Source organism: Salvelinus namaycush, chromosome 7 (genome assembly GCF_016432855.1).
Source record: "Salvelinus namaycush isolate Seneca chromosome 7, SaNama_1.0, whole genome shotgun sequence".
NCBI classification, from domain to species: Eukaryota; Metazoa; Chordata; class Actinopteri; order Salmoniformes; family Salmonidae; genus Salvelinus; species Salvelinus namaycush.
In genome coordinates, this window is record NC_052313.1 from 10,499,764 (window position 1) to 10,643,942 (window position 144,179).

The 144,179-nt window shown below is 44.6% G+C and overlaps 4 protein-coding genes, 1 long non-coding RNA gene and 1 pseudogene across 6 annotated transcripts in view; 2 read left to right on the forward strand and 4 right to left on the reverse strand.

Annotated features, from left to right (window-relative positions):
* Positions 1-6,609: 6,609 nt before the first annotated feature.
* On the reverse strand, positions 6,610-9,123 carry LOC120050944. The gene is made up of 2 exons (XR_005477213.1): positions 7,091-9,123; positions 6,610-6,845 (listed from the first exon to the last, which is right to left on the reverse strand). It is a non-coding gene; the product is annotated as an uncharacterized LOC120050944 (long non-coding RNA).
* Positions 9,124-16,299: 7,176 nt separating this feature from the next.
* On the reverse strand, positions 16,300-18,300 carry LOC120050945 (annotated as a pseudogene).
* Positions 18,301-20,383: 2,083 nt separating this feature from the next.
* Positions 20,384-43,641, reverse strand: armc3 (armadillo repeat containing 3). The gene is made up of 17 exons (XM_038997184.1): positions 43,594-43,641; positions 43,390-43,507; positions 43,003-43,128; positions 42,755-42,823; positions 42,450-42,625; positions 42,156-42,350; positions 41,767-41,950; positions 39,483-39,635; positions 39,291-39,399; positions 38,639-38,888; positions 38,338-38,474; positions 37,974-38,142; positions 36,559-36,659; positions 22,483-22,581; positions 22,002-22,202; positions 21,649-21,811; positions 20,384-21,565 (listed from the first exon to the last, which is right to left on the reverse strand). The coding sequence occupies exons 1-17, from the start codon at positions 43,639-43,641 to the stop codon at positions 21,359-21,361; spliced, it is 2,505 nt and encodes an 834-aa protein (XP_038853112.1). The 3' UTR covers positions 20,384-21,358.
* Positions 43,642-49,473: 5,832 nt separating this feature from the next.
* On the forward strand, positions 49,474-84,486 carry LOC120050316 (phosphatidylinositol 5-phosphate 4-kinase type-2 alpha-like). Its single transcript, XM_038996894.1, has 10 exons — positions 49,474-50,047; positions 67,535-67,632; positions 68,116-68,212; positions 69,852-70,004; positions 70,249-70,395; positions 70,502-70,540; positions 80,819-80,932; positions 81,166-81,403; positions 83,246-83,349; positions 83,549-84,486. The coding sequence occupies exons 1-10, from the start codon at positions 49,907-49,909 to the stop codon at positions 83,627-83,629; spliced, it is 1,212 nt and encodes a 403-aa protein (XP_038852822.1). The 5' UTR covers positions 49,474-49,906; the 3' UTR covers positions 83,630-84,486.
* Positions 84,487-108,907: 24,421 nt separating this feature from the next.
* On the reverse strand, positions 108,908-111,986 carry LOC120050317 (SKI/DACH domain-containing protein 1-like). Its single transcript, XM_038996895.1, has 2 exons — positions 110,743-111,986; positions 108,908-110,655 (listed from the first exon to the last, which is right to left on the reverse strand). The coding sequence occupies exons 1-2, from the start codon at positions 111,984-111,986 to the stop codon at positions 109,344-109,346; spliced, it is 2,556 nt and encodes an 851-aa protein (XP_038852823.1). The 3' UTR covers positions 108,908-109,343.
* Positions 111,987-126,813: 14,827 nt separating this feature from the next.
* LOC120050946 (protein AF-10-like) overlaps positions 126,814-144,179 on the forward strand; it is a 94,131-nt gene continuing 76,765 nt past the window's right edge. For both annotated transcript variants that reach the window (XM_038997489.1, XM_038997490.1), the window contains exons 1-3: positions 126,814-127,199; positions 135,704-135,783; positions 140,092-140,146. In XM_038997489.1, coding sequence (XP_038853417.1) covers positions 127,037-127,199; positions 135,704-135,783; positions 140,092-140,146 — 298 coding nt within the window. In that variant the 5' untranslated portion in view covers positions 126,814-127,036. The remainder of the gene's footprint in view (positions 127,200-135,703; positions 135,784-140,091; positions 140,147-144,179) is intronic.

The following is a 144,179-nucleotide window of genomic DNA, read 5'->3' on the forward strand; positions in this document are numbered from 1 at the left end:
GGGAAAGGCATATCCACAGACACAATAGGGATCCCTAAACTATGAGCTAAATTTTTATTAATGAAATTTCCAGCCGCGCCTGAATCTACTAGCGCCTTATACTGGGAATGCAGGGAAAAATCCGGAAAAGTGACAGAGACAAACATAAGTGCAACAGAGGGCTCTGGATGAGAATGGTGCCTACTCACCTGGGGGGATGCCAGAGTGCCCTGCCTGCCTTCTCTATTCCCAGAGGAACCAACCCGGCACCGACCAGCAGTGTGATCTCTGCGACCATAGATGGTGCTCGAGCGGGAACCCCCTCCGGTCTCCCGGCGCACCGTCCCTCCCAATTCCATTGGTTCGGGAGAGAGGGTGCGGGAGGATGGAACAACCAGACCCCGATCTAGACGTCCACGAGTAGCCAGCATGTTGTCCAGCCTGATGGACATGTCCACCAGCTGGTCGAAGTTGAGGGTGGTGTCTCTACAGGCCAGCTCCCGACGGACGTCCTCGCGTAGGCTACAACGATAATGGTCGATCAGGGCCCTGTCGCTCCATCCAGCGCCGGCAGCCAAGGTCCTAAACTCCAAAGCAAACTCCTGGGCACTCCTCGTCTCCTGCCTCAGATGATAGAGGAGCTCACCCGCCGTTTTTCCTTCGGGAGGATGGTCGAATACTCTCCTGAAATAAAGGGTGAACTCCTCAAAATGGTCCAACGCCGCATTCTCCTCTCTACACACAGCGCTGGCCCACTCCCGTGCTTTCCCGGTGAGGCATGAGACGAGGGCGGAACTCTTCTCCCGGTCGGATGGTACTGGGGAGACCGTGGCCAGATATAAGTTCAGTTTAAGGAGGAAACCCTGGCAGCCGGCAGTATCTCCGTTGTAACCCGTGGGTAGGGGTAAACGGATTTTGTTAGGTTCAGGTGGGGAAAACGCGTTAACGGTAAATCCCAGTTGTGGCAGTGGAGGCGCTGGAGAAACTCCCTGTCTCTCCTAGCGATCCATATTCTGGACAATGCGATCCATGACGGCGCTCAAACAGTCAATCTCCTTCGCTTGTTCCATAACGCGCTTTTCCACCTCCATGGGCGTCGTGTCCTCTCCTGCTGACTTCATATATAATGGTCAGAGATTCTGTCACAGTTGCGTGTATAAGTGGCAGGGAAGTCAGGCGCAGGAGAGTCAAATAGAGTGTAGAATGGAGTTTTTTAATTATAGTCCCAGTAATCTGCTCCATAACACTCATAGGAAAAACATAAAACAAATATGGGTACGATGACCCGTCGCACACCTATACACAATAAACACAACACTTGACAAATAACAATCTCTGACAAAGACATGAGGGGAAACAGAGGGTTAAATACACAATAGGTAATGGATGGGATTGAAAACAGGTGTGTGGGAAGACAAGACAAAACCAATGGAAAATGAAAAATGGATCGATGATGGCTAGAAGACCGGTGACGTCGACCGCCGAACACCGCCCGAACAAGGAGAGGCAACGACTTCGGCAGAAGTCGTGACACTTATTCAACATATTACCACGCAATCTGGGAACGAGAGATTAGACAAACTCAGAACAAACACAGAAACAAAGACCCCCGACCATACAAACTCAGAACAAACACAGAAACAAAGACCCCGACCATACAAACTCAAAAGTGAAAAAGACAGAAAAAGTTATTAACATGTCCATACATTTACATGAACATCTGTTTCTACAGCCTATAGAAGTTGTGGTGCGTATTCACAATCGGTAACAGTTATATAAACTTGTTTACGGAATGTATAACTGATCGTTATGCAAGTACATGTCCACATGCCCTGCATGAAGAGTAAACGTGATGTTTTTTGGTGGGGTTATTGATCTCTAATGAAGGCGCAATGAACTGAGGTACAAAAAAAAGTATACTGGATATTCTGTGGCTCTCTCATCAATAGCTGTTGAACCAAGCATGCCATGACTGAAAATGATATCTTCTGAATCAAGGGAGAATGGAGATCGATCCACAGATCAGGAACAGTTTATTTTTGTTGTTGATCATTTTTATTTGTAAACGTTTTACTAAGATTTCAATCTTCACTAGTTTTTAAACAAAGTGTACCAGGACTATGAAAAGTATACATTCTGAATCATGGGAAGATGGATAACAAATCCTCCTTGATTCAGAATATATCATTTGCAGTCATGGCAAGCCTTGTTTTAGACATATTGAGGATTGAAATCCTAGTAAAACGTTTACAAATAAAAATAATCCACAACAAAAATAATCAACAACAAAAGGTGTGGATTGTGCTCCATCCTCTCCTGATTTAGAATAGGCCTTATATCATTTTCATAGTTGTGGCACACTTTGTTTAAAAGGTATTGAAGATTGAAATGCAAATAACAATTTTTTTAAATATATTTTTTTAAAGCATGGATTGGTCTCCATCCGCCCCTGATCCAGAATATATAATTACCTTAGTCAAGGCATCGTTTGTTTAAGAGCTAACGAATATCGACCTAATATCCATTTTAAAAAACAAATTTGACCTCTGTGCCTGACAGGTAGGTATGGCGTACTGGCTCCCTTGAGCACTGAGCCTGCCCAACCTTACCTGGTTGTATGCTCCCCGTCGCCCGACCAGTGCGGGGAGGTGGAATAACCCGCACCGGGCTATGTAGGCGAACCGGGGACACCATGCGTAAGGCTGGTGCCATGTAAGCCGGCCCGAGGAGACGTACTGGTGGCCAGATATGTAGGGCCGGCTTCATGACATCCGGCTCAATACTCAATCTGGCCCGGCCGATACGAGGAGCTGGTATGTACCGCACCGGGCTGTGCACACGTACAGGAGACACCATGCGCTCTCCACGGTAAGTACAGGGAGTGGGCGCAGGTCTCCTACCTGACTTCGCCACTCTCCCTTCTAGCCCCCCCCCAAGAAATTTTTGGGGTTTACTCACAGGCTTCCAGCCACGTCTCCTTGCTGCCTCAAACCACCGCTCCTGGGCTTTAGCTGCCTCCCTCTCTTCCCGAGAGCGGCGATTCTCTCCTGCCTTAGCCCAGGGTCCTTCTCCATTCAATATCTCCTCCCATGTCCACGAATCCTGGTTTCGCTGTAGCGCTCTCCCACGCCGCTTGGTCTTTGGTTGGTGGGTGGTTCTGTAACGGGTGTCTAGTTCTTCCTCCTCCTCAGACGAGGAGAGGAGAGAAGGATCGGAGGACCAAAATGCAGCGGGTTGTGAATACATACTGAATTTATTGAAAGACGAAAACGAAAACACGAAAAACACTAGAATAAACTACAAAACAACAAACGACGTAGACTGACCTAAAACATGAGAACTTACATATAACATGAAGAACGCACGAACAGGTAGAGACTACAACTAACGAACGAACAAACCGAAACAGTCCCGTGTGGTGCGCAGACACAGACACGGAAGACAATCACCCACAAACAAACAGTGTGAACAGCCAACCTATATATGGTTCTCAATCAGAGGAAAACGTAAAACACCTGTCCCTGATTGAGAACCATATAAGGCTAATTACAAACGACCTAAACATAGAAACACAAAACATAGAATGCCCACCCCAACTCACGCCCTGACCAACTAAACACATACAAAAATAACATAAAACAGGTCAGGAACGTGACAGAACCCCCCCCTCAAGGTGCGAACTCCGGACGCACCACCAAAAGTCTAGGGGAGGGTCTGGGTGGGCATCTGTCCACGGTGGTGGCTCAGGCTCTGGGCGTGGTTCCCATCCCACCATAATAAATCCCCGCTTCTTTATCCACCTCACAATGACCACCCTCCAAATAACCCCACCTAAATTAAGGGGCATCACCAGGATAAGGAGCAGCACCGGAATGAGGGGCAACACCAGAATGAGGGGCAACACCAGAATGAGGGGCAACACCAGAATGAGGGGCAACACCAGAATGAGGGGCAACACCAGAATGAGGGGCAACACCAGAATGACTGGCGGATCCTGGCTGGCTGGCTCTGGCGGATCCTGGCAGGCTGGCTCTGGCGGATCCTGGCAGGCTGGCTCTGGCGGATCCTGGCAGGCTGGCTCTGGCGGGTCATGGCTGGATGACGGCTCTGGCTGGTCATGGCTGGATGACGGCTCTGGCTGGTCATGGCTGGATGACGGCTCTGGCTGGTCATGGCTGGATGACGGCTCTGGCTGGTCATGGCTGGATGACGGCTCTGGCTGGTCATGGCTGGATGACGGCTCTGGCTGGTCATGGCTGGATGACGGCTCTGGCTGGTCATGGCTGGATGACGGCTCTGGCTGGTCATGGCTGGATGACGGCTCTGGCTGGTCATGGCTCGCTGACGGCTCTGGCTGGTCATGGCTCGCTGACGGCTCTGGCTGGTCATGGCTCGCTGACGGCTCTGGCTGGTCATGGCTCGCTGACGGCTCTGGCTGATCCTGTCTGGCGGAAGGCTCTGGCTGATCCTGTCTGGCGGAAGGCTCTGGCTGATCCTGTCTGGCGGAAGGCTCTGGCTGATCCTGTCTGGCGGAAGGCTCTGGCTGATCCTGTCTGGCGGAAGGCTCTGGCTGATCCTGTCTGGCGGAAGGCTCTGGCTGATCCTGTCTGGCGGAAGGCTCTGGCTGATCCTGTCTGGCGGAAGGCTCTGGCTGATCCTGTCTGGCGGAAGGCTCTGGCTGATCCTGTCTGGCGGAAGGCTTTGGCTGCTCCTGTCTGGCGGAAGGCTCTAGCGGCTCCTGTCTGGCGGAAGGCTCTAGCGGCTCCTGTCTGGCGGACGGCTCTGAAGGCTCATGGCAGACGGGCGGCTTTGCAGGCTCAGTACAGACGGGCGGCTTTGAAGGCTCAGTACAGACGGGCAGTTCATGCGGCGCTTGGCAGACGGACAGTTCAGACGGCGCTGGGCAGACAGACAGTTCAGGTGCTGTTGGGCAGACGGGCAGTTCAGGCGCCGTTAGGCAGACGGGCAGTTCAGGCGCCGTTGGGCAGACGGGCAGTTCAGGCGCCGTTGGGCAGACGGCAGACTCTGGCCGGCTGAGACGCACTGTAGGCCTGGTGCGTGGTGCCGGAACTGGAGGTACCGGGCTAAAGCTACGCACCTTCAGGCTAGTGCGGGGAACAACAACAGGGCACACTGGACTCTCAAAGCGTACTATAGGCCTGGTGCGTGGTACCGGAACTGGTGGTACCGGGCTGAGGGCACGCACATCAGGGCGAGTACGGGGAGAAGGAACAGTGCGTACAGGGCTCTGGAGATGCACATAAGGCTTGGTGCGTGGTGCCGGAACTGGAGGCACTGGGCTGGATACACACACCACAGGGAGAGTGCGTGGAGGAGGAACAGGGCTCTGGAGACGCACTGGAAACCTGGTGCGTGGTGTAGGCACTGGTGGTACTGGGTTGGGGCGGGGAGGTGGCGCCGGAAATACCGGACCGTGCAGGCGTACTGGCTCCCTTGAGCACTGAGCCTGCCCAACCTTACCTGGTTGTATGCTCCCCGTCGCCCGACCAGTGCGGGGAGGTGGAATAACCCGCACCGGGCTATGTAGGCGAACCGGGGACACCATGCGTAAGGCTGGTGCCATGTAAGCCGGCCCGAGGAGACGTACTGGTGGCCAGATATGTAGGGCCGGCTTCATGACATCCGGCTCAATACTCAATCTGGCCCGGCCGATACGAGGAGCTGGTATGTACCGCACCGGGCTGTGCACACGTACAGGAGACACCATGCGCTCTCCACGGTAAGTACAGGGAGTGGGCGCAGGTCTCCTACCTGACTTCGCCACTCTCCCTTCTAGCCCCCCCCCAAGAAATTTTTGGGGTTTACTCACAGGCTTCCAGCCACGTCTCCTTGCTGCCTCAAACCACCGCTCCTGGGCTTTAGCTGCCTCCCTCTCTTCCCGAGAGCGGCGATTCTCTCCTGCCTTAGCCCAGGGTCCTTCTCCATTCAATATCTCCTCCCATGTCCACGAATCCTGGTTTCGCTGTAGCGCTCTCCCACGCCGCTTGGTCTTTGGTTGGTGGGTGGTTCTGTAACGGGTGTCTAGTTCTTCCTCCTCCTCAGACGAGGAGAGGAGAGAAGGATCGGAGGACCAAAATGCAGCGGGTTGTGAATACATACTGAATTTATTGAAAGACGAAAACGAAAACACGAAAAACACTAGAATAAACTACAAAACAACAAACGACGTAGACTGACCTAAAACATGAGAACTTACATATAACATGAAGAACGCACGAACAGGTAGAGACTACAACTAACGAACGAACAAACCGAAACAGTCCCGTGTGGTGCGCAGACACAGACACGGAAGACAATCACCCACAAACAAACAGTGTGAACAGCCAACCTATATATGGTTCTCAATCAGAGGAAAACGTAAAACACCTGTCCCTGATTGAGAACCATATAAGGCTAATTACAAACGACCTAAACATAGAAACACAAAACATAGAATGCCCACCCCAACTCACGCCCTGACCAACTAAACACATACAAAAATAACATAAAACAGGTCAGGAACGTGACACTCCACTACCAATGGCTGGACAAACGTTTTGAAATTGGATACTCACTGATCACATGGTCCTTATCCACACACTGGCAACACATTTAAAAAAGAGAGTCAAATCAATTTCAACATTATTGTTTTAATATACATAACTAAGGAAAATAAATCTTCTAATTTCATATATGTACAAATGGATCATAATTTAAGCAACAGGAAATTTGAATGATTATGTAGATTATAATTAATGGACATTTTTGTAGGAGTTGAACTGTCCCTGTTTCTGGTAGTAAAACACTGTGTAGGATCTATAGTCTGTCTCTCCAATCACTATGTCAGTGTTCAGCACCTCTGCTACCTACGCAGGGAACGTGTTCAGCACCGGTCTGCTACCTACACAGGGAACGTGTTCAGCACAGGTCTGCTACCTACACAGGGAACGTGTTCAGCACAGGTCTGCTACCTACACAGGGAACGTGTTCAGCACAGGTCTGCTACCTACGCAGGGAACGTGTTCAGCACCGGTCTGCTACCTACACAGGGAACGTGTTCAGCACCGGTCTGCTACCTACACAGGGAACGTGTTCAGCACAGGTCTGCTACCTACGCAGGGAACGTGTTCAGCACCGGTCTGCTACCTACACAGGGAACGTGTTCAGCACAGGTCTGCTACCTACACAGGGAACGTGTTCAGCACAGGTCTGCTACCTACGCAGGGAACGTGTTCAGCACAGGTCTGCTACCTACACAGGGAACGTGTTCAGCACAGGTCTGCTACCTACGCAGGGAACGTGTTCAGCACCGGTCTGCTACCTACACAGGGAACGTGTTCAGCACCGGTCTGCTACCTACACAGGGAACGTGTTCAGCACAGGTCTGCTACCTACGCAGGGAACGTGTTCAGCACCGGTCTGCTACCTACAAGGGGAACGTGTTCAGCACAGGTCTGCTACCTACACAGGGAACGTGTTCAGCACAGGTCTGCTACCTACGCAGGGAACGTGTTCAGCACAGGTCTGCTACCTACGCAGGGAACGTGTTCAGCACCGGTCTGCTACCTACACAGGGAACGTGTTCAGCACAGGTCTGCTACCTACGCAGGGAACGTGTTCAGCACCGGTCTGCTACCTACGCAGGGAACGTGTTCAGCACCGGTCTGCTACCTACACAGGGAACGTGTTCAGCACAGGTCTGCTACCTACGCAGGGAACGTGTTCAGCACCGGTCTGCTACCTACGCAGGGAACGTGTTCAGCCCCGGTCTGCTACCTACGCAGGGAACGTGTTCAGCACAGGTCTGCTACCTACACAGGGAACGTGTTCAGCACAGGTCTGCTACCTACACAGGGAACGTGTTCAGCACAGGTCTGCTACCTACGCAGGGAACGTGTTCAGCACCGGTCTGCTACCTACACAGGGAATGTGTTCAGCACCGGTCTGCTACCTACACAGGGAACGTGTTCAGCACCGGTCTGCTACCTACACAGGGAACGTGTTCAGCACCGGTCTGCTACCTACGCAGGGAACGTGTTCAGCACCGGTCTGCTACCTACGCAGGGAACGTGTTCAGCACAGGTCTGCTACCTACACAGGGAATGTGTTCAGCACCGGTCTGCTACCTACGCAGGGAATGTGTTCAGCACAGGTCTGCTACCTACGCAGGGAACGTGTTCAGCACCGGTCTGCTACCTACGCAGGGAATGTAGTGATTGTTCAAAATGGAAAGGACTCTAACTTTGTCTTCAGATCAACTTTGCATCTTATTCTCAAATGATGTAATTTGGACATGAACATATGATGAAATCTCCTCTGGCTCACCATTGAAACACAAAGTTAATCCACCACAGTGATTGTTCCCAAACTGTGATTTGAATATAGTCAAATATTTTAATGAAGAGCCAATCAGTTTGGAGCTTTGGAATGTTGGGAAGCCTGTGGGTTCCAGCTGCCATTTTAAAAAAACAAAGCAGAGCTATTATAGAGATGGAGAGGAAAGGACTCTTACCATTATAGAGATAGCTAGAGACGGCCGGGTGGAGAGGAAAGGACTCTTACCATTATAGAGATAGCTGGAGGAGACGGCCGGGTGGAGAGGAAAGGACTCTTACCATTATAGAGATAGCTGGAGGAGACGGCCGGGTGGAGAGGAAAGGACTCTTACCATTATAGAGATAGCTGGAGGAGACGGCCGGGTGGAGAGGAAAGGACTCTTACCATTATAGAGATAGCTGGAGGAGACGGCCGGGTGGAGAGGAAAGGACTCTTACCATTATAGAGATAGCTAGAGACGGCCGGGTGGAGATGAAAGGACTCTTACCATTATAGAGATAGCTGGAGGAGACGGCCGGGTGGAGAGGAAAGGACTCTTACCATTATAGAGATAGCTGGAGGAGATGGCCGGGCGGAGAGGAAAGGACTCTTACCATTATAGAGATAGCTGGAGGAGATGGCATACTGGGGTGTGGGTGATGGGGGGGGTACCTCTGCTGAACTGTCTATCTACTCAGGAAGCTTTAACATTGCATAATGCTGTGTGTGTGATTACACAGATACACAAAGAATTAGAAAACAAATCCAATTTTGATCAACTCCCATATCTACTGGGTGAAATACTAGTGTGCAATCACAGCAGCAAGATTTGTGACCTGTTACCACAAGAAAAGGGCAACCAGTGAAGAACAAACACCATTGTAAATACAACCCATATTTATGTTTATTTATTTTCCCTTTTGTACTTGAACCATTTGCACATAATATGACATTTGTAATGTCTTTATTATTTTGGGACTTTTGTGAGTGTAATGTTTACTGCTAATTTGTATTGTTTATTTTATTATATATTTCACTTGCTTTGGAAATGTTAACATATGTTTCCCTTGCCAATAAAACCCTTACATTGAATTGAGAGAGCAGGTAGTGTAAGTCCCAGGCAGGTGTTAGTGCTAACAGAGAGGAGGGTGTCTGGGGAGGAGGGGGCGGGTGTCTGGGGAGCAGGGGGCGGGTGTCTGGGGAGGAGGGGGCGGGTGTCTGGGGAGCAGGGGGCGGGTGTCTGGGGAGGAGGGGGCTTCAGGGTCATCAGTGTCACGCCCTGATCTGTTTCACCTGTCTTTGTGATTGTCTCCGCTCAACTCCAGGTGTCACCCGTTTTCCACATTAGTCCCTGGGTATTTATTCCGGTGTTCCCTGTTTGTCTGTTGCCAGTTTGTCTTGTCTTGTCAACCAGCGTGTTTTTCCGTGCTCCTGCTTTTCCCCTTATCTCTGTTTTGCTAGTCCTCCCGGTTTTGACCCTTGCCTGCCTTGACTCTGAACCGCCTGGCTGACCATACTGCCTGCCCTGACCTCGAGCCTGCCTGCCACTCTGTACCTCCTGGACTCTGACCTTATTTATGATCTTTTGCCTGTCCACGACCATTCTCTTGCCTGCCCCTTGGATTATAATAAATATCAGAGACTCGAACCATCTGCCTCCCGTGTCTGCATCTGGGTCTCGCCCTGTGACCTAATAATCAGGTACGCTGACCAGGTAACATGTCATCTCCCATCTACAACAAACACGATATAGAAGGAATTCAACATTGCAAGTCCGCCACTGACTAATGACTGTGTTTATGCTGTAGTTGTGACATCATGTAAATTATGAGTGTTTGCATGAACACACACACCCCTATACTTGTAAGTCGATGTTCTGAGCTGGGGGGGTTGACCTTGTGCTTCCTGTGGGGTCTCCTCTGGGGTCATGGTCAGCTCTTTGGTTTCTGCATCACTGCTAAATTATTGTCTAGTGTAATACCAGAACTCCTCTCTCTATCAGCCCCCAGCTGTGCCCTGGACACCATATGTGAATTGATTGCCCCCCATCTATCTTCAGAGTTCGTACTGTTAGGTGACCTAAACTGGGATATGCTTAACACCCCGGCCGTCCTACAAACTAAGCTAGATGCCCTCAATCTCACACAAATTATCAAGGAACCTACCAGGTACAACCCTAAATCCGTAACCATGAGCACCCTCTTAGATATCATCCTGACCAACCTGCCCTCTAAATACACCTCTGCTGTCTTCAACCAGGATCTCAGCGATCACTGCCTCATTGCTTGCATCCATAATGGGTCTGTGGTCAAATGACCACCCCTCATCACTGTCAAACGCTCCCTAAAACACTTCAGCGAGAAAGCTTTTCTAATCGACCTGGCCCGGGTATCCTGGAAGGATATTGTCCTCATCCCGTCAGTAGAGGATGCCTGGTTGCTCTTTAAAAGTGCTCGTCTCACCATCTTAAATAAGCATGCCCCATTCAAAAAATGTAGAACTAAGAACAGATATAGCCCTTAGTTCACCCCAGATTTAACTTCGCTTGACCAGCACAAAAACATCCTGTGGCGTTCTGCATTAGCATCGAATAGCCCCTGCGATATGCAACTTTTCAGGGAAGTCAGGAACCAATATACACAGTCAGTTAGGAAAGCTAAAGCTAGCTTTTTCAAACAGAAATTTGCATCCTGTAGCACTAATTTCAAAAAGTTCTGGGACACTAAAGTCCATGGAGAATAAGAGCACCTCCTCCCAGCTGCCCACTGCACTTAGGCTAGTAAACACTCACCACCAATAAATCTACGATAATCGAGAATTTCAATAAGCATTTTTCTACGGCTGGCCATTATTTATATCCTGGCTACCCCTACCCCGGCCAACAGCTCTGGTCATGGGTGCACCTCAGCCACGCTCAAGGTCCTAAACGATATCATAACCGTCATCGATAAAAGACAGTACTGTGCAGCCGTCTTCATCGACCTGGCCAAGGCGTTCGACTCTTTCAATGCTGACTTGCTGCACCCTCGACAACTACTGTGATTATTATTTGACCATGCTGGTCATTTATGAACATTTGAACATCTTGGCCATGTTCTGTTATAATCTCCACCCGGCACAGCCAGAAGAGGACTGGCCACCCCTCATAGCCTGGTTCCTCTCTAGGTTTCTTCCTAGGTTTTGGCCTTTCTAGGGAGTTTTTCCTAGCCACCGTGCTTCTACACCTGCATTGCTTGCTGTTTGGGGTTTTAGGCTGGGTTTCTGTACAGAACTTTGAGATATCAGCTGATGTAAGGGCTATATAAATAAATTTGATTTGATGTCAATCACTGCATTCTTATCGGCAGACTCAATAGCCTTCGTTTCTCAAATAACTGCCTCGCCTGGTTCACCAACTACTTCTCAGAGTTAAGTGTGTCAAATTGGAGAGCCTGTTCGGACCTCTGGCAGTCTCTATGGGGATGCCACAGGGTTCAATTCTCAGGCTGACACTTTTCTTTGTATATACAGTTGAAGTCGGAAGTTTACATACACTTAGGTTGGAGTCATTAAAACTCATTTTTCAACCACTCCACAAATTTCTTGTTAACAAACTATAGTTTTGGCAAGTCTGTTAGGACATCTACTTTGTGCATGACAAGTAATTATTCCAACAATTGTTTACAGACAGATTATTTCACTTATAATTCCAGTGGGTCAGAAGTTTACATACACTAAGTTGACTGTGCCTTTAAAAAGCTTGGAAAATTCCAGAAAATTGTCATTGCTTTAGAAGCTTCTGATAGGCTAATTGACATCATTTGAGGTGTACCTATGGATGTATTTCAAGGCCTACCTTCAAACTCATTGCCTCTTTGCTTGACATCATGGGAAAATCTAAAGAAATCAGCCAAGACCTCAGAAAAAAAAATGTAGACCTCCAACTCTGGTTCAACCTTGGGAGCAATTACAAACGGCTGAAGGTACCACGTTCATCTGTACAAACAATAGTACGCAAGTATAAACACTATGGGACCACGCAGCCGTTTAACGCTCAGGAAGGAGATGTGTTCTGTCTCCTAGAGATGAACGTACTTTGGTGCAAAAAATGCAAATCAATCCCAGAACAACAGCAAAGGAACCTGTGAAGATGCTGGAGGAAACAGGTACGTAGTATCTATATCCACAGTAAAATGAGTCCTATATCGACCTGAAAGGTCGCTCAGCAAGGAAGAAGCCACTGATCCAAAACCGCCATAAAAAGCCAGACTACGGTTTGCAACTGCACATTGGGACAAAGATCGTACTTTTTGAAGAAATGTCCTCGGGTCTGATGAAACAAATAGAACTGTTTGGTCATAATGACCATCGTTATGTTTGGAGGAAAAAGGGGGAGGCTTGCAAGCCGAAGAACACCATCCCAACTGTGAAGCATGGGGGTGGCAGCATCATGTTGTGGGGGTGCTTTGCTGCAGGAGGGACTGGTGCACTTCACAAAATAGATGGCATCATGAGGTAGGAAAATTATGTGGATATATTGAAGCAACATCTCACGACATCAGTCAGGAAGTTAAAGCTCAGTCACAAATGGGTCTTCCAAATGGACAATGACCCCAAGCATACTTCCAAAGTTGTGGCAAAATGGCTTAAGGACAACAAAGTCAAGGTATTGGAGTGGCCATCACAAAGCCATGACCTCAATCCCATAGAGAATTTGTGGGCAGAACTGAAAAAGCGAGCAAGGAGGCCTACAAACCTGACTCAGTTACACCAGCTCTGTCAGGAGGAATGGGACAAAATTCACCCAACTTATTGTGGGAAGCTTGTGGAAGGCTACCTGAAACATTTGACCCAAATTAAACAATTTAAAGCCAATGCTACCAAATACTAATTGAGTGTGTATAAACTTTTGACCCACTGGGAATGTGATGAAATAAAAGCTGAAATAAATCACTCTACTATTATTCTGACATTTCACATTCTTAAAATAAAGTGGTGATCCTAACTGACCTAAGACAGGGAATTTGTATTAGGATTAAAAGTGAAGAATTGTGAAACTGAGTTTAAATGTAGGTGTATTTGTGTCAACTGTATCAATGATGTCGCTCTTGCTGCTGGTGATTTCTCTTATCCACTTCTACGCAGATAACACCATTCTGTATACTTCTGGACACTTGTGTTAACACACCTCCAAACGAGCTTCACTCTAATACAACACTCCTTCCGTGACCTACAACTGGTTTTAAATGCTAGTAAAACTAAATGCTCTTCAACCGATTTGCTGCCCGACTAGCATCACCACTCTGGACGGTTCTGACTTAGAATATGTGGACAACTACAAATACCTAGGTGTCTGGTTAGACTGTAAACTCTCCTTCCAGACTCATATTAAGCATCTCCAATCCAAAATTAAATCTAGAATTGACTTCCTACCGATCCTTGACTTCTGCGATGTCATTTACAAAATAGCCTCCAACACTCTACTCAGCAAACTGGATGTAGTCTATCACAGTGCCATCTGTTTTGTCCCCAAAGCCCCATATACTACCCACCACTGCGACCTGTATGCTCTCGTTGGCTGACCCTTGCTACATGTTCGTCGCCAAACCCACTGGCTCCAGGTCATCTATAAGTCTTTGCTTGGTAAAGCCCCGCCTTATATCAGCTCACTGGTCACCATAGCAACACCCACCCGTAGCACGCGCACCAGGAGGTATATTTCACTGGTCATCCCCAAAGCCAACACTTTCTTTGGCCACCTTTCCTTCCAGTTCTCTGCTGCCACCTACCTGGTTAAATAAAGATGAAATAAATAAAACATATCTTGTGTCCGACCCTCACTCTCTCTGTGGTGCCTCTTTCTTTACTTTTTACCTATTTTTCTCCCCAATTTTGTGTGATCAAATTTTATCCAATTGGTAGTTAGTCTTGTCCCATCACTGCAACTCCCATACGGACTCGAGAGGCGAAGGTTGAGAGCCATGCGTCCTCCGAAACTCGACCTTGCCAAGCTGCTCTGCTTCTTGACACCCTGCTCTGCTTCTTGACACCCTGCTCTGCTTCTTGACACACTGCGCTGCTTCTTGACACACTGCGCTGCTTCTTGACACACTGCGCTGCTTCTTGACACACTGCGCTGCTTCTTGACACACTGCTCGCTTAACCAGCTGCACCAATGTGTCGGAGGAAACAACTGCCGACCGAAGTTAGCGTGCATGCGCCTGGCCTGCCACAAGGAGTCGCTAGAGCGCGACGGGACAAGGATATCCCGGCCGGTCAAACCCTCCGCTAACCCGGACTATGTTACATGTTGAATGGTTCAAGTGACAGTAAAGGGGTCTACAGTCTACGGAAGCAGAGCCAAAGGAAGTGAGCCGCACAAATGTACGTAGAACTACTTACAGAGCAACACAAATGGACATCCTTTGACTCCGTTTGCATAGACTGTGTAGACCCCCTAAGTTCTAGCACAGACATACTAACTGTACACAATAGCAGACACTAAGCCCTGGTGTTCAGTGCCTAGGAATGAGACCCTAAATCTGCGGCCCGTTATGGTCATACAACAGTCATTCATCAATGGTCTTCAAACCTGGTCCTGCTGAGCAACAACAGGGGTTTCCTTTTAGTTCTAGAGCCAATATTAGAATTCCTTCCTAATTTCAGACTTTTCTGTCATGGGACCTACAGCAGCTTTAGTGATGTCACCTCATAATGACCTAACAGTTAAATCTCAGATTCCCAGTGAACTTGATTGAAAACCCTTTAACAAGCATTACAAAATGTGACCATTAACAAACAGTGCCTTCGGAAATTCAGACCATTGACTTTTTCCACATTTTGTTACGTTACAGCCTTATTCTAAAATTTATTAAAATAGTTTTTTTTTTCCCTTTTTCCCCCTCAATCTACACACAACTCATAATGACAAAGCAAAAACAGTTTTGAAATTATTGCTAATATATTACGAATAAAAAAACAAATACATTTACATAAGTATTCAGATCCTTTACTCAGTACTTTGTTGAAGCACTTTTGGCAGCGATTACAGCCTCGAGTCTTCTTGGGTATGACGCTACAAGCTTGGTACACCTGTATTTGGGGAATTTCTCCCATTCTTCTCTGCAGATCCTCTCACGCTCTCAGGTTGGATGGGGAGCATTGCAGTTCAGCTATTTTCAGGTCTCTTCGGAGATGTTCGATCGGGTTGAAGTCCGGGCTCTGGCTGGGCCACTCAAGGACATTCAGAGACTTGTCCCGAAAAACATCCCCACAGCATCATGCTGCCACCACCATGCTTCACCTTAGGGATGGCGCCAGGTTTCCTCCAGACTTGATGCTTGCCATTCAGGCCAAAGAGTTCAATCTTGGTTTCATCAGATCAGAGAATCTTGTTTCTAATGGTCTGAGAGTCTTTAGGTGCCTTTTGGCAAACTCCAAGTGGGCTGTCATGTGCCTTTTTTACTGAGGAATGGCTTCCGTCTGGCCACTCTATCATAAAGGCCTGATTGGTGGAGTGATGCAGAGACAGTTGTCCTTCCTCTCCATAGAGGAGTGACCATTGAGTTCTTGGTCACCTCCCTGACCAAGGTGCTTCTCTCCGCTCAGTTTGGCCGGGCGGCTCGAGGTTCAGAACTTCTTCCATTTAAAAATGATGGAGGCCACTGTGTTCTTGGGGACCTTCAAAGCTGCAGAAATGTATTGGTACCCTTCCCCAGATCTGTGCCTCGACACAATCCTGTCTCAGAGCTGACTTGGTTGTTGCTCTGACATGCACTATCAACTGTGGGACCTTATATAGACAGGTGTGTGCCTTTCCAAATCATATCCAATAAATAGAATTTACCACAGCTGGACTCCAAGTTGTAGAAACATCTCAATGATGATCAATGGAAACAGGATGCACCTGAGCTCAATTATGAGTCTCATAGCAAAGGGTCTGAATACGTATGTAAATAAAGTATGCTTTTATACATTTGCAAACATTTCTAAAACTGTTTGCTTTGCCATTATGGGGTAGACTGATGAGGAAAAAAATATATTTAATACATTTTAGAATAAGTCTAATGTAACAAAATGTGGAAAAAGTCAAGGGGTCTGAATACTTTCCGAAGGCACTGTATAATGTACAGTAGTTGTGGCTATGGTTGGGAAGACCACACAGCCAGGTAAATATAGGTCACAAGCTCATCTATGATCAGTTACAGAAAGATACAGACATATAAAACAGTATTCCTGATGCTGAGATCTCTGGTTAGGGATCCAGATATTGGGCCTGTTGCGTTCTACTGGCCCTCGTGTTTGTGTTCTCTGGGTTTGAAGGTTGGTTCTGGTCAGGCTTAGGTGATTTAAGATGGTTCTAGGGGGTTCTACTGGTCGCCGGGTCCGGGTTCTCTGGGCCTGAAGTTGAGAGAGAAGCTGTTGATGCAGAACCTCTCTCCGGTGGGGTCCGGTCCATCCTCAAACACATGACCCAGATGGGCGTCACACTGTAACGATGCACACACACACACACACACACACACACACACTAGAGGAGACAGAACAAACACACCAACACACTAACACCTGCAATACACAATAGTTTGATTGGCTCTCAGCATAATTACCCAGAATGCAACTCACATGTTTACAGACGACCTCTGTCTCTGCACTACCCAGGGTGTTGTCAGGGTGACGGATGATGGATACGTGGCTCTTGTCGCGTTCATGTCCCATGAGCCTCTTTGAATGCCGGCCAGCCCATGCCCGAGTCATACTTCACCTCTGAACTAGAGGAGAGAACGAGAGGTCTAGAAAGAGATCGAGTCTAAATGCTCATATTCGGGTTAGGATTACAGAAAGGTCGAAATTAAGATGTTAGTGTGACCAGTTGGTATAGGGAGGCTAGATGGTTACCTGAAGAGGGGAGGGTCGCAGGACACACACGGGTACATCCCCACTTCACTATGGTTCAGATAGAGACCGCTGAAAGGTTGAGGACACATACAGAGTAGGCACACTATATGTTGTTTTTTGAGGCTTCCACCATATTGCTTTAACCTAGCCTATGTTTTCAGATCAGTGCAAATGAAGGTGAGGAGAGGGAGCCACTGTAGACTACTGAGATGCAGCCCATACTGTATGTCATTCTTTAACCAACTGCTCCTATCATCTTCCACACTGAGGAAAACTATAAACAAAGTCCATACAAACCTACTCAATGAACCCACCGATGGTTATGAATTGTCAGTCCATGGTCATTGATGCTGAGGACAGGAGACGTGTGTGTGTGTGACTCACCATCTGTCCCCTTCTCCATGTTTACCATGTTCTGTTTAGAGGTCAGTCTCTTCTGCCAGTTGGTCATCGCATCACAACGAGTCAGTGATCGCAAGCCCGTAACACACAAACACACACATGCGAACATTGATAAGCAACATTTGGTGAGTGTTTTGTTGCACTTTATTTGTAATTAAATACTTTTTAAATTGCTTTTAGCTTTTTATTTCCCCACTGTAGCCTACTAAGAGCACAATGGGTTTCTGCTCTTTGCAGCAAATGTGTCCCCAGGGAAAATGTGACAGTAGGCCTGTGTCAGATGGCTCTTTGGTAACTTCCACTGGTCTATTCTGCATCAACCACTTACATAACAGGACCAAAAACACTTGTTGATTTTGTTTAAAAAGTATAGAAAGACTATGAATAGGACATATTACAATAGTATCTAATAAACGTATTAATTTACAATAAACTAGCTTATCCAGATGCAAACTACGCAATTCCATTCTATAAAGCCTAATAGCTCATACCTGAACTAGTGGAGACAGGGCGGATGAAAGCAGGGACTCTAGTCTTGGGCAATAATACGGACTTGGCAGCCGCTCTCTGAGCGATGACGAGCAAAAGTCGGACGATAAAACGAGACTTGTTTTCTCCTGCAGTTTGAGGCTGTGCGCTCCAGTCCTCCGCGCAGCAAGTGTCTGTATCAAAGTCAAGTGCAGGCTGTTGGCATCAGCGCTGCTCTGATCTAATCTGCGCTCAATGAGGACTTTGAACTCTCCAGCAAGTTCCTTTTGGTCCCTGCCTGACCGTCTCCCCCCTAGCCCGCCCTGCTGTCCAGTATAAAGATAGTAGGAAGACCCGGTCACAAACTTGATGGATAGCTCTAAATTAAACATTTTCATTGGTACTGGTGCTCCCAATTTTAAAACGTTAGTAGCACAAAATAACATTTAGGAGCAACAGAAACTTGTTTTAATTGATTGCATATAGCCTATATTAGGCCTATATGCATTCTAGCTACTTATGAAGCACATGTTGTGCCCTAAAAACTAAATATGTAATCCTGTAAAGATGTGTTTTATAAAAAGCTAAAATGTTGATACAAAAAACTGCCATTGTAATTACAAAGCCACTGGTGGAATATTAGGTTACTACATTGTGTACAAGCACTATTTACCTATTGCGATGCATTACATTGAAATTGTACTGTCTTAAGAAAGTCAAGTTTGTCACTGACGACATCCAACGGAGACCCTAACCTAGGTTACCCCATTGGCTCACAGCAAAAACTACATTTAAGAAAAGTACATGTCTAAGGATTACTTTTAACACGGCCTGCTCCCAAGCGTTCTCACTACTTAGAAAAACATAATATTGTAGGGCTCCACTTTTCATGAAGGTGCTAGCATTAGCCATTTCACATCCGTTACACTAGCAGCCACATGAGTGAGTGCTAGCTAATGTTTTCCACACACGTAGCTACGTGTAGCCTACTTGTACACCAGGTCCCTGCATTTCCCACGCAGAACAGCCTGAAGCCACAGGGCTCTATTTCCCTATGTGGGAGCACTGTAGTTCGGGATTTTTTTACTTTTTTTTTTACATGTACCTTGAACAACACAGCAGCTTTTCGGCATGTTTCGTTATTTCTGTATAACAAAAAGTCGACAATGAAGTTGGCTCTTTTACAATGGGGGTCAATGGTTTCCCCCCCATTTGTGGGCGTGGTCGAGGGGAATTTCTTATTATTACGTGAATAGCGTTTCGGAGTATAGCGATCCGCCAGTTGATGACAGTCGACGACGTAGCACGCAACCATTGGTTGATGCATGCAACGTCTGAGCAGGGGAGCGCAAACATGATCATTGACTTCCTGAAGAAGCTATCCCCTTTATTTTCTTTCTGTGCCCCCACATGTTTGGATGTATTGGTAAAGTTACCGGGTTGTTAACTAGCTAGCTAATGAGGTAACATGACTGAACAAGATGTAAACAAATGCCCTCGAGTAGTTTTAGAACTGACGCCAGTCCTCTGTCTATTATAGGAAGAAAAACATTGAACTAGTAGCATATCTTTTGAACTGTTTGGGCTAGAAACAATATTTTTTTTGTGTTTTACATTTAACATTTACATTTAAGTCATTTAGCAGACGCTCTTATCCAGAGCGACTTACAAATTGGTGCATTCACCTTATGATATCCAGTGGAACAACCACTTTACAATAGTGCATCTAACTCTTTTAAGGGGGGGGGGTTAGAAGGATTACTTTATCCTATCCGAGTTAATGGTGGAGCCCTGACTAATGAATCTGTGCTAACTTTTCTCTCAACGTTACAACAATTATTCTCTGGGTAAAAGAACGCCCACTTTCCGACCTGAAGATCACTGACATCATGAGTTGACATTGTTTTTTTTGCGAGTTCCCAGTTGTCTTGAAAGCACCATGAGAACAACGAGGACAAATCTTGATGTCAGTGATCTTCAGGTCGGAAAGTCGGACCTCTTGTCAAGGCACAAGGCGAGACCCAGATGCAGACACACGAGGCAGATGGTTGGAGTTTTGCAATGTTTAATAATCCAAAGGGGTAGGCAAGAGAATGGTCGAGGACAGGCAAAAAGGTCAGAATCAGATCAGAGTACAGGAGGTACAGAGTGGCAGACAGGCTCGTGGTCAAGGCAGACAGGTACAGAGTCCAGAACAGGCAAGGGTCAAAACCGGGAGGACTAGAAAAAGGAGTACGGGGAAAAACACGCTGGTTGACTAAACATACAAGACAAACTGGCACAGAGAGACAAACAGGGATAAATTCCAAGTTGGATGACCATTCAAAACGATTTTTCCCAGTCTGATCTACTTTTTCCCCCCCCCCTGAGTTGCCAGTTGTCTTGAACGCGACAAATGCCCTTACTAGATGATATATTATATAGGTCAGAGTTGATAAGGAACATCGACTGAGAGTTAGAGGCCAATCCCTTATTTTGTTGTTGGACAGGATGGTTCTGTGAAATACTGTACATGTCTCATACTAAAGATCCAAATCTAACCAATCAAAAATGATTAATGATATTTTGTAAAAATGTTGAGCAGTCACAAGACATGAAATAGTCTGCAACAATTACTACTGAAATTAGAGTAATTGTCTTATTTCCAACAGAGGGAATAAATAGTAGCCAAATTCAAGATTTGTGGGGGGGGGGTGGATATCTCAAAAGAGTCATTCACATTACTATGCCTCAAACCCCTTACGACTACATGAACTTAGAAGCTAAATTATATATTTTTCAATAGTTTTGAACTCAGTTGGAGTTGAAACAACCGATGAGCACTCCCTGCCTGCAGAGGGACTTGACTGGTTGATCAGTGGCCAATCTGACCTTGTGCTACTCCCCATCCTACAACACTATGGAACCATGTCAAAAGGTGAATGCACAACATTCACAACAAAATTCTAATGTATTTTGGCCAATAATCACAGATGTTTCAACATCATCTATGTTTTGTTGACAAGACATTACCCAACTTTACTAACGTCAGACGCTGAGAATCAGAAATCTATGTGATACTTTAAATGGTAACAGTGTCTTCTGGGTAAAATCACTCAGCATAAAGAAAGAATGGGATAGCCATACAGTCTAGTTCAGACAGTTTATAAGGTCTGGTGTTGTTTATAAAGGACAGTCTGGCATTGTATAACTTGGGGTTGTGTGGTGGACCTTAGCAGCCTCCCAGGGTCTGGTATGGTGTAGTTATAAAGTGTATTTTAACGTGTGGTTATATAGTCTGGTATGGTGTAGTTATAAAGTGTATTTTAATGTGTGGTTATATAGTCTGGTATTGTTTGGCCTGGGGTGTATTGGCTCTCAGCAGCCTGCCAGGCTGGTGTATGAGGTCCACCAGGTGAGCTCTGGGCTGGGGCTGGCACCCTGGATAGTAGGGCGTCCCAACTGAGAGGAGGACCTCATTCCACACCCGGTTATACTCCCCCCTCACCAGGCTACAACTCACACCTATACGGTCAGCCAACACCTGGGGAGAGAGAGGAGTTAGGGACTAGAATAAGAGAGATAGAGAGCGATAAAGAGAGGGGAAAGAGATAGTACACTACCCACCTTATAAAGCAGAGCCCTGTGGTAGTAGGTTCCCTTGCGTATCTGTCCGATGGGGATGATGTTGGACTGTAGTTCGTAGCGCAGCTCACTGAGGTGGAGCTCCCACAGGAAGTCATGCTGTCTGTCCACCTCCACCGCCCCGCCCATCACCTCACTCACCAGCCTAACAGCCAATCACACAGCAGATAGGGGCTGAACGGCAGCAGCCACAAACAATGATAAAGGAACTGCCTGTTAGTGGGGTTGTGTGTTAGTTTTGGGTACCTTATTCTTAGTTGTGTGTTAGTCATTTGAGGTTGTGTGTTGGTTGTCAGTTGATTATTTGTAGGTTATTTAAGTACTGTCTTTCTGACCTGGCTAAGGCGCTGTACTGCTCACTCTCCGCGTGCAGCGGGAGGATGGTCTTGGTGGCCTCGGTAACCAGGGCGTGGAACGCAGCATCATACGGAAGCATCCACGGCTTCTCTGTTACCGTGGCTACCTCCTGCTGGGGCTTACTCTCATCCTCATCTCTCAGTTTCTCGTCCTCCTTCCGCCCTTTACTCTTCCCTTTGCTACAGGAAGACAGTGTGAAAGAGAAAGGAAAGAGACAGCCACTTTACCTGTCCTCTTGATACATACAGCCAGAAGAGGACTGGCTACCCCACAGAGCCAGGTTCCAATGTGCTTCTAAATCTGACTTGTTTTCTCTTTGTGGTTTTACACTGGGTAAAAAGAGCTTTATAAAATACATTTGATTTGATTTACTGTACTTTAGTTCTAACACACACACCCTCTCTCATGTTCTTCCTCTCTCACACACACACACACACACACACACACACACACACACACCTGGGAGTCCTGGTGGAGCCCTTGCTGCTGAGTACAGATGCAGTGCGAGTCTCGGTGGGGCTGTCCTGTTGTCTCTCCTCTGACTGATCGACTGACACCCTGCAGGACAGGTACAGTACAGTTACACACACACACACTTCCTTTCTCCTTCTGGTCAGACGACAAAAACATCTCCAAGCACATACTGTAGATGCATTGATATTGTCACATTGTTTTTGTCGGCGTCAAATAAATAAAGGAATATGTACTCTCACCACGCTACACCTTGGTCTACTTCTGTTGACGGCCGTGACAGATATACAGTGCATTCGGAAAGTATTCAGACCACTTGAAACGTTACAGCCTTATTCTTAAATTGATGAAACAAAAAAAATCCTCATCAATCTACACACAATACCCCATAATGACGAAGCAAAAATAGGTTTTTAGAAATGTTTGCAAATGTATTAAAAAAAACAAAAAACAGAAATAGCTTATTTACAAAAGTATTCAGACCCTTTACTATGAGACTCGAAATTGAGCTCAGGTGCATCCTGTTTCCATTGATCATCCTTGAGATGTTTCTACAACTTGATTGGACCTGTGGTAAACCACACCTGTGGTAAAATGAATTGATTGGACATGATTTGGAAAGGCACTCACCTTTCTATATAAGGTCCCACAGTTGACAGTGCATTTTGGGACAACAACCAAGCCATGAGGTCGAAGGAATTGTCCGTAGAGCTCCGAGACAGGATTGTGTCAAGTCACAGATCTGGGGAAGGGTACCAAAACATTTCTGCAGCTTTGAAGGTCCCCAAGAACACAGTGGCCGCCATCATTCTTAAATGGAAGAAGTTTGGAACCACCAAGACTCTTCCTAGAGCGGGCCGCCCGGCCAAACTGAGCAATCGGGGGAGAAGAGCCTTGATCAGGGAGGTGACCAAGAACCCGATGGTCACTCTGACAGAGCTCCAGAGTTCCTCTGTGGAGATGGGAGAACCTTACAGAAGGACAACCATCTCTGCAGCACTCCACCAATCAGGCCTTTATGGTAGTGGCCAGACGGAAGTGGCCACTCCTCAGTAAAAGGCACATGACAGCTTGGAGTTTGCCAAAATGCACCTAAAGTACTCTCAGACCATGAGAAACAAGATTCTCTGGTCTGATGAAACCAAGATTGAACTCTTTGGCCTGGATGCCAAGCCTCATGTCTGGAGGAAACCTGGCACCACCCCTACGGTGAAACATGGTGGTGGCAGCATCATGCGGTGGGGATATATTTCAGCGGCAGGTCCTGGGAGACTAGTCAGGATCGAGGGAAAGATGAACGGAGCAAAGTCCAAAGAGATCCTTGATGAACACCCCAGTCTGAGGTCATGAGCGCTCTGGATCAGGTTAAGGTTCACCTTCCAACAGGAAAACAACCCTAAGCACACATCCAAGACAACGCTGGAGTGGCTTTGGCACAAGTTTCTGAATGGAGTCACCCAGCCAGAGCCCAGACTTGAACACGATCGAACATCTCTGAAGAAACCTGAAAATAGCCCAGCACCAACACTCCCCATCCAACCTGACAGAGCTTGAGAGGATCCGCAGAGAAGAATGGGCTAAACTCCCCAAATACAGGTGTGCCAAGCTTGTAGCGTCATACCCAAGAATACTCGAGGCTGTAATTGCGGCCAAAAGTGCTTCAACAAAGTACTGAGTAAAGGGTCTGAATACTTATGTAAATGTGATATTTAAGTTTTGATATTGAAAATGTCTAAAAACCTGTTTTTGCTTTGTCATTATGGGGTATTGTGTGTAGATTGATGAGGGGGAAAAAACTAATTTAATAAATTGTAGAATAAGGCTGTAACATAACAAAATGTGGAAAAAGTCAAGGTGTCTGAATACTTTCCGAATATGCTGCATAAGGTGAGGCCTTAAGGCGTTAAATGTCAGCTTATTAATGAGTCTGATGAGACAAGCATGCATGATTGTTGTGTCTTTCTGAGGCCCTATAGCTCCTGTCCCTGACTACTGTGCCTGACGACTGTGCCTGACTACTGCCCCTGACAACTGTCCCTGACTGGGCTTCTCTCTCCGCCAGAGAAGGCCTGTTTAACAGGTAGCAGCATCAGTCCCACTTCCTCTCCCCCTAAACACTAACAATTGGACAACTCCATCACTACACGCTACACTATCACTACACAGTACTATATCACTACACACTACTCTACAGGAAACATTCTCTCTGAGCTAAAGGGTAGAGCTGCTGCTTTCAAGGTGCGGGACTCTAACCCAGAAGCTTATAAGAAATCCTGCTATGCCCTCTGACGAACCATCAAACAGGCAAAGCACCAATACAGGGCTAAGATTGAATCGTACTACACCAACTCCGACGCTCGTCTTATGTGGCAGGGCTTGCAAACTATTACAGACTACAAAGGGAAGCACAGCTGAGCTGCCCAGTGACACGAGCCTACCAGGCGAGCTAAATCACTTCTACGCTCGCTTCGAGGCAAGCAACACTGAGGCATGCATGAGAGAATCAGCTGTTCCGGACGACTGTGTGATCACGCTCTCCGTAGCCGACGTGAGTAAGACCTTTAAACAGGTCAACATTCACAAGGCCGCGGGGCCAGACGGATTACCAGAACGTGTGCTCTGGGCATGTGCTGACCAACTGGCAGATGTCTTTACTGACATTTTTAACATGTCCCTGATTGAGTCTGTAATATCAACATATTAAAGCAGACCACCATAGTCCCTGTGCCCAAGAACGCTAAGGCAACCTGCCTAAATGACTACAGACCCGTAGCACTCATGTCCGTAGCCATGAAGTGCTTTGAAAGGCTGGTAATAGCTCACATTAACACCATTATCCCAGAAACCCTAGACCCACTCCAATTTGCATACCGCCCAAACAGATCCACAGATGATGCAATCTCTATTGCACTCCACATTGCCCTTTCCCACCTGGACAAAAGGAACACCTACGTGAGAATGCTATTCATTGACTACAGCTCAGCGTTCAACACCATAGTACCCTCAAAGCTCATCACTAAGCTAAGGATCCTGGGACCAAACACTTCCCTCTGCAACTGGATCCTGGACTTTGACGGGCTGCCCCCAGGTGTTGAGGGTAGGTAGCAACACATCCGCCACGCTGATCCTCAACACTGGAGCCCTTCAGGGGTGCGAGCTCAGTCCCCTCCTGTACTCCCTGTTCACCCACGACTGCGTGGCCAGGCACGACTCCAACACCATCATTAAGTTTGCAAACGACTGACAACGACGAGACAGCCTATAGGGAGGAGGTCAGAGACCTGGCCGGGTGGTGCCAGAATAACAACCTATCCCTCAACATAATCAAGACAAAGGAGATGATTGTGGACTACAGGAAAAGGAGGCCCGAGCACGCCCCCATTCTCATCGACGGGGCTGTAGTAGAGCAGGTTGAGAGCTTCAAGTTCCTTGGTGTCCACATCACCAACAAACTAGAATGGTCTAAACACACCAAGACAGTAATGAAGAGGGCATGACAAAGCCTATTCACCCTCAGGAAACTAATAAGATTTGGCATGGGTCCTCAGATCCTCAAAAGGTTCTACAGCTGCAACATCGAGAGCATCCTGACTGGTTGCATCACTGCCTGGTACGGCAACTGCTCGTCCTCCGACCGCAAGGCACTACAGAGGGTAGTGTGTACGTCCCAGTACATCACTAGGGCTAAGTTGCCTGTCATTGCAGGAGAATTTCCAGTGCTTTGGTTATTTTTCCAGTATCTATACTGTTTTCCCAGAAGTAGTGAAACAGAATCAATATGGGGTTAATTAGACCTATGTAAGCATAAATCATGTGAATGTACAAAGCTGGATCAACACAGGCCTGGACATTATGTGTCTTGTGAAGGCCTTTGGACAGGAACATTAGTTAATCAGTTATTGTCACGTGAGTTGGGGTGGGCATTCTATGTTTTGTGTTTCTATGATTTTCTATTTCTATGTTTTCTTTTTCTTTGTGTTTGGCCGGGTGTGGTTCTCAGAGGCAGCTGTCTATCGTTGTCTCTGAGAACCATACTTAGGTAGCTCTTTTTCCACCTGTGTTTGTGGGAAGTTGACTTTTGTTTAGGGCACATAGCCTGTAGCTTCACGGTTTGTTTTTGTAGTGTTTGTTGTTTTGTTCAGCGTCTTTTCCAAATAAAGACAAAATGTACGCTCACCACGCTGCACCTTGGTCCTCTCCTTTCAACAGCCGTGACAGTTATAGTCACCATTAGACATGCACTTGCATTAGGAGTGTGCATGTCTGTTTATTTTTGTGTAATTGCAATGTCACGCCACCAATATAATCTATGCCCTAATGTCTGAGCCAATAAGAGAATGGAAACTAAGCAAGGCAACAAGATAAGGGTGGTCAAGCCTAAAGGGTACTACAGTGCCTTGCAAAAGTATTCACTTAAAAATCATACAATGTGATTTTCTGGATTTTTGTTTTAGATTCTGTCTCTCACAGTTGAAGTGTACCTATGATAAAAATTACAGACCTCTACATGCTTTGTAAGTAGGAAAACCTGAAAAATCGGCAGTGTATCAAATACTTGTTCTCCCCACTGTATACACCTGTTTCGAAAGGCCCCAGAGTCTGCAACACCACTAAGCAAGGGCACCACCAAGCAAGCAGCACCATGAAGACCAAGGAGCTCTCTAAACAGGTCAGAGACAAAGTTGTGGAGAAGTACAGATCAGGTTTGGGTTATAAAAAAATAACAAACTTTGAACATCCCACGGACCACCATTAACTCCATTATTGAAAAATGGAAAGAATATGGCACCACAACAAACCTGCAAGAGAGGGCCGCCCACCAAAACTCACGGACCAGGCAAGGAAGGCATTAATCAGAGAGGCAAGAGACCAGAGATAACCCAGAAGGAGCTGCAAAGCTCCACAGCGGAGATTGGAGTATCTGTCAATAGGACCACTTTAAGCCGTACACTCCACAGAAAAAAAATAAAAAAATAAAGTAAACACGTTTGGTGTTCGCCAAAAGGCATGTGGGAGACTCCACAAACATATGGAAGAAGGTACTCTGATATAACCCAACACCTTCCATCACCCTGAGAACACCATCCCCACAGTGAAGCATGGTGGTGGCAGCATCATGCTGTGGGGATGTTTTTCATCGGCTTGGACTGGGAAACTGGTCAGAATTTAAGGAATGATGGATGGCACTAAATACACGTACATTATTGAGGGAAACCTGTTTCAGTCTTCCAGAGATTTGAGACTGGGACGGACGTTCACCTTCCAGCAGGACAATGACTCTAAGCATACTGCTAAAGCAACACTCGAGTGGTTTAAGGGGAAACATGTAAATGTCTTGGAATGGCCTAGTCAAAGCCCAGACCTCAATCCAATTGAGAATCTGTGGTATGACTTAAAGAATGCTGTACACCAGCAGGAACCCATCCAACTTGAAGGAGCTGGAGCAGTTTTGCCATGAAGAATGGGCAAAAATTCCAGTGGCTAGATGTGCCAAGCTTATAGAGACATATCCCAAGAGACTTGCAGTTGTAATTGCTGCAAAAGGTGTCTCTACAAACTATTGACTCTGGGGGGTGAATAGTTATGCACGCTCATGTTTTTTTGGGGGGGGTCTTATTTCTTGTTTGTTTCACAATAAAACATATGTTGCATCTTCCCAGTGGTAGGCATGTTGTGTATATCAAATGATGCAACCCCCCCCAAAATCTATTTTAATTCCAGGTTGTAAGGCAACAAAATAGGAAAAATGCCAAGGGGGTGAATACTTTCGCAAGGCACTGTAATAATTTACATAAAGTGGAGTGACTTATGTAAGGGTAAAACTGTTTTAAAGGAGAGTGCTGAGACTGGAAATATCAGTTGGGTGGGCCTGCTCGGCTTTGTTACTTTTGTAATAAAGTCTATTCGAATTCACAAGTTCCGATATCTGAGAAAAAATTTGAACCAATATTTCCACGTCACCAATCCAGGACCTCTACATCAGGCGGTGTCAGAGGAAGGCCCTAAATTGTCAAAGACCACAGCGACCCCAGTCATAGAATGTTCTCGCTACTACCGCACGGTAAGCGGTACCGTAGCGCCAAGTCTAGGACCAAAAGACTTCTCAACAGTTTTTACCCCAAAGCCATAAGACTCTTGAACAGGTAATCAAATGGCTACCCAGACTTTTTGCATTGTCCCACCCCCCCAACCCCTATTTTACACTGTTGCTACTCTGTTTATCATATATGCAGAGTCACTTTAACTATACATTCATGTACATACTACCTCAATTAGCCCGACCAACCGTTGCCCCCGCACATTGGCTACCTGGACTATCTGCATTGTGTCCCACCACCAGCCAACCACTCTTTTACGCTACTGCTACTCTCTGTTTATCATATATGCACTGTCACTTTAACCATACCTACATGTACATACTACCTCAATTAGCCCGACTAACCAGTGCCTGTATGTAGCCTCGCTACTGTTATAGCCTAGCTACTGTATTTTTACTGTTGTTTTTATTTCTTTACTTATCTATTGTTCACCTAATAGCAATTTTTTAAACTTATAAATCACACTGTTGGTTAGGGCCTGTAAGTAGGCATTTCACTGTATATCACTATCACTACACACTGATACACACTACTACAGTGGGGCAAAAAAGTATTTAGTCAGCCACCAACTGTGCAAGTTCTCCCACTTAAAAAGATGAGAGAGGCCTGTAATTTTCATAATAGGTACACTTCAACTATGACAGACAAAATGAGAAAAAAAATCCAGAAAATCACATTGTAGGATTTTTTATGAATTTATTTGCAAATGATGGTGGAAAATAAGTATTTGGTCACCTACAAACAAGCAAGATTTCTGGCTCTCACAGACCTGTAACTTCTTCTTTAAGAGGCTCCTCTGTCCTCCACTCGTTACCTGTATTAATGGCACCTGTTTGAACTTGTTATCAGTATAAAATACACCTGTCCACAACCTCAAACAGTCACACTCCAAACTCCACTATGGCCAAGACCAAAGAGCTGTCAAAGGACACCAGAAACAAAATTGTAGACCTGCACCAGGCTGGGAAGACTGCATCTGCAATAGGTAAGCAGCTTGGTTTGAAGAAATCAACTGTGGGAGCAATTATTAGGAAATGGAAGACATACAAGACCACTGATAATCTCCCTCGATCTGGGGCTCCACGCAAGATCTCACCCCGTGGGGTCAAAATGATCACAAGAACAGTGAGCAAAAATCCCAGAACCACACGGGGGGACCTAGTGAATGACCTGCAGAGAGCTGGGACCAAAGTAACAAAGCCTACCATCAGTAACACACTACGCCGCCAGGGACTCAAATCCTGCAGTGCCAGACATGTCCCCCTGCTTAAGCCAGTACATGTCCAGGCCCGTCTGAAGTTTGCTAGAGAGCATTTGGATGATCCAGAAGAAGATTGGGAGAATGTCATATGGTCAGATGAAACCAAAATATAACTTTTTGGTAAAAACTCAACTCGTCGTGTTTGGAGGACAAAGAATGCTGAGTTGCATCCAAAGAACACCATACCTACTGTGAGGCATGGGGGTGGAAACATCATGCTTTGGGGCTGTTTTTCTGCAAAGGGACCAGGACGACTGATCCGTGTAAAGGAAAGAATGAATGGGGCCATGTATCGTGAGATTTTGAGTGAAAACCTCCTTCCATCAGCAAGGGCATTGGAGATGAAACGTGGCTGGGTCTTTCAGCATGACAATGATCCCAAACACATCGCCCGGGCAACGAAGGAGTGGCTTCGTAAGAAGCATTTCAAGGTCCTGGAGTGGCCTAGCCAGTCTCCAGATCTCAACCCCATAGAAAATCTTTGGAGGGAGTTAAGTCCGTGTTGCCCAGCAACAACCCCAAAACATCACTGCTCTAGAGGAGATCTGCATGGAGGAATGGGCCAAAATACCAGCAACAGTGTGTGAAAACCTTGTGAAGACTTACAGAAAACGTTTGACCTCTGTCATTGCCAACAAAGGGTATATAACAAAGTATTGAGATAAACTTTTGTTATTGACCAAATACTTATTTTCCACCATAATTTGCAAATAAATTCATTAAAAATCCTACAATGTGATTTTCTGGATTTTTTTCCCTCATTTTGAAGTTGAAGTGTACCTATGGTGAAAATTACAGGCCTCTCTCATCTTTTTAAGTGGGAGAACTTGCACAATTGGTGGCTGACTAAATACTTTTTTGCCCCACTGTATATCACTACACACTACTATATCACTACCCAATACCTGTTGTATTCGGTGCACGTGGCAAATTAACTTTGATTTGATCACTAGAACCTACTATATCACTACACACTACCACCACACACTACTATATCACTACACACTACTATATCACTACACACTACTATATCACTACACACTACTATATCACTACTCTATCACTACACACTACTCTATCACTACACAATCACTACACACTACCACCACACACTACTCTATCACTACACACTACCACCACACACTACTCTATCACTACACACTACTATATCACTACTCTATCACTACACACTACTATCACTACCACCACACACTACTCTATCACTACACACTACTATATCACTACACACTACTATATCACTACTCTATCACTACACACTACTCTATCACTACACAATCACTACACACTACCACCACACACTACTCTATCACTACACACTACCACCACACACTACTCTATCACTACACACTACTCTATCACTACACACTACTATATCACTACACACTACTCTATCACTACACACTACTATATCACTACACACTACTATATCACTACACACTACTCTATCACTACACACTACCACCACACACTACTCTATCACTACACACTACCACCACACACTACTCTATCACTACACACTACCACCACACACTACTCTATCACCACACACTACTCTATCACTACACACTTTTCTATCACTACACACTACTCTATCACTACACACTACTCTATCACTACACACTACTCTATCACTACACACTACCACCACACACTACTCTATCACTACACACTACCACCACACACTACTCTATCACTACACACTACCACCACACACTACTCTATCACTACACACTACTATATCACTACACACTACCACCACACACTACTCTATCACTACACACTACTATATCACTACACACTACTCTATCACTACACACTACTCTATCACTACACACTACTCTATCACTACACACTACTATATCACTACACACTACTATATCACTACACACTGCCACTACACACTACTATCACTACACACTACTCTATCACTACACACTACTACTACTCTATCACTACACACTACCACCACACACTACTCTATCACTACACACTACTCTATCACTACACACTACTATATCACTACACACTACTCTATCACTACACACTACTATATCACTACACACTGCCACTACACACTACTATCACTACACACTACTCTATCACTACACACTGCCACTACACACTACTATCACTACACACTACTCTATCACTACACACTACTACTACTCTATCACTACACACTACCACCACACACTACTCTATCACTACACACTACCACCACACACTACTCTATCACTACACACTACTCTATCACTACACACGACTATATCACTACACACTACTATATCACTACACACTACTCTATCACTACACACTACTATATCACTACACACTGCCACTACACACTACTATCACTACACACTACTCTATCACTACACACTACTCTACCACTACTCTACCACTACACACTACTCTATCACTACACACTACTCTATCACTACCACTACTCTACCACTACACACTACTCTACCACTACACACTACTCTACCACTACTCTACCACTACACACTACTCTATCACTACACACTACTCTATCACTACACACTACTCTATCACTACCACTACTCTACCACTACACACTACTCTACCACTACACACTACTCTACCACTACTCTACCACTACACACTACTCTACCACTACACACTACTCTATCACTACACACTACTCTATCACTACACACTACTATACCACTACACACTACTCTACCACTACTCTACCACTACACACTACTCTATCACTACACACTACTCTATCACTACCACTACTCTACCACTACACACTACTCTACCACTACACACTACTCTACCACTACACACTACTCTACCACTACACACTACTCTATCACTACACACTACTCTACCACTACTCTACCACTACACACTACTCTACCACTACACACTACTCTATCACTACACACTACTCTATCACTACCACTACTCTACCACTACACACTACTCTACACACTACTCTACCACTACACACTACTCTATCACTACACTCTACCACTACACACTACTCTACCACTACACACTACTCTACCACTACACACTACTCTACCACTACACACTACTCTACCACTACACACTACTCTACACACTACTCTACCACTACACACTACTCTATCACTACACTCTACCACTACACACTACTCTACCACTACACACTACTCTACCACTACACACTACTCTACCACTACACACTACTCTATCACTACACTCTACCACTACACACTACTCTACCACTACACACTACTCTACACACTACTCTACCACTACACACTACTCTATCACTACACTCTACCACTACACACTACTCTATCACTACACTCTACCACTACACACTACTCTACCACTACACACTACTCTACACACTACTCTATCACTACACACTACTCTATCACTACACTCTACCACTACACACTACTCTACCACTACACACTACTCTACCACTACACACTACTCTACCACTACACACTACTCTATCACTACACTCTACCACTACACTACACTCTACCACTACACACTACTCTATCACTACACTCTACCACTACACACTACTCTACCACTACACACTACTCTACACACTACTCTACCACTACACACTACTCTACCACTACACACTACTCTATCACTACACACTACTCTATCACTACCACTACTCTACCACTACACACTACTCTACCACTACACACTACTCTACCACTACTCTACCACTACACACTACTCTATCACTACACACTACTCTATCACTACACACTACTCTATCACTACCACTACTCTACCACTACACACTACTCTACCACTACACACTACTCTACCACTACTCTACCACTACACACTACTCTACCACTACACACTACTCTATCACTACACACTACTCTATCACTACACACTACTATACCACTACACACTACTCTACCACTACTCTACCACTACACACTACTCTATCACTACACACTACTCTATCACTACCACTACTCTACCACTACACACTACTCTACCACTACACACTACTCTACCACTACACTACTCTACCACTACACACTACTCTATCACTACACACTACTCTACCACTACTCTACCACTACACACTACTCTACCACTACACACTACTCTATCACTACACACTACTCTATCACTACCACTACTCTACCACTACACACTACTCTACACACTACTCTACCACTACACACTACTCTATCACTACACTCTACCACTACACACTACTCTACCACTACACACTACTCTACCACTACACACTACTCTACCACTACACACTACTCTACCACTACACACTACTCTACACACTACTCTACCACTACACACTACTCTATCACTACACTCTACCACTACACACTACTCTACCACTACACACTACTCTACCACTACACACTACTCTACCACTACACACTACTCTATCACTACACTCTACCACTACACACTACTCTACCACTACACACTACTCTACACACTACTCTACCACTACACACTACTCTATCACTACACTCTACCACTACACACTACTCTATCACTACACTCTACCACTACACACTACTCTACCACTACACACTACTCTACACACTACTCTATCACTACACACTACTCTATCACTACACTCTACCACTACACACTACTCTACCACTACACACTACTCTACCACTACACACTACTCTACCACTACACACTACTCTATCACTACACTCTACCACTACACTACACTCTACCACTACACACTACTCTATCACTACACTCTACCACTACACACTACTCTACCACTACACACTACTCTACACACTACTCTACCACTACACACTACTCTATCACTACACTCTACTCTATCACTACACTCTACCACTACACACTACTCTATCACTACACTCTACCACTACACACTACTCTACCACTACACACTACTCTACACACTACTCTATCACTACACACTACTCTATCACTACACTCTACCACTACACACTACTCTACCACTACACACTACTCTACCACTACACACTACTCTACCACTACACACTACTCTATCACTACACTCTACCACTACACACTACTCTACCACTACACACTACTCTACACACTACTCTACCACTACACACTACTCTATCACTACACTCTACCACTACACACTACTCTACCACTACACACTACTCTACCACTACACTACTCTACCACTACACTACTCTATCACTACACTCTACCACTACACACTACTCTACCACTACACTACTCTACCACTACACACTACTCTACCACTACACACTACTCTACCACTACACTACTCTACCACTACTCTACCACTACACACTACTCTATCACTACACACTACTCTATCACTACACACTACTCTACCACTACACACTACTCTACCACTACACACTACTCTACACACTACTCTACCACTACACACTACTCTATCACTACACTCTACCACTACACACTACTCTACCACTACACACTACTCTACCACTACACACTACTCTACCACTACACACTACTCTATCACTACACTCTACCACTACACACTACTCTACCACTACACACTACTCTACCACTACACACTACTCTACCACTACACACTACTCTATCACTACACTCTACCACTACACTACTCTACCACTACACTACTCTACCACTACACTACTCTACCACTACACTACTCTACCACTACACTACTCTACCACTACTCTACCACTACACTACTCTACCACTACACTACCACTACACTACTCTACCACTACACTACTCTACCACTACACTACTCTACCACTACACTACTCTACCACTACACTACTCTACCACTACTCTACCACTACACTACTCTACCACTACACTACACTACTCTACCACTACACTACTCTACCACTACACTACCACTACACTACTCTACCACTACACTACTCTACCACTACACTACCACTACACTACTCTACCACTACACTACTCTACCACTACACTACTCTACCACTACACTACTCTACCACTACACTACTCTACCACTACACTACTCTACCACTACTCTACCACTACACTACTCTACCACTACACTACTCTACCACTACACTCTACCACTACACACTACTCTACCACTACACTACTCTACCACTACACACTACTCTATCACTACACTCTACCACTACACACTACTCTACCACTACATACTACTCTACCACTACTCTACCACTACTCTACCACTACACACTACTCTAATACTAGTTGTAGTGATAGAATACTCTAACACTGGGCTGAGAGAGAGTCAGGGCTCCCAGAGTCAGGGCTCCCAGAGTCAGACACACTGAAGGGAGTGTCAACAATGTAAAGGCAAATGAGAGGAGGACAAAGTTTGGAAGTGGGCAGAGAGAGGCCCACAGAAAGAAGAGGGCATCTAGAAGCTACAATCCCTAAACCCAGGACCCAGACACCAAGGTTAATTCATAGGGTGGCTACATTGATGAATCTCAAATATAAAATAGATTTAGATTTGTTTAACACTTTTTTTTGGTTGCTACAGGATTCCATATGTGTTATTTCATAGTTTTGATGTCTTCACTATTATTTTACAATGTAGAAAATAGTCAAAATAAAGAAAAACCCTGGAATGAGTAGGTGTGTCCAAACTTTGACTGGTACTGTATCTATGTATGTGGTTGGGTTGGTGTGAACGATAATCATACTCACGTGTCGAGGGGTTTGGCGTTAATAGCAATGACAGGCCGTCGCTGGTTAACTGGCTGTTTAGACAGATCCTCTAGAGTCAACACCCTCTGGCCAGAACGAGCCTGACAGACAGAGAGACAGAGAGCGAGAAAGACAGAAAGAAAAAGACAGACAGACAGAGAGAGAATCTGAAGTCAAATGTCTACGGTTTGCTGATGATCTGGTGCTTCTGTCACCAACCAAGGGGGGCCTACAGCAGCACCTAGATCTTCTGAACAGATGCTGCCAGACCTGGGCCCTGACAGTAAATCTCAGTAAGACAAAAATAATGGTGCTCCAAAAAAGGTCCAGTCACCAGGACCACAAATATCAATTCCATCTAGACACCGTTGCCATAAAGCACACAAACTATACATACCTCGGTCTAAACATCAATGCAACAGGTAACTTCCACAAAGCTGTGAACAATCTGAGAGACAAGGCAAGAAGGGCCTTCTATGCCATCAAAAGGAACATAAAATTCGACATAACATTTAGGATCTGGCTAAAAATACTTCAATTAGTTATAGAACCCATTGCCCTTTATGGTTGTGAGGTCTGGGGTCCGCTCACCAATGAAGAATGCATGCAAAGCAGAATTAGGCCGATACCCGCTATACATTAAATTCTACAACCACATTGTCACATTGGGAAGATTACAAACAAAAAAACAGAGCAAACTAGAATGCTATTTGTCCCTAAACAGAGAGAACACCATGGCAGAATACCTGACCACTGTGACTGACCCAAACTTAAAGAAAGCTTTGACTATGTACAGACTCAGTGAGCATAGTCTTGCTGTTGAGAAAGCCTGTCTTCTCTTGAGAGCCTACGGCGGCCTATGTGCGCACTGCCCACAAAATGAGGTGGAAACTGAGCTGCACTTCCTAACCTCCTGCCAAATGTATCACTGTGTTTACTTGATAGCTACCTACACAAATAGCTAGATAGAATAAAGTGTTAATAAGATAAAAATGCATTAAAAGCAATACAAATAAAGTTGTCCATATTAGAGACAGATATTTCCCTCAGATTACAGACCCACAAAGAATTTAAAAACAAATCCAATTTTGATAAAATCCCATATTTATTGGGTGAAATACTAGTGTGCCATCACAGTAGCAAGATTTGTGACCTGTTGCCACAAGAAAAGGGCAACCAGTGAAGAACAAACACCATTGTAAATACAACCCATATTTATGCTTATTTATTTTCCCTTTTGTACTTTAACCATTTGCACACCATTATTACACTGTATGTAGACATATGACATTTGAAAATATCTTTATTCTTTTGGAACTGTGAGTGTAATGTTTACTGTTAATTTGTATTGTTTATTTCACTTTTGAGAGAGAGAAAGATGTAAGTGCTGAGAAGGATGTAACACACAACTCTACCTGTCCGGGGTCGTAGAAGCCGTCCACAGTGATGTCTGTGGGGGCCAGTGTGTTGGTCAGGCTGTATTTGAGAGACAGGTTGGAGTCCAGCAGTCTCTGTAGAGCAATCTCACTGAACTTATTCCTACGGTTAGCTGAGCTGTTGATCTCCTGCAACAAGTCTAGGGCCCTGATACACAACACATACAAATAAACACACACCTTCAGAGCTGACACTAAATTGAACAGAGAAATACTGCCACCTGCTGGCTCCTTAGTAAATCTCTCCCGTGGATCACCACTAAAACACTACCACCTCCCTAGAGATTAGAATCACAACAGCATTTAATTATGCAATCTGTGGTATTCACATACACACACTCACCCCAGCTTGCACATCTCCACGGCAGTGGGCTCATCGTTGGCACACACGGTGATGGCCCAGCATGCATTGCGGCGTACCTCCTTGTGATTGGACCGTAGCAGCTGGACCAATGGAACTAGGCCTCCCGCATTCCTCAGCTAAACAACAGGAAGAGATGGAATGAGAGGAAGGAGTTGGAGTTTGCACTTTTGGACTATTCCATTGGTTCCATTGTACCAGGCGAACTATGTGCAGCTTAAGAATTAGACAAATATTTGATCCAGGTTTGAAACACCTGCACTACGGACAAAGACACACTCACGTCTGCCCGTCCCTCAGCATCGCAGGCGAGAGCGGCGAGGGCCTGCGTGGCTCGGACCAGGGTGTGTGTGTCCGCAGACTGCAGCGGCTCCAGGAGGGCAGCCATGGCCCCGTGGGACAGGATGCTGCAGCGGAGGACTTCCTGTTCAGCCATATTGGTGAGGACAGCCGCAGCGTGAGCCACCGCACCGGGAATAACGTCATGGAGCTGCTGAACCAAGCCCTCATCTCCCTCAGCCTCATAGACAGCACTGACACACACAGACACTCACGCATGAATGCACGCATGCACACACACACACAAAGTGAGACCTCATCACATCTGCCTTATACATAACACTGAGGGAGTGACAGAGGTAGAGAGGTAGAGTGAGGTGGAGAGAGAGAGGTAGACAGAGAGAAAAGTAGAGAGAGAGAGAGGTAGAGAGAGCGAAAGGTAGAGAGAGAAAGGTAGAGAGAGAGAGGTAGAGAGAGAAGGCTATATAGTATATTTTTTTTATTTTTTTATATATATATATATATATATCTTTTTTTTTTTTTTTGGGGGGGTGGATCAGCTTAATATTGCGGAAAGAATGTTGCTTCCAATGTAATTGTCTGCATCATTTCCAATCCCCAGGCTATATAGTATATTAGGTGTGTGTGAAACCCACTATGAGTTGAGCTGGTTGCTGCTTGTAAGGCTAGACAGGGCCTGGGCTGCTGCCTCTCTCACCTCGCCCCCCTCACTACCAAGCAGCTGCACCACCGCACGGATACCGTCTGGAACACAAGGAAAGTTTAGGGTTAGGGCCACGGGTGTGTGTCGGTGTGTGTTTGCACACGCCTGTGTGTGTGTGTCTCACCCAGGTCTCTGAAAGCGTCTTTGCTGGCCAGGTGTAGACTCATGGCAGCGACAGCCTGACAGGTAGCAGTCCTCAAACTATCACCCTCTAGAGACAGCAGCTCCACCAGAGACCGCTCGATGTCCTGCTCATGGAGCAGCTTGCGGTTCTCTGCTGAGGGACAGAGAGACATAAAGAGAGAGGAGGGGGGAGAGCGACAGAGACAGAGACACAGAGAGATAGAGAGAGGTAGATAGAGTCAATATATAGATAGAGATGGAAGGAGATGGCCCAAACTCATTTACAGGCATACTTTGGGGTTCTTATCCTTGCTGGTATTTTCAGATCCAATGGGGAATCCACTGAATCCCTGTGGGATGCAGAAACTGGCAGAGAACTTTTCCGTGCAACAATGTCTCTTGAAAACTTCCACATTATTTCCAGGATTATCCGCTTCGATAACCGAGACACCAGACCAGCTCGGCGGCAGAGAGACAAGCTAGCTGCAATCAGGTCAGTGTGAGACAAGTGGATGGACCTCCTTCCCCTGTTTTACAACCCTGGGCCCAACGTTACTGTTGATGAGCAGCTTATGCCATTTAGGGGCCGCTGCCCCTTCAGGCAGTACATACTGTCTAAACCAGCAAAATATGGAATCAAGATCTTGGCTGCCTGTGATGCTGCTTCATCATATGTGTGGAACTTGCAAGTGGAGCCCCTGAGAAGAACCAAGGGATGCGGGTTGTCCTGGAAGTGACACAGTGACTCTGTGGCCACATGCAATAACTTTTTTTACTTCGCACAAGCTGGGACAGGAGCTCCTCAAGAGGAAGCTGACGATGGTAGGAACAGTACGAAAAAACAAGCCAGAGCTCCTACCTCAGCTCTTGAATACATGGAACAGGCCTATCAATCTCTCTAAGTTTGTGTTCAAGGCCGACACATCCCTAGTGTCCTACGTGCCAAAGAAAGGCAGAAATGTGGTACTCATGAGTACGCTGCATAGGGATGGGAGAATCTGTGGCCGGGGAACATCAAAAAACAGAAATCATAATGGATTACAATGCCACAAAGGGAGGGGTGGACAATTTAGACAAGCTAGTGACTGGCTACAGCTGCAAAAGAAGAACTCTACGCTGGCCACTTGTGATATTCTTCAACATGTTGGACATCTCGGCGTACAACACGTTTGTCATCTGGATGGCGCTGAACCCAGATTGGAACAGAGGGAAGCTCCAGAGGAGACGGCTCTTTCTCGAGGAGCTGGGAAAGGCATTGTTAAGACCTCAAATCCAGAGGAGGCAACATATCCCAAGGACCCCGGCTTCTGCAGCCATCGTGAGGAGGATTCAGGAGGAGGATGCTGGTGCCCCATCCGCCCGACCCACAGAACCAACAACTCCAATACCGGAAGTAAGTGTGAGTGATGTAGTTGCATGTGTGTGTATCTGACTCTCCTATCTTGGCCTGCTGTAACTATATATGTGAGTGAGATGTTAGTACAATTCCTGAACTAAGAGTTTTCATCATTCTAGATTGCAGCCAGTAGCAACAAGAAGTGCTGCAATGTGTGTGGACCCAAGAACGACAGAAGGACACAGTACACATGCATCAAGTGCAAGAAATACATTTTCCACACACACACAGTAAATCTCTGTCCCTCATGTGGTGTGTAGACCGGCCTTAATTTGTGTTCAATGGGGCTCATTTATCATTTCCATAAAATACTTTGTAAAATTTGTCCTTCCAATTTGTTCAGTTCAAACAATACATTTACATTTAAGTCATTTAGCAGACGCTCTTATCCAGAGCGACTTACAAGTACATACATTCATACTTTTTTTGTACTGGCCCCTCGTGGGAATCGAACCCACAACCCTGGCGTTGCAAGCGCCATGCTCTACCAATAAACATCAATAGTGATGAAAACCTTGTTTCATTTATATTTGTTCAAGATAAACATGATTTATTTCACCATGTCTTGATTATAATAGATTTTTGTTCACAAAAATGAGAAGAGCGCTTTTATTGATAAATGTGATCTAGCAGAGGTAAATGGCAAATATGAACCATGTATGCTGTCTAAATTGATTTCAATTGATATAAGTCAACATCTAAGTATTAAGTATTTTTACGTCAATTGTTATGGCTGTATTGTTTTAAAAACCTAAAAATGTTGTGGGTCCATCAGACCCGTGAACATTGGGGTGAATAACAAACATGAACACCACACAAGGGTTAAACATTCACACACACACACACACACACACACACACACACACAAACAAACACACTTAGCCCTTACAGCTCTGAGCCACCCTGTAGATGGCCTTGACAGCGTTTGTCTGTATGTCCAGCAGGGTGGGAGTGGTGATGAACTGTAGTAACCTCTGGAGACCTCCAGTCTCATGGATCAGCTGGAGACTGTCTCTGTCCTCCAGACAGTTAGACAACACCTGTAGGGCTTCTACATGCAGATCACTGAACTCCTACAGGACACAAACACAAGGCAGGAGTCAAATTCCTTCACACTTGAGATACGCTTCATTTTGTTTACCTGGTAGAATGATTTCAATAGAGTGGTCCCAAAAGTGCGAGCTTGCAAGCTTGATCAAGAGCACCTCAAATACTTTACAGGTACTTCCACGTATCTGATAAATATATTTGACCCAGGTAGCTCTGGGCCACACAGACCTTGTTGCAGAGGAACTCCAGCAGCCTGTCAAAGCCCTGCTCCTCCCTGAAGGTGGCTCGTGTGTCGGTATCCGTGGTTACGATCACCAGCGTCCTCAGGGATAATTGCTGGATGACCGGGAACTCAGATCTCAACAGCTCCAGGAGCGGGGGGACGCCATTTAGCTCACGCACTGCCACACGGCTGGGGAGATCCTACACACATAACATGGGGCTTTAGCTCAGCAGGCTTACACAGTCTTGTGGCGAGCAGGGAACTAGGGTTCAAGCCCCTTCAGTCACACACACACACACCTGCACCAGGTTGCAGATAGTCTCCACGGAGTTCTTCTTGACATCAGGGTCAGGGCTGGACAGAAGCTGTATAAGCGGCTCTAGTCCCTCCTGGTCCGAGATCTGGACCTTACAGCTGAAGTCCACCGACAGGGAGGCCAGACACAGTGTGGCAAACTCATGGACCACAACATCCTCTGTCACAGGAATACACACATAAACACAAACACAGGTACAAACAGATATAGACAGACAGGCAGATACAAAGAAATGTCACAATGATTTAATATATGATTGATACTTGAGAACATTCAGCCAGAGCATACCTTCAGGTGACAGCTTTCCGATGATAGAAGGAATGGCATTCAGTTTCTTCAGAAGTCTTTTTACATCGCCTTTCAAAGAGAACAGAAACAGAAGTTACCCAAAGTTTATGGCCACAATCTTGTCTTCAGTCACATGTGAACAGACTCCAGACCGACCCTAAACAACTGATTTTGCATTGTGTGTTGTGTTACTACTCCTAAATCAGTAGTTACCGTCCTACAGCAGTAGTTAGGGGAGGGGTCCTTACTGTTGGCAGCCATGACTCCCAGGGCCATGAAAGCGTTGCGGCGGACTAGCTTGTCTTCGTGGGAGATGAGGTGAGACAGAGGCTCCACCGCCCCTAGCCCCAGCAGAGAACTCCTGTTCTCATCACCTGTCACCAGGGGGAGACAGGGAGAGACAGGGAGAGAGAGAGAGAGAGAGACATAAAGAGAGAGAGCAAGATATGGCTTTATGCTCAGTAGATAAGCTGCTTCCAAGCTTTGGTCCAGGTTCAAATTAACATATCACCTTCATTACATTGCTTTCCACAGTCCAGTTATTTCCGATAATGTGATTACTTTCAGAAGAAATGATACCATAAGGCTATGATATTGGTTCTCTCACCAACATGAACATCAATGGTAAAAAATACCTTTCTCTGCAAATTTGTGGATGGCTTCGCAAGCTTTAACCAAAACCTCCTCTTCGGGGGAATTGAGCATGAGGACAACAGTGGCTGCTTTCTTACTTTCAATCGGTAGGGGGTCAAACTAGAGAAAGAGAGAGAGGCAGAGAGCGTTTGACTTCTCATTAAATTGACCTCATCACAACAGCAATATTATCTTCATCTTCTTACCACATCCTTAGAAGGAGGCTCACTCTCTTTCTTCACTTTCTTCCCCATCCTGAAACAATAAAGCCACACCTTTTTTTTGCCAACTTATTTACCCATTATTACATGCTGTCAATGTTTACGTGGGTGTCAACTTGGCAAGCACTGGCTTACACAGAACAGGTAACGTTGCAAGAGAGCGTGCTAATTACACTGGACGTCCAAACGAGGTGGCTTTAGGTAATTTATGATGACCTTCCTTATAACCATTTGAATAAATTACCTGTTGTTGAAGTCTGCAGACGGCCAGTTCCTAGCTAACCTACAGGTTTTCAGCTAGCTTGTTAGCTAACTACCGTTATCAATGTTTGTTTGGAAACTGAAGTTGACATTTCGTTGCTAGGCGACAGATGCCACGAGGTTTTAGTGGTCGAAACCGGAAGACAGAAGTCGAAAGATTTACCCAGTGGTGGAAAAAGTACCCAATTGTCATACTTGAGTAAAAGTAAAGATACCTTAATAGAAAATGACTCAAGTTAAAGTGAAAGTCAACCAGTAAAATACTACTTGAGAAAAAGTCTGAAAGTATTTTATTTTAAATATACTTAACTATCAAAAGTAAATGTAATCTCAAAAATATACTTCAGTATCAAAAGTAAATGTAAAAGTAAATGTAAGCAAACCAGACCGCACCATTTTCTTGTTTTTTTATTTACAGATAGCAAGGGGAACACTCAAACACTTAGACATCCTTTACAAACGAAGCATTTGTGTTTAGTGAGTCCACCAGATCAGAGGTAGTAAATGACCAGGGATGTTTTCTTGATAAGTGCGTGAATTGTACTCTTTTCTTGTCCTGCTAAGCAGTCGAAATGTAACGAGTACTTTTGGGTACCAGGGCAAATGTATGCAGTAAAAATAATATTATTTTTGTTAGGATGGGAAAAGTTGTAAAAAAATATATATATAAAGAGTAAAGTGAAGTAGAGATACCCCAAAAATGACTTACTTCTAAGTATTTTTACTTAGTTTCCACCACTGGATTTACCTGAAATGATGGAAAGCCTTTGCTGGTTTAGATTGGGCCACGCTCTTCAACATGATGTGCATAACAAAGATTGAACCATCAACAAAAACAAACAGTGGAGTGCATCCCATGACATTTCACATGTATGTAGCAGTTGAAGTGGTGCTCAGGGAATGACTGCCTCATGCAACATAAACAATGAAGTAGGTCGGTCCTTCATTTGGTTGATGATGACAGCACAAAATGAAGGTCTATTTCCTCATTTAATTCTGGAAATCACAGACTGTGGTTTTCTATCAACTGGTTGTTCTAGTCACTTTCCAGCATCCTCAGCAATAGCTTTGTATGCCTTGACAACAGAAGGACCCACTTACATTTCACACAGTAGTTGAAGAAATTAGATTTTAGAAAAAGTTTGCATTAAAAGAACAACCTGAACATTTTACTAACTGTTTGGTTAGGGCTTATTGGTTTACCTTATTTATATAGGGCAATATGTATGTGTGTAATTGTGCTGTTATGTGTGTACTGTACTGTCTGCTTATCTGAATGTCACCCACACCCACTATTCTATTCTATTAAGCATTGTTGTGGCTGTGCCTTTAAGAGGTGGCCTGCCTGTCTCCCACAGCAGCAGAGGCTACTGGCAAGAGGAGGGTGAGTCATAAACCAAATTAGCCCCATATCAGCGGACAGAACAGACAGAACGGACAGACAGACAGAATGGACAGAGCAGGCAAGGCAGACAGAACGGACAGACAGACAGAATGGACAGAGGAGACAAGGCAGACAGAATGGACAGAGCAGACAGAATGGACGGAACAGACAGAATGGGATGAACACACAGAGCCGACAGAGCAAACAGAATGGACAGAACAGAGAGAACAGAGAGAACAGACAGAGCAGACAGAACAGACAGAGCAGACAGAATGGATAGAGCAGACAGAATGGATAGAGCAGACAGAATGGACAGAACAGAGAGAACAGACAGAGCAGACAGAACAGACAGAGCAGACAGAATGGATAGAGCAGACAGAATGGATAGAGCAGACAGAATGGACAGAACAGAGAGAACAGACAGAGCAGACAGAACAGACAGAGCAGACAGGGGGACAGAGCAGACAGAATGGATGGAGCAGACAGAATGGATAGAGCAGACAGAATGGACAGAACAGAGAGAACAGAGTGAACAGACAGAGCAGACAGTGGACAGAGCAGACAGGGGGACAGAGCAGACAGAATGGACAGAACAGAGAGAACAGAGTGAACAGACAGAGCAGACAGTGGACAGAGCAGACAGGGGGACAGAGCAGACAGAATGGATGGAGCAGACAGGGGGACAGAGCAGACAGGGGGACAGAGCAGACAGAATGGACAGAACAGAGAGAACAGAGTGAACAGACAGAGCAGACAGAATGGATGGAGCAGACAGGGGGACAGAGCAGACAGGGGGACAGAGCAGACAGAATGGACAGAACAGAGAGAACAGAGTGAACAGACAGAGCAGACAGAATGGATGGAGCAGACAGGGGGACAGAGCAGACAGGGGGACAGAGCAGACAGAATGGACAGAACAGAGAGAACAGAGTGAACAGACAGAGCAGACAGAATGGACAGAGCAGACAGAATGGACAGAACAGAGAGAACAGAGTGAACAGACAGAGCAGACAGGGGGACAGAGCAGACAGAATGGACAGAACAGAGAGAACAGAGTGAACAGACAGAGCAGACAGGGGGACAGAGCAGACAGAACAGAAAGAACAGGACTTCCTCCACCACAACCACAGCTGGAAAAAGCACACTCTGCACTGCTCTGCACCAAAACACCCAAACGCCCTTTAAAAGCATTACAGCACCTCTGGCCATGCGGGACACTGTCAGTGGCCTGCCCGCCCTGAGTGATACAGATTAATCGCAAATAAAGCATCCAAGGTTAGGGGATGGGGTGTGCGGATATTGTATGGATTTTAACTAATGCATTATTAGGGGTTGCAAAAGAACATGCATACAGTGCATAGACACACACACACACACACACGCACGCACGCACGCACGCACGCACACACACACACACACACACACACACACGGCTGATAATATTCCTTTAAAATAAAAAGTCACCAGCATTTATGAGGTTATGTCACATTATGAATCAATACAGTATTTGAGAGAAGGGAATTACAGCAGAGAGAGAGCGAGATTGAGTGAGACAGAGAAAGACCCCTTGGGGGAGGTTGGATTGCAGTATATATATTAGAGGGCAAACCAGAACAGAATGGTAGTGTTCCAGGCCGCCTACATTACGTATATTATCGTATCATTATGTCATATTTCTGGGGTTCTAGTAATAGTAAACACTATTTCCATATTTATAGAGATCTAATACAGATCTAATAGCTCTAAAATCAATATAAATACTGAACTGGATTTAACAATTTGGTCATCTGCGCAACGTGTCTTCCAATTTAGGGGACCTGGAACGCTACCATTGTCCAATCTGTCTGCGCGAGGGAACGTCGTTCTGGCCGTCACCCGTTAGCGTCACGGCAGCAACATTAGCATCCAGGCAGCAACTTTAAGACTTCCAGTTTTTATATTTAGCCTTCAAAATAAAAGTCTGCAATAATACGCTATGAGGATGATACGAAGTCAATCATTTTGCAGCTTTGCATAGTGCATAATGTTACAATTATGTTACAAAATTATAACTACATCGGGGGAAAACTAAAGATGATTACTACTTTATACAAGATAAATAATATAAGGTGGAGCACATTGAGTAATTGTTGGAGCTAAAGTAAATGAAAGTTAAGAACATATTGATCCCGCACTAGAGTCGATATATGATGTTATTTCTTGGGGGACTGTGGTCTAAATACACAGCAGCACTTTCTACTCCACCCATTCCTTTGGTACCAATGCAATACACTGTAAGGCCTATAAATTACACATTGCCTTTTAGAGAAAAAGCGATTCTATGTGCTGATGTAAAAGTGAGGTTGGGATTACTCAGTAGGGTCTGTATCATCTATATATGGTGTTATTTCATGAGGGACTGAGGTTTAAATACCCAGCAACACTTTCTACTCCACACAATCCATTGGTCCCAAATTATTGTAGGCCTATAAATTACATAGGGTGAATTCAGAAAAAGTGGGACATCATACAAACTGGGACTGCTTAATCCTGATGCTTTTATTTAATGGTCTGACAAGTGTAAATCAAAACTAGTGTTACTAAACCCTTGCAGAGAAATCACATGATGTAAATCACGTCACTTCATGTCATAAAACAGGACAAAGCAAGCTTCAATCAGGAAGTTCATCCCGCGAAGCACATAGCTTTTTCTGTTTTGATGTTAAGGTTATTAAACTGTCATAAATAATGCACTGTGCCAAATTGTGATGTAAATGTGCATACTATGTACTGGCGCATCAAAATACATTTTAAAAAGCTGCCAATATTATCTTTCAATTTTGTAATTCAGTAATTTTTTTAGTTGTCCCCCTTTACCGACCATAGTTATCTCAAGTGGGACAGTTTTATAGGCTTTTCCAATGGAGGAAAGAGATCAGTGTACTTAGGCAGCGCTCTGGTTCTTGTAGTACTGTTATCCTGTTTAATGTACATGTATTCCAGAGTACAACGGCACCGAACTATAGTAGGCCTACAATTTACGTATAGTCCTGAATGAATCATCAATAATGATGAGTGAGAAATTTACAGACGCACAAATATCATACCACCCCAAATGCTAACCTCCCCTGCTTTTGTAATGGTGAGAGGTTAGCATGTCTTGGGGGTGTGATATTTGTGCTTCTGTAACTTTTCACTCATCATTATTCACGATTAATTCAGGACTATCCGTAATCATGGTAGCATCCACATTACAGTAGAAGTGCTAAGAAACATATTATATTCTTATTTACAATAAAAGTGACTCCAAAATTACACAATACATTATTTACCATTAATTTCTATTGGTCACAAAATAATACGAAACACAACCAAAACAAACTGCAAATGCATCCAACATGTTTGTAGAGTCACACGATTGTTGTAATCATTGCGTGCTAGGAATTTGGAACCAAATACTAAACGGTTGACTACTTTAAAACACATATAAGTGAATTTGTACCAATACTTTGGGTCCTCTAAAATGGGTGGACTATGTACAAAAAGTGCTGTAATTTCTAAACGGTTCACCCAATATGGATACAAATTCCCTCGAATTAAAGCTGACAGTCTGCACTTTAACGTCATAGTCATTGTATAATTTCAAATCCAAAATGCTGGATTACGGAGCCAAAAGAACAACAACAATGTCACTGTCCCAATAATTACGGAGGACACTAGATTCTACACACGCTAGTGAGTAATGCTGCGTTCAAAACAACTCTGAACTCTGAAAATGATTTGGACAAATCATGACGCCAGTGAACTTCAGGTCAGAAAGTCGGAGCTATACAAAGAGGCCCGAGTTCCAGAGTTGGAATTCCGAGTTGGATGACCGTTCAAATCGATTTTTCCCAGTCGGAGCTCGTTCTTTTCCGAGTTCCCAGTTGTTTTGAACGCAGAATAATCCCAGACCCACTTTACTTCGGCACCTAGAATAGTTTTCTCTCTATAAACGAATATGTATTTAATATACCGTGTATTGCATTGTGGGCATTTGTATATCATGAATAAATACAGGTTAATTACACCTTTCTACTATTACGTAGGAGATTTGGGGGAAATTGCCGAAATTCCGCGACCCGGAAATATTGTTTTAGTGTTGCTGACGAGACACTGATATGCCACACACCCACTGACTGAGGGCGGCATAGATGGAATGCTTTCACCTCCCTCCTTTGAGCTGTCAGTTGACAGCGCAACACCGAGCCGGAAGCATCGTAGGAAATAACACAGATTTGATAAACCGTAGATTTTAGATTTCTCCTCTTTGGCACTGGAATAACGGTTGGGACACTACCATATTTTGGGGCTGACTAACGAACGCGTAAGAGGGAGGAAATCTAAAAGGACTGACTAGCTTTCTAGTTTAGCAAGCTATCGTTAGCTTTGGCCAGTGCAGCCGCAGCTCTGCAAAAGCTAGCTACGGTCGGAGTGTGTAGTAGGCAGGCGAGCTCCGTTGGAATCTAAAACCTAAGGCAAATTGGAGTATCTAGCTAATACAGAAAAGACTACAGTTGTTTTTGATTGATCGCTAGCTAAATGCAGAGTGTAGGTGATCATTGAGAGGCTACTCTCCCAGCTCCATAACGAACTGTCACTGACTGAGTGATATCCAGCCAATTGCCACTAAAGATGGCTATGGCGAGCAGCATTGCCGCATCTATTGCGAGCAAGACGAAGACGAAGAAGAAACACTTCGTAGCTCAAAAAGTGAAGCTTTTCCGAGCCAGCGACCCTCTGCTCAGCGTCCTCATGTGGGGAGTCAACCATTCGGTGAGTCTGTCCATTGGGGTTGGTTAGTGGTGGTCAAATCGATGTTTTCACGACCCTGTGTTACTAAACATAAAGTTCAACTAGCTAGAAATAGTGTCAGCTATGTGTCAAAGTGTGACTTGACAGACTCGAGACTGTCAGGCGCAAATCAGGGATGACGGCTAACAGTAGTTATCGTCCTGGCAATGCAAATTAGCACCTTATCGCAACAGGCTTGATTTTTAATTCCACTTGGCAGCAATTCAGTTCTAACTAGTTAACTAATTGGCCCTTCAGAGGGTGTTGGATAGATTGTCTGTCGTGTCTCGATTCTCCATAACTTGCCACACTGACTTTGGTCAATGTGAATTGCTGATAGAAAAGTTGTAATAATACTAATCAACTCTGCACTCTTGATGTGACATAGTACAAGTAGCTTAGTGGGTGGGTGGGTGGTATAAACTCTCCGAGCTCTCAGGGTCCAGTATCTTGAGAGAACAGATATTCCCATGTCAGAGAGCTTATCATCGATCCCTTCCTCACTGTCTCTTTCAGTCACTGTGACTGCACAGAAGGCTCAGTTAGAGCCATATAGCCCAACATAGGCTCACTGTCCCAATGTTTCATGACATAACATACTCATTTGCATTGGAACTAGAATGTTGTGTTTGTGTGGGATAATAAAGTTCTAACCCTCAGTTTGCTGAATTCTTTATCCTACATCTGAGTGTCTCTTCAAAATATGAATGATCACCATATTCAGGGTGTCACCATTCGATTCTCTGCAATGCTACACTGGCCTTTTTTAAAAGAAGAGATGTGTACTGTAGGTTTTCTATCTGGCATGCTTAATTGGAGGCTACAGACAAACTGAGGGGTTTTAAATAGTGAGCAGAGGTTATTTATTAGCTGGGCCTGAAAGGATTACCCAAGCCAGCAGAGGAAACCAGAGTTTGCTTTAAACAGAAAGTTTGTCCAAGAATAAACCTTGGCTGTGAATTGTAAGAGTGAAGTGTTGGCCAGACAGTGGTGTTCTCCCTCAGTTACGCTGCATCGGAGGCTGGTCAGTCCACCTCAAAATTCTACATGAAAACAGTCTCTTAGGGTGCAGGGTTACTAGTGTGTATGACAAGAGGGGGAGAAACACACTATATGGAAACAGTGTTGATTATGATCTGCTCAGGGCCTAACTAAGCAAAGACTAGCATGTCACGAGCCACAGGAGGTTTCTAGCCCCAGTCAAATCTGTGTAAGTCAGGAAGAGGATCCAAGGGAGATACAGTTGAAGTAGGAAGTTTACATACACCTTAGCCAAATACATTTAAACTCAGTTTTTCACCATTCCTGACATTTAAGCGTAGTAAAAATTCCCTGTCTTAGGTCAGTTAGGATCACCACTTTATTTTAAGAATGTGAAATGTCAGAATAATTGTAGAGAGAATTGTTTATTTCAGCTTTTATTTCTTTCATCACATTCCCAGTGGGTCAGAAGTTTACATACACTCAATTAGTATTTGGTAGCATTGCCTTTAAATTGTTTAACTTTAGTCAAATGTTTCAGGTAGCCTTCCACAAGCTTTTGTGGGGGGTGGGGGGAGAGACCACCACTGTCTGGCCAACACTTCACTCTTACACACAGCCAAGGTTTATTCTTGGACAAACTTTCTGTTTAAAGCAAACTCTGGTTTCCTCTGCTGGCTTGGGTAATCCTTTCAGGCCCAGCTAATAAATAACCTCTGCTCACTATTTAAAACCCCTCAGTTTGTCTGTAGCCTCCAATTAAGCATGCCAGATAGAAAACCTACAGTACACATCTCTTCTTTTAAAAAAGGCCAGTGTAGCATTGCAGAGAGAATCGAATGGTGACACCCTGAATATGGTGATCATTCATATTTTGAAGAGACACTCAGATGTAGGATAAAGAATTCAGCAAACTGAGGGTTAGAACTTTATTATCCCAATTGAGGTCAGGGCTTTGTGATGACCACTCCAATACCTTGAGGCACAGTTCTATTTTTGTTTCATCAGACCAGAGGACATTTCTTCAAAAAGTACGATCGTTGTCCCCATGTGCAGTTGCAAACCGTAGTCTGGCTTTTTTATGGCAGTTTTGGACCAGTGGCTTCTTCCTTGCTGAGCGGCCTTTCGGGTTATGTCGATATAGGACTCATTTTACTGTGGATATAGATACTTATGTACCTGTTTCCTCCAGCATCTTCACAAGGTCCTTTGCTGTTGTTCTGGGATTGGTTTGCACTTTTCGCACCAATGTACGTTCATCTCTAGGAGACAGAACGCGTCTCCTTCCTGAGCGGTATGACGGCTGCGTGGTCCCATGGTGTTTATACTTGCGTACTATTGTTTGTACAGATGAACGTGGTACCTTCAGGCGTTTGGAAATTGCTCCCAATGATTAACCAGACTTGTGGAGGTCTACAGTTTTTTTTTCTGAGGTCTTGGCTGATTTCTTTTGATTTTCCCATGATGTCAAGCAATGAGGCACTGAGTTTGATGGTAGGCCTTGAAATACATCCAATTGATTCAAATGATGTCAATTAGCCTATCAGAAGCTTCTAAAGCCATGACATCATTTTCTGGAATTTTCCAAGCTGTTTAAAGGCACAGTCAACTTAGTGTATGTAAACTTCTGACCCACTGGAATTGTGATACAGTGAATTATAAGTTAAATAATCTGTCTGTAAACAGTAGTTGGAAAAATGTCTTGTGTCATGCACAAAGTAGATGCCCTAACCAATTTGCCAAAACTATAGTTTGTTAACAAGACATTTGTGGAGTGGTTGAAAAACGAGTTTTAATGACTCCAACCTTAGTGTATGTAAAGTTCCGACTTGTATCTCAACCAGCGTGTCACTACCACAACAGTTTAGCCCGACATGAAATTCTATCCCAGTGGTAGTTTGCTTCACCAGGCTTGTCGTGACCACACCTTGGACTGGAATACTTATGTTGGCTCCAGAGAGGGCTGGCTCAGTGGGCTAATGTGCTCCTCTTTAGTCTCAGACAGTATCTGGGTTTGATTCCCAGGCAGTTAGCCCTAGCCCACATGTTCAAACCTTTTGTGTTGTTGCATTGCCTAACACAGGACAGGGTGATGGATAGAATAGTGTTATGCCAGAAGCTGCCTGTTTTCCAGGTTCCCACCTCCTGGTCACCAGTCTCTTTCTTGTGGACTTTGCAACCCTGCACTAACTGATCAGTTCAGAGCTTATTTCTTTCCCCTACTGCTTAACCACTATTCTTTTTATTTGGGACTATAAAATGTTTTAAGTGTGAACTTAAACAACTCAAACCAGATATAAAGTATGTTGTTTACATCATCTTTAAGAACTAACCAACACCAAAATCCAAACTAGACATGCAGAATCTAACATGTAATAAATGTCATGGCATGGAGCCCCCATTTAATTTAGTTATAATTTGAGTCCCTCAGATAGCATAAGAAAACAGTCTCTCAGCCCCATGACAAAATGTGTAGATATCCAGGAAATGTACTTTAAAACAGCCAAATCCTGCCTCTGTGGCCAAGAGGAGGGTCTGTAAAACTTTCGGTCGGAGACCACGCCATTGGCCACGCCCACTACTCCTACCCCTCCAACGCTAACTTTGCCACCTCTGCTAAAAAATAATCCTAGGGGAAACACTGTATTGAGGGTGATAGTTGAGGTTCTTGTAGAATTGTGGTTGGAGAAAGCCTGCTGATTGTGTGAGAACTGCTGCTGTCTATGCCCCAAGTTTGAGTAGGGGTCAGATGGAATGTCTGCTAGCGACAACACTGGAATGGAGAGAAGGGGAGGCCTGACAATACACACACACACACACACACTCTGAGGCTGGCAAAGAAACAGAACCCTCCTTATCTCCTGAGACCCATCAATTAAACACATCCACTCACTAGCACGTTCTGGAAACTCGCCAGCACTCTGCATTTCTGTTGCTGGAGCATCAGGACCGACGTAGACAACTCAAGTGGTAGTCGCCAGACGGCGTGGTAGAGAGAACAGAGAAGTCACTAGATGACTTGGTTTGATGCAGCACCTCTACTGTAGGTCATTCAAACACAAATTGCGTTTGTGATTTTAAAGCCTCGGCTGTGTGATTGTAAAGCCTCGGCTGTGTGATTTGTAAAGCCTCGGCTGTGTGATTTGTAAAGCCTCGGCTGTGTGATTTGTAAAGCCTCGGCTGTGTGATTTGTAAAGCCTCGGCTGTGTGATTTGTAAAGCCTCGGCTGTGTGATTTGTAAAGCCTCGGCTGTGTGATTTGTAAAGCCTCGGCTGTGTGATTTGTAAAGCCTCGGCTGTGTGATTGGTGGTAGTGAGTGAGAGCAGATAGACATGTCTGTCTATGATAGTTCCCTCTCCACACGGGGGGAATTAACAAACTCCGTCTGACACCCAAAGCCTCAGACATTCCTACTCTGTCTTAACACCCTGAGGATATAGGACTTAGTTTAGAGAGAGACACCCTGACTGTTGACATGCAGCCCAGCCGTTTTGCCGTCCAGCAACATCCCAGGCAGGAACCTGTGGCACTCCATCCATGGACAGGAGGTTGAGAAATACTGTTTTCTAGAATGTCTGTACACCTCTGGTGAATCATCATCATAAATACATACATACAGCGGTTGGCTCTAATTGGCTGCGTTTAGTCAGGCAGCCATATTCAGTTTTTTTTTCTTCTCACTTTGACCAATCAGATCAGCTCTGAAAATGACCTTGTGAAAAGATCACATGTGATTGGTCAAAAGACCAATTAGTGTAAAGATTTTTGATCAGAAATGCCTGCCTGTCTAAACACAGCTGTGGGCTCTTTGTAGGTGCTATTTCAGTGGTTCATTTAAATGATTTGATGTGTAGCGTACACTGAGTATACCAAATATTAAGAAAAGCTTCCTAATATTGAGTTTGCCCTCAGAAGAGCCTCAATTTGTCGGCACATGGACTCTGCAAGGTAAGAGTTCCACAGGGATGCTGGCCCATGTTGACTCCAATCATTCCCACAGTTGTGTCAAGTTGGCAGGATGTCTTCTGGGTGGTGGACCGTTCTTGATACACACAGGAAACTGTTGAGCATGAAAAACCCAGCAGCGTTGCAGTTCTTGACACAAACCGGTGCGTCTGGCACCTACTACCATACCCTGTTCAAAGGCACTTTCATCTTTTGTCTTGCCCATTCACCCACTAAATGGCACACATACACAATCCATGTCTCAATTGTCTCAAGGCTTAAAAATCCTTCTTTAACCTGTCTCCTCCCCCCCCATCTACACCTGGTGAGTGTTTTTCATGGTAAGAATTCTTACTGTTTTGTATACCAGTGTTGTCAGCATACCAGAATTTTGACTTCGATACTGATACCAGGTTTAGTATCACGATACTCGGTTCCAAAGCAATACCACAACAACAAAAAAGATGGCGTATGAGACAGTCACAGAATGGCACTTGGTCCAGACAGATTAACTCAGCTACTGCTCTGTTCAATCGTTGGGCATCTTGAGTTCAATGTCATTACATTATAAAAATGTTATGTACATTGTTTTGACACAGCCATGTAGGCATTCATTTGACTTTGGTAAAAACAATATAACTACAAAACAACAATGATAATCATTTATTTGAAAGGTAAATCTCCTGACGAACTGGATAAATGAAGATTGAGGTCCATTTACAATACAGGTGAATGCATAGCAGGGCTTGACAAAGGTCAGCTGGGGATTTTGGCAAAGAGGCCTTTTTATCTTCTTCCAGAGTCAGATGAACTGATGGTACCATTGTTATGTCTCTGTGTCCAGTATCAAGGAAGTTAGAGGTAGTTTCGCGAGCCAATGCTAACTAGCGTTGACTGGAATTCTAACCAATGGTATCTATCCTAGTGACTTGACCCTGCCTTCGTGTACGTACCTCATTCATCTGCACGTTGATCTGGTACTCCCTGTATATAGTCCGACGCTTGTGTATTTTATTTTATTCCTCGTGTTGCTATTTCTTTATTTTATTTTTAAACTCTGTATCATTGGGAAGGCCTCGTAAGCAAGTCTACAACAGTTACATTCATCTTCTGCACATCTATCACGCCAGTGTTTAATTGCTAAATTGTAATTATTTCGCCACTATGGCCTATTTATTGCCTTACCTCCCTTATCTTACCTCATTTGCACACACTGTATATAGATTTTTTTCTATTGTGTTATTGACTATGTTTGTTTATTCCATGTGTAACTCTGTGTTTGTGTCGCACTGCTTTGCTTTCTTGGCCAGGTCGCAGTTGTAAATGAGAACTTGTTCTCAACTAGCCTACCTGGTTAAATAAAGGTGAAATAAAATAAAAATATTCAGCGCATTGGACAGTTAAAAATCATGTTCTCTCCCCTGCTGCCTATTTCCCCGTCCCTCTACCCCTCACTCTCTCTCTCCTGCTGCCTATTCCCCCGTCCCTCTACCCCTCGCTCTCTCGCTCCTGCTGCCTATTCCCCCATCCCTCTACCCCTCGCTCTCTCGCTCCTGCTGCCTATTCCCCCATCCCTCTACCCCTCGCTCTCTCGCTCCTGCTGCCTATTCCCCCGTCCCTCTACCCCTCGCTCTCTCGCTCCTGCTGCCTATTCCCCCGTCCCTCTACCCCTCGCTCTCTCGCTCCTGCTGCCTATTCCCCCGTCCCTCTACCCCTCGCTCTCTCGCTCCTGCTGCCTATTCCCCCGTCCCTCTACCCCTCGCTCTCTCGCTCCTGCTGCCTATTCCCCCGTCCCTCTACCCCTCGCTCTCTCGCTCCTGCTGCCTATTCCCCCGTCCCTCTACCCCTCGCTCTCTCGCTCCTGCTGCCTATTCCCCCGTCCCTCTACCCCTCGCTCTCTCGCTCCTGCTGCCTATTCCCCCGTCCCTCTACCCCTCGCTCTCTCGCTCCTGCTGCCTATTCCCCCGTCCCTCTACCCCTCGCTCTCTCTCTCCTGCTGCCTATTCCCCCGTCCCTCTACCCCTCGCTCTCTCTCTCCTGCTGCCTATTCCCCCGTCCCTCTACCCCTCGCTCTCTCGCTCCTGCTGCCTATTCCCCCGTCCCTCTACCCCTCGCTCTCTCGCTCCTGCTGCCTATTCCCCCGTCCCTCTACCCCTCGCTCTCTCGCTCCTGCTGCCTATTCCCCCGTCCCTCTACCCCTCGCTCTCTCGCTCCTGCTGCCTATTCCCCCGTCCCTCTACCCCTCGCTCTCTCCCTCCTGCTGCCTATTCCCCCGTCCCTCTACCCCTCGCTCTCTCTCTCCTGCTGCCTATTCCCCCGTCCCTCTACCCCTCGCTCTCTCTCTCCTGCTGCCTATTCCCCCGTCCCTCTACCCCTCGCTCTCTCCCTCCTGCTGCCTATTCCCCCGTCCCTCTACCCCTCGCTCTCTCTCTCCTGCTGCCTATTCCCCCGTCCCTCTACCCCTCGCTCTCTCTCTCCTGCTGCCTATTCCCCTGTCCCTCTACCCCTCGCTCTCTCTCTCCTGCTGCCTATTCCCCCGTCCCTCTACCCCTCGCTCTCTCCCTCCTGCTGCCTATTCCCCCGTCCCTCTACCCCTCGCTCTCTCTCTCCTGCTGCCTATTCCCCCGTCCCTCTACCCCTCGCTCTCTCTCTCCTGCTGCCTATTCCCCCGTCCCTCTACCCCTCGCTCTCTCTCTCCTGCTGCCTATTCCCCCGTCCCTCTCCCCCTTGCTCTCTCTCCCCCTGTCTTTCTGAGCCAGTGACTATGTCTGGGTCTGTGTGTGACGTAACAGGCTGTTCCTATTAATAGCAATCTAACAGAATAGATTGGATCTCACAAAGGACCTGGATTCCCCAGGGACCAGCCGAGCACATTCAGAGTGTGTGGTGTACGTGCGTGTCTTTCCACATGGTCTGTCACACTTGTGTCTGGGTGGTCGGGTTGGAGAGGGGCAACTTGATGAAGCAGGAGAGGTCATCTTTTGTGCACAGTTGGGGTTGGGACCTCTGTTGCGCCCTCTACTCTGTCTGTGTGTGTGTGTGTGTGTGTGTGTGTGTGTGTGTGTGTGTGTGTGTGTGTGTGTGTGTGTGTGTGTGTGTGTGTGTGTGTGTGTGTGTGTGTGTGTGTGTGTGTGTGACAGGTGTCCGCTGCATCCGTGTAGCTGTAGCATGCCGTAGAGCAGAGGGAAATAATGTGTTTTGCCAGAGGAGACAATGACATTGATTTAAAATGAATAAAGCTTTAGTCACCAACAGTAGATATCCTAGTGTCCTCGTTGCCCTGCATGGCTATCAATGTGTGTACAGTAGGCCCCACCAGAAGTGAATGGTGTGTGTAAAATCACATTTTATTTGTCACATGCACCGAATGCAACAGGTGTAGACCTTACTGTGAAATTCTTTCTTACAAGCCCTTAACCAACAATGCAGAATTATTTTAAAAGTAAGAAAATATTTGCTAAAAATCTATATATACAGTACTAGTCAAAAGTTTGGACACACCTACTCATTCAAGGGTTTTTCTTATTTTTACTATTTTCTACATTGTAGAATAATAGTGAAGACATCAACTATGAAATAACACATATGGAATCATGTAGTAACCAAAAAAGTGTTAAACAAATCAAAATATATTTTAGATTCTTCAAAGTAGACACCCTTTCCCTTGACAGCTTTGCACACTCTTGGCATTTTCTCAACCAGCTTGCCTGGAATGCATTTCCAACAGTCTTGAAGGAGTTCCCACATATGCTGTGCACTTGACTGCTTTTCCTTAACTCTGCGGTCCAACTCATCCCAAAACAAGGTGTTGGTGGTAGTAGTGGTACCAAGTGTTGGTGGTAGTAGTGGTACCAAGTGTTGGTGGTAGTAGTGGTACCAAGTGTTGGTGGTAGTAGTGGTACCAAGTGTTGGTGGTAGTAGTGGTACCAAGTGTTGGCGGTAGTAGTGGTACCAAGTGGTGGTGGTAGTAGTGGTACCAAGTGGTGGTGGTAGTAGTGGTACCAAGTGGTGGTACCAAGTGGTGGTGGTGGTAGTAGTGGTACCAAGTGGTGGTGGTGGTGGTAGTAGTGGTACCAAGTGGTGGTGGTGGTGGTAGTAGTGGTACCAAGTGGTGGTGGTGGTGGTAGTAGTGGTACCAAGTGGTGGTGGTAGTAGTGGTACCAAGTGGTGGTGGTGGTGGTAGTGGTACCAAGTGGTGGTGGTGGTGGTGGTGGTGGTAGTGGTACCAAGTGGTGGTGGTGGTGGTGGTGGTGGTAGTGGTACCAAGTGGTGGTGGTGGTAGTGGTACCAAGTGGTGGTGGTGGTGGTAGTAGTACCAGGTGGTGGTGGTGGTGGTAGTAGTACCTGGTGGTGGTAGTAGTACCTGGTGGTGGTAGTAGTACCAAGTGGTGGTGGTGGTGGTAGTAGTACCAAGTGGTGGTGGTGGTGGTAGTAGTACCAGGTGGTGGTGGTGGTGGTGGTAGTAGTACCTGGTGGTGGTGGTAGTAGTAGTACCAGCTACTAATGTAGTAGTAGTTTGGGAGACAGATAATTGGGTTCGGGAGCCAGATAATTGGGTTCGGGAGCCAGATAATTGAACTCTACACTAAACACGGTGATCCGTGGTTCTCTTTACATGGTAATCACTGAAATTAGACTAACAGGCTGAATTATTCACCACCACCATAGGCTGGGCTGTCGTCTTGTGAGAGGAATGTTACTGTTACTATTGGGGTGCAGAAGACGTGAGGTACTCGGACAGAAGACGTGAGGTACTCGGACAGAAGACGTCATTTACTAAAACAGATTGAACAGAGTTTACACTATTTGATTCATCACATGTAGTTGTTCCAAGACAGACAGTGGTTATAAAAAATGGCTAACTAACCTAACTGTGCATTCAGCGTCCTTTCATGGGATTGCCCTGATTTGTACATAGTTCCACCAATGAAATGTGCTGGATCTGGGTGTGCTTACTAGCCTGAACCAATGAGGTGTCATCCGGTTTAGAGCAGAATATCTATGTCACTGCTGCTAGGAGAGATTACATAACCGGTCAACTTTCTGAATCTGTCCCTTTTCTAGTCACACATCAGATGAGTCACTAAGCACCAGCTGCTCTAGTAGGACTGTGACTGTATAGAAAGGTCTAGCCTACAGGTAACTGCCAAAATTAAAGGTACACTGACACAACGTGTCTTAATGGGGCATTTGGTCAGCACGGGCCAGAACCGCTTCAATGGACCTTGGCATAGATTCTACAAGTGTCTGGGACTCTACTGGAGGGATACGACACCCTTCTCACACAATAAATTCTGTACGTTTTTGTTGATGGCCGGTGGGAAACGCTGTCTCGGAATCCCTCCAGAATCTCCCAGAAGTGTTCAATTGGGTTGAGATCTGTTGACTGACACAGACGCGCACAAACGCACCCACTTTAAACCACTGATTTGTTTACACTAGATGACTGCTAGAGGGCGCTGTGTTGAAGCCAATGTGCCTCCATCTTAACATTCCTTCTCCAGTGTAAAAAATATTTAGGAAGTTATAGAAATGCATTTATTAATGTCTACAATCATTTTTGGCAAGTATATTCTATTACAGACAACGTAATGCATGTTTTAATTTTCAAAGATTTTACTGAGTTAGAGTTCATATTTTTATTTAATTTAACCGTTATTTAAAAAGTTAGGATCGTGGATCAGAAAACCAGACAGTATCTGGTGTGACCACCGTTTCCCTCTTGCAGAGTGACATCTCCTTCACATAGAGTTGACCAGGCTGTTGTCCCACTCCTCTTCAATGGCTGTGCGAAGCTGGATATTGGTGGGAACTGGAACACACTGTCGTACGCATTGATCCAGAGCATCCCAAACATGCTCAATGGGTGACATGTCTGGTGACTATGCAGGTCATGGAAGAACTGGGACATTTTCAGCTTCCAGGAATTGTGTACAGATCCTTGTTACATGGAGCCGTTAATTATCATGCTGAAACATGAGGTGACGGCCACACAATGGGCCTCAGGATCTCGTCACGGTATGTCTGTGCATTCAAATTGCCATCTATAATTGTGCAATTGTGTTTGTGGTCTGTAGCTTGTGCCTGCCCATACCATAACCCCACCGCCACCATGGAGCACTCTGTTCACAACGTTGACATCAGCAAACCACTCGCCCACTCGACGCCATACACGTGGTCTGATGTTGTGAGGCCGGTTGGGCGTACTACCAAATTCTCTAAAATGACATTGGAGGCGGCTTATGGTTGAGAAATGAACATGCAACAGCTCTGGTAGACATTCCTCCAGTCAGCATGCCAGTTGGATGCTCCCTCTAAACTTGAGACATCTGTGGCATTGTGTGACAAAACGGCACATTTTAGAGTGGCCTTTTATTGTCCCCAGCATGCTGTTTTTAATCAGCTTCTTGATATGCCACACCTGTCAGGTGGCTGGATTATCTTGACAAAGGAGAAATGCTCACTAACAAGGATGTACACAAAGTTGTGCAGGACATTTTAAGAGAGAAATAAGTTTATGATGCGTATGAAAACTTGTTTTGTTTCCGTTCATGAAAAATGGGACCAACACTTTAAATGTTGTGTTTTATATTTTGGTTCATTGTATATTATGTGAGCTAAACATAATGTTACTGTCGCCACGACAACAGCAAAAAATACTTAAATGCATGTAATTTTGTCCTTCATTGAAATACTGTGGAATTCCATTCATTCCTATGGAGGACTGCTCCTACTAAGGAGTACCAATATGGCTGACCGATGGCTTCAAACCCTCTCAATGGACAATACATAGCATAAGCAAATCGGGGTTTAAATTACATCGTTGCTTTACACATCACTGTGTGTCGGTCAGTCGGAGAGCTGTGTGTCGGTCGGTCGGAGAGAGCTGTGTGTCGGTCGGTCGGAGAGCTGTGTGTCGGTCGGTCGGAGAGCTGTGTGTCGGTCGGTCGGAGAGCTGTGTGTCGGTCGGTCGGAGAGCTGTGTGTCGGTCGGTCGGAGAGCGGTGTGTCGGTCGGTCGGAGAGCGGTGTGTCGGTCGGTCGGAGAGCGGTGTGTCGGTCGGTCGGAGAGCGGTGGGCCGGTCGGTCGGAGAGCGGTGGGCCGGTCGGTCGGTCGGAGAGCGGTGGGCCGGTCGGTCGGTCGGAGAGCGGTGGGCCGGTCGGTCGGTCGGAGAGCGGTGGGCCGGTCGGTCGGTCGGAGAGCGGTGGGCCGGTCGGTCGGTCGGAGAGCGGTGGGCCGGTCGGTCGGTCGGAGAGCGGTGGGCCGGTCGGTCGGTCGGAGAGCGGTGGGCCGGTCGGTCGGTCGGAGAGCGGTGGGCCGGTCGGTCGGTCGGAGAGCGGTGGGCCGGTCGGTCGGTCGGAGAGCGGTGGGCCGGTCGGTCGGTCGGAGAGCGGTGGGCCGGTCGGTCGTTCGGAGAGCGGTGGGCCGGTCGGTCGGTCGGAGAGCGGTGGGCCGGTCGGTCGGTCGGAGAGCGGTGGGCCGGTCGGTCGGTCGGAGAGCGGTGGGCCGGTCGGTCGGTCGGAGAGCGGTGGGCCGGTCGGTCGGTCGGAGAGCGGTGGGCCGGTCGGTCGGTCGGAGAGCGGTGGGCCGGTCGGTCGGTCGGAGAGCGGTGGGCCGGTCGGTCGGTCGGAGAGCGGTGGGCCGGTCGGTCGGTCGGAGAGCGGTGGGTCGTTCGGTCGGTCGGAGAGCGGTCGGTCGTAGAGCTGTGGGTCGGTGGGTCGTTCAGAGAGCTGTGGGTCTGTCTGTCAGAGGGTGTTATGAGAGAGAGAGAGAGAAGCCTCCGTGTGCTGACTGAGTTCCTCTCCCACTTCCTGTCCACCGGGGCACGGAGCTTGCTCACTCCGCTCTGTGTCGGAAACACCAGACTCTGTCACCAAGGCGACGACGAACAGGAAGTGGCACTATGAAAGTTGGCTGAGCGAGTGAGAGAGAGATAAGAGACTGACATTTGGAGCCATCATCAGAGGAGGAGATTAAATGCAACATGAACATGAGAGCTGCAGTTGTCACCACTTAGCTTCACTCAGAGTTGATTGGAACAAGCCAAGGAATACAGTGACTATGATGCGTCCCCAACAGCCCTCTATTCCCTTTTGTATTTTACTTCTTTTGACCTTGCTAGTGCCCATAGGGCACTGTAAAGGGGATAGGGTGCCATTAGGGACACAGACCGGCCCGGTAGGGCTACTCATCCTGGAGGTCTGGAGAATGCTGTTCTCTGTGGTTCTCTTCATTTTGAGCTAAATCCTGTCTGACTGAACAGATGAATGCGTCATGATGATATAATACTACAGAGAGATTAGTAATCCTGCTTCCTTAAGGGGAGAGATTTGTAATCTGTCACCGTCAGCCCCGAGAATACATCGCTGCTGCTTCCTGCCACTGTGCTGTCCTCCTGAAGGTTGGCCCAGTGCCTTGTGTGCGTGTGCAGGGACATTGTCTTCTCTCCTGCCTCTGTACTGTGTGTGAAACAGAGCTTTGTGATGTGGTGACGTCTCCTGAAGTACTCAGGATGCATCAGTCTCTGTGTGACGTTGTTGCCTGGCACCCCACATCACTGACAGTCTGTCTCTCTCTCCCCTTAACATCCAAGTTCCATCATCTAGTTTCTGCCCCCTTCTGAAGTCCACTAGCTTCCTTTCCTTGTCTCCTTTCGTCCTGGACCAGATACTGGTTAAGCTGCAGCCTCAATGGCGATCTCTCTGTCTCTCTCTCTTAATTCAATTCAATAAATGCTTTATTGGCATGAATGGGTGGTTTGGTCATTCATGTCATTTCAGCAAGCCATGACCATCTCAGATTGTTCTAAAATCATCCCTGTACTTCTGTAGAAACAGCTGAGATTAGCATTCCTGCAACATTCTTTTGTTGAAATATAATTTTATCTCTGAGAAATTAAGCTAATTGATTGCACCCAAGTTAATCATTTTAATTTATAGGATTCATATTATATTTAATAAATATAGTACCTAACATCCAGTTTCGACACTTTTTTTCCCCTGAGTAATCCAAAGAAACTGTCAAAACCCACCGATGAACCCTCCAGTCCCCACGCCAACCCCACCCCGACAACAAGTATATAGCATCAGTCCTGTCTGACCAGTAGTATGGAGCTGTGTCTCAGAGCATCTTGTTTCTTCATCCTATATAAAGTATTCCCAGTGAATTTGGGGATGTTTTTCCCCTGTTCTGACGACAATATAGTCATTGAAGTTGTTAGGTTTATGTCCCTTCCTGTTATTACCAGGTTCTGACCACTAGATGGTGCTGTTCCTACTATGTGGATAAAAAATATAAATAAACTTTTAGGAACCCCCCAACCTCAGGTTTAAAGGGATAGTTCACACAAATTACAAAATGACACATTGGTTTCCTTACCCTGTAAGTAGTCTATGGACAATGTATAACAGCATACCAACCTGCATCCCACTGCTGGCTTGCTTCTGAAGCTAAGCAGGGTTGGTCCTGGTCGGTCCCTAGATGGGAAACCAGATGCTACTGGAAGTGGTTTTGGAGGGCCAGTAGGAGGCACTCTTTCCTCTGGTCTAAAAAAATAATATCCCTATGCCCCAGGACACTGCCCTGTGTAGGGTGCCGTCTTTCGGATGGGACGTTAAACGGGTGTCCTGACTCTCTGTGGTCACTAAAGATCCCATGGCACTTTTTGTAAGTGTAGGGGGTCAACCCTGGTGTCCTGGCTAAATTCTCAAACCATCATGGACACCTAATCATCCCCAGCTTACAATTAGCTCATTCATCCCCCTCTCCCCTGTAACTATTCCCCAGGTCGTTGCTGTAAAGGAGAATGTGTTCTCAGTCAACTTACCTGGTTAAATATATAAATAAATAAAATCCATGCTTTGGTTTAGTTTCCATGTCCACTGTTTCAAATGCTAACTTTTTTAGCATTTGTGGCACAAATCCAATGCAAGTCAATGGTAGCAATGTTAGCATATCCAAGTTCTCTAAGTAGCATCAATGAGTTACACTACATTTTTTTAATGCTAATATTATATGCTTCTAACAACAGAAACAATTTCAGAACAATCTGAGATGGTGGTGTCAATCCTCTTTGCCACTGTTGCCAAAGCAATGTATATGAAGTATTATATAAATTAACAATATGTTTGAGCAACAATGGTACTCTATATTCTCAGTCAGAAGACTGGACACACCTACTCATTCAAGTGTTTTTTTCTACATTGTAGAATAATAGTGAAGACATCAAAACTATGAAATAACACATATAGAGTCATATCAAAACATATTTGAGATTCTTCAAAGTAGCCACTCTGCATTGATGACAGCTTGCACACTCTTCGCATTCTCTCACCCAGCTTCATGAGGTAGTCACCAGGAATGCATTTCAGTTAACAGGTGTGCCTTGTTAAAAGTTGTGGAATTTCTTTCCTTAACGTGTTTGAGCCAATCAGTTGTGTTGTGACAAGGTAGGGGTGGTTTACAGAAGATAGTATTTTACAAAATAAGGCTAAGTCCATATTATGGCAAGAATCACTCAAAATAAGTACTTTAAGACATGAAAGTCAGTCAATACAGAACATTTTTGCAGTCGCAAAAACCATCAAGCTCTTTGAAATTGACTCTCATGAGGGCCTCCACAGGAAAAGAAGACCCAGAGTTACCTCTGCTGCAGAAGATACGTTCATTAGAGTTACCAGCCTCAGAAATTGTAGCCCAAATATACACTGCTCAAAAAAATAAAGGGAACACTTAAACAACACAATGTAACTCCAAGTCAATCACACTTCTGTGAAATCAAACTGTCCACTTAGGAAGCAACACTGATTGACAATAAATTTCACATGCACATTTGTGGCCTGCTGGAGGTCATTTTGCAGGGCTCTGGCAGTGCTCCTCCTTGCACAAAGGCAGAGGTAGCGGTCCTGCTGCTGGGTTGTTGCCCTCCTACGGCCTCCTCCACGTCTCCTGATGTACTGGCCTGTCTCCTGGTAGCGCCTCCATGCTCTGGACACTACGCTGACAGACACAGCAAACCTTCTTGCCACAGCTCGCATTGATGTGCCATCCTGGATGAGCTGCACTACCTGAGCCACTTGTGTGGGTTGTAGACTCCGTCTCATGCTACCACTAGAGTGAAAGCACCGCCAGCATTCAAAAGTGACCAAAACATCAGCCAGGAAGCATAGGAACTGAGAAGTGGTCTGTGGTCACCACCTGCAGAATCACTCCTTTATTGGGGGTGTCTTGCTAATTGCCTATAATTTCCACCTTTTGTCTATTCCATTTGCACAACAGCATGTGAAATTTATTGTCAATCAGTGTTGCTTCCTAAGTGGACAGTTTGATTTCACAGAAGTGTGATTGACTTGGAGTTACATTGTGGTGTTTAAGTGTTCCCTTTATTTTTTTGAGCAGTGTATATGCTTCAGAGTTCAAGTAACAGACACATCTCAACATCAACTGTTCAGAGGAGACTGTGTGAAATCAGGCCTTCATGGTCGAATTGCTGCAAAGAAACCACTACTAAAGGACACCAATAAGAAGAAGAGACTTGCTCGGGCCACAAAACACGGGCAATGGACATTAGACCGGTGGAAATCTGTCCTTTTGGTCTGATGAGTCCAAATTTGAGATTTTTGGTTCCAACCACCGTGTGTTTGTGAGACGCAGAGTAGGTGAACGGATGATTTCCGCATGTGTGGTTCCCACCGTGAAGCATGGAGGAGGAGGTGTGGGGGTGCTTTGCTGGTGACACTGTCAGTGATTTCTTTAGAATTCAAGGCACACTTAACCAGCATGGCTACCACAGCATTCTGCAGGGATACGCCTCCCATCTGGTTTGGGCTTAGTGAGACTATCATTTGTTCAACAGGACAATGACCCATCACACCTCCAGGCTGTGTAAGGGCTATTTGACCAAGAAGGAGAGTGATGGAGTGCTGCATCAGATGACCTGGCCTCCACAATCACTCGACCTCAACCCAATTGAGGTGGTTTGGGATGAGTTATTATTCTACAATGTAGAAAATAGTATAAACAAAGAGAACTCTTGAATGAGTAGATGTGTCCAAACTTTTGACTGGTAGTGTATAGTTCAACATAAACAATTATGCATGGGAAGTAATACACCAAAAATGTAAATAATAGCAACAATTGTAAAATCTGAATAAATATAAATATAATTAGGCGGCTCTAAAAATCCTGCTGTCTGGAGGCTCACTAGACTACAACTCTGTCCCTGCCTCCTCCTCCGACACTCTGTGTTAGATTCTAAAAATCCTGTGTTTGACATTTGTCTGCAGTAGAAATGCAGCATGTCTAGTCAAGGTGATTGTTGGCCGCAGTAGATGGGTTCTTAGTCTTTAGGCGTTGGTACTGGGCTGGAACCAAAGCCTGCACAACCAGGATGTTGATCACTGAGCTAACGAGGCAGAGGAAGGGGATGTGATGAGGATGGAGGTCAGAGGTCAAGGAAAAGGTATCTGGTCTAACAGTTCAAACTGATGGGATTTTATGCTTAGTCACTATTCTACAAATACATGATTCTGTCTCTCTGTCTCAGATCAATGAGTTGAGCCATGTTCAGATCCCTATCATGTTGATGCCTGATGACTTCAAGGCCTACTCCAAGATTAAGGTGGACAATCACCTCTTCAACAAGTAAGTGTGCACACACACACACACACACACACACTAATCCAGCGTTCCCCAAACCAGGGGTCATGACCCTGATTTAAAAGTAGTTTGTGAGAGAAACAGCCATTTCTGTTTTCTTCCTATAAATGTGCCTCTATCTTTTGAATGGTTTAAACTACAAAATATTATGACCCCATCACTGAAAGATAAGACTCTCAGGAACACGTATGTCTGTTTCCCTCTACAATGACCACGAGACCAGGCACTATATCAGGCGGAGGGGAAAATAACAATCCATGATGTTCTTCTCTAAACAGAAGATCATACAAAATACCTTTCTGATTTCACTTCCTTCAGACTGATTTGTAATAGACTGTCATAGTCTCAACATTGGCTGTTGATTACATAACTTATTTTTTTTACATGTTGGGGTCGAGGGCCACACCAGTTTGGGAACTCCTGGTCCTAAGGTAAATGCTATCTAATGTTAAATGTATGTGTGTGCAGGGAGAACATGCCGAGCCATTTCAAGTTTAAGGAGTACTGTCCTCTGGTGTTCCGGAACCTCAGAGAGAGGTTTGTCATCGATGACCAAGATTTCCAGGTACACACAGAGTGAACATCTCACTCCCTCTCCCACTCTGTTTTTCTCCCAAATCTTGCCCTTTCTTTCATATCTTATCAACAACTTTCTCTCCTTTCTGTCTTGTTTCTCTCTCTCGGTTTCTGTCTCTCTCGCTGTGTTCTGTGTTGGCATGATAGGTCATTGGTTCTGGTCCTCTGCAGCTGTCTCTGTGTCATGTTTATATTTCAGTGGAGGTGGAAAGACAACCAGACATGGAGGGGGCTAGGAAGGGTGGGGTGGTTCTGGAGGGCATCAGCTGTGTGCCAGGGGCAGGGGGGGGGCAGGGGGGCCACAACCTCAGGGGAAGGAGAGGTGTTTGTCGTCACACACGGTGGCGCCGGTGTAGGGCTGGGCAATTGGAGGGTGCAGTAGAGGGATTGGAGGCCTACCTGACTTCAGCTGTCTCTGATACTCACACAGTCCACCTCCTCTCTCTTTCTGTCTGTCTCTCTCTCCATCTTCTCTCTTTCCTCCCTCCCTCTCTCTTTCTGTCTGTCTCTCTCTCTCTGTCTGTCTGTCTCTCTGTCTGTCTGTCTGTCTCTCTCTCTCTTTCTGTCTGTCTCTGTCTGTCTGTCTGTCTGTCTCTCTCTCTCTGTCTGTCTCTCTCTCTCTGTCTGTCTCTCTCTCTCTGTCTGTCTCTCTCTCTCTCTTTCTGTCTGTCTCTCTCTCTCTTTCTGTCTGTCTCTCTCTCTCTTTCTGTCTGTCTCTCTCTCTCTTTCTGTCTGTCTCTCTCTCTCTTTCTGTCTGTCTCTCTCTCTCTTTCTGTCTGTCTCTCTCTGTCTGTCTGTCTGTCTCTCTCTCTTTCTTTCTCTGTCTGTCTCTCTCTTTCTCTCATTCTCTTTCGCTCATTCTCTCTCGCTCATTCTCTCTCGCTCATTCGCTTTCGCTCATTCTCTCTCGCTCATTCTCTCTCGCTCATTCTCTCTCGCTCATTCTCTCTCGCTCATTCTCTCTCGCTCATTCTCTCTCGCTCATTCGCTCTCGCTCATTCGCTCTCGCTCATTCGCTCTCGCTCATTCTCTCTCGCTCATTCTCTCTCGCTCATTCTCTCTCGCTCATTCTCTCTCGCTCATTCTCTCCCGCTCATTCTCTCCCGCTCATTCTCTCCCGCTCATTCTCGCTCTCGCTCATTCTCGCTCTCGCTCATTCTCGCTCTCGCTCATTCTCGCTCTCGCTCATTCTCGCTCATTCTCGCTCTCGCTCATTCTCGCTCTCGCTCATTCTCGCTCTCGCTCATTCTCGCTCTCGCTCATTCTCGCTCTCGCTCATTCTCTCTCGCTCATCCTCTCGCTCATCCTCTCGCTCATCCTCTCATCCTCTCGCTCATTCTCTCATCCTCTCGCTCATTCTCTCTCGCTCTCGCTCATTCTCTCTCGCTCATTCTCTCTCGCTCATTCTCTCTCGCTCATTCTCTCTCGCTCATTCTCTCTCGCTCATTCTCTCTCGCTCATTCTCTCTCATTCTCTCTCATTCTCTCTCTCTCTCGCTCATTCTCTCTCTCTCTCGCTCATTCTCTCTCTCTCTCTCTCATTCTCTCTCCTCTCTCTCATTCTCTGTAGATTCAAACACTGTTTCATATGTTTCTAGAAATGAGTGATTGACTCTTCTCTTCCTGTAGAACTCCCTGACCCGTGCGGCTCCGTTGAACAGTGATGCTCAGGGTCGGACTGGCGCTCGCTTTCACACCACCTACGACAAACACTACGTCATCAAAACCATCACCAGCGAGGATGTGGCTGAGATGCACAACATCCTCAAGAAGTACCACCAGGTAGAGGCGCACGTGCACACACACACACACACACACACACACACACACACACACACACACACACACACACACACACACAACATCCTCAAGAAGTACCACCAGGTAGAGGCACACACACACACACACACACACACACACAACATCCTCAAGAAGTACCACCAGGTAGAGGCACACACACACACACACACACACACACACAAGCCTATAGAAGTACCAAAGTGAGTTTCCCCCCCCCCCCTCCTAGTTCATAGTGGAGTGTCATGGCAACACGCTGCTGCCTCAGTTCCTGGGGATGTATCGCCTCACGGTGGACGGAGACGAGACCTACATGATCGTCACCAGGAACATCTTCTCCCACCGCCTCCCCGTCTACAAAAAATATGATCTGAAGGTAGGTGGAGGGAGGGAAGGAAGGAAGGAGGAGGCGTGGAGGGAGGGGTTACAGGCTTACAAAAGGAAATCAATAATAAAATGCCTGCCATCTTTCTGTCTGTCAGGGCTCCACTGTGGCCAGGGAGGCCAGCGACAAGGAGAAGGTACAGTCATTCACACACACACAACCAGCTCTGGACCTATACATGGTGTGTTTAATGTATTTATATAGACACTGAGTATGGATTCTGATTCCTGGCCACTCCCTGTCCTATACAACCATGTGGAGGGAGGGAGCTGTGTGTTCAGACCTGGTGATTTAAACCAACACCACTTCTGTCCATTACCTACCTGACCTGCCATTCTGTCTTCAACTACATGGGGGGTATTCAAACCATCTACCCTTTTCTGTTAAGACCCCTGCCCCCACCTGCCCGTTACACACACCCCCCACCTGCCCGTTACACTCCCCCGCTACCTGCCCGTTACACCCGCTACCTGCCCGTTACACCCCACCCCCCCCACCTGCCCGTTACACTCCCCCTGTACCTGCCCATTACACCCCACCCCTCCCCCAACCTGCCCGTTACACCCCCCCCCACCTGCCCGTTACACCCCCGCTACCTGCCCGTTACACTCCCCCATACTGTTGCATGCTCTGTGTCTTCAGTCCAGTTTGCTCCATCACTTTACTACTGCCACAGCAGTACCATTGCGTACCCTGCTTGGTGTGTGTGTGTGTGTGTGTGTGTGTGTGTGTGTGTGTGTGTGTGTGTGTGTGTTTACATTGCTGGATTATTTGATCAGATGCTGTTTGTTGTATGAGGTGGTTTTCTGGTAATGAGAGCAGACTTTCTCTGAGTGGGAGTGAATGAATGAATCAGCCCATAGTCATACATTTGAAGGACATGGCTCTGATTCAGCTAATGGTAGTTGTACAAACAGACCACAGGCTTTGTGATGCTGCAACCTTTCCTGTCGGCAGGAACTTAACCTGCAGTGTGGAAAGGATTCTGAGTGTCACCTGAGTGTGATGTGAACTGGCGTGTGAGACTGTGAACTTTGCAGCATACTGCATTTGGACTCTGTGTGTGTGTGTGTGGTGGAGAGAGAGAGAGGTGTGTTTTTCTGTTAGAGGTAGGTAGGTGTGTGAAAGACTCCCCTGGCGACAGTAGAATCTGGGCCGGGTGTAACAGCAGAAGCAGCAGTTACATGGAGAGGCAGATGATTACTGCTGCCAGGTCAGCGGTAACACTAGCCATGATGTGGAAGGACTTGTTCAGCAACTACGACCACAATAACCTGCTGCTGCTTTTACCCAGGCCTTCACGTTATGCACTGGTTTGTCCTAACAGTTTGACATATAATGTACACAAACACACACGCGTGAACATCAATCTGTAAACAGCATGCTATGGCCAGCCACCATCACGGCTCCATTACATTAAACACCTTCTCACATTGAGTGAAGTCGTGTGTGTGTGTGTGTGTGTGTGTGTGTGTGTGTGTGTGTGTGTGGTGTGTGTGTGTGTGTGTGTGTGTGTGTGTGTGTGTGTGTGTGTGTGGGGTCGCGCCACACTCAACGGTTGAGAGAATGCCAAGAGCGTGCAAAGCTGTCACCAAGGCAAAGGGCGGCCACTCCGAAGAACCCAAAACATGAAAGATATTTTGATATGTAACACTCTTTTGGCCACCACATGATTCCATGTGTGTTATTTCACAGGTTTGTTGTCTTCACCCCTACTCCACAATGCAGAACAAACAAATAAAGAAACCCCTTGAATGAGTAGGTGTGCCCAGACATATATGGGAAATACATTTAAAAAAAAATATGGATTGAAATGTATTTATGTGTCGCGCCCGCGTTGAGTAGGGGTGTCGCCCGCGTTGAGTGGGGGTGTCGCCCGCGTTGAGTGGGGGTGTCGCCCGCGTTGAGTGGGGGTGTCGCCCGCGTTGAGTGGGGGTGTCGCCCGCGTTGAGTGGGGGTGTCGCCCGCGTTGAGTGGGGGTGTCGCCCGCGTTGAGTGGGGGTGTCGCCCGCGTTGAGTGGGGGTGTCGCCCGCGTTGAGTGGGGGTGTCGCCCGCGTTGAGTGGGGGTGTCGCCCGCGCGCGCGTTGAGTGGGGGTGTCGCCCGCGTTGAGTGGGGGTGTCGCCCGTGCGCGCGTTGAGTGGGGGTGTCGCCCGCGTTTTGAGTCGCGCGTGTGTGCTGAGTATATGTATGTTGAGTGGGGTCACGCGTGTGTGCTGAGTATATGTATGTTGAGTGGGGTCACGCGTGTGTGCTGAGTATATGTATGTTGAGTGGGGTCACGCGTGTGTGCTGAGTATATGTATGTTGAGTGGGGTCACGCGTGTGTGCTGAGTATATGTATGTTGAGTGGGGTCACGCGTGTGTGCTGAGTATATGTATGTTGAGTGGGGTCACGCGTGTGTATGTTCACGCTCATGTTCAGACTGGCTTTAGAAACACACATGTTCTACATTCTGAGGTTAGGTTGTGTAATTCCAGTCTAAGTTGTGACAGATGTATCCGTGCTGTGTATTCAGAAATACTGGAGGGGTGAATGAAGGTACGGTGGAGCTGGTGTCTGTTAGCTGGCGTAATGTGTGTGTGTAACGGCGGTACGGTGTGTGTGTGTGTGGTGTTTCACACAAAAACAACAAGCGCTCTTGGCTGGCTGCATGCTCCTTCTCTCGCTCTCTCATGCATGTTTTCTGCATGCCCCTTCTCTCGCTCTCTCATGCATGTTTTCGGCATGCTCCTTCTCTCGCTCTCTCATGCATGTTTTCTGCATGCCCCTTCTCTCGCTCTCTCATGCATGTTTTCTGCATGCTCCTTCTCTCGCTCTCTCATGCATGTTTTCTGCATGCTCCTTCTCTCGCTCTCTCATGCATGTTTTCTGCATGCTCCTTCTCTCGCTCTCTCATGCATGTTTTCTGCATGCCCCTTCTCTCGCTCTCTCATGCATGTTTTCTGCATGCCCCTTCTCTCGCTCTCTCATGCATGTTTTCTGCATGCCCCTTCTCTCGCTCTCTCATGCATGTTTTCTGCATGCCCCTTCTCTCGCTCTCTCATGCATGTTTTCTGCATGCCCCTTCTCTCGCTCTCTCATGCATGTTTTCTGCATGCCCCTTCTCTCGCTCTCTCATGCATGTTTTCTGCATGCCCCTTCTCTCGCTCTCTCATGCATGTTTTCTGCATGCTCCTTCTCTCGCTCTCTCATGCATGTTTTCTGCATGCCCCTTCTCTCGCTCTCTCATGCATGTTTTCTGCATGCTCCTTCTCTCGCTCTCTCATGCATGTTTTCTGCATGCCCCTTCTCTCGCTCTCTCATGCATGTTTTCTGCATGCTCCTGCGTCTCCAGGCTTGTTTCTCCAACACCCTGGCCAACCTCACTGTGCTGTGGACTCACGTCCTGCTGTCCTCACATCCAACCTGGGTTTTTATTTGACAGATTTGATTGACATAGCTTCATGTGTTGAATACTCTGCCATTCGAGCTAGAATGTTGAGACATGATGTCACTTCAAATATATTCCACTTAGCAGACGCTTTGATCCAAAGCCACTTGCGGTTCAGTGACAGAATACAATTTAGATTGTATGTGATCCCTGTGGGAATTGAACCTGCGACCTCTGCTTTTCCAGCAGCACTTGCCAGGCTGTACACTCTTTCAGAAGCTCTCTCTCCTTGCCGCGCTTTAAACTAAACTAATACAGTTTGTATTTCTTAAACACTTTCCTTTCAACTTCCTTCCTTCCTTTCCCCGGCTCTCTCCTCCTCCTCCATCCCCCCCTCGCTCCCCTCTTCCAGCAGCCACGCCCTCCTGAGGATGCGCCTCCGCGGCCCAAATCTAACGTTCAGCAAAGGCTGCAAACGCTGCGGATCGCCACGCGCTTTTACTGCGCCATGAAACACGTAAGAGACGTAAGGAACAAGGCCAGGCATGCTATATCTATCTATATCTATCTATATCTATATACAGTTGAAGTCGGAAGTTTACATACACTTAGGTTGGTGTCATTAAAACTTGTTTTTCAACAACTCCACAAATTTCTTGTTAACAAACTATAGTTTTGGCAAGTCGGTTAGGACATCTACTTTGTGCATGACACAAGTCATTTTTCCAATAGTTGTTTACAGACAGATTATTTCAATTATAATTCACTGTATCACAATTCCAGTGGGTCAGAAGTTTACATACACAAAGTTGACTGTGCCTTTAAACAGCTTGGAAAATTCCAGAAAATGATGTCATGGCTTTAGAAGCTTCTGATAGGCTAATTGACATCATTTTAGTCAATTGGAGGTGACCTGTGGATGTATTTCAATGCCTACCTTCAAACTCAGTGCCTCTTTGCTTGACATCATGGGAAAATCAAAAGAAATCAGCCAAGACCTCCACAAGTCTGGTTCATCCTTGGTTCATCAAACGCCTGAAGGTACCACGTTCATCTGTACAAACAATAGTACGCAAGTATAAACACCATTAGACCACGCAGCCGTCATACCGCTCAGGAAGGAGACTCGTTCATCGTCTCCTAGAGATGAACGTACTTTGGTGCGAAAAGTGCAAATCAATCCCAGAACAACAGCAAAGGACCTTGTGAAGATGCTGGAGGAAACAGGTACAACAGTATCTATATCCACAGTAAAACGAGTACTATATCGACATAACCTGAAAGGCCGCTCAGCAAGGAAGAAGCCACTGCTCCAAAACCACCATTAAAAAAAGCCAGACTACATGGGGACAACGATCATACTTTTTGGAGAAATGTCCTCTGGTCTGATGAAACAAAAATAGAACTGTTTGGCCATAATGACCATCGTTATGTTTGGAGGAAAAAGGGGGAGGCTTGCAAGCCGAAGAACACCATCCCAACTGTGAAGCACAAAATAGATGGCATCATGAGGTTGGAAAATTATGTGGATATATTGAAGCAACATCTCAAGACATCAGTCAGGAAGTTAAAGCTTGGTCGCAAATGGGTCTTCCAAATGGACAATGACCCCAAGCATACTTCCAAAGTTGTGGCAAAATGGCTTAAGGACAACAGAGTCAAGGTATTGGAGTGGCCAGCACAAAGCCCTGACATCAATCACATAGAAAATGTGTGGGCAGAACTGAAAAAGCCTGTGCGAGCAAGGAGGCCTACAAACCTGACTCGGTTACACCAGCTCTGTCAGGACGAATGGGCCAAAATGCACCCAACTTATTGTGGGAAGCTTGTGGAAGGCTGCCCAACATGTTTGACCCAAGTTAAAGAATTTAAAGGCAATGCTACCAAATACTAATTGAGTGTATATAAACTTCTGACCCACAGGGAATGTGATGAAAGAAATAAAAGATGAAATAAATCATTCTTTCTACTATTATTCTGACATTTCACATTCTTAAAATAAAGTGGTGATCCGAACTAAGACAGGGAATATTTACTAGGATTAAATGTCAGGAATTGTGAAAAACTCAGTTTAAATGTATTTGGCTAAAGTGTATGTAAACTTCCGACTTCAACTGTATCTCTCTATATCTATATCTCTCTATCTCTCTCTATATATATATCGCTCTCTGTCTCTCTGTCTGTCTCTTGCGCTCACTCTCTGTCTCTTGCGCTCACTCTCTGTCTCTTGCGCTCACTCTCTGTCTCGTGCGCTCACTCTCTGTCTCGTGCGCTCACTCTCTGTCTCGTGCGCTCACTCTCTGTCTCGTGCGCTCACTCTCTGTCTCGTGCGCTCACTCTCTGTCTCGTGCGCTCACTCTCTGTCTCGTGCGCTCACTCTCTGTCTCGTGCGCTCACTCTCTGTCTCGTGCGCTCACTCTCTGTCTCGTGCGCTCACTCTCTGTCTCGCTCTGTCTGTCGCTCTGTCTCGCTCTGTCTGTCGCTCTGTCTCGCTCTGTCTGTCGCTCTGTCTCGCTCTGTCTGTCGCTCTCTCTCGCTCTGTCTGTCGCTCTCTCTCGCTCTGTCTGTCGCTCTGTCTCGCTCTGTCTGTCGCTCTGTCTGTCGCTCTGTCTGTCGCTCTGTCTGTCGCTCTGTCTCGCTCTGTCTCGCTCTGTCTGTCGCTCTGTCTGTCGCTCTGTCTGTCGCTCTGTCTGTCGCTCTGTCTCGCTCTGTCTGTCGCTCTGTCTGTCGCTCTGTCTCGCTCTGTCTCGCTCTGTCTCGCTCTGTCTCGCTCTGTCTCGCTCTGTCTCGCTCTGTCTGTCGCTCTGTCTCGCTCTGTCTGTCGCTCTGTCTCGCTCTGTCTGTCGCTCTGTCTCGCTCTGTCTGTCGCTCTGTCTCGCTCTGTCTGTCGCTCTGTCTCGCTCTGTCTGTCGCTCTGTCTCGCTCTGTCTGTCGCTCTGTCTCGCTCTGTCTGTCGCGCTCTCTCGCTCTGTCTGTCACTCGCTCTCTCGCTCTGTCTGTCTGTCGCTCGCTCGCTCGCTCTCTCGCTCTGTCTGTTTGTCGCTCGCTCGCTCGCTCTCTCGCTCTGTCTGTTTGTCGCTCGCTCGCTCGCTCGCTCTCTCGCTCTGTCTGTCTGTCGCTCGCTCTCTCGCTCTGTCTGTCTGTCGCTCGCTCGCTCTCTCGCTCTGTCTGTCTGTCGCTCGCTCGCTCTCTCGCTCTGTCTGTCTGTCGCTCGCTCGCTCTCTCGCTCTGTCTGTCTGTCGCTCGCTCGCTCGCTCGCTCTCTCGCTCTGTCTGTCTGTCGCTCGCTCGCTCGCTCTCTCGCTCTGTCTGTCTGTCACTCGCTCGCTCTCTCTCTGTCTGTCGCTCTGTCTGTGTCTGTCTCGCGCTCTCTCTTTCTCGCGCTCTCTCTTTCTCGCGCTCTCTGTCTCTGTCGCGCTCTCTGTCTCTGTCGCGCTCTCTGTCTCTGTCGCGCTCTCTGTCTCTGTCGCGCTCTCTGTCTCTGTCGCGCTCTCTGTCTCTGTCGCGCTCTCTGGCTCTGTCGCGCTCTCTGGCTCTGTCGCGCTCTCTGGCTCTGTCGCGCTCTCTGGCTCTGTCGCGCTCTCTGGCTCTGTCGCGCTCTCTGGCTCTGTCGCGCTCTCTGGCTCTGTCGCGCTCTCTGGCTCTGTCGCGCTCTCTGGCTCTGTCGCGCTCTCTGGCTCTGTCGCGCTCTCTGGCTCTGTCGCGCTCTCTGGCTCTGTCGCGCTCTCTGGCTCTGTCGCGCTCTCTGGCTCTGTCGCGCTCTCTGGCTCTGTCGCGCTCTCTGGCTCTGTCGCGCTCTCTGGCTCTGTCGCGCTCTCTGGCTCTGTCGCGCTCTCTGGCTCTGTCGCGCTCTCTGGCTCTGTCGCGGTCTATGGCTCTCTGTCTCGGTCTATGGCTCTCTGTCTGTCTGTCGCGCTCTCTCTGTCTGTCGCGCTCTCTCTGTCTGTCGCGCTCTCTCTGTCTGTCGCGCTCTCTCTGTCTGTCGCGCTCTCTCTGTCTATCGCGCTCTCTCTGTCTATCGCGCTCTCTCTGTCTATCGCGCTCTCTCTGTCTATCGCGCTCTCTCTGTCTATGGCGCTCTCTCTGTCTCTCGCGCTCTCTCTGTCTCTCGCGCACTCTCTCTCTCTCTCTCTCTCGCACTCTCTCTCTCTCTCGCACTCTCTCTGTCTCTCTCTCGCACTCTCTCTGTCTCTCTCTCGCACTCTCTCTGTCTCTCTCTCGCACTCTCTCTGTCTCTCTCTCGCACTCTCTCTGTCTCTCTCTCGCACTCTCTCTGTCTCTCTCTCGCACTCTCTCTGTCTCTCTCTCGCACTCTCTCTGTCTCTCGCGCCCTCTGTCTCTACTCAATCGTATTGTAGAACCAAGGCCAGTCATACTCAATATATCAGATCAATTGTATCATTTTATTTTCATAGCTTTCTTCAGATTCATGTAAAGACGGCTCCAGGGTTCCTAGTAAAGAGCAGGATGGACCTGGTTTTCATACTGCTGCCCTTTTCCTTTATGGCTATTGACTCTCAACCAATCACTTTCACTTCCCATTCCTCTCATAAACACACACTTATGACAGTATATTTTGGGGCGGCAGGTAGCCTAGTGGTTAGTGTTGAGCCAGTAACCGAAAGGTTGCTGGATGGAATCCCCGAGCTGACAAGGTAAAAATCTGTCATTAGGCCCCTGAAAAAGGCAGTTAACCCACTGTTCCTAGGCCGTCATTGTAAATAAGAATTTGTTCTTAACTGACTTGCCTAGTTAAATAAAGGTTAAATAAATAAAAAATCGAAATGCTGTACCTCAGTGAGTGTGTGTGAGTGTGCATCTGAAGTGCCACCCTATCCCCTAATTTAGTACACCTCCTGGCTTAAAGTATTTTCACAGACACAGTCTGTGTGTAGCTGACACGGATGACCGTTCGGTCTGTGCGTAGCTGACATGGATGACCGTTCGGTCTGTGCGTAGCTGACACGGATGACCGTTCGGTCTGTGCGTAGCTGACACGGATGACCGTTCGGTCTGTGCGTAGCTGACACGGATGACCGTTCGGTCTGTGCGTAGCTGACACGGATGACCGTTCGGTCTGTGCGTGGCTGACACGGATGACCGTTCGGTCTGTGCGTAGCTGACACGGATGACCGTTCGGTCTGTGCGTGGCTGACACGGATGACCGTTCGGTCTGTGCGTGGCTGAGAGGCTGGTTGGGACAGCTGTTGTCTGAGCATGCCCAGACCAGAGCACCACCAGGCCTCTCCTTCCTGACTACTAATCACTACTAATCACACTCCAGTAGTCATTTAGCAGACACTCTTATCCAGAGTGACTTACAGTAGTGAGTGCATCCATTTTCCCCCATGGGAATCGTACCCACAGCTGAGCCACACGGGCTGGTTTTATTTACCTGGAGGTTGTGCTGTGTATTTTGTGATACTCCAGTTGGTGATCTGGTGCAGTTCTCCTGTTCTCTCTCTCCCCAAGCTGAGGCGGATTCACTGTCGAGCGACGTCAGTCACATCCGATGTGTCACAAACTTCCTGTAGTTATATGATAATGCCATTCCAAAACTGACTCCGGTCACCTGACTGAAGACCTTGTGCACTGGGCCAATAATCTATCTCTGTCTGTCTCTCTCTTTCTCTGACCTCTCTTTCTCTCTCCAACCCCTCTCTCTTTCTCTCTCTACCCCCTCTCTTTCTCTCTCCCCCCCCCCCCCTCTCTCTCTCTCTCTACCCCCTCTATTTCTCTCTCTCTCTCTACCCCCTCTATTTCTCTCTCTCTCTCTACCTCCTCTCTTTCTCTCTCCCTGTCTCTCTCTTTCTCTCTCTACCCCCTCTCTTTCTCTCTCTCTCTACCCCCTCTCTTTCTCTCTCTCTCTACCCCCTCTCTTTCTCTCTCTCTCTCTACCCCCTCTCTTTCTCTCTCTCTCTCTACCCCCTCTCTTTCTCTCTCTCTCTCTACCCCCTCTCTTTCTCTCTCTCTCTCTACCCCCTCTCTTTCTCTCTCTCTCTCTCCCCCCTCTCTTTCTCTCTCTCTCTCTACCCCCTCTCTTTCTCTCTCTCTCTACCCACTCTCTTTCTCTCTCTCTCTACCCCCTCTCTTTCTCTCTCTCTACCCCCCCCTCTCTCTCTCTCTACCCCCTCTCTTTCTCTCTCTTTGTCTCTCTCTCTCTACCCCCCCCTCTCTCTCTCTCTACCCCCCCCCCTCTCTCTTTCTTGGCTGTTTGCATCCTACTTCATCTGTTCTGCTTCTCTACCATGTCACCCAGTCTACCTGTGAACCATTACGTGCAGTACGTGTTATACTGCTTGTATGGGCTTGTCTGTACTGACCTGAACTGATAATTGCCCTATTAGAGGGTTGATCAGGAAGATGGGAGAGATTAAGGATGCATGGACAGAATGGGTGGATGGATATATGGAATGGATATTGTTTTCAGGATGATATCTGTAGCTGGTACTAGTGTCTCTTCCTTCTGACTCCACATTATTACAACATTCACCCATTTGAGTGTGCAAGGGTGCCTTGGCCTTGGCAGCATTGGTTGTGGTCTGTGTGTTTGTTGCTGTGTGTGTATTTGTGTCCATCTGTGACTATTCTATGTGTGTATCCATTTCTGTGTGTTAGATCTTGGCTCAGTGTGTGTGGCTCATTTCCTGGTGCTGCTGTAGAATTGCTTCTGTCAGCTCCCTGAGCTGAGCTGCTGCTGTGACCTCATTTCCTGCTCACTCCTTCCTCAGTACCACATAATAATGCCCCCTCCTGACTCACATTACACACAAGCGCCCTCGCACAGACCCCAGGTCACACATGGTACTGCAGCCAGATGACCCAATGGAAACTCACAAGCCCCATAGAGCTCCCACTGTCTGTTTCAAACTGCTGCTATGAGGGTGTCACAGAAAAACAGGATTCATATCAATTTATTCAATGAGTCAGAGGGTCATTTTAAAGAGTGTAAATCCTGGTACTTTTTCTTATTAGTGTGAATAGCTGTAGAGTCCAGGTGTTTCCTCTGCTGTCCTGACTGTGTTTCTGTGTGGGGCGTCAGGCCAAGGAGCTGCCCACCTACAAGGACAACGACTTCGTCAATGATGGACAGAAGATCTGCATCGACGACGACAACAAGAAGATGTTCCTGGAGAAGCTACGTAAAGACGTGGAGGTGTGTGTGTGTGTGTGTGTGTGTGTGTGTGTGTGTGTGTGTGTGTGTGTGTGTGTGTGTGTGTGTGTGTGTGTGTGTGTGTGTGTGTGTGTGTGTGTGTGTGTGTGTGTGTTGAGTTAATAATTGGGTCTGGATTAATCCGGTCTCCCTCAACAAATGTTCTTCTCCCTCTCTCCCTCTCTCCCTCTCTCCCTCTCTCTCTCCCTCCCTCCCCCACCCCTCCCTCTCTCCAGTTCCTGGCCCAGTTGAAGCTGATGGACTACAGTCTGCTGGTGGGGATCCATGACGTGGAGCGGGCTGAGCAGGAGGAGGTGGAGAGTGAGGACAACGAGGGGGACGATGAGGGGGAGAGTGACGGAGGGATTGGCACTCCCCCTGACTCCCCCAGTAACACCCTGGACAGCACCAAGCCCCTGTCCCCCGGGGAGTTTGACCCCACCATAGACGTCTATGCCATCAAGAGCAATGACGGTGAGTGGAGAGGGAGGGGTTCAGGAGATGGTGAGAAATACCAACTAGATCAACAGTATAGATGACAGTCCTTGTAGCTCTCCGGTATCCCTTGTGTTATGTCATTACAGATCTAGGGATAATCCTGTGTGTTCAGGTGTTCCTAGGAAGTAGGTGTAGGGATAATCCTGTGTTCAGGTGTTTCTAGGAAGTAGGTGTAGGGATAATCCTGTGTGTTCAGGTGTTCCTAGGAAGTAGGTGTAGGGATAATCCTGTGTGTGCAGGTGTTTCTAGGCAGTAGGTGTAGGGATAATCCTGTGTGTTCAGGTGTTCCTAGGAAGTAGGTGTAGGGATAATCCTGTGTGTTCAGGTGTTTCTAGGAAGAAGGTGTAGGGATAATCCTGTGTGTTCAGGTGTTTCTAGGAAGAAGGTGTAGGGATAATCCTGTGTGTTCAGGTGTTTCTAGGAAGTAGGTGTAGGGATAATCCTGTGTGTTCAGGTGTTTCTAGGCAGTAGGTGCAGGGATAATCCTGTGTGTTCAGGTGTTCCTAGGAAGTAGGTGTAGGGATAATCCTGTGTTCAGGTGTTTCTAGGCAGTAGGTGTAGGGATAATCCTGTGTGTTCAGGTGTTCCTAGGAAGTAGGTGTAGGGATAATCCTGTGTGTTCAGGTGTTTCTAGGCAGTAGGTGTAGGGATAATCCTGTGTGTTCAGGTGTTTCTAGGAAGAAGGTGTAGGGATAATCCTGTGTGTTCAGGTGTTTCTAGGAAGTAGGTGTAGGGATAATCCTGTGTGTTCAGGTGTTTCTAGGCAGTAGGTGCAGGGATAATCCTGTGTGTTCAGGTGTTCCTAGGAAGTAGGTGTAGGGATAATCCTGTGTTCAGGTGTTCCTAGGAAGTAGGTGTAGGGATAATCCTGTGTGTTCAGGTGTTCCTTGGAAGTAGGTGTAGGGATAATCCTGTGTTCAGGTGTTTCTAGGCAGTAGGTGTAGGGATAATCCTGTGTGTTCAGGTGTTCCTAGGAAGTAGGTGTAGGGATAATCCTGTGTTCAGGTGTTTCTAGGCAGTAGGTGTAGGGATAATCCTGTGTGTTCAGGTGTTCCTAGGAAGTAGGTGTATGGATAATCCTGTGTGTTCAGGTGTTTCTAGGCAGTAGGTGTAGGGATAATCATGTGTGTTCAGGTGTTCCTAGGAAGTAGGTGTAGGGATAATCCTGTGTGTTCAGGTTTTTCTAGGCAGTAGGTGTAGGGATAATCCTGTGTGTTCAGGTGTTCCTAGGAAGTAGGTGTAGGGATAATCCTGTGTCCAGGTGCTTCTAGGCAGTAGGTGCAGGGATAATCCTGTGTGTTCAGGTGTTCCTAGGAAGTAGGTGTAGGGATAATCCTGTGTGTTCAGGTGTTTCTAGGAAGTAGGTGTAGGGATAATCCTGTGTTCAGGTGTTCCTAGGAAGTAGGTGTAGGGATAATCCTGTGTGTTCAGGTGTTCCTTGGAAGTAGGTGTAGGGATAATCCTGTGTTCAGGTGTTTCTAGGCAGTAGGTGTAGGGATAATCCTGTGTGTTCAGGTGTTTCTAGGCAGTAGGTGTAGGGATAATCCTGTGTGTTCAGGTGCTCCTAGGAAGGAGGTGTAGGGATAATCCTGTGTGTTCAGGTGTTTATAGGAAGTAGGTGTAGGGATAATCCTGTGTTCAGGTGCTTCTAGGAAGAAGGTGTAGGGATAATCCTGTGTTCAGGTGTTTCTAGGCAGTAGGTGCAGGGATATTCCTGTGTGTTCAGGTGTTCCTAGGAAGTAGGTGTAGGGATAATCCTGTGTTCAGGTGTTCCTAGGAAGTAGGTGCAGGGATAATCCTGTGTGTCTGTGTGTTCAGGTGCTCCTAGGAAGGAAGTGTACTTCATGGCGGTCATTGATATTCTGCAGCATTACGATGCCAAGAAGAAGGCCGCTCACGCTGCCAAGACCGTCAAACACGGAGTGAGTGAGTGAGTGAGTGAGTGAGTGAGTGAGTGAGTGAGTGAGTGAGTGAGTGAGTGAGTGAGTGAGTGAGTGAGTGAGTGAGTGAGTGAGTGGGTGAGTGGGTGGGTGGGTGAGTCTGCACCTCGTTTGGTGTGATTTTTGTGTGATTGTGTTTCTTCCCTTGACTGACTCCTCCACCATGTGTCTCCCCCTGCAGGCGGGAGCGGAGATCTCCACGGTGAACCCAGAGCAGTACTCCAAGAGGTTCTACGACTTCATCACCACTATTCTCTCATAGCCCCCGGGAGTTGGGGGGGGGGGGGTTTATCTCTCTCTCCTATAGCAGGGTGTCCCTCTGCAGCTAAAACCATCATTTGTTTACATTCATCTTCTCTGTTGACTTGATCTCTGTTACGTGGGACCATAAGGTGTGATAGGAGAATAAGTGTATCTTCTCTGTTGACTTGATCTCTGTTACGGGGGACCATAAGGTGTGATAGGAGAATAAGTGTATCTTCTCTGTTGACTTGATCTCTGTTACGCGGGACCATAAGGTGTGATAGGAGAATAAGTGTATCTTCTCTGTTGACTTGATCTCTGTTACGCGGGACCATAAGGTGTGATAGGAGAATAAGTGTATCTTCTCTGTTGACTTGATCTCTGTTACGGGGTGTTCTAGTCAGTACTTTTCTATTTGTTTGTTTTGTGTACTTTGGGAATCTAGTTTTTTTTACACCACGTCCTCACCCTGAATTGTTTGTTTTTCTGTATTCCCCTTTGGGAGGGGGTGGGGTTAGAATGAGGAAGAACAAGGCTCAGTGATTGGATAGCAATAGTGAGGTCACTCTCTGAGTAAATAGTACAGGTAGAAGTAAACAGGAAGTGCACCTTGAGGCTAGTCCAAACCATTCACTCGTCTTCAGGAAGTAGGAAGTATTATTCCAATAGGCCAGACCATCCAATTGCCATTTAGCCCTGCCCCCTTCCTATCTGTCCCTTCATCCATCACTCCCTCCATATACAAGAGACGTTAGGATAAGCTGCGTCTAGTCAGACTGGGAGCTGGTCAGTAGTACAGTGTGTCTGTGGTAGTGCAGTGTGTGTGTGTCTGTGGTAGTGCAGTGTGTGTGTGTCTGTGGTAGTGCAGTGTGTGTGTGTGTGTCTGTGGTAGTGCAGTGTGTGTGTGTGTCTGTGGTAGTGCAGTGTGTCTGTGGTAGTGCAGTGTGTGTGTGTGTGTGTGTCTGTGGTAGTGCAGTGTGTGTGTGTGTGTGTGTGTCTGTGGTAGTGTGTGTCTGTGGTAGTGCAGTGTGTGTGTGTGTGTGTCTGTGGTAGTGCAGTGTGTGTGTCTGTGGTAGTGCAGTGTGTGTGTGTGTCTGTGGTAGTGCAGTGTGTCTGTGTCTGTGGTAGTGCAGTGTGTGTGTGTCTGTGGTAGTGCAGTGTGTGTGTGTCTGTGGTAGTGCAGTGTGTGTCTGTGGTAGTGCAGTGTGTGTGTGTCTGTGGTAGTGCAGTGTGTGTGTGTCTGTGGTAGTGCAGTGTGTGTGTGTGTGTGTGTGTGTGTGTGTCTGTGGTAGTGCAGTGTGTGTGTGTGTGTGTGTGTGTCTGTGGTAGTGCAGTGTGTGTGTGTGTCTGTGGTAGTGCAGTGTGTGTGTGTGTGTGTCTGTGGTAGTGCAGTGTGTGTCTGTGGTAGTGCAGTGTGTGTGTGTGTGTGTGTCTGTGGTAGTGCAGTGTGTGTCTGTGGTAGTGCAGTGTGTGTGTGTGTGTGTGTCTGTGGTAGTGCAGTGTGTGTGTGTGTGTGTGTGTGTGTGTGTGTGTCTGTGGTAGTGCAGTGTGTGTGTGTGTGTGTCTGTGGTAGTGCAGTGTGTGTGTGTGTGTGTGTGTCTGTGGTAGTGCAGTGTGTGTGTGTGTCTGTGGTAGTGCAGTGTGTGTGTGTGTCTGTGGTAGTGCAGTGTGTGTGTGTGTGTGTGTGTCTGTGGTAGTGCAGTGTGTGTGTGTGTGTCTGTGGTAGTGCAGTGTGTGTGTGTGTCTGTGGTAGTGCAGTGTGTGTGTGTGTGTGTCTGTGGTAGTGCAGTGTGTGTGTGTGTGTGTCTGTGGTAGTGCAGTGTGTGTGTGTGTGTGTGTGTGGTAGTGCAGTGTGTGTGTGTGTGTGTGTGTCTGTGGTAGTGCAGTGTGTGTGTGTGTGTGTGTGTGTGTGTGTGTGTGGTAGTGCAGTGTGTGTGTGTGTGTGTCTGTGGTAGTGAGCGCGCTGGCTGAGTACAAGTTAAGAATAGCGAGGATGAAGAGAGGAGAATAGCAGGGTACCTGGAAGGACGGCCAGAGAGGAGACCAGAAATGACACGAGGTCCGACAGTTTCATTCAGTTCCATTAGGCTTTAGAGATTTACGACATCATTGACTGATCGGGTTTATGTCATTCTGGCGGGGTACCAGGAAAGGGTATTAGGAAGTTGGTGTGTCTGACTTCCTGTGGGACAGGGCAGGGCGATGGTATGATACCTCATGGACCTTTGAACCTGAATTGCCATCAGCACCTTAAACAAATTGTTGCACTTTTATGTTAGAGACATGATGTCTCGTTCTGTTACATGCACCACAACAAAAGCACTGTTTGGAGCCATCTAACTCAGCCCCAAAATGTCTGATAGGAGTGTAGGAGGGACTAGGGAAAGTGTCTAGACGAGTAGTGGCTAGGCTGTAGGAGGGACTAGAGGTGGGTTTGGGACAAGGCCTGAGTGTAGTGCGTAGGGTTGCATTCAGGACAGATACAGACGGCCTAGTGTTTACCTCTGGTATCGAACCAGCCTGAACCAGAGTCTTACCCACATCTGTCTGTGTCAGGGGTCTCCAACCCCGGCCATGGAGGAGTACTGGGTATGCAGGCTTTACTCCTGTCCAGCACTAACATACCTGATTCAGCTTATTGTGGTCCAGACAAAAGACCTTGATTAGTTATTTGAATTAGGTGTTACAGCAGGGCTGGAACAAAAGCCTTCACGACTATTAGCGTTCCAGGACTGAGATGGAGAGCCCTGAGACAGTCAAAGATCTCTATACAAGGTTCATGCCTGAGTCGGCTGTGTGTCAGTGTTTCATGAGAGGAAAGGAAGGGGCTGGGTTGTAGGAAAATCTACTTTTGTTATTTAAGTGGTGACGTCATGCCAACCTGTCAGCCTCTCCTTTTAACCTTGTTGTCTGCCTGTTATTCAGACTTTTGTTGTGTCGTTGTTGTTGAAAGGTTGTTTTATCTCAGATTGAATTTGGCCGGGTTTGAATTGAGGTGGTACATTTTTATGTTTTGCACAGATACTAAAAGTAACCAAATGTTATGCATGCGATCCTGACTGGGTGACGTGGTTTTAATGGTTTTAATGGTTTTAACAAGGGAAACGACTGGGTGACGTGGTTTTAACAAGGAAAACGACTGGGTGACGTGGTTTTAATGGTTTTAACAAGGGAAGCGACTGGGTGACGTGGTTTAACAAGGGAAACGAGTGGGTGACGTGGTTTTAACAAGGGAAACGACTGGGTGACGTGGTTTTAACAAGGGAAACGACTGGGTGACGTGGTTTTAACAAGGGAAGCGACTGGGTGACGTGGTTTTAAAAAGGGAAATGACTGGGTGACGTGGTTTTAACAAGGGAAACGACCGGGTGACGTGGTTTTAACAAGGGAAACGACTGGGTGATGTGGCTTTAACAAGGGAAACGACCGGGTGACGTGGTTTTAATGGTTTTAACAAGGGAAACGTAGTATCATTATACCTGTTCCAGAGATATCTCTATATAGCTCTGACTTGTACCAAGTGAGAAGAATCTGTCTGGTGTTGTACCTGTGATGGGTAACCTACTAAACCAGTGACGTTCTCCTCGACTGTTCTGACCCAAGCAAAAAACATCCATATTATGGTGTGTTTGTTTTAGATGCATAGATTCTATTCACATATATTTTTACGTTGCATTTTAGTCATGAAATATAATTGTATTTTAAAGCACCACCGTTTGAGTGAATGACAGTGTTGTGTTATATGAAGAATGCTACTGCTTGAATTTGTACAATGCTTGTACGCAGTGTAAAACCAAAACCAATACATGTTGCAGGAACACGGTTTCTCCCTCCTGTGTCTTGGCTGTTTAGATCTATTGTACCTCTCCTAGTCTTAACCCCATCAGTCTCTCCTTACCATGCTTTAAACTGTGTTGTCATCGTATACACTGTGTAAGAGGTGTGCCTTTATACTACAAATGATTTCATTTTGTCTTTTTTAATGTCTTTTTGTTTTTTTACAAAGTTAAAATGTTATTTTAATAATAGGGTTTTATTTTCAACGTTTTCCCTTCCTGTGTAGTAGGTGTTTTCATTGTATTATTATTTTGACTAGTTCAGTTTTCAAACATAAAAACTAAAATGGCTGTCTCTGATGCTGAGGTTATGGGTAGAACGTAGTCATTAGGCACAGATGGCGCTTACCTTCCCCAAATCCTAACATTCACCATTAGGAGGGGGTGGTACAGCAAATCTGAACTTCGATCAGTGTGTCTACCTCTTGGTGTGGAGACTGCCTCTGGGCTGATCTTAACCCTGCGTTCCCCGCTGCTCAGTAGGGAACGGTGTGTTGGGGTTTGTGTGACTGTCGTAATCGTGTTCGTCGTGCTTGTCCGCTGATGACTTCCTCCGAAGTTTGAATGCGTCTGAATGAAATGGCACCCTATTCCCTGTAACAGTGAAATAATTTTGACAAGAGCCCATTTAGGTTTAGGGTTAGGATTAGGGTTAGCCAGGTTCTGGTCAAAAATAGTGCACTGTTTAGGGAACAGATCCAGTCTAGACTCCCCGTCCACCATCTTATGTTAATGTTGCTGCATCATCACTGCACGCCTGCTCCATGTTCCCTAAGCCCTATCCTTAACCACTGCACGCCGGCTCCCTAACCTTCATCCTAAGCCCTAACCTAAAACAGCTGACCCAGGATCAGTGGTGAAGAGGAAATGTCTACCTGCTTCACCACCAGCTCTCCCTGCCCTCACCCACGGGCCAGCTCTCCTTGTCCTCACCCACGGGCCAGCTCTCCTTGTCCTCACCCACGGGCCAGCTCTCCCTGCCCTCACCCACGGGCCAGCTCTCCCTGCCCTCACCCACGGGCCAGCTCTCCCTGCCCTCAACCACAAGAGATGTGTTTTTGCTCTGAGAAGATGGTGGCTGGATCCATAGAGAAGGTGCTCCCATGTCACAGACTTGGACTCCTACTATGGACTACCCTCTTCACTGTTCCCCAGTCCACTGGGACGTAGATGGCCGGTTTTGTCCATCGTTGGCTGATCCTTCAACCTCCTCTATGTAAAGGTCGTACTAAACCCAACATTTTGCGAAAATAAACTTTTCTCATCTACGTGCATCCATCTACATTCAAAATGACCACACATGAGCTTGGAAAATATTGTACGGTGTAAATGTATCAGTTTGAGTGGTTTATTTTTTTAACGTATGAATTCTGGAAGACTGAATGAAGTGTGTGTGTGTGTGTGTGTCACACGGATAGGTGTTAATGATTACAGATATGAGGACAGACAGATGGTGAGGTTTATGGGGTTTTAACTGTTTGGAAATTGTGAGGTATGTAATGGTGACCCAGAGTCCTTGCTACACATTGCTAAAGCATTGTGTGTGTGTGTTGCTGTCTGCCGCTGGTGTCCTGTGAGAAATGTTAACTCATGTTCTATGATGTTTATTGTTTGACACATAATGCTGATAATTATAATACACTCCATTCCATCGTCATTCGCTTCAATACAATAAAGCACTATCTGCTCAACTGAGGTCTGAGTACTTTGTACATGGTCATTATTTTCACTGACTGTCTTTTGGGCTTTGTACATTGAATATGTCCTTTATTTTTCCAGGTAGTGCCAGTGAGTCTTTTCTTTCTTTGGAAAGCGTTAAGTCGGCACAGGCAGGCTACATAAAGGAGACTAAAATAGATTCACACATGACATCAGTCAATTACACAAGCATAGTCACTGCAGACAGCAGCAAGCCCTTGTCGGAACTAGAAGCACAAGCATTTCGCTACACTCGCATTAACATCTGCTAACCATGTGACAAATAAAATTTGATTTGATTTGATTAAGTTTTCTCTCTTGTATTTGACTAAACATTGCATGGTTTATGGCCATCAAACTCAACAATGGACCTCGAAGCCATTTCCACTGCGTTTTTTCATTGTTCCTCTCTAATCAGGGACTGATTTATACCTGGGACACCAGGTGGGTGCAATTAATTATCTGGTAGAACAGAAAGCCAGCAGGCTCCGGACCTCGTAGGGTGAGAGTTGAATAGCCTGGTTTAGAGTCATGTTCAACATGTAAATGATTACAGATTTTTTCAACATTTTCGTTTATGAAAGGTGGGCTTTTTATTTATATATTTATTTAACTAGACTAATATTTTTGTGTAAAGTTAAATATTACAGTTCATTCCGTCTGAAATGGGTGTTAAATTCCATGTTAAATGGAATTCCATGGAAGTAGCTAATTTAAGCAGAGTTGGTTACCAAGGTGTTTTTGACAGCCATGCGGTTGTTTTAGGCCTATTATCTTACCAAATATTAGGCCTATTGAATTTAATTATGCTTTGGCCTTTTGATACTATTTGATTAATAAATTATACCTAGAAATTGTGGCATCTCATAGGATCACATTAATTTTCTGGTTTTAGAGCAATGAGGAACATGAGGAAACGCAACTACGTGGTAATGTTCACAAAATGGTTATCGTTTTGAACATTTTTTGTTGTTTATTTAGAAATAAAGTATAATTGATTCCTTAGTTTTGTCAAACGTTTTTCATTTATTTTTTTAAAAAATTGCCCAGGCCTAGTGTTTTGCTCACTGACTATTGTAAATGTATTGCACCCAAAATAAAATCCAACTCTACAGGCAGTCATTGATCTGGGTCGACTGGATGTGTCTCATTTCATTTAGCTAACTGAAACGATTGGGACTTGAGTTGAGCCTATCACGCATTCAAATCCTGCATCACACGTTTTAATGCTGTGTCAGTATACAAGGGAACCGTCTCAGAGTGCGCTTTGCTCAGCTGGCGAGAACACGGGGCTGGTAGAGTCAACCCCAGAGCAGCGGAGTAAAAAGTCTGAGGTGAGATTGAGTTGTCACAGAAATAACACCAGCAGCACGCCGTTCAGATCGCCTATATATAATGGCTATAATGCCGCATTAGAAAAAAGGGTTCCAAAATGGTTCATCGGCTGTCCCCATATGAGAACCTCCTTTGGTACCAGTTAGAACCCCTTTTGGTTCCAGGTAAAAAGGGTTATACCTAGAATCAAAACGGGTTCTCCTATTGGGACAGATGAAGAACCCTTTTAAATTCTTGATATAACTTTGTTTCTAAGTGGAGGCCTACCATGCATAGCCCATGGCCCCTTTTAGCTATTGTTTAATAAATATTCAGAGTTGGCATTCATCCTCTGCTTCTATGCTTACTACACAGTTCTTTCTTAGATATTTTACTGAGAATTTGTTTGGAATGGGCCTAGTTCTTTTTTTGTTCGAATTTTATGGAAGCTATTTGTAATATAGGCTATGCGACCGTTTTAGTGGAGCGTATAGGCTGGCCAAGTAGACTCCGTGGGTTATAGGGCTCCGAGTAGCGCAGCGGTCTAAGGCACTGCATCTCAGTGCTAGAGGCGTCACTACAGACCCTGGTTTGATTCCAGGCTGTATCACAACCGGCCGTGATTGGGAGTCTCATAGAGCGGCGCACAATTGACCCAGTGTCGTCCGGGTTTGGGCTTGGCCGGGGTAGGCCGTCATTGTAAATAAGAATTTGTTCTTAACTGACTTGCCTAGTTAAATAAAGGTAAAATAAAAATCAACAGAGGTAAAAAGGAAATGGTGGTTGAGATTAGGTTTATGCACAGAGCATAAACCACAGAGGATGCAGGGGTATTCAACTCTTACCCTACGAGGTCCAGAGCCTCCTGCCTTTCTCTTCTACCTAATTATTAATTTCACACACATGGTGCCCCATGTCTAAATCAATCCCTGTTTATAGAGGATTTTTTAAATGTAAATGCAGTGGAACTGTCTTCGCGGTCCAGAGTTGAGTTTGAGGGTCATAGGGCATCACTGCTGTTCATCATTTAGCTTCATGCAACAACATCTGATCTGCTGCCATCCAGACACCTATCAGTTAATTATAGACCCAAGATTGAAGCTTGAATAGTTTCAGATCCACCAGCAGCTAATTCACACCGCCTACTCAAACACGGCAGTATTATACATGTCATTGAATGTGTTTGGTAATAAAACACTAAATAGCAAAAGACATGACACCACCTCTCTCGCGGGCTCTATGGATCCCTTGCAGAACGCCCAGATGGTGCGCCTGTATCTCCCCCGTTCCACCTTAAATGTTATTTCCGGTATTCCTGACATCCCCTTTAAGAGACCGCGTCACACCCTTCAGTGGCCGGGAGGGGGCGCTTGTAGATTGTGTCATCGCCTACAACGGGCTGCAGAATATATTTTAGCTGTGTGTGTTTTACTGCCCAGTAGAAGCCTAATTTTCTCCTCACTGTTAAAAATGACATTTTTTATATATAATTAACACCCCATTTATGTCAATGGTCACTTAAGAAAACCAACGAATAGCCTAACTGCAGACAGAACAAAGTCCAAATAATTTCACAGTTATTAACAGGTAATTCGTTGTCTTGGCTGTTTTTTTATTCTATGTCTATAATCAGTTAATGATCAGCCCATCAAGGCTCACAAAACATAACCCATCTACTGCGGCAGAGCGCAGCACACACGCAGAGAGACGCATATTCTCCGTGTAGCCTAGGCTACTATGACAGAACACCACCGCACCGAGCACAGCACAACAGTCTCGTTCTTCCGCGGTAGAAACATATTTTGTTAGACTACTGCGTATGTAAGCGTTGTTTACGTCGCACGGAGAACGCGTAACAGCTGATATGCCAATAATACAGTGTTCTAAAGTATTTTGAAAACAATAATTTAGGCCTGTTTAAATGCGTGACATCTGCTCAGTCATTGTCAGGTTAAAATTATGCATTGTCATTCAACTGTTCATTCATTCACTCAACCCTTTCCTCGGTGACAAACCGGGCATGATAACGACTTTGTTTTTATATTTTTTTCTGAATACACAGAATCACATCCATGTTAAATGGATCTTTAAAAAAATCGGAATTGGAACATATTGCCTACGTTTGACTAGAATTTGTATGAACTTTTTTCAGCATTAACTGAATGAATAGCCCATTTCCATCGAGCAATTCTTCCAAATTATTAATTCTGTTTTATTATTTTCAATAATTATTACAGTCAACCATCATTTTCTTAAACATTTTGTTTCGAATTTTTTAATATAAATGACTGACCCCGTGAAATAGTATTTTCTAGAACACAGTGCACAATGTTACACCACATATAGCAGGCATCATCAACCAAATTCAGCCGCTGGCCGATTTGAGCGGATCGTCAGGGGCCGAACATAATTACAAATAATTTGTAGACTGCAAAATGACCGCAAGAAGCCCAAACAGATATACTGTTTGACTAAATCATAATCATTTCAAAACTTGCTTACATTTGTATCCCACTGGGCACACACTGGTTCAACGTTGTTTCTACATCATTTCAATTAAATTATGTTAAACCAACGTGGAATTGACGCTGAATTGACGTCTGTGCCCAGGGGGATACAATCACATATATCTCTCTATTATGCGAGGGAATACTTTGGAACAGATTTCCTCAATTAAAATCACTTGGAGCTGTTTTGCTGGAGTTTTTAGTCTTTATATCCAAAAATTAAAACCAAAAAAAGTTGGGAACCATGCCCTATATAGCACGCAGGGATCAGTATGAATACCAGTGTAATGAAACACGAATAATCTCTGGACTCTAAGTAAAGTACGTTTTAAATAAGATGATCCAACGAACAATATAATGATGTGCAAATGAATAATTAACTTGAGGATGTAGGTCTATAGCATTCCAACAAGTCACTATAAAGACTGTCACTGCCTTGTAACCTACTTAGACTGAGTACTTTCCCTTAAAATTTCCACTCAGAAAGACATTTTGTTTTTCATACAGGATACATATGAACAATTATCTAGGCTTGGTTTTTCACAGACTGACTGTTTGCATTTTCTTGTTTGTTTGTTGGTTCAATTTGAAAATATTTTTCGAGATTTGCACTTTCATGTCAAATTAGGTTTGAAACCAAAAAGACCTGGCATCACTTTCAAGTAGCGTAGCCGATATGTATGTAGCCTAGGCTATATATCACGTCGGTAACCAGCAGGTTAGACTGCAGGTCAAATATATGCACTACAGAACAATAATTGAATTGTAATAAACGGAAACTGTGGGCCTTGTTTATAAATAGTTAACGCCATGCTGTATGAATATGCCTAGGCTAGACGAAACCAAATGTATCCCAGAGTGGTTTGCTAAAGCCTTGTAAAAATGCTGCTATCAATGTTTTGTTGTTGTTAATGCTATTATAGAGCTTGGGGAAATGAAGTAGCCGGTATTGTGGATAGGCTTGCCTACTGAACCAGTCAACTATTTATTTAGGCCTATAGAATAAGCCTAGGCCAAATAGCAGTAAAGGTACCCATGGGGCAGTTGAGGTTTCTAAGTGAAGGCACAAACACTGCAACATTTCAAATTGTCAGCAAAGGTGCGTTTTCTTGATTAATCAGATTGTCATTATTTCTCACAGGCAAAAAATCGTATCATCTCTATGGATAGACCTTTATTTCCTGATTTTACATCACATTCCTCACTGCTGATCGATATCATATTTTACATCAAAATATTACTGATCAATATTCAATTGCTTCAATAGAATTGGGAAATAATGAGGCCTACATTTTGACCTAAAGGGCCAATCTGCAGTTGCTACATCCCTTTTTAGACTTATAAATTAATCATTATATTGTATGTACACATTGATTCTTGAAGAATATAACTTGTCAATGCCTTATGAGCTTAGTTCAACTGTCGTACCCCACCAGAACCCCAATATAAACTTGTTTTAATCCAATGTTTGTGAACAAATTAAAGCGTGGCAGGAAGCCTAGCAGTTACAGGTTTGGACCAGTAACTGAATGAAAGGTTGCTGGTTCGAATCCCCGAGCCGACAAGGTGAAAAATATTCCTATGTGCCCTTGAGCAAGGCACTTACCCCGAATTGCTCCATGGTCACCATTGATAATGGCCGACCCTGGTTGTGACCCCACTCTGAGGGGGTCCCAAGGGGAATTGGGGGAATTTTTACCTAAAGGGGCAATGCTATTAATACAGACTTGTACATGTGTGAAAAATGACAAAAATAAGCACCCACCAACCTATAATTGGTTAAAAACTTTAGTTTTGATATTGTGGATGGTCAGTCTTTACATCCATAGCTTTGTCTATAAATACTTTGTTGTTCATTTCTGATTGCCGCTTTAACTTTGAACGTGTCCTTATCACATTTTAAGACAATTAAATAATACAAATATGTCACTTAAATTCAATGCAACATCCAAAAGGTTCACGTTCTTCACCAGCTATTCCCTGAATAGACATCATGTATTTTTTCTGATCTGATAATTGCTTGATTGGCTTCCGACAACTCTCACTATCGAACACATCAAAGAACAGGCTGTATAGTTTGACATATAAGTGAGTATCATATAAGCAGTCCTGCGTTCACAAAAGGGCTTGACATCCGTTCAGCATGCTGAACCTGCATGCATTATAAACCAGGAATATTTCCTTAGCCATATTGGATTCCAGCAAAAGCAATTTGAATGTAGTACATATTTTGAAGTTTCGCATATTTAAAGTATTGGGCCTATAAACTGTTCGACTACGTCTGTTGACGCTGCGGTTCCCCCGGGGTTAGGTCCGGGTCGGATTACCCTCCAAACAAAACCCAATCCAACCAAACCATTAACGGAGATCCACCGTGACATGAACAACCGGAACACCGGGTTGGTCACGTCACGTTGTATTATTCATTCATATATCCTGTTTGATTTCGGGAAGCTAAAAGAGGTGGGTTGAAAGGCCGTTGCTCCTGCGTTTCCTTAAGGGTTAAATACAATGTGGCCTGAATACCCTGCTTTTCCCCTTTGTTCCAGACCCTGAATACCCAATTTAAAGAAGTGGTCCAAAAGTTGGCTGAAACCTGAGTGGAAGCAGGAGAGCCAGACAAAGTTTCCTATTGTGTTTCAAAATTCAGCAAATTAAGAACTGTATAACTTTAAATGTGAAAAAAGGGAGTATTTCCAACGAAAAGTGTAGGCCTAGCTTGTTTGATACAAACAAACAATGGCAGTGGAATGGCCTGACTGATTATCTCAGTGACTTTCAACGTAGCACCTTCATAGGATGCCACCTTTCCAACAAGTCAGTTTGTCACGTTTCTGCCCTGCTAGATCTGCCCCTGTCAACTGTAAGTGCTGTTATTGTGAAGTGGAAACTTTTAGGAGCTATACAAGCTCACAGAACAGGACTGCCGAGTGCTGAAGCGCATAGCTCGTAAAAATTGTCTGTCCTCTGAACATTCACTACCGAGTTCCAAACTGCCTCTGGAAGCAATGTCAGCACAAGAACTGTTCTTCTGGAGCTTTATGAAATGGGTTTCCATGGCCGAGCAGCCGCACACAAGCCTAAGATCACCATGCGCCATGCCAAGCGTCGGCTGGAATGGTGTAAAGCTTGCCGCCATTGGACTCCAGAGCAGTGGAAACGCGTTCTCTGGAGTGATTAATCACACTTCACCATCTGGCAGTCCGACACGACGAATCTGGGTTTGGCGGATGCTAGGACAATGCTACCTGCCCCAATGCATAGTGCCAGCTGTAAAGTTTGGTGGAGGAGGAATAATGGTCTGGGGCTGTTTTTCATAGTTCGGGCTAGGCCCCTTAGTTCCAGTGAAGGGAAATCTTAACACTACAGCATACAATGACATTCTAGACGATTCTGTGCTTTCAACTTTGTGGCAACAGTTTGGGGAAGGCCCTTTCCTGTTTCAGCATGACAATGCGTCCGTGCACAAAGCGAGGTCCATACAGAAATGGTTTGTCGAGATAGGTGTGGAAGAACTTGACTGGCCTGCACAGAGCCCTGACCTCAACCCCATCGAACATCTTTGGAATGAATTGGAACTCCGACTGCGAGCCAGGCCTCATTGCCCAACATCAGTGCCCTTCTTCACTAATGCTGTTATGGCTGAATGGAAGCAAGTCCCTGCAGCAATGTTCCAACAACCAGTGGAAAGCCTTCCCAGAAGAGCGGAGGCTGTTATAGTAGCAAAGGGGGGACCAACTCCATATTAATGCACATGATTTTGGAATGAGATGTTTGACGAGCAGGAGTCTGCATACTTTTGGTCATGTAGTGTATAACAGCCTGCTGCATTAGTCCATATTTAGGCTAATAAAAGTGTTTGTGTAGGCTTCTATGCATTATAGCATCCCTCTTTTCTCACAAATCTGCTATTCACCGAAATTACATTTTCATGTTTCTCCTTTTATTTTGTGTTTAATAGCCTACTCTTTTTCCATGACACTCCTTTTCAGGCTTGATATGCATGCTAATTCCAAAGTTGTTGACTTGACTTCATTTAAGTTTCAGTTAATCAGTTATTTATTAAGATAAATTATAATTAAGATAAAAATGTGTCCTAATAAGCATAACCATTTAACTAATCTCAAAATTAAGGGACTGTGGGTATAGGTTGTGTCCATGAATTAGACATTGCTTGGACATTTTTCCTAATGGAAAATAGGCTAGCCTATTTGTTGGTAAAAATGAATGAATAAATATGAGCTAATCATTTGTTCGGCTATTCTAGAGCAGTAGACTATTTGTAGCTATATTTGTTGTTGTGTTCGTGCATGGCATTCACTCAGCGCATGTCGCGGAGCCTGATTTCATGGTATGAGGGGCCAAAGGTCACCGCTGGACGTGATTGTCTCTAAATACCCGCAGGCGGGTACGCGGGCGCGGGCACGTCCACAGCCTATCGACAAACAATGGCGTTTATCAATGACGAGAATGCTCGTGTTTGAGCTGTCATTTTAGAATGCAGAATAGAGCGACATACTTTTTTCTATCAAGCTACTTGACAATTAAAATGTTCACGTTTTATCGTTTGAAGCAATGGTAGGTAGTCACAGTAAAACCAAAGCATTAGGCTACCACTGGGATATTAGGCAATGATGAGTCTATTCAGTGGATTCTGGTGGGAATATTTTCTGTAGCGGCTGTTGGCCTACATAACACTTTATTGAATAATATGTCATTGTTTTAGCCTATCCTACATCAAACATATTTCATAGGCAAATATGAAATTAAAATATTGATACAATTAACGTATCAATAACTCTATATGCCTATATATAATAGCCTATAGGCATATTAAACCATCTGCATAAGGAATTCCAGTGTGATTTCATGTCTCCCTCTGTGCATGAATGTTTTTCTGTCAATTCGGATGCCTACTGCCTACGATATCTGTTTGTCATGGATAAAGTTAACGTTTTCCCGATAAACGGTTACAATTGCAACAATTGCAGTCGCTGTTATATACTTACTATCATTTTTATTAAGTTAGATCACGTTAGACATGGTGGAGTCATCGGCCATTGCGCTTCAAGAGAGGAGAAATCGCTATACTAATTTCAGCTCTAATAGTTGGATATTTAAGTCAGTTGCGTCTAACTAACAGCTGTTGTGAAATATATTTTAAAATAAGGGACGTCCACTCATTTGTTCAAAAGGATTAGAAATAGACTATAGATTTGTCAGATATTAGCCTTTTCGATGGTAAAATGAGGACCATGGAGAACGAATTGCTTATTTGCTACCTTTAACAATTCTTCAATGTTATAAATAATAATACATCATGAGAGTAAGAACTGGGACTAAGTTGGTATGGTATAGTTTGTGCCTGTTTGGGGTCGTTGTGAAATGAGTCCTTTAACCTCGGAGGTCACTCGGGGCTCCGGTGTCAATCTGCCTTAAATGGATTCAGAAACTGATTGTTCGGTCAGGACACGAGGCAGCACTTTTATTTTATTTTAAATTTCATAAGCGACACTTTTTCTCGAGGTCTGCTGATGTAAGTGATTATAGTTTAAATTAGTGTTTGTAAATTAGTAGGCCTATGGACCGATCATTTGTTCTTGTATTCATTACCCATATAAAAATAGTCTAAACGTAGCCAGGGATGGGTAAATTACTTTCTAAATGTAACCAGTTATTTTCCTGCATGTCCAAAATTGTAAGCAGTTATGTAACTTTTGGATTGCCTAAACTCGGTATCGTAATCTGATTACTTTCTCCTTAAAACGCGTTGGAAGAAGACAAAAATGATACATCAGACGCATTTGGTGTGTCATAATAGCGCTCTCTGACTGTGGTAAGACTCACTCAGGTGGAACAAACTGAAACTTGCGCCTTTTTTTCCAGTGAGGAATTGAATGTCATTGGGACAACAGAAAGGTGTGATAATGTCTTTTTTCGTAAACGTCCTTTCTGAATGTAAATGTTATCCAATAAGTAATCATCTACATTTTCAAAGTATCTGTAATCTGATTACAATATTTTTTGCTGGTAACAGAACTGATTACAGTTAGGCTTACAGTTTTTTTTGTAATCAGATTGCATGTAATCAGTTATTCCCCAACCCTGCATGTATCTGTATGAATGATGTATTATGAGTACATGTTACATCATGATAAAAAGCAATATGAACAAACGTAAATGCATGTATTTACTTAGGCTATAGTTAAGCCCCATTTAATTCTAAGCAGATCCTCATAAACTAACTAATTTGTATGTATGCTTATCTAAAAATAGCCTAGGCTATAGGCATACATCCTGATATAGGATCTCTCAGCACTGGGACTAAAATAGCGTATAGCCGAAGCTTTAAGAGGTTAGTGCAGTGAAGAATAGGACTGCAGAAGTTTTACGCGTAGAACTCCAATCCGGATTTTGAGCTGAATCATGAGGCTGGCTTTTGGCATGGAGTTGTATCGGGCTAAGATATTTGCATCTTTAAATTTCCATGTCCTACATAAAAATTCATTTGTAATAAAGCGGTGGCTTCTCGACTTGAAATTATATTTTCATTTATTTTACATGTTCTTCATATCATTATTTTACAAGGCCACAGTTATATCAAATAGTCTACACTTCAAATATAGGCCTTGAATCGGAGAATGGCCCGAAAATTTGCCAATGACTCCAGCCACCTGGAGCGGACTGTTCATGCGCCCGTCCGGCAGGCGGTACCTGTGCATCAAGCCTCAGACCAACAGACTCCTAAACAGCTTCTATCCCCTGGCCATAAGATGGCTAACAACTTCTGCTCCCCCTCACGCCTACGATGCTGCTAAAATTATTATTGATTACATGTATTACTACAACTACCACTACACTGCCGTTCATTGACTGTTGATTACAATTACCATTAGTATCTATCTATTTATCCAGCTACTGGTCACTATTACTACTGTTTACATGTATATATTACCATTGGCATATTACCATAAGTATTTATATATTCCTGCCGCCAGTCACTTTTCAGCCCTGTTTACATGTAGGCTTATACCCGCCTATGATGCATACACTAACGCTCTTGCACACATACACATTCACAGTTCACACCCACACACGTACCTAGACATACTCACCAACACGCACACACCCACCACTTATACTGCTGCCATACTGTTTATTATTATTATTACAATGTAATTATTATTGTTTATATTATTATTATTATTAATTACGTTTCTCCATGTCACTTTCTCCTAATCCCTGACTACATGTACATATTTACCTCTATACTCCAGTATCCCTGGCTACATGTACATATCTACCTCTATACTCCAGTATCCCTGACTACATGTACATATCTACCTCTATACTCCAGTATCCCTGACTACATGTACATATCTACCTCTATACTCCAGTATCCCTGACTACATGTACATATCTACATCTATACTCCAGTATCCCTGACTACATGTACATATCTACATCTATACTCCAGTATCCCTGACTACATGTACATATCTACCTCTCTACTCCAGTATCCCTGGCTACATGTACATATCTACCTCTATACTCCAGTATCCCTGGCTACATGTACATATCTACATCTATACTCCAGTATCCCTGACTACATGTACATATCTACCTCTATACTCCAGTATCCCTGACTACATGTACATATCTACCTCTCTACTCCAGTATCCCTGACTACATGTACATATCTACCTCTACTCCAGTATCCCTGACTACATGTACATATCTACCTCTCTACTCCAGTATCCCTGACTACATGTACATATCTACCTCTCTACTCCAGTATCCCTGACTACATGTACATATCTACCTCTCTACTCCAGTATCCCTGACTACATGTACATATCTACCTCTATACTCCAGTATCCCTGACTACATGTACATATCTACATCTATACTCCAGTATCCCTGACTACATGTACATATCTACATCTATACTCCAGTATCCCTGACTACATGTACATATCTACCTCTATACTCCAGTACCCATGCACATTGTCCATTTGGCAATGGCACATGTATATATTTCCTCTCATTTCTTATTTCCCGTGTTTTTTTTAAATGTACTTATTAGTTATACTTTTTCTATTGAATACTGCACTTTTGGGTAGGGCTTGGAATGGCATGTCACTGTACTTGTGCATGTAGAAAATAGAACTGGAATAGGCAACTCTGCAGCTCAGTCTACGCTATTTTTCCGACATGTTCCTTTCCCTCACCGCATAAGAAGCTTTAAAATCGCTCTGAGCTCCATGACCAGGCGCAAGCCCTCTGCCAGACTGTTTCCCCTCGACCCACGACCCCCATATGTAGCCCTGCTCCATCGCGATCAGAAAAGCCTCTCACCTCTCTCCGTGCAACCTGTCGATGCTACACCCGATTTCCAAATGTCTTTAGATCATGTAATTTTTAACCAGACACAAACGCTGTTGTACACAGGCGCCTTGCCTTTAAAACCTATCGATATGTAGAGTTGGCTTCATGAACTCATTGGCTGCACTATGCAAGCAAGCGTTCAGCTTCACGCTGAATGTATTTTGTATCGTTTGATGCATCCATGCGTTGTTATATAATTGGGACCATGTTATGTAATTTGGATTACTCCTTATAACGTCATTCTTTCCGATTTTGTTCTAGGCCTGTTTGTATTAGACTGAAATAACTAATTTTAAACCCTTAGTTGAATTACGAGCTAAGGTTATTGCTGACCAACATAACTGTGAATATATATTTGAAAATATGATGATTATAAAAGAAAACGCATATTACCTCCACACATTTATATTTTATAATTAAACTAACATATAATGGGTGTGTGTGTGTGTGTGTGTGTGTGTGTGTGTGTGTGTGCGTGTGCGTGTGCGTGTGCGTGTGCGTGTGTGTGTTAACATTTAACGTGAAAATACTATACTGTCGCTACTTCACTTTCCAACAAAGGTGCATGAGCACAAAATGAAACATTAGGAAAATAGTCAGCAACACTTGCAGTACAATGGTTAGATGTGGAAAATAGCTTACTTCTTTTATGATAAAATGCGTGTCGGCCTTCACAAGGGATTGACTGTAGAACACGTTTGAAAATATATTCTAAATGCCTATCTTAACCCCATTAATGGATATTTATCAAACTTTCTCTGGCCGAAATAATCTACATTTGAGTAAAAGTAAAGATACCTTAAGAGAAAATGACTCAAGTAAAAGTAAAAGTCACCCAGTAAAATACTACTTGAGAAAAGTCAAAAAGTATTTGGTAAAAAAAAAAAAATTAAAGTAAAAAGAGTAAATGGTTTTAAAGTACAGTGTTGGAAAAAGTACTCAATTGTCATACTTGAGTAAAACTAAAAATATATTAAAAATATATTATATTAAGCACATTTATGAACAGAGAGGGGCACACTCCAGCACTCAGACATAATTTACAAAGACAGTATTTGTGTTTAGTGATTCAGCCAGATCAGAGGCAGTAGGGATGACAACGTCTTATATTGATAGGTGCGTGAATTGGACCACAATGCTTTCCTGCCTGAGCATTCTAAATGTAAGGAGTAGTTTTTGGTGTCAGGAAAAATGTATGGGAGTAGAAAGTACATATTTTTCTTTAGGAATGTAATGTAGTGAAGTAAAAGTACAGATACCCTCAAAAAAGGACTTAAGTAGTATTTTTACTTAAGTACTTACACCACTGCTCTCTGTCGCTCTCTTGCTCTCTCTCTCTCTCTCTCTCTCTCTCTTTCTCTCCATCTATCTCTATATCCCCTCTGTCTTCTCGCGCTCCCTTCCTCGCTGCCACAGCAGGACCATATACAGGGCAGACAGGCAGTCAGGCAGGCAGTCAGTCAGTCAGTCAGTCCAGAGCATCTCTCCGGACTCAATTGAACAATCTAATACAACTCTGTGGAATCACACAATAATACTACTGTGTGTGGTAGCATGCCACTATGAAATAAAAAAAATAGTATACCACTAAGAATAGATATACTCAATGTATTCAATATCTCCTCTACTCAATAACTCCTTTACTTGATGTCAAACATAGCTAAAGTCCACCGGAGAACTGTAAAACGCGAGGCAAAAGACAAAACACTATGGCAATTCGTGCGAATAATGGGACTAGAATCAAAGGAATTCTCAAAATGTCTGAATGAAGCGTGCTTCGGTCTGGGTCGCATTGTGTCCTGCATAATAAGCCACAAACACATTTACCCACCATTATCTTTTAGAATACTGATAATATAGTCTTCAGAGCTCATTTACGCGCGACCAAATGACTTAATGACAGAAAATTTTGCAAAAAGAGTTCAAATGAAAGTATAAATGAGTTTATGTATAGACACAGACATTGGACACAGGCATCAAAATGACTTCAATTTTAGATTTGAATCACGAGTTGGCTAAACATTAGAAGGGACGATCCCCTTGTTTCGTCCTCCTTTTTGCCTCCACTGCAGGCTTCAGGCAGTCAGTCACATTATGGAAGCTAAGAGGAGATGTGCTGTTATGTTGCATGATTACACCTTTGTTATCACGACTACTAACTCTGCTGTTCTGCCAATGGAGGCAAAACCAGCATGTTTACAGAAGTCAGCGTTGTAAAACAGACGCTCTTCGGTTAAGTAAATAACCAGCATTGTCAGTGAGACAATAAAACATATGGGTGTTTCATTTGTACGGTCTTTGAGTCATAAGGACTGAACTGACATCTTTTGTTTTGAGAGTTTGAGTTTCTACGGATGAGCTGATAGTTCGTCATGAAGTGTTTCAGCCTATACGAGCTTCCGTTTCAACCGGACTGGACCATACAAATCGACTGGTACAGCTTCGGCGTATGGAGTAGCTTATACAGGTCTCACCACACACACACACACACACACACACACACACACACACACACACACACACACACACACACACACACACACACACACACACACACACACACACACACACACACAGGCGCACACACACAGGCAACTCTCCAAAGTAAGTTTTAAAATACTACCTCATTCCAAAACCATATTCCCACAAACCAGTGAAACATCGTAGCAGGGTTGAAATGCAGGGTAATGGGTCACCTATAGAGCCATGGATGTGAAGGGGATAATTGCATTTTCACTGGGTTTCACGTACCTAGATATCTCCTATAGTGTGTAGGCCTGTTAGTAGTTGAAGTACCGGCTACAGCAGCATCATGTGTGGTGACTGAAGCAGCAGTGCTGCCTGTTTCTTATGGCTTCTGTCTTGCTATAGGAACATGATATGGGTGGTTTCAATATCTATTCATTTCAAAATAATTCTGCTTTCATTAATATAATTATTGAACTACTAAAAATCGTGGATGGAATGACTTATATTCATTAGTCAGGTCGTTAGATTCAGGCGCTGGTGCAACATTGTCACCAAATCAGTGTGGATTTCTGCTGTTCATGGTCTTTGTTACATCATTCTGTGAGGTCATATAGCCTAGTAGTAGTACTTTGGTCTGGCTGCATTTGCCTATTGAAATGAATACATTACATAGTGCCTAATAGTGTTTGAAAGTAGGCCTAGACCTATCATTATTCCATTAAGACTATTGGTAATTCGGACAATTTAGTCCACACAAAATACATATATTAATTTGGCCATAGGATATGTGATTTCTGGTCTTCATGTTGTTTAGGATCAGGCCATATCAGACTGCATGGGACGGGTTAACACCGGCAGCATTTGCCTATTGATTACAGCCAGTGTGGAGGGCTCCAAAGTGACATATGCTCACGTAACCCGAACTCTCACGGAAATCTCCCATTGATATCAATGCAGAATTTTACTTGAAGGTCGAGTTACTTACTAACAGTGTGTAAAGAATATATATATATATGGTATAGAAAAGTGCAGACATTTTGTTTGATGATGCATAATTAACAATTGTTTCCCTCAAGCGACCAATGAAAACGATATATAGATGAAATTGTATTTATGTAAGCTAATTGTATTTAAGCTAATAACTTATTGTGTGTGCGTGTGTGTGTGTTTCTGCGTGTGTGTTCTAATGACCCTGTACAACTTAAAATCTATTTAATTAGCCTAATTCATTCAAATTATTATTTGTTCATTTATTCATAAAGTATTTTGAGTTCTGTGATATTGAATAGTCTTGTCAACAATCTTTTTCATATCTTTTTTTTATAGGCCTATAATATAAAGGCGTTCTGACAGCCTTTATCGATCACTTGTATTTAATTGTCTGATAGCTAGGTGCGTTGTGCTGAACCTGATTCAGGCTGTGTCCGTCAGCGTTACTCCTATAACCTGGTTTTCTAAACAAGGACAGCAGCTGGGAATACTGTAGGCTATTTGAGTGCCTCGGATGCGATAACTGTCCACGCAGCGACGGCGCCAGATTGAGTAGCCGACCTCTTTAGTAAATTGCCTGAGGTTTCTCTTAATCCAGTTTGTGTTTTAACTCGTTCAATTCCTCTCTGCCTAGCTCCTGTTATTCTATAGAAGTTATAGTCTATTGGTTCGCAATCCGCACTGGAATTTACCTCTAGAATGCTTTAGCTTTACATGGTCGTCTGTCTCAGTGAGCGGCCTGCTAACCTCCACCCATAGGCTACTGTGGGGCCGGGCCAGGGTTAGACAACAGGACTCCCCCATCAACCTCCGGGTTTACCATACCATAAAATCCCATTACTCAAAACCGGAACAGAGAAACAAACATGGCGGATGATGTCGAATGAAGTGCATGTGAAAGGGTACTAGGCACTATGAGTCGATCATACCGTTTATTCGTGTGGATGTCAATGGTGAAGGGTTTGGTAAGGACTTGATGGCACTCATAGGCCCACATGTGTACTACAGGTTTGTATATAGAACTAGACGTTTGCACTGTCTTGGCCTATGTTAACATATGTACGTAATTACTCAGAAGTAGGCCTATAGTGTGTATCATGCATGGTAGTGTAATATATCTGTGGGTCATAGTAAGGGTGGGTTACATGCCAATAAAGTTCAGTAACCCAATGCATGGAGAGTAAAACTGTTACCTTGCACCAATAGATCCTACCCCAAAATACATGCTGATTACGCATTTGTCCACAGAACCAATGCGCTGTCAACATGGTATCCTCTTGGTGACGATTCAATTTACATAGGCATACAGTGTATCTAATATCAAGATGAATGAAGTGTGTGTTTCTTCAACTCACAACAAAGAGAATGCGCCGTCACTCACACTCAGACGTATTTAATGAACACTTCATAACTCAGAAGAAAGGGAAAGTGCTTCAGAAATCCACCATTCAAGTTTTTCATTTCGAGTGCATTATCCTACACAACAATGATATACAAAAACCCAGTAATTCACAAAAATAAATATATATATTTTTTTATATAAACAACCAGTGACTTCAAATTTCATGTCAAAATCCTGACATCAAGCATTGTATCAAAAAGCTAGGGGAATGGGTGAGAAAGCGGGGCAAAGCAGGAGATAGAGCGGGAGAAAGAGGGGTGGGCCCCATGCCTCGAGCTGCGACACCATGCAATTGTTTACATTGATAGCGTCACTGTCAGAGCTCTGATGTGGTAGTTCCCTCCGTAAACGCCTCTACCACCATCTCCTTGCCCGGATGATGCTCTCTGGGATCGGCGTGAGAATTGGTAAGTACCTACAGAGGGGCGTGTGTGTGTGTGTGTGTGCCCTCGCTGAACGCTGCGCTGTATATCCCTCCTCTGGCCCAGTAAACTTTGACACGGGCATTACAGGGTGAAAGTTTCCCTCCTAGAACATATGAATCCCCCTCCCTCTCCTCCCAGGGAGATCGTCCCCTTCCCCCAACTCCCTCTAGGTTGGAGGGATCACGTCATTTTCAAATGGAGAATAAAATGGCTGTGTTTAGTTTAGAGGCACATTTTTTAAGTTTGCTTCTATACATACCTACTCTACAGGGAGATACGCATGGTTTGGGGTGGTAGAGGTGCATTTTACACAGATCAATCTATACAAAATCTGAGCATTGAGTTAACCCAAGCTTCTTTCTCTCTTAACTACAATCACCAATCGAATGGGCCTTTGTTTCTGTCTTTACTGCTGATGTTGCTGTGAGAATCATGACATCGGGCATGTGGTTTGTTGTTATGTGGTTTGATTATTCTCTTTGTCACAGGGGGAATATCTTTGCTACAACTTCATAAAATCAACATTTTACGTTGGTGGGAAAATATAGATATTTAGATGCAACTTTAGTTACATTTGACAGAATTTTCTTTTTTTTTGTATATTCTGTGTTTTTCTATCAACAACATCAGAATATTTAACATAATGAAAAAAGTCTGACACATTCATCAAGTGTAAATATTTAAAGGCTATACTTATGGTTACGTGGCAAAATTAGAAAACATTTTTCTGACTTGATACACGAGAGAAGAAAGTCTGCGTATAGCCTAATCTATATCAGTTGGGGATATGGAGAGGGCCATGGCATTTTGTGTAAAACTCGAATCACTGCAGAGTGCAATGCTATCATAATAAGGTACAACCAGCTTTGTGTTTGGGCCTACACATTTTCGACTGACTGCTAATCCTCTGTAGACTATATTTGAGTAATTTTGACCGACTGGAGAATTTCGCAGGTCAATTCAGCACGGTGGGCTTCACCGCAGAATGTAAACAGGTAATTACGCATTTACCCACTGAGCTAATATATAACTATTCCACAGCAACTTGCTGTGCTGGGCATTTCAGCAAGCTTTCAGATGCAAGGGTACAATAAACAACTATATTACCGTTTTGACCTAAATATGCAAATAGTAAACAGTCCAACTTCATGTGTAGGCTATGGATGGCCACAAATAACCAATTATAAATGGTCAATTTTAAGTGAAATATTTAAGTGGACATAGGCTAATAGCCAACCTTATTTTAAATGTATTTTATTTTAAGCTTCTCTTAAACAATCACCTCTTTCATAATTAGGCCAAGCTAGCCTACACTCCTCAAGCTGAAATGGGGCCCGCGTGTGTCAACGTGCAATGCATGTAGGCCTATCACTTGTGCCTCCACGTGTTGTTTCTAAATTACATTAGGCTCAGTGTGTTGTAAGACACCCTTTTGGTGGGTTTTTGTTTTAGTGTACAACTCCCAAACTGGTAGGACAGGAGGGTTATTTTCACAGTATTCTCTTTTTCGTGTAGGCTACATTAGGGCTATGCGTGTTTCAATTCATCAATAAACCTGTAATATATAGGAAAATGTCCCACCAAAATGCAAAAACATGTCAAGGTTGTCAGGACGTGCGATTTTTCACGAAAAGGCGTGATCTGTGTCAGGCCTGGGCATTTCTCTCTGTGTGATTGTCTGTATGTAAGGTCTGCACTGTTTTGGGCCTGAATGGGCGCTGGTAGCTGTCTGACTACAGCAGGAAATACTCTCAGGAAATAGAAACAAGGCTGTTCGCAAACACTCTGGAAAACGGCAAGCACCAGCCAGATCAGAATAAGAGTCAAGTCACTTACAATTATGTCCTATTCAATATAGCCTGCAATTAACGTTATGATTTTTGACTTGCATGAAGAAATTAATCTACATTTGATATCGAATTCAAAAATAGTTATCTGAAAATAGATACAATTGACCCAAACTCTGGCAAGCATCAAATTAAAACCGAAATGAGGGTTTCTATTAGGTTTTTAAAATCCTATAGAAAAACAACAACTACAACTCTAATGAGGCTAAGGTGACAGACAGTAGGCCTAACCATGTTATTTAAGGAAAACCCTGCATCTGTTGATTAAGCCTACCCAGCTGATGATAGAAAAACACAGACCAGCATAGGAGTGCTGTGATTTTTATGAGGGAGCCTTTCCCTCTCGTTCTCTCACCACAAAGGCAGTACAGCACAAATGTTTACTTCACTGAAACCCTGGTAAAATCCAACAGGTCGAGCTGTAACCCTGGTAAAATCCAACAGGTCCAGCGTCAAGGGGAACAGAAACAATAGATCCGATAAAAATGTAAGTAAGCACATTTTGCCAAATCGTGTAGCCTATTGCTTATGGTGGATAGCTTATTTAGAGTTAGTTAGTCACAATAAATCCACGAGGAGAGGTCATCCAGTGGCATAGGAAGAGAGGCTCAAAGACGTTCCGCGCGTTATGGAGAATAGCAGTGTGTATGTATTACTGATCAACAACTCCACAACAACGAGGAATGTTTTAAATCCACAACATCAAATAAAGGAAAACATTTAAATAAAAACAACTGAAGGATGCAATACATTAGTGCCTCCCATTCACTTTAAGACTTATGTTGTAGTCAAGGTACTGTAGGTTTCCATCCAGGTTTTTGTTGTTGTTGCGGTTGTTCTTGTCAAAGAAAAAAGCGTCAACATTTCCTGATTCTCTGAGCGGATGGGGGAGGGACTGTCCGACCGCCAGGCTGCCACCGCCACACGGGGTGAGAGCGGGTGGGAGGTCGGGGTCCCCCCAGAGAGTTCAGAGAGTAAGCTGGGCTTAAATCCCCGTCGCTGCCCACAACCAGGGACGGAGGAGCGGGGAAATTCGCCATGAAGCTGAAAGGCCTATTCAGAGAGGGTGCTACATTACTGGACGCGCGTTTTCGTTTACTCGCCCCTGTTAGATGCTCAATATTTCCATCACAAATCTCTGCTTTGCCCACGGGACGAGAAGATAAAGTCCTGTCAACTTTGGACACGTTCTGTTTCGCCTGCGCCCTCGACATTCCAGACTCCTTCCCCAGAACCAGAGTCCTGCAGTTTTTCCTGACCCCAACTCCGTTTTTATACTCCCCCTCCTCCGAACAAGGGGTGTCTCGAGTGCTCCCGCATTCCTGCAAGCCGGATGAGGACTTGGGAGCCCCAGCAGAACTTTCAATGGCTTTGGTCTCGTTGTTGAAACAGCCAGCAGCGTGTTTGATGTCGCCGCCGGGGTACTGGCCATTGTTGATATCCGCCTCATCTCCTTTGCAGTGGAACCCGGAGGCCTTACTGTTGTATTCGAATTCATCATAGCTTTGCTCCACTTTGATTTTCACATTCTGCAGGTTGAAGGGGGGAGTCTTGACCGCCCTGCCACTGTTAGGGAGGGGACCCGCGGCCACTGAGAGCTCTTCCGGCTCGGTCTTAATGGTTTTGAGCGGAGAGGGCAGTTTCAGGCTTGGGCTAATTCTCACCTCTCTCTTTAGATTTGCAGCTAATGAAAGCTGGTTGTTGTCTGTAGGCTTGGAGTGCTTTGTGTCTTTGTCATGGGCGCAGTGTGAGCTCAGGACTGGGGGGCATTTGTTTGCGTGTCCCGGTGTTCTGTGCGGAGGAACCGCTTTGTTCCCGTTGGGGTTAGGTGAGGGGCTCAGTGCGTAAACTGTTCTGGACACCAGCTCGGCTCTCTTTATCTCTCTTTTGGTCTGGACCTGGGACTCAGGAACCTTCCTGTCTCTCCTCTCAGTGAAACAACTCCCCCGGATGACAGGCGAGCTGAACCTGTGTGTGTGTGCGTCCTGCTTGGCCTCCCTTGCTGTAAACTCATACTTCTGTTGTTTCCTTGGACTGGCATAGTCCACCTGGCTGGTTCCACCCTGGACAACCGGTATAGATGGCTGCTGCTTGTGGCTGTAGTGGAAGGTAGGCTGCAGGAGCAAAGGTGCTTTAGTGTGCGAGAGAGTTATACTGTTGGACTGAGTTCTAGTGCCGGAGAGAGTAGTGGAGAGAGTTTTAGCGTTAGGCTGAGTTCTAGTGGTGATATTTTTGGTTGCGTTGACAGAGGAGAACCGGGCCCTCCTGAAGCGGATGGACTGGACAGAGACCTGACTGGACACAGAGCTGCTGTCAGATTGAGATGAACTCTCCTCGTCAGAACTGACCTCAGAACTCTCCAACGGGCTCTCCTCTTCATCCTCCTCATCTTCCTCCTCATCAGAGGTCCCAGAGTTGCTGCTTGTGGATAAACTGGAGCCAAAGTCTGAGTCGTTGTTGAGCGGCTCTGAGTAGCAGCTGGATTCGGTGTCACTGCTGTAGCTCTCCGGGAAAGCCCCTACATGTTGCTGCGGGTGAGGATGGTGGTGAGCTCCGTGGTCGAGGTAAAACTCGCGTCCAAGATGGAAATGGCCCAGAGTTGTCCCGTTGTGGTTGTGCTGGGTTTTTGGCTTGCTGCAGCACTTGGGCTGCACGAGAAGCACCGGGTGGTGTGCGTGAGGGTGAGTGTGTGAGTGTGTGTGTCTGCTCCTGCTCCACGACTGCCTCGCGCCGCCGCTGTCCCTATCCCTGCCGCCGCCCCCCTCGCGCCTCCTCTTCCTTTTGTGAAGTAGGTCGCCGGCTGCAGAGAGCCTAGACTGAGCAGCAATGGCGGACTTAAACAACACCGGCTGACGGCTCACCACGCTCCGGAAAAACGAATGTCTCTGGCTAAATGCGACGCAATTGCCCGGTATTTGAGCTGTTTCATAGTTTTTAAAAGGTTTACATGCCGACTTGGTGACAAAGGAATAATCCTGACCGAGGGATTTATTGTAAATTTGAGGTAGATTGGAGTCGGGGCGCGAGGTTGGTTGCTCTCTCTTGCCGGATTTGTTGAGGGAAAGAGTCTGTGGCACGCTGTGTAAACTTAACCAAACTTTCTCCTTCCATAACCCGGTAGGGTGCGTGTCCGCGTGAAGCTTGCCCTCGCCCACATCCTCGGGTAAACTGGCCTTTGCTTTTCTTTTGTTGGATTTTAACACGCGTTCCGTTTTGCAGGAGAAATAAAGCGCCTCCACATCCTCCCGTGATATCAGAGTACATTTTGCCGCGTGGAAAGCAATAGAATTTATTGCTTTGAGCTTTCTCAGCTCCTCCAAATCACAGTGGTGTTTTTTAACGTTCAGGTGGTCCATGCGTTTGTGCACGGTGGTCCGGGGAATATTTTTCAGTAGGTCAGTGAAGACCTGGGAGAGGGCGAACATTTGTTTTCCTTTTATCAGCAGGTATCCCAGCCTCACTCCCTGCATCTCCTCAAACCCACACTTCAGGTCTCCCATGTTGCTTTTCCCTCTCTATTGTAATAATCCAAGCATTAATCTCGATCAATTGTCCTCGTGCAGCTATGAAAAGAAAAAGGAATAAACTCCTTGTTTTGAGCTCAAGGCATTCTGACGCGCCAGTCGGCCGCTGCTGATGCGTCCTAGTACCTCCACGCTGTCATGGACAGGCAAACTTTGAGATGCGGAGTTAAATGGAGCGGTGTCGGATGGGTTCACAGCATCTGTCCTCAGGCCCTGCCCCGGACCAGGCATGGTGGAGGAATGCGAGAGATTGTACCGACAGGCCGGCTGCTGACTGTCTGCTAACCCCTACCTGCCTCTCCTCTCCGGCTCACTCCCTCTGACCGGCAGCACGGCAGGAAGGTGTATACCACTGCCACAACGAGAGGATAAAAAAGAGAAGAGAGGGGTAGGGAGAGGGAGCGAGCTACAGAGGGAGGGAGGGAGAGAGAGAGAGGGGGAGGGAGGGAAAGAGAGAGAGCGAATAAGAGCCTAAATGCAGCTGCTATCCTGGCTGCAGGGTTAGCCACAAATAAAATGACAGAGGGGAAGTGCGCGAGCCCGGAGACACCTTCATCAATTAATGCCCTCAGACTCGAATCCTATTGGACGCCACTGACAGGTGATGCAATAAAAATGGGTATTCCACACCCTGAGCCCCCCCCCACCTCCGTTTGTTAAGTACATAATGCCGCTATGACAAGTTCATATTTCAATATTGTTTTTTAAGAGACAAGGTGGAATAGCTGAACCGGGCAAGTCGTCTCCTATACCCTGCTAGTAGTATTTATGGCATTATGCCTATAGCGCTGTCAGGGAAACCAAGTGGCATTATTGAGAGAACAAATAGCCTATCATTACAAATAAATATATAGATGGCATACGCCAATAAAATATAAGTGAATTAATTTAGACGTCTGTTAATTTGTGTAACCCCTTCACTAATTCTATTGTGATGGATTGGTGCATTATAGCTGTCTTTCCAATGGACTCGGAGACAAAGAGATTTTCCTTTTTCACCTATTTAGAATGCTCTTCGAACTCCAACATTTAGAGTGTCGAGTTATACTCGACAATTATGCTTTGGCGTGAGCTTTTATAGTTCTGTGTGAATCTCGAGGGTGAAAGGAGAGCTCGTTCCAACGACGGTTAGCCAAACCTCTGCGCATAACCACACATTTGCACAGGCCTTAGTATTTCAAAAATAAACGACATACATGTTGTTATAGGCCTATTTGAATGTTTGATTCATTTTGCGATTAGGCTACAATATTAATTTTGCTAAATGCATTTAGGTTGCAAACTTGGTGAATGGTTAGTGTGTGTGTGTGTGTGTGTGTGTGTGTGTGTGTGTGTGTGTGTGTGTGTGTGTGTGTGTGTGTGTGTGTGTGTGTGTGTGTGTGTGTGTGTGTGTGTGTGTGTGTGTGTGTGTGTGTGTGTGTGTGTGTGTTTTCTCTGCATTGCCGCTACTGTGCCATTCACCTCGGTATTAATGATCAGTCTATGTCTCGCGGGGATATTTTAAACCGGTAAATATGCTCTTTCTATCCTGGCCACCGAGTCTGCTGTTCCCCGGCCCAACACGATAAATACACGAACAACGTAACGGACGATTAATCTGGGAAAGGCTCGTGCTTTAACGTGCGGTAAAAGTGCATGCTCAGAGTTGCTTTTCCCCAAGGCGTCTTCTGCAAACTTGATAATAACTAATATTGGGTTTATTATATTGCACATAGGCCTATCATTATACATTTTGATAAAATATATTATTACATTATTTTATTTCAGTAAGGAGTAGGCTATAGAATGAGTTTGATTGTTAATTGGTGTGTGTGTGTGTGATATTGTGAATTTACACTAAGGGTTTTGTGTTCAACAAGGTATTGTAGCTCCTACCAAACACACACACACACACACACACACACACACACACACACACACACACACACACACACACACACACACACACACACACACACACACACACACACACACACTGTTTAAGGCTGTATTATGCATATACTGAAAGCAGAGCGGGGTGAGGCTGACAGGAGAAACGTCACGCTGTGCCATATCATCACTCACTGCGCCCTGATCCTAATGTAAAGAGGTCTGTAATGGTTGGTTAATTGTTGTGTGTGTGTGTGTGTGTGTGTGTGTGTGTGTGTGTGTGTGTGTGTGTGTGTGTGTGCGTGCGTGCGTGCGTGCGTGCGTGCGTGCGTGTGTGTGTGTGTGTGTGTGTGTGTGTGTGACAACAGGCATGCATGGGAGAGATTTGAAAAAAATTGTTTATCTCACTATTGTTTATTATATATTTCACTTGCTTAGGCAATGTAACATATGTTTCCCAGGCCAATAAAGCCCTTTGAATAGGTTGCAATATGATCATTTATGATGACGGCTTGACCGTACAAGTATAGTTGCCAAATTTTATTTATTTTCATTTAACCAGGCAAGTCAGTTAAGAACAAATTCTTATTTTCAATGACGGCCCTCACCGGCCAAACCCGGACGACGCTGGGCCAATTGTGCGCCGCCATATGGGACTCCCAATCACGGCCGGTTGTAATACAGCCAGGAATCGAACCAGGGTGTCTTTAGTGACGCCTCTAGAATTGAAATGCTTTGCCTTAGACCGCTGCGCCACTAGGGCGCTAGGCTTTGCTGCCTAGCTGCACCTCTCATTGACCTCGCCAATGATCAAGATCAGGAGAAACCACCAGCGTGGCAAGGGAGCTTTACGGGCGCGCTATTTAAGGTGAATTGTGAAAAGAACGAAAAGAAAGCATGCAAACCATGACATGGCAGCTCTTTGGGGCTCATAGCTAGGCTCTAACCCTTGAAGACTCGAACCTCCTCCCCACATAGGTAGGTTAGGCCTAATCTTTGTTTATAAATACTTGGCCAAGTTGTAGAGGAGGTAAGAAAAGGAAAGAGGGTCAGAGGGAGGGTAGGACTTTTGAATTCTACATCCTGTTCTTGCGTTTTAAATCTTCCATAACAATAAAGAGAGCCTATAGGTGCTTTTCCACTCATAGCTCCAATGTACTTCGATTACTTGTGAAAATACTGGGGAGTGATTTATTAATTTGCTTGTTTCTGTTATTATATTATTATAGGCTACTAATGTCAACGAAGTGGTTGTTGTAATTGTGATGATTTACCCTATTCAATGTATGATTCAGTCATATTATTAAGGGAAGAACTCCACTCTCACCTCCACAGAAAGAAATCCACAATTTAACCTACCATTCCCGACTGCTCGTATCTGCTTCAGTGTTACACAGTACACACATATATTATCATCAAGTCGTTAGCCGCTTCTAAACCACTATTGCACATGAATTTACGTGTGTTTACTTAGCAGCCTGTGATCCAGGGCGAGGTACAAGTTGAAGCACATCCCAGCCTGTAACTCCCTGCTGGGAGGGAGGGCTGAGCGGTGTCAACAGGCCGCAGAGTCGGGAGGCCAAATGGCCTGACAATATTATCGATGCTGAACTTTACGCATCGTCGTTGGGACGATTTCGCGTTGTGCTCGCGGTTTTACCTGAGGTGTGTGTCGCCTATATGTAGTAAGTGTGTACGGACGCGAAGAGGAAACACCAACAGCTCGGCACTATTGGGATAGGAGGCAGTATGAGATATTTGTCCTTTTGAAAATATGACATTTTATTTCATAGCGATTCACCAGTGTGTGTGTGTGGCAGGTCTAATCCAACCCAGCCCACATCATTACTTTTCCCAATTGTACCATCTTCAGTGAACCGAGTTATCATGCATAAAGTAGGCTATTCTACAGCGTTTGCACTGTGTGGATATTTGTTTTGCCATCTGATGGACAAAGGAGAAGGGTCCTGTTAGCTGAGCTCCACCAACCTGAGGCCTGGGGATTACGGCTCGACCTATCTTCCCTAGCCCACGCCACGGAGGGCCAAGGAGAGCCGGGGAGAGGAGCTGTGATCCGCGGGTTTATTATAGGCCTAATATTCGGTTGGACGGTATGTGTATTATTCGCTACACATAGATCATGTGGTTTGCACTGATAAAAACGTTCATAGTTACGTTCATAGTTTCATCAATACGTCATACAGACATCTTCATCGTCATCACTGCCCCGTTCAGAACATCTCCTCAATTCTCACTCATCCTGAAGAAGTTGCCAGACAGACATACATATAAAAGGCTGTCTGTAATCAGTTGACGTCAGTGCTTATCACTGTATCTCCAACATTGAGGGAATGCAGGCATAGAGCAAATCACAGGGTTTCCAGGCCAACATCATAAATCTAGTCTGATTGGACACAACGATTTTAGCTCTCATAACCATCATTTCTGTCGTAACCAAAAGGTTAACGAGCCTTTTATGAATAAAACTAAAATAAAGGTTCACAGGGGCTGTGAGGAATAATTTATAGGGGTATCAAAAATGGTGCAGTAATTGACACTATGATTTTTAGCCCACTACTCGTCATTCTATATTCTACAAATTCCTTACATTTACTTGAATTTCTACACGTTATGGACGTTCCCTGAATGAATCAATGGTAAAACATGGCATTTTATGTCATACAACAGATATTTAAACGGTGTGATGATGCAAAACGCACACACACACACACACACACACACGTACATGTAAACTGGGTGAATATCACGTGCCCATCGGATCAACCTAAAGGGCAATAAAAAAAATGTACAAAGTAGACTGTAATTGTTGTATTTATTTGGCTACATTTTAACCCTTTACAACCAGCTGACTAAAATGTGTAAATATATATATATATTTCTCATGTTGTAGGCTATACACACTTGATGCATTATTCTATAATTAGGCTTATGTGTTTAATAAGGTAAATTACTGTGAACTTCATTTGCCTCATTTCAGAAGATGTGATAGCCTACAGCGCATCCTTTTTAGATTTACTGGCCAACATTTTAAAGAAGTTAATAGCCTAAAAGAATTAATCAAAATACAACAAATACAATATTTTGAAGCCTAAAAGAATGGATTGCGTAGGCCTGTTTGTTTATGGTCGGTGCTATTCCCCTGTGCTCTTAGCCTCCCCGTTGCAGCTGGGTATTTTCTTGCTCTAGGTATTTGGGAGTGAATAACCAACGTTTTGATTTTTTTTGTTTTTTTAAATGTACCACGCATTTGTACCATTACACTTTGTTTGCATATAAGCTAAACTTTTGGGCTGCTTCTTCGTTTTGTGTTGCACTTCGGTATTTAACAGCGATATTCCCATCAGCTGCTACAGGCTATTCAGAAGTTGCGGCTGGTGTTGCCTGCGTTTCTCCGGCCCATTGTGAGAGGAGCCCCCTCGGTCCCTCTCTTCTCTTTCCCCCTGAGCTTAGCCCAGCCGGCCGGACGAGTGCAAATGACTCACCAAGAAGGGTTCCAGAGCGGAGGCTACAGCAGCGTGCTACATGGAGGCTCTATAATACCGGGGGAATACCGCGGCCCGACCGGTAGACTAGCCTCGTGCCTTTCCCGGGGCGCACATTCATCACTCGTGCGGATAGATATGTTTGTTGTAATGTGCACGCGTGCTTTTGGCGAGGACATGGCTGAGCGCGAGGTTTGATGGAGGAGATTGGCGGATTACAGCGAGTGGAAGGTAAGAGGACACACACACACAGTCACACTCAGTCATTCACGCACGCTCACGCTCACGCACACGCACACGCACACACACACACAAACACACATGTCCGCGCTCTTCCAGGAAAACAATGCAGAACAAAGAACAAGAGTAATGTTTCCCTCTCCTTTACACTTTTCTGGGCCTTTATAGACTACAGTAGGCTATGTGGTTGCACTCGGGTAGTCTTTATGATATACATGCAGAGTGATACATTGACAAATATATATGGGCCAGTAGAATAGGCTTTTGTGTGTACTCGAAGGGATAACACAACACACATCGACGTTCCATTATGCACATAAATGCAGTTTCTATATCAAATTATGCACTGTAAAAAATATATTTGTTGACTCAATTTACAAAGGTTTGTTACCAGGCTGCATTAAAATGTCATGTTAACGTCAACCTAAGTAAGTGGAAATGACAAACGTGGATTTAATAACTTGTTGAGTGAACTTGATACTTTTAGTCACTTTTAGTTTTTTTTAGTTGTCCTGACAAAGCTACTCAAGTTGTTTTGACAAATTACCAAGTGGAGAGGACAAGTATTTGATAGGCAGAAAAACACAACTTTTAGTTGTTTTAATTTACCAATGTTTATAACCTGGCTGCCTTAAAATTGTATGTCCTGTCAACTTCCTATACAGTTGAACCAACTACTTAGAAAAGGACACATTTCAGAACCGACTAAGTCTTTGAAATGATATAATAGAGATTTCAGTAGAGAACCTTATGTTCCCATCTGTCTACTGCTCATTGCGAGCTTTTTCGCCAGTTTCTAAACTGGCAGTGCACCCAGTAATGTCAACCAACCAACAGAACACTTTAGCTACAAAGCATTCTCAGTAATGGTTAAATAAACGTTTTACTTGTTACTTTTTACATGTGGTTGTTTATCTACCTCCATTGAATGGCTAAATTACCAAAATGTAAATGTAATAATTAACTGCTGGCTATTACTGTAATGAGCCCCACCCCCAGGAAATAAATACAAGTTATCTGAACTTGACAATTTCAGTCAACACTGCTGTTATGTTGCTTCAGTTGATTTGCCTTATTGGTTATGAATTTCTATGTTGAGTAAACACGTAGTTCTTAGCTTGATTTCATAAGTTGAGTAAACACATTGTTTTTGCTAGTTCAACTTTATTAAATACATTTGGCAAGTTTAGTTGACTTGGCTAGATAAAACGAATCATTGCGACTGAATCTCAATATCTTTTCTTACGGTGTGCCTACATGGAAATATTGAGGACAAGACTTTAAAACGTCCCAAACAGTGTTGGTGTGAGGGCAGGCTATTCTATTATGGCCTATGTTTGTGTGTGTGTGTTTCCCATGTGTGAAAACCACACCGCAAAACGGAAATCCTTCAACCATAATTAAATAATGGAATAATAACTCTATAGTTCATGTTTCTGTAGTTTTTTTGGAAAAGCAAAACCCGTGGTTTAAAGTGCGGTGGGGAGGGCTTCACACTAGAACCCAAACTCTGAAATCCAACAACCTTAAACCCTTTAAACCAACTTGCTTCTCTAACACCCAACTCGTGGTGTTTTACTAAACATGTCCCTGTCCCACACCCTGCTCCATGTCATTTGTTTTGCATTGAGTTTAATGGAGACACTTGCTCGAACCACTTGCGGAGAGTATGCTTTTTACGGTTCAAATTCACTAGCCGTGCCAAAACAAATGAATTCCTTGGGTCCGATCCCCCTAAGAATGCGATTTTACATGCAACCTGAGCCTGAAGTGTGAGCTGGGGGGTGGGGGTGGGCTGTGTTCACCCCTCACCCCACCGTGCAGCCCACCATGTTGTGTCTGCTTGTGTTTTCCTGTGCCTTGGCGTTACACAAGCAGAGCAAGAGGAAATGCTCCTTTCCAGGCAACCAGAAAGGCACCAGTAAGGAGAGGAGAGGATAGGAGCGTAGAAAAGAGGAGAGAGCATGCATGTCCAACAGGTATGCAGGCTGTTGCCACTGTAGTGTCTGAGGCATCTACTCTGCTCCTGTAGATGTGTGGAATGTGAATTATTGTCAGAGCTAAGCATGACCCATTCCCTTGACATTTCGTGTAGGGCACAAGTTTTGGAAGGAGTTTCATTTCACACAAAAATTAGTTTTCGTGTAAAGGCTACTAGGCCTAAACACGTTGTCATTTCGTGTGCATTTCTTGTTTTTTACTTTCTCATGTTTTTAGGAAAGCTCAACATGTAGCCTCGGTTACAGCACGCCAACACCACCGCAACTCACTCATTACGTCCAAGCCCATCATTTATACCACATCTAACAGCTTAATAGCTCCATCATGCTATTCTAGGCTACTTAAAATAAGTAATTTATTTCAAATCAAATGTTATTCGTCACGTACAGAGTTTACATTAGGTATAAAAAGTGCAGCGAAATGCTTCTGGGCTAGCTCCCTCAACAATGCAGTACATTAATCAATAATAACAATAAAAATAGTCAATTAAATATAACATGTAATTTAAGTAATAAGAGAGGAATTAATAATGGACTGTATTACACTATTTACAATTATGAAGTGGGTAGTGACCTAGTGAATAAATAGTATATTTGATACAAAATGTAATTTAATATAGGCCTAGTCCTATGCAATAATTGTATATAAATTACAATCAAATATAGACATTAACATATAGCTGGCTTCTGTATTTCATTGACAGTGGAGAGATAGATATAGGACTATAGTGGGAATCTAGTTTTAATTGCAGCAGGATTATTTTACTTAAAATGTAGAAGTAAAATGTGACTATTTGATCTAACATTTGTACGATTATTTTGGTAACATTTTAACAAAATAATTGTTGCATCCAAATGTCTTTAAAATCTGAAACATATAAAATCAGAGCACACACAATGTACACTGTCTATATGTCATTTATGAACAGAGATATAGGCTAGCCTATATGTAGCTTAGCTAAAATGTTGTGTCTATCAATAAAAGCAATAAATAATTCCAAAGGATGCCAATAGGTCTTACCATGAGGAAATGTGCTGTGTGTATGGATGGTGTATGACCCTATTGAGCGGCAGGTAGCCTAGTGGTTAAGAGCGTTGGGACAGTAACTGAAAGGTTGCTGGTTCGAATCTCTGAGTCAACTATGTGACACATCTGTCGGTGTGCCCTTGGGCAAGGCACTTAACCATAATTGCTCCTGTAAGTCCCTCTGGATAAGAGCGTCTGCTAAATGACTGACATGTAAATGTATGAAATAATCCTCCAGGCCTGAGGTTATATAGGGACGTTCCTCTGCCACTCTGACGGGGATAGAACACACCGAGGTCGGCTGCAGAGGAGTGGCAGGACCAGACGGGTAGTGTTTATGTTTACTCTACCCACGTCAACTATGATTTGGGAAACACATAGGCTTGAAACAAGAAAATCTGGGAAGAGGGACGTTGCCTAAATCTGACTATCGCAATGCAGGCTACACGAAATGTAAACGTCGAATCTTGACGAAAAGTAGGTATATACCCTAAATACCCTATACCCTATCCAACTAGGCTAAATGTGGAGCTGGGATGGCTATACCTGTTAACCTACTCTGTCAATGCAGATACATCAATTGAATAGTTGTTATTAAGAGAAACTTGTGGAGGGTGGAAGAGCCTAACGCAAATGCGCCCAAACTCATTCAAGGAGTGTTCCTAATGATGATGGTCCTCCCCCGCTCCTCCCCCGCTGTCCCACGGTCTCCTCTCCCCTCCCCCGGAAGAGAAAGAAAAGCTCTCGTCTCTCTCAGGTGCTTCCTTAGCGTTACAACACTATAGCCATAATATGACACTTGAAATGTCTCTATTCCTTTGGAACTTTTGTGAGTTAATTTTTTATTGTTTATGTCACTTTTGTTTATTATCTATATCACTTGCTTTGGCAATGTAAATATATGTTTCGCATGCCAATAAAGCCCTTTGAATTTAATACACGTTAACGGTTAAATGGAGAGAGAGAGAGAGATGGCAGAAAGATTTGTGACCTGTTGCCACAAGAAAAGGGCAACCAGTGAAGAACAAGCACCATTGTAAATACAACCTATATTTATGTTTATTTATTTTCCCTTTTGTACTTGAACTATTTGCACGTCATTACAACACGGTATTTAGAAATAATTTGACATTTGAAATGTCTTTATTCTTTTGGAACTTTTGTAATGTTATGTTTACTGTAAAAATGTTATTGTTTATTTCACTTTTGTTTATTATATATTTCACTTGCTTTGGCAATGTTAACATATGTTTCCCTTGCCAATAAAGACCTTAAATTGAATTGTTAAAAAAAAAAAAAATAGAGAGAGAGAGAGAGAGAGACGTGCAGTAGACCTTAGAGTTGGTGGAGTTGTTTCTCACATCTCAACCTGGTTTACCTTCCAGGTTATCTGGTTCAGGGTAAGTCTCCCCATGTGTAGATCCGATTGCCCATCCACAGTTTTGTTTTCGTTCTCAACTAGAGAGGTTTCCCACATCAACAGTGTGAAAGTTGTAAAATTTTGCCTGCATGGGACATAATTGTACGAAATGTGACATAGCCTAGACATTAAATAGACCAATTATTTGCTCAATATTAAACAAAAATATAAAAAATCTATTCACTTTTTGGGGTTGGTAATTTTTTATAATATTTTATAAATATAGATGCAACGTAGCGTATTTCCTTATTTAGAGTTCGATTACACAATTGTTTTGCAAACCTGTTCCTTCGTATTCCACGGTGTGGAAGCTTGTCTATAGGTCTTTACTCTGTTTAGCCTTCGGGTTTCCCACTTAATCCCCACAGCCCATAGGCCTCCAGGCCGCATGCAAGCCAACCCCCATCACCATGAGTGTCGTATGAAACAGGACAGCCACATAGTCATGTAATGTTGGTTTAATGTAGCCTATGGTCTTTGCCCGTGCTAATAACCAATCTCTCGACTGAACAGAATACTGCCAGATACCGTTGGCTATCATTTGTCTGAAGTAGAAGACAAAGTGTGAGGACAGGAGGACATAATTAATACAACAACTCATTGGTAGTAAATTGTGTTTTCCAAATGCCTTTAGTGGAGCGGTATGCACATCCATATAAACACCCAGTGCTGGTTTCCGAACGCTGTCCAATTAAAATACACCTTCAAAGCAGTCTACCAAACGCTGTCCAATTACAATACACGTTGAAAGCAGCCTACCAAACGCTGTCCAATTACAATACACGTTGAAAGCAGCCTACCAAACGATGTCCAATTACAATACACGTTGAAAGCAGTCTACCAAACGCTGTCCAATTACAATACACGTTGAAAGCAGCCTACCAAACGATGTCCAATTACAATACACGTTGAAAGCAGCCTACCAAACGCTGTCCAATTACAATACACGTTGAAAGCAGCCTACCAAACGCTGTCCAATTACAATACACGTTGAAAGCAGCCTACCAAACGCTGTCCAATTACAATACACGTTGAAAGCAGCCTACCAAACGCTGTCCAATTACAATACACGTTGAAAGCAGCCTACCAAACCCTGTCCAATTAAAATACACGTTGAAAGCAGTCTACCAAACGCTGTCCAATTAAAATACACGTTGAAAGCAGCCTATCAAAATGCATATTTATTATTTTCTGATTTCCCAATTTCTTTCACACAACATTAAACATTTTATTAGAAGTGTTTTTTATTTTGTCACTGACAACTGATATTGTACATTTCTAAGCTGAAAAAAATATTTAGGCTTCTAACTATTTACCCCAGTCATTGAGCATAAGCCCAAAAGGTACAGTTAATGAAATGTAACAAGCGATACAAAAGGGGTGTGTAAAGACAAAGACAGGAAAGCTATAATTATGTGGTTGACTTAATTCGGTTAAAAACATATAGGCCAAGTGTAAACACAAAGAAGAACCTTTATTTTTAGTGGCATTGTTTTGGAGTGAATGGGGTAAATTCGTTTAGAGTTTTTCTCCAATGAAAAGGGTTACATTTCACGTTGTCAGGGGCAGGGGCAGCAGTTTGGAGTCAGGACAACTGTTTCTGCTATGCTGTCGATTTTCTAAACAAGAAATTCCTGACCCTGACAAATACTATAGCCTTCATCATAAATAATATTCTAAACGTGCACAACTTGAACGAGAAATATATAACATCTGATATTAGATCCAAGATATCAACAACAATAATTTTCAAACTTTTATCTGACTTTGGATCCGAGTGGCACTGATTGACAGAAAATACTGACGGGAAGGACCGTTTTTCAGATGCAGAAATGTCTCTCTCTTTCTCTCTCTCTCTCTCTCTCTCTCTCTCTCTCTCTCTCTCTCTCTCTCTCTCTCTCTCTCTCTCTCTCTCTCTCTCTCTCTCTCTCTCTCTCTCTCTCTCTCTCTCTTTCTCTCTCTCTCTCTCTCTCTCTCAATTTCGATTCAATTTAAGGGCTTTATTGGCATGGGAAACACATGTTAACATTGCCAAAGCAAGTGAAGTAGATAATAAACAAAATTGAAATAAACAACAAAAATTAACAGTACACTCACAGAAGTTCTCTCTCTCTCTCTCACACACAAATACACACACACTCTCTCTCTCTTTCTCAATTCAATTCAATTCAATGGCTTTATTGGCATGGGAAACATATGTTAACATATCTCTCTCACTCTATTTAACCGTTAAAGTGTAGGCCTACTACATCAGTGGAGATAAAATTGGGCAGGTCAGGGCGAAACATGAGAGAGGCTACCTATTGTGCCGATTGCAAAGCGGCAAGTCTCATGAATCAGTCATCAGCTCTGCTCACAAGCTCAACCCCACATCCCAAACGCCAACCATGTCCACAACAAACAACATGTCATATAAGCTGTGGAACACCCAAATACATTTTACAAGTTGTGAGGGAGTTCATATGATGTTGATGCAAGAAGATATTACAGTTCAGGTGGCTATTTTCTAAAATACATTGAAAAATAATTTCCAAAATATAGCCAATATTTCCAAGTTAGGAATTTTAAATATTGAGGATATTCACAGTTCAATTGAGTAGGCTACCAAAGTTATTGAGTTGTATAGGCTCATGACCAAAAGTAACTGCAATGTTGTGCAGTGGATTAGCCTATAGGCTATAGGCCTAAGAAATTACACAACTTAATTTCATATGTGCATGCTACATTGGCCTAAGGTTAGCCTACTATTTTGTGCAACATTGGTTATTACCATGCCTATGTGATATATTAGACCTATGTTTGTTATAGGCCTATATGAGTTTTCTTCCTATATATTTGACACTGACCCCTTTCAGCAGTGCACGTCACTCTAAAAGGAAGCCTACAAATTACCTCCGTAGTTTCCATTAGTAAATCCGTTATAGAGGCACTACATTTTAATAGGAAGCAGCGCAGAGGTAATTTTATCTCGCCAATGCACGGGCCCTCTTCTCTTTGAGCACGAAGAGAGCACATGTACGGGCAGACTTAGACTTTAATCAAGTGCAAGTTGTAAAAATAATTTGCTATTTCAGTGTTTCAGTAGCCTCCAACCCTCCGACAGCTGCCCCCCCCCCCCGCCTCCCTTTGTTCTCGCCAACTCTAATAGGTTTTCCCCTGCCACACACAACTCCCTGTTTTTCCTTTTTTCTTTCCCCCTCTTCCCCTTTTTATCCTTGTTTTTTTGCGGTGCCTTGTGGACTGGAGCATTTGAGCAATTTGAAATTAAAGCCAACAATAGGGAGCCCCTCCCGGGGACATCTCGCTCTCCATATTACACGGAGGACGCTCGTGTGCTCTCGCGCATTATTGGCAAGTCATTACGTTTCTCTGGAAACCAAACCGGGAGGGAGCGGGAGACTTCTGAGGGCTCGCAGACAGTGACGCAAGCGGCTGGCAGATGCGCTTGCAGAATAAACCCATGCATGTTGCATGTTGCAGAGTGCAGCTTCTCTGAATGATTCAACCAAGATTATGTCATTACAAGGTTTTAAAACAAAAGTGAAGTGCAATTTTATTTAGATGCGTGCTTTTGCATTTCACGTTTTCATTTATTGTGTAAAGTGGAAGCAATTTATTGAGTTCATTAATATAAGTAAAAATTGCAAAAACAAGTCTTAATTTGATATGCCCAGATGTGTTCTTTAAAGATAACAGTTAATAGGTTATTTCGGATTTAATTTAGCTCATAATCTAATTGTTGAGTGTTTCACTAATTAAAGACAACACAAGTGTCATAGGCATAGGCGTTAGAAAAGATAAATAAAAACCAAGTAAATAAATAAGTAAAATAAACATCCACAATTCAGAGTATAGATTATTTCAGCTCCATTCATGGTGTATGTAGCTAGGCTTATATAGCCTTCCAAGTTTTTCTCTAACTGAAAATTCAAGCAACAATGTTTGAGAGTAATACTCTTTCGAATGCCAGAGTAATTCCACACACATTTCTCTCACATGGCCTATTCCTTATTCCATTTTGCAACACACACACACACACACACACACACACACACACACACACACACACACACACACACACACACACACACACACACACACACACACACACACACACACACACACACACACATTCACCCCCCCCCCACACACAGAGAGAGAGAGAGGGAAAAAGAGAGTGAAATGACATTGAAAGGCAATGACAGTGGCACAAACAGACAAGTCTATGTTTTATTTAGGCCTAATGTAAAGGCACACTGTCAGATGTGCATAGGCTACTATAGTGTGGAACCATGACATTTTCATATGCAAATAGCATTTATTTCCATAGTTACAATGTCCTAGTGCTCAATAAATGACAGTATATTCTTTGAGAGCAAAATTATGTCTAGGTTTTCTAAATATGACTTTAAATATACCTTGGCTACATCTAAAGGCTATTTACAAAGTCTCAGATGACAACAACAGCCTACATAAACAATGGAGTAATATTCATTCATGTTTTTGTTATAATAACTTAATTCATATTTGTAAATAACTCATGTTGATGTATACAATGTTGACAATAGTCAATCGTCATTTGTAACAACCAAGCATTGTACTGTTACAAAGTTTCCAAGCAGTTTCCTTCACAACACATTCGTTTTAAAAGGCCATTTGGAACCAAAATGGCGCCGTGCACATTGGTAACACTCTCTGAGCAAATCGTATCCATCCTTTCTGACTTGTCACGCGCCGTGCGTGCTTACGCACTTCCACTTCCCGACGGGCCGCTTCATCTTGCTCGCGATGTGTGTAGCCTTCACTAAAGTGGAAAAAATACGGTGTCAAAACGGAATGTAAACACGACTAAAACATGATCTTTCGACCAAGTGAGACCTAAAGCGCTGTCACACTGGGTAGATGAGGAACTTCTGCAAAGGTTTCGGCGCATCTTTGTTGTCTTCGTATGTCCACTTTCTCCGTAAATGGTCTCCGGCGAGCTGTGCCTGGCAGCGGACAACGACTTCTTGGCGAATAATATGAAGGAGATGATTGGAGGTTGCTGCGTGTGCTCAGACGAGAGAGGCTGGGCAGAAAACCCTCTAGTATACTGTGACGGTCACGGCTGCAATGTTGCAGTCCATCAAGGTAAACACTGGATAAAATCCAAAACATTAAACATGGAATTTGCTTGACGAACACCCGATAACTAGCTCAGGCTAGGTAGCGCGGTTGATGGTCTGCCAGGAAGCTAGCTAGTAACGTTAGCTAGCTAAGCTAACTCATTTTGCTAGGTACAATAGCTAATAAGCAAGGTTATAGCTAGTTACTGTAACGTTAGCTAGTTATATCCAATCGACTGTTTGCGCGTTTGTCATGACCTACCTAGCCAGTTAGCCTTCCTATCTAGTAGGTATGAAGTTGGCTAAGGTAACTAGCTAACTAACGTTAACTAGCTAGATGGGTAGTATTTTTATAGCTAACAGCTTGTAACAGGCTAATGTGATGCTCCATTAGCCGTTACGGATATGTACTGTTTGATACATGTTTGGTCAAATCGAGAACGAAGATAGTACAGTATTGCCAAGTAAAGGTTGGTCGAAAATTCTGCTACGCAAAACAGTAACGTCACCTACCATGTAAGGCTAATGGGCCATCACATGAACGTTAGCCCGTTACTGCTAGGAAGGATTTCTGTAGTTGTTAACATTGGCTGTGTAGCCTGGCTATACAATTCGTTGAAATGGCATTGCATAGCTCAAACTAGCTAGCTAACTAACGTTAACATGTTACTTAATTTGTCTTACCACACTAGTTAACGTTTTATCCGTAATGATTTCCCGCAAGCAAATCACATTATTTCCCCAATGTATTGCTAGATACGTTTTGTAAACAATAGTGCCACGCGGTGAAGTAGTTAGCTAGCTACAGTATGTTGTCAAAATATTGTTAGCTAGCTACTGAGTTTGACAGAATGAACCTGTGTACCAAGTTTGTATGTAATACACTGACCCAAACAACAATGTCAACGTCACTCAGATTCTGTTGACAAAGTCACAATCAGAACTAGGTATCCAGTCGACACAGTCAATATTGGTGATTTTGGCTTTGTGAGACAGAAAAACTGCCCAGTAATTGTATTTTTTATTGTTGATCGTTGTCATGTGATTGAATATATGTCTTCATACACATATTTAGATCTGATTGGGATCCCCATTAGCTAGCCACAGGTAGTCTTCCTGGGGTCCGACACATAACGAAAAAGACATTACAGAAAAAAATTATTATTATTATTTTTATCCTTTATTTAACTAGGCAAGTCAGTTAAGAACAAAGTTCTCATTTTCAATGACGGTCTAGGAACAGTGGTTTAAAAGCCTTGTTCAAATGCAGAACGACAGACTTTTACCTTGTCAGCTCGGGGATTTGATCTTGCAGCCTTTCGGTTACTAGTCCAACTCTCTAACCACTAGGCTACCTGCCGCCCCAAAACATACATAAACTAAACACACCTATTTGTACATGTTATTAAACACAGCCTATATGTTTTACATGTGAATTAATCAATAGCTAATCAACACACTGACGCCGTTGTAACTGACCCCTCTGTCCCCAACAATAGACAGCATAACAATACCCTTTTTATCGTCAGTGGATTATCTCTGTTCATTAAAGTGGATTACGTGAGTCAGTCAGATGTGAGATAATCTGAGAGGACGGCAGAGGTATCTGGAGTGCAGCATGTTCAGACTCAGTGGTGACCACGATTTAGTGCCAATAGGGGAAATACTCCCATGAGCTTGGTGTATAGGCTACACCTGGGTTATGTTCAGTAGAGCACCGGGCTGGCACATTGGCAGTCTGTTGCAAAATGTTTAGAAACAGAAAGCAAAGAGTTTTTTTTTATCGGACACGTTCATCTAGTACCATGCCATTAAAAAAAATATATATATATATATGTTTCCTGCCTATAACATGTCTTTATTAAAAACGTCCATGTTATGTCAAGTGATTTACCGTTGTAGCACGGTCTACCAGGACACAATACATCAATGTCCACCTCTGGAGGTGTCAGCCAGATCTGGCACCATTTGCACTATTCCCTGTTTTGATCTTGAAATGGGTAATCCAGGTAAATCATGAAGATCTGTAAAATAACTATCCATTGAGTTATAAAAGAGAAGTGCGAATATATATTTTTATTTAGTTGTATAAACCATGTCTTGGGCCATGAGTTTTTGGTTCTATAACAAACTAACCTTGTTTAGTCATGTTACCTGGCTAGCTAGCTAACAACATGGCTATGCAATGGGAGAACTGAAATGGGATAGATAGCCAATTCAAAGAGATGCTCCAAAGTTTGGATGCATATGCCTAATCAATGTAATTCTAAGCTAAACCTGAATAAAAAATTACTAGCTTTTTCTGGTGATCCTTACATTTTTGTTTGGTGCCTAACTTTTGGGAGAGCTGTGTGTATGTGAGATAATGAGAGAGTGGTGTGTGTGGGAGAGGAAATAAGTTAGTGAGCAAGAGTGTGTGTGTGAGGAAGGGAGAGTCTGTAGGCTATCTGAATAGTAGGTTAAAGATGGTTTCATATAGGTCCTTACTGCTACAATGAACATGCAGATCATTATGCATTAAATATTCCTCCTGCCCAATCACCGGTAGGCCTTTTGATATGAGCAGATCAGATCTTTTCTGCAGTAGCCTTTTCTATTATACAGTAGAAAGTGTGATGTTAAATTCAATGTGTTGTATTGAGTAGAGGTGTGACTATCAGGGACAGTTTTTTTGTGCAGAAAGTATTCACACCACCCCTTGACTTTTACCATATTTTGTTGTGTTACAGCCTGAATTTAAAATGGATTAAATAGAGATGTTGTGTCACTGGCCTACACACAATACTCCATAATGTCAAAGAGGAAATATGGATTTCAAAATGTTTACATATTCATTAAAAATGAGAAGCTGAAATGTCTTGAGTCAATAAGTATTCAACCCCTTTGTTATGGTAAGCCTAAATACGTTCTACCCATATATATATATTTTTTTTATACCCCTTTTTCATGATATCTAATTGGTAGTTAGTCTTGTCCCATCGATGCAACTCCCGTACGGACGGGAGAGGCGAAGGTCGATAGCCATGCATCCTCAAACACAACCCCGCCAAGCTGCGTTGCTTCTTGACACTTCTCGCTTAACCCAGAAGCCAGCCGCACTAATGTGTCGGAGGAAACACTGTACTTGATGACCGTGTCAGCGTGCATTGCGCCTGGCCCGCCACAGGAGTCGCTAGAGCGCGATGGGAAAAGGACAACCCGGACGGCGAAACCCTCCCCTAACCCGGATAACGCTGGGCCAATTGTGCACCTCCTCATGGGTCTCTCGGTCGCGGTCGGCTGCGACACAGCACTGCGATGCAGTGCCTTAGACCGCTGCGCCACTCGAGAGGCCCTAACATTATTTTTCTTAATGATTACCTCATCTCTGTACCACACAAATACCCCATGTGACCAGGGTTGTGGGTTCGATTCCCACGTTGAACCAGTACGAAAAAGTATGAAAATGTAAGTCGCTCTGCATAAGAGTCTGTGCTTAACGACTAAAATGTAAATGTAAAATGCAAATACAATAATCTGTAAGGTCCCTCAGTCGAGCAGTGAATTTCAAACACAGATTCAACCAAAGGCCAGTGAGGTTTTCCAATGCCTTGCAAAGAAGGGCACCTATTGATAGATGGGTAAAAAAAAGAGAAGGAAATAGATAAAAATAAAAAAAATATATATATATAATCTCAGACATTGAATATCAATTTGAGCATGGTGAAGTTATTAATTACAATTTCGATGGTGTATCAATACGCCCAGTCACTACAAAGATGAGTTTGGCATATTTCCTAACTCAGTTGCCGGAGAGGAAGGAAACCGCTCATGTTTCAGCTTTCACCATAAAGCCAATGGTGACTTTAAAACAGTTATATAGTTTAATGGCTGTGATATGAGAGAACTTGGATCAACAACATTGTAGTTACTCCACAATACTAACCTAAATGACAGATTGAGAAGAAGGAAGCCTATACAGATATTTTTTTTATTCCAAAACATGGATCCTGTTTGCAATAAGGCACTAAAGTAAAACTGCAAAAAAATTGTCAAAGAAATAATTTCATGTCCTGAATACAAGCGTTATGTTTGGGGCAATGCCCTCACAACACATCACTGAGTACCACTCTCCACATTTTCAAGCATGGTGGTGGCTGCATCATGTTATGGGTATGCTTGTCATTGGCAAGGACTAGGGAGTTTTTTTAGGATAAAAAAACAATCTAGAGCTAAGCACAGGCAAAATCCTAGAGGAAATCCTGGTTCAGTCTGCTTTCCAACAGACACTGAGAGAGACATTTACCTTTCAGCAGGACAATAACCTAAAACATAAGGCCAGATAATATACTCTGGAGTTGCTTACCAAGACGACGTTGAATGTTCAGAGTGGCCTAGTTACAGTTTTGACTTAAATTGGCTTGAATATCTATGGCAAGACTTGAATATGGCTGTCTAGCAATGATCAACAATCAACTTGACAGAGATTAAGGACATTTTGGGAAGAATAATGTACGAATAGTATACAATCCAGGTTGGCCAGATGTGCAAAGTTAATTGCTGCCAAAGGTGATTCAAACATTTATTGACTCAGGGGTGTGAATACTTATGTAAATTAGATATTTATATATTTCATTTTCAATAAATTAGCAAAATGTTCTAATAATACGTTTGAACTTTTTAATAATGGGGTATTGTGTGTAGATGGGTGAGAAATAACATCAATTGAATCAATTTTTAATTCAGGCTGTAACACAGCAACGTGGAATAATTCAAGTGGTATGAATACTTTGAGGGCAAAATTTGACTAAACCCAGTGGTATCGTGGTGTTACTCGGTATCGTAGTGATACTCGGTATCGTGGTGATACTCGGTATCGTGGTGTTACTCGGTATCGTGGTGTTACTCGGTATCGTGGTGTTACTCGGTATCGTGGTGTTACTCGGTATCGTGGTGTTAGTCGGTATCGTGGTGTTACTCGGTATCGTGGTGTTACTCGGTATCGTGGTGTTAGTCGGTATCGTGGTGATACTCGGTATCGTGGTGATACTCGGTATCGTGGTGATACTCGGTATCGTGGTGATACTCGGTATCGTGGTGTTAGTCGGTATCGTGGTGATACTCGGTATCGTGGTGATACTCGGTATCGTGGTGATACTCGGTATCGTGGTGATACTCGGTATCGTGGTGTTAGTCGGTATCGTGGTGATACTCGGTATCACTCGGTATCGTGGTGTTACTCGGTATCGTGGTGTTACTCGGTATCGTGGTGTTACTCGGTATCGTGGTGTTACTCGGTATCGTGGTGTTACTCGGTGTCGTGGTGTTACTCGGTATCGTGGTGTTAGTCGGTATCGTGGTGTTAGTCGGTATCGTGGTGATACTCGGTATCGTGGTGTTACTCGGTATCGTGGTGATACTCGGTATCGTGGTGTTAGTCGGTATCGTGGTGTTAGTCGGTATCGTGGTGTTAGTCGGTATCGTGGTGTTAGTCGGTATCGTGGTGTTAGTCGGTATCGTGGTGTTAGTCGGTATCGTGGTGTTAGTCGGTATCGTGGTGTTAGTCGGTATCGTGGTGTTAGTCGGTATCGTGGTGTTACTCGGTATCGTGGTGTTACTCGGTATCGTGGTGTTACTCGGTATCGTGGTGTTACTCGGTATCGTGGTGGTACTCGGTATCGTGGTGATAGTCGGTATCGTGGTGATACTCGGTATCACTTGGTATCGTGGTGTTACTCGGTATCGTGGTGTTACTCGGTATCGTGGTGTTACTCGGTATCGTGGTGCTACTGCTCGGTATGGTGATACCGCTCAGTCTGGTGATACTTGGCCTGGTGTCATGTCGTTAGCAGAATGTTGGTCATGTGACAACCGCACTCTGCAAATAGGCACATTTTCCTGCAGTTTATACTGTTTTTTTGCGTGTTTCCATGCACACATTTTTTGGACCCTCACCAGTTTGCATCCCTCCCTTTAATAACCCAGTACTGTCCTCTCTGCAGAGTGCTGCTATGGCATCGTGGTGTGTGGTATTAACCCAGTGTTGTCCTCTCTGCAGCGTGCTGCTATGGCATCGTGGTGTGTGGTATTAACCCAGTACTGTCCTCTCTGCAGCGTGCTATGGCATCATGGTGTGTGGTATTAACCCAGTGTTGTCCTCTCTGCAGCGTGCTGCTATGGCATCGTGGTGTGTTGTATTAACCCAGTGTTGTCCTCTCTGCAGCGTGCTGCTATGGCATCGTGGTGTGTGGTATTAACCCAGTGTTGTCCTCTCTGCAACGTGCTGCTATGGCATCGTGGTGTGTGGTATTAACCCAGTGTTGTCCTCTGCAGCGTGCTGCTATGGCATCGTGGTGTGTGGTATTAACCCAGTACTGTCCTCTCTGCAGCGTGCTATGGCATCGTGGTGTGTGGTATTAACCCAGTGTTGTCCTCTCTGCAGCGTGCTATGGCATCGTGGTGTGTGGTATTAACCCAGTGTTGTCCTCTGCAGCGTGCTGCTATGGCATCGTGGTGTGTGGTATTAACCCAGTGTTGTCCTCTGCAGCGTGCTGCTATGGCATCGTGGTGTGTGGTATTAACCCAGTGTTGTCCTCTGCAGCGTGCTGCTATGGCATCGTGGTGTGTGGTATTAACCCAGTGTTGTCCTCTGCAGCGTGCTGCTATGGCATCGTGGTGTGTGGTATTAACCCAGTGTTGTCCTCTGCAGCGTGCTGCTATGGCATCGTGGTGTGTGGTATTAACCCAGTGTTGTCCTCTCTGCAGAGTGCTGCTATGGCATCGTGGTGTGTGGTATTAACCCAGTGTTGTCCTCTCTGCAGCGTGCTGCTATGGCATCGTGGTGTGTGGTATTAACCCAGTGTTGTCCTCTCTGCAGAGTGCTGCTATGGCATCGTGGTGTGTGGTATTAACCCAGTGTTGTCCTCTGCAGCGTGCTGCTATGGCATCGTGGTGTGTGGTATTAACCCAGTGTTGTCCTCTGCAGCGTGCTGCTATGGCATCGTGGTGTGTGGTATTAACCCAGTGTTGTCCTCTCTGCAGCGTGCTGCTATGGCATCGTGGTGTGTGGTATTAACCCAGTGTTGTCCTCTCTGCAGAGTGCTGCTATGGCATCGTGGTGTGTGGTATTAACCCAGTGTTGTCCTCTGCAGCGTGCTGCTATGGCATCGTGGTGTGTTGTATTAACCCAGTACTGTCCTCTCTGCAGCGTGCTATGGCATCGTGGTGTGTGGTATTAACCCAGTGTTGTCCTCTGCAGCGTGCTGCTATGGCATCGTGGTGTGTGGTATTAACCCAGTGTTGTCCTCTCTGCAGAGTGCTGCTATGGCATCGTGGTGTGTGGTATTAACCCAGTGTTGTCCTCTCTGCAGAGTGCTGCTATGGCATCGTGGTGTGTTGTATTAACCCAGTGTTGTCCTCTCTGCAGCGTGCTGCTATGGCATCGTGGTGTGTGGTATTAACCCAGTGTTGTCCTCTCTGCAGAGTGCTGCTATGGCATCGTGGTGTGTGGTATTAACCCAGTGTTGTCCTCTCTGCAGAGTGCTGCTATGGCATCGTGGTGTGTGGTATTAACCCAGTGTTGTCCTCTCTGCAGAGTGCTGCTATGGCATCGTGGTGTGTGGTATTAACCCAGTGTTGTCCTCTCTGCAGAGTGCTGCTATGGCATCGTGGTGTGTGGTATTAACCCAGTGTTGTCCTCTGCAGCGTGCTGCTATGGCATCGTGGTGTGTGGTATTAACCCAGTGTTGTCCTCTCTGCAGAGTGCTGCTATGGCATCGTGGTGTGTGGTATTAACCCAGTGTTGTCCTCTGCAGCGTGCTGCTATGGCATCGTGGTGTGTGGTATTAACCCAGTGTTGTCCTCTCTGCAGAGTGCTGCTATGGCATCGTGGTGTGTGGTATTAACCCAGTACTGTCCTCTCTGCAGCGTGCTATGGCATCATGGTGTGTGGTATTAACCCAGTGTTGTCCTCTCTGCAGCGTGCTGCTATGGCATCGTGGTGTGTGGTATTAACCCAGTGTTGTCCTCTCTGCAGAGTGCTGCTATGGCATCGTGGTGTGTGGTATTAACCCAGTGTTGTCCTCTCTGCAGAGTGCTGCTATGGCATCGTGGTGTGTGGTATTAACCCAGTGTTGTCCTCTCTGCAGAGTGCTGCTATGGCATCGTGGTGTGTGGTATTAACCCAGTGTTGTCCTCTCTGCAGCGTGCTGCTATGGCATCGTGGTGTGTGGTATTAACCCAGTGTTGTCCTCTCTGCAGAGTGCTGCTATGGCATCGTGGTGTGTGGTGCATTGGTGTGTGTATTAACCCAGTGTTGTCCTCTCTGCAGCGTGCTATGGCATCGTGGTGTGTGGTATTAACCCAGTGTTGTCCTCTCTGCAGAGTGCTGCTATGGCATCGTGGTGTGTGGTATTAACCCAGTGTTGTCCTCTCTGCAGAGTGCTGCTATGGCATCGTGGTGTGTGGTATTAACCCAGTGTTGTCCTCTCTGCAGAGTGCTGCTATGGCATCGTGGTGTGTGGTATTAACCCAGTGTTGTCCTCTCTGCAGCGTGCTATGGCATCGTGCAGGTGCCCACTGGACCCTGGTTCTGCAGGAAGTGTGAATCTCAGGAGAGAGCAGCCAGAGTGGTGAGTCTGACCAATAGAGTATCAACACCGTATTCTCAGCACTGTGTTTTATACTACAGTTTCTGCTAATATTTAGCCGGTACTTAATAGGAAATTGTGTTATTACTTTCTGGTACTTACTTCAAAGTACTCAACACAATTGGCAACTACCTGGTAGCAAAGAGTACCGTATGGTGCTTATATTAAAGGATCCAAAACAAGTAGTACATTGGTTATTACAGTGTAAAATGTTACACGGTGGCAAGATCTGACAGCCAGTCAGCCATGGCAGCATCAGACATGCTTAAGAACCCCACAGTCTATTTCTCATAGGGAAAAAAACAGCATCCTTGCCTGTACTTTCCTCATCCTGGCTGTAGAAACAGTTAAACAGTGCGGTCATACTCGCTTGTGATATTGTGTGGACAGAAATTGGCGGGAAGAGGATTTTCTTATTTTTTCTTGTGAGGGATGGTAGGCATCCGGTGGAAGTAGCTGGTGTGAAATGGGCAGGACTGGAGGGATACACACACAACACTCTCGCTCTATCACACACACGGGAAACGGAAACCTTCTTGGGCAGCAGATAGTGGGTTTGTGTTTTTAGGAGAGGTTGGGGACAACTAGGCTCTCCCTTCCTCATAGTAGTAACCACACAGTATGACAGAGCTGGATGTGGGAGCTATGGCATCGAAGCCCACTTACACCTATTTGATAGTGTTGGATCAGTGATTACTGAAAATACTGGGTGTGTAAGTGTGTGTATGAGAGAAAGGGAGTAGGGTACATGTTTGCGTGTGTATCTATAGTATGTAGTGCCTTCAGAAGGTATTCACGCCCCTTGACTTTTTTCAGATTTTGTTGTGTTAGTCTGAATTTAAAATAGATGAAATTTAGATTTTTTGTCACTGGCCTGCACACACAATACCCCATATGTCAAAGTGGAATTATGTTTTTCAAAATTTCTACAAATTAATAAAAAATGAAAAGGTGAAATGTCTTGAGTCAATAAGTATTAAAAAGTCCTTAATTAACAAGTCACATAAGTTGCATGGACTCACTCTGTGTGCAATAACAGTGTTAAGCATGATTTCTGAATGACTTCTGTACCCCACAGGGAGGCCAATGGGGACTTTAAAACAGTTACAGAGTTTAACTTCTTATGGCTGCAGCCCGACACCGGTACACTTATGACAACAGCCAGCTCAAAGTGCAGGGCGCGAAATTCAAAAGATATTTTTTTTAAATATTTAACTTTCACACATTAACAAGTCCAATACAGCATATGAAAGGTACACATCTTGTGAATCCAGCCAACATGTCCGATTTGTAAAATGTTTTACAGGGAAGACACAATATGTAAATCTATTAGCTAACCACGTTAGCAAAAGACACCACTTTTTTTACTCCACCAGTTTTTTACTCCATCAGTAGCTATCACAAATTCGACCAAATAAAGATATAAATAGCCACTAACCAAGAAACAACTTCATCAGATGACAGTCTGATAACATATTTATTGTATAGCATATGTTTTGTTAGAAAAATGTGCATATTTCAGGTATAAATCATAGTTTACATTGCAGCTACAATCAGAAATTGCACCGAAAGCAGACAGAATAATTAGACACCAACGCCAAATAACTAAATACTCATCATAAAACATTTCTGAAAAATACATAGTGTACAGCAATTGAAAGACAGGCATCTTGTGATTCCAGACAATATTTCCGATTTATCAAGTGTTTTACAGCGAAAACACAATAGAGCGTTATATTAGCTTACCACAATAGCCAAAAACACAAGCAATTTCCCAGTAGCAAAAGTTAGCGATCGTAACAAACAAGCAAAAGATATGACACATAACGAAAAATACATTACAGACAAAAGACTTTACACTTTACATATTACATGTTCATGTTTGTTTGTTTTTGTGTGTGTGTGTGCGTGTGCGTGCATATCTGCATCGATCAGTTACACATACATGACAGTACATACACACAACAAGTAGGTCACATGGGGAGAGGCGTTGTGCCGTAAGGTGTTGGGGCTCCCGAGTGGCGCAGCGGTCCAAGGCACTGCATCTCAGTGCTAGAGGCGTCACTACAGACCCTGGTTCGATTTCAGGCTGTATCACAACCGGCCGTGATTGGGAGTCCCAAAGGGCGGCGCACAATTGACCCGGCGTTGTTAGGGTTTGGCTGGGGTAGGCCGTCATTGTCAATAAGAATTTGTTCTTAACTGACTTGCCTAGTTTAAATAAAGGTGTAAAAATTAAAAATACAAATACAAATCGGCCAAATCGGTGTCCAAAATACAGATTTCCGATTGTTATGAAAACTTGAAATCGGCCCTAATTAATCGGCCATTCCGATTAATCGGTCAACCTCTAATTCCCAGTCATGTGAAATCCATAGATTAGGGCCTAATGAATTTATTTCAGTTGACTGATTTCCTTATATGAACTGTAACTCGGTAAAATCTTTGAAATTGTTGCATGTTGCGTTTATATTTTTGTTCAGTGTAGCTTTAAGTCAAAACTGTAACTCGGCCACTCAGGATTTTAAAAATATTTTTACCAATGACCTGCCACTAGCATTAAACAAAGCATGTGTGTCCATGTATGCTGATGATTCAAACATATACGCATAAGCAACCACTGCTAATGAAGTCACTGAAACCCTTAAAGAGTTGCAGTCTGTTTTGGAATGGGTGGCCAGTAACAAAACTGGTCCTGAACATCTCTAAAACTAAGAGCATTGTATTTGGTACTAATCATTCCCTAAGTTCTAGACCTCAGCTGAATCTGGTAACGAATGGTGTGGCTGTTGAACAAGTTGAGGAGACTAAATTACTTGGTGTTAGCTTAGACTGTAAACTGTCAGGGTCAAAATATATATTCAATGGTTGTAAAGACACACAGACACTCACCCCACCAGATATGCCACCAGGGGTCTTTTCACAGTGCCCAGGTCCAGAACAAATTCAAGTAAACATACCAGTATTATACAGAGACATGAGTGCATGGAACTCCCTTCCATCTTGTATAGTGCAAGTGGACATGGTTTCAAAAATGTTGTTTTCTTTTTTATGGAACCTTTTATTTAACTAGGCAAGTCAGTTAAGAACACATTCTTATTTTCAATGATGGCCTAGGAACGGTGGGTTAACTGCCTTGTTCAGGGGCAGAACGACAGATTTTTACCTTGTCAGCTCGGGGATTCAATCTTGCAACCTTACGGTTAACTAGTCCAACGATCTAACCACCTGATTACATTGCAATCCACGAGGAGCCTGCCTGTTACGCGAATGCAGTAAGAAGCCAAGGTAAGTTGCTAGCTAGCATTAAACTTATCTTATAAAAAACAATCAATCAATCATAATCACTAGTTAACTACACATGGTTGATGATATTATTTGTTTATCTAGCGTTCCCTGCGTTGCATATAATCGATGTGGTGGCATTCGCGAAGAAGAACTGTCGTTGCTCCAACGTGTACCTAACCATAAACATCAATGCCTTTCTTAAAATCAATACACAGAAGTATATATTTTTAAACCTGCATATTTAGCTAAAAGAAATCCAGGTTAGCAGGCAATATTAACCAGGTGAAATTGTGTCACTTCTCTTGCGTTCATTGCACGCAGAGTCAGGGTATATGCAACAGTTTGGGCCGCCTGGCTCGTTGCGAACTAATTTGCCAGAATTTTACGCAATTATGACGTAACATTGAAGGTTGTGCAATGTAACAGGAATATTTAGACTTATGGATGCCACCCGTTGGATAAAATACGGAACGGTTCCGTATTTCACTGAAACAATAAATGTTTTGTTTTCGAGATGATAGTTTCCGGATTCTACCATATTAATGACCTATGGCTCGTATTTCTGTGTGTTATAATGATATAATTAAGTCTATGATTTGATAGAGCAGTCTGACTGAGCGATGGTAGGCACCAGCAGGCTCATAAGCATTCATTCAAACAGCACTTTCGTGCGTTTTGCCAGCAGCTCTTCGCAGTGCTTCAAGCATTGCGCTGTTTATGACTTCAAGCCTATCAACTCCCGAGATTAGGCTGGTGTAACCGATATGACATTTTTCTAAAAACATGTTTTCGCTTTGTCATTATGGGGTATTGTGTGTAGATGGGTGAGATAATTTGTTTTATTTATTCCATTTAGAATTCAGGCTATAACACAACCAAATGTGGAATAAGTCAAGGGGTATGAATACTTTCTGAAGGCACTGTATATCTTTTTGTGTGTAATTGTATGGTAAAGAGTTTTGCTAAAGGTCCATGTCTCCCTCCTGTCTCCTTTCTCTGCAGAGGTGTGAGCTGTGCCCCCACAAAGATGGCGCCCTCAAGAGGACAGATAACGGAGGTAAGAATCATCTATCTAGGATAGGTGTGTTGTGTGTAACTGATTTTGTCTGGAGCAAAAACCTGTCCTTGTCATGGAGCCTCCATTCACGAGAGTACTCCCATCGAGTATTGGCACACACACACAGGTTGTTGGCATCCCACAAGGTTCTGTGGTTAGCCCATGCTGATTTTCTCTCATTAATGGGATGTGTTTGGTCTGCTTAATTAAGGTGCCGATTTATATGTATTGCGATTCTATGTGTTGCGATTTGATACTGTGATTTTATTGCGATTCGATGTTCCAAACATATTGCTCGCCATATGTCTGCTGCAGAGGGACAAGAGAGAGCCATGAGAAAGTTAGTTTTGATCAGTCATGGAAATAAATAGTCAGTCATGAAAAACAAATTGGCTCCTTATTTAAAAAGAAGATGGCGAACAACCTAGAAAGAACACATACTGGAGTTTTGGTGTAGGTACAGCCAACTAGCGCAAAAAAATAGCATTATATTAGTATATATTATGTGATCTGTTAGAATCATAGAAATGGAATGAGTAGGCTATTCTAATTCTATTGTTGGTGTTTGGCATGACAATGAATGAAAAAGCCAGTATAGTAGTGACAGGGTAGAAGCAAATGTGTTTGTCAGTGTTTCCCAGGGGACCCTAATTACCCATGTGGTGAGAGTAGGCAACAACACCTCCGCCACGCTCACCCTCAACACGGGAGCACCTCAAGGGTGTGTGCTTAGTCTCCTCCTGTACTCCCTGTTCATCCACAACTGCGTGGCCAACGCACAACTCCAACACCACCATCAAGTTTGCCTAATCACAGACGGCGATGAGACAGCCTCCAGGGAGGAGGTCTGAGACTTGGCAGTGTAGTGCCATGACAACCTCTCCTTCAACGTCAGTAAGACCACGGAGCTGATAGTGGACTACAGGAGAAAGAGGGGAGAGCATGTCCCCATCCACATCGATGGGGCAGTAGTGGAGTGGGTCGAGAGCTTCAAGTTCCTTGGTGTCCACATCACTAAGGACTTTTGAATTAATTATTTTTATTTCACCTTTATTTAACCAGATAGGCAAGTTGAGAACAAGTTCTCATTTACAATTGCGACCTGGCCAAGATAAAGCAAAGCAGTTCGACACATACAACAACACAGAGTTACACATGGAGTAAAACAAACATATAGTCAATAATACAGTAGAAAAATAAGTCTATATACAATGTGAGCAAATGAGGTGAGAAGGGATGTAAAGGCAAAAAAAAGGCCATGGTGGCGAAGTAAATGCAATATAGCAAAACACTGGAATGGTAGATTTGCAGTGGAAGAATGTGCAAAGTAGAGATAGAAATAATGGGGTGCAAAGGAGCAAAATAAATAAATAAATACAGTAGGGGAAGAGGTAGTTGTTTGGGCTAAATTATAGATGGGCTATGTACAGGTGCAGTAATCTGTGAGCTGCTCTGACAGCTGGTGCTTAAAGCTAGTGAGGGAGATAAGTGTTTCCAGTTTCAGAGATTTTTGTAGTTCGTTCCAGTCATTGGCAGCAGAGAACTGGAAGGAGAGGCGGCCAAAGGAAGAATTGGTTTTGGGGGTGACCAGAGATATCTACCTGCTGAAGCGCGTGCTACAGGTGGGTGCTGCTATGGTGACCAGCGAGCTGAGATAAGGGGGGACTTTACCTAGCAGGGTCTTGCAGATGACCTGGAGCCAGTGGGTTTGGCGACGTGTATGAAGCGAGGGTCAGCCAACGAGAGCGTACAGGTCGCAGTGGTGGGTAGTATATGGGGCTTTGGTGACAAAACGGATGGAACTGTGATAGACTGCATCCAATTTATTGAGTAGGGTATTGGAGGCTATTTTGTAAATGACATCGCCGAAGTCGAGGATCGGTAGGATGGTCAGTTTTACAAGGGTATGTTTGGCAGCATGAGTGAAGGATGCTTTGTTGCGAAATAGGAAGCCAATTCTAGATTTAACTTTGGATTGGAGATGTTTGATGTGAGTCTGGAAGGAGAGTTTACAGTCTAACCAGGTATTTGTAGTTGTCCACATATTCTAAGTCAGAACCGTCCAGAGTAGTGATGTTGGACGGGTGGGCAGGTGCAGGCAGCGATCGGTTGAAGAGCATGCATTTAGTTTTACTTGTATGTAAGAGCAGTTGGAGGCCACGGAAGGAGAGTTGTATGGCATTGAAGCTCGTCTGGAGGGTTGTTAACTTCTAGTTCCTCCCAAACCCGGATCCGGGAGCACCCCCATCAGTAAAAAAGCTGACTAGCATAGCCTAGCATAGCGTCACAAGTAAATACTAGCATCTAAATATCATTAAATCACAAGTCCAAGACACCAGATGAAAGATACACATCTTGTGAATCCAGCCATCATTTCTGATTTTTAAAATGTTTTACAGGGAAGACACAATATGTAAATCTATTAGCTAACCACGTTAGCAAAAGACACCACTTTTTTTACTCCACCATTTTTTTACTGCATCAGTAGCTATTACAAATTCGACCAAATAAAGATATAAATAGCCACTAACCAAGAAACAACTTCATCAGATGACAGTCTGATAACATATTTATTGTATAGCATATGTTTTGTTAGAAAAATGTGCATATTTCAGGTATAAATCATAGTTTACCATTGCAGCCACCATCACAACTCTCACCAAAGCAACTAGAATAACTACAGAGACCATTGTGTATTACCTAATTACTCATCATAAAACATTTCTTAAAAATACACAGCGTACAGCAAATGAAAGACACAGATCTTGTGAATCCAGCCAATATTTCAGATTTTCTAAGTGTTTTACAGCGAAAACACAATATAGCATTATATTAGCTTACCACAATAGCCAGAAACACAACACCATTTACCAGCAGCAAAGGTTAGCGATCGTAACAAACAGGCAAAAGATATATAATTTTTGACTAACCTTGATATTCTTCATCAGATGACAGTCCTGTAACATCATATTACACAATGCATATTGGGTTTGTTCGAAAATGTGCATATTTAGCGGCACAAATCGTGGTTATACAATGTGATTAGTGGCCAAAACTTCAAGCAATCTGTCCGGCGCCATCTTGGAGAGGCACCTATTCTAATCGATAAGTAATCATAAACTTGACTAAAAAAATACAGGTTGGACAGCAAATGAAAGATACATTAGTTCTTAATGCAACCGCTGTGTTAGATTTTTAAAATTAACGTTACTGCGCAATACAGCGTGCGCTAAAGCGAGACCGCACCGAAATTCATGGCGGAATTATTATTTGACATTTGTCAACATAAATACGAATTAACAGCATAAAGACTGCTTACTATTTGCTGAGCTTCCATCAGAATCTTGGGCAAGGTGTCCTTTCTCCAGAACAATCGTCTTTTGGTTGAAAGATGTCCTCTTCTCCTGTAGAAATAGCAGCTAATGCTAGCCATTCACTGGAGAGGTGTCCAACTAGCGATAGCGCGTCACAAAGAAATCCCAGAAAATCGCTATAAACTGCTATAAGTCGGTTTAAATTAACTACCTTATGATGTCTTTAACACCTATAACGAATAAAAACATGACCGGAGATATAGAACTGCTAAAACGAAAGCTTTTGCAGGACGCCATTGTGATGTCCCTCTTGCGCCAGGCGCCCCGTTGAAAAGAACGGTACTTCCGTTCCATGAGCTTTTATAGTCCCCCAGATGGTGCAATCCACTCCATTCAAATTCTCACCGCTTACTGACATCTAGAGGAAGGCGTATGCAGTGCATGTAGCCCCATAGCTTACATGGGGACTTATAAACTTACCTCAGAACAGGGACCTCGATTTCAGAAATCTCACTTCCTGACAGGAAATGTGCTGCAGAATGAGTTCTGTTTCACTCAGAGAAATAATTCAAACGGGTTTAGAAACTAGAGAGTGTTTTCTATCCAAAAGTAATAATAATATGCATATTGTACGAGCAAGAATTGAGTACGAGGCAGTTTAATTTGGGAACGAAATTATTACAAAGTGCAAATAGCACCCCCTATTGACAAAAGGTTAA

Excerpts from the sequence above, each read along its gene's own strand:
- LOC120050317 (XM_038996895.1), bottom strand. The coding sequence starts at position 111,986 with ATGGGAGACCTGAAGTGTGGGTTTGAGGAGATGCAGGGAGTGAGGCTG. Across the intron at positions 110,656-110,742 it reads ATCCGCTTCAGGAGGGCCCG|AACTCAGTCCAACAGTATAA; the intron begins GTTCTCCTCTGT and ends CTCCGGCACTAG.
- armc3 (XM_038997184.1), bottom strand. The coding sequence starts at position 43,641 with ATGGGGAAGAAAGTGAAGAAAGAGAGTGAGCCTCCTTCTAAGGATGTG. Across the intron at positions 43,129-43,389 it reads CCACAAATTTGCAGAGAAAG|GTGATGAGAACAGGAGTTCT; the intron begins GTATTTTTTACC and ends CCCTGGTGACAG. Across the intron at positions 39,400-39,482 it reads AGACGCTTTCAGAGACCTGG|ACGGTATCCGTGCGGTGGTG; the intron begins GTGAGACACACA and ends CTTGTGTTCCAG.
- LOC120050316 (XM_038996894.1), top strand. The coding sequence starts at position 49,907 with ATGGCTATGGCGAGCAGCATTGCCGCATCTATTGCGAGCAAGACGAAG. Across the intron at positions 68,213-69,851 it reads TCGATGACCAAGATTTCCAG|AACTCCCTGACCCGTGCGGC; the intron begins GTACACACAGAG and ends CTCTTCCTGTAG. Across the intron at positions 81,404-83,245 it reads TGCCATCAAGAGCAATGACG|GTGCTCCTAGGAAGGAAGTG; the intron begins GTGAGTGGAGAG and ends CTGTGTGTTCAG.